Genomic DNA, 143,778 nt, shown 5'->3' with positions numbered 1-143,778 from the left:
TGAGTTGGGATTGTGTATTTTTGTTCACCATATAACCATAATTCAGACTAATTTAGACTTTATTTAGAAAGACAATGTTTTGTCCTGCCTGTCGGCCTGATTGATAAAAACCTGGACACTGGAAAGAACACAAATGGAGTTGTTTCTGTGGAACGAGTCAGCGGTGCACTATTCCCAACTCCAGCCTCTCAGGGACTTGTTTTTCGGTTAAAAGCCACTACATCAGTAATGCACACACATTTATTTGTCAACTCCGTCAGATGTATGCTTTGTTATTTTTTTAAAGAAAATGTTTATTCTTTCTTCAGTTTGTTATTCATGTAATAAATGGCCATCTAATCTACATCCTCTTGTGTCTTAATTTCTAAGGAATTGTTTTTTTTAATATTGATATTAAAGAAATACTTTGAAAATGAAGATATTTAGAAATCTGAATTTTCATAACAGTGAAAACACAACCTAAGTTTAAATGAAGTATTTAATTAATTATCACAGTAACTAAACCCTATTACTACATAATTCAGAGCTTTAGTTTCTTGTGTCTGAAAATGTGTTTCTATTTAGAGCTCTCTCTCGGACAAGGCGAGTGAATTGTGCCTCCAGGCCACCAGGGGGCCCCCAAAGCTGTATGTGCGCAGCCTCATCTGAGAATAATTAGAATTACCTGTATTTTATATGAAGCTTTCTCATGTGCTTATGCCCCCTATATGTTCAAAAAAATATGTTGAATATGAATAAGAAAATTGCAATGATAAGCTGTGATTGGTGTTTTTGTGGCGGACCGCTCTGTCACATTAAGTGGCGCTGCAGGCCGATGTTTCGGATTAACCGGTTTTCATGTTAACTGGTGACCGACATCAGATATTACAAACCCGACAGAAATCTGTAGCAGTCCTGGCCAACGCCGTTTAAACGCATTTACAATAAAGTTTCGAAGAAGGTCTTATTTTAACGTCTGCAGTTACGAACAGCGATGACAAAAAGAAGTCGGTCACTAGTTAACAGGGACGCCAGTTAATCCGAAACACTGGCGACAGGTATGACGGGAACGATTGACAGCTGCTAGTTATTCCGGTCCATGAGTACACAATAATTTATCCCAGTGGGTGGGGGGAAAAAAGGAAAAGAAAATGGACGGACAGTCGAACGATAAAGGTAAGACAATTGTTGGTGATGTTGACTGAGTAGGAGGAGATTTAACACTGAGTTTGCAGCAAATTTGTTTATTTATCCCGCTAGATGGCTAGCCAGCTAGCTACATTGTAAATGCTAAGATACACAATTAATGAAAAAAGATAACCCACCTGTTGAGAACACTACTTTTAAATAATTAAGTTGTAATTTGGGGTTGGAAAACATGCTTAACTTGATGTATCCCAGTTATATTAACTTATGAATCTTATCTTCCCAGTGTCCTTCGCGCATTTCTTCAGACATGCGCAGATCTACTTTTATCGCACAGCATGCACTCACGTGTACGGTCAACTTCACCTATAAGTTATTTCAATTACAGGCGTTGTGGGATTACTTGCGCTTACCACAATAATTTGGTAAGTAAATACTTTACTCTATTGTAAATCATTATGTTGTCTGATTGAGACATGGCTCCTAACCTTTGTGAGCGTGTTTTTTTACTTATTTATTTTTTTGCTGGGTTGGGGGTGTTGAATTCACGGTAAGGTGCACCATCTGCTTATATTCGCTTTTGGTGCCGTAAAGCGCATGTCAAGGGCAGAATGTAAACTGAAGACGCGCCCGCGTTTCTTCCGGCAAGCAGCACCGCGACCGAAGCGCTCTGGTCACCGAAACGCTCTGGTCACCGGGAGTTGCCCGCCTTGAGTGGGATAGGAGAAGGTGTGGATTGTCGTCTTGCTGGCGGGAGCCGAGACTTGTGCTGAGCTCCGCGGGGAAGGTTGTCGTCTGACCTCCCCCCGGCGCCCGCGCTGCATATATATACATATATATATATATATATATATTTTTTTTTTTAACATAGTTTTCTTTATCTAATTGGTGTTTTGCGTCCCTCATACAGGGCGTGCTTTGTTATTACTTTTGTTTGCTTTTTTTGTTTCAGCTGCATTCCCCCTCGTGAGCTGCTACCTTATCTTGGTGGGGGAGTTTGAGTATCCAGTAGGGTCTCTCAAGGCAAACAGGTCCGAGGTGACGGGTCAGACTGAAAGCAGTTGAAAAAGCCCCTATGGATAACCACCCAAAGAGAAGCGTGACGTCGCCCAGGAAGGCGCAGCCCGGGCCCCACCCTGGAGCCAGGCCAGGGGTTTGGGCTCGTATGCAAGCACCTGGTGGCCAGGCCTTTGCCCGCGGGGCCCGGCCAGGCCCAGCCAGGAGTGACGACGCGGACCCCTCCTCTTCCTCCTGTGAGCCCACCACCCACAGAAGCTACCGTAGGGGTCGGGTGCAGTGTGGATTGGGTGGCAGTCGATGGCAGGGGCCTCGACGACCCGATCCCCGGACACAGAGTCTGGCTTTTGGGTCCCACCAGAAGAGCTGGAGGAAGTGTCTGGGGCAGGGGAAGTCTGGGCATCCCTGCCGAGACTGCTGCCTCCTCAACCCGGCCCCCGATAAGCGGGAGACGACAGACGGACGGTTTCAGCTGGATCACCAGCAGGTGAAACACTTGTTCCCAAGCTTGGGTGTGTGACCCTTGAGAGGGACGCCAGAGGTCACAATAAGGCACTCTGAGGTCGTCACTGACATTTATGCACTTCAGAAGAAAAGAGCAGAAAAACTAACAGTGTGCAAATACAATACAGCACGTGTCGGGTTGCCAACTCCCTGGAAAAAAAGGAATAAAGGGGGACACTTCACTGGCAGGGCCGGCCGACCAACTGATCCGATTGCGTTCACTGTTTCTGGTGTGGTGAATTCTTTTTTTTCTGTGTGAAACAATTTTTTTACTATTTGACTTGAACCTGAATTGTAGGAGATGGCCTTTTTTTTTTTTATATGAACACAATGAAAACAAATTATTTAGCAATTTATTTTTATTGCAAAATACCAAAATTAACAAATCAGTATTTTTCTTAAATAGAAACCTGTCTTGCTTCTTGCATCTTTTTTTAACAGAACTCTCAATAAATAATTTACTTAAAATTGTATAAATGAATAGAAAGCAGAACATTCCTGTAGTAATGCACATTTAGTGCATTAAGAAAAGTGCAAACAAAGTCTGTGGAAAAGTTCTAAATATAAAATATTTGTTCCAAGTGAATGACAGAAGGCTACAGTTGAAGTAAAAAAGAAAAAAGATTGAACTCAATGCTCCATCATGTAAAGACTATTTGATCCATTTGTATTTCTGTTTTGCTCTTGCTGTAGTGAGGAGTTGTTTGTCTTTCACTGTTACAGAGTAAAACTCTGAGCAAGACATTTCATCATTTCAGGCTGACAATGACCTCACTTCTAATTCAGCAGAACATTTGTTCCTCACATCAGTCCACTTATTCTTCATGTAAGAAGAAATCCTCTCCACAAACACAGCTGGATGCTGAGGGCAAAGGAATCAACAGCCTGGATGTTGGGGAGGAACTGCCTTGGACTGCCATGTTTCCTTCTGAGGTTCTGTACTGAGGTTCTCCAGAAGGCTGTTTGTAGTCACCCACTCCTCATGACGTTCATTCAGAGATGTTTATTCTGCCTATAGAGATTAGAAGTTGACCTGAGTCATAAGTGGCACATTGGTCATTTAAAGTGGTGGATAAAAGGAAAAAAATCATATTGGTTATATTTTTAATTTTGTATAGTATTTTGACTACCTGTATAGTTTACTTTATATATAATTTATTTATCCATCCATATATGAACTGTTTGAATTTGTAAAATGTATAAAAAAATGCATATTTGTATGTATATTGCAAAGTAAGTTTATGATTATGTATTTATTTGTATATGATCTATCATTTGTGTTATTTATATATCATCATCTGTCAATTGTATTCATTTGTTTCTAACCATCAATAATGTTAAACATAGTTTATCACTACCCTTGCAGTTGTTTCATTCTTACCTGCCAACCAGGCAAGGCTGCTCAATGATCTTCTCCATGTCATTGAAGGAAATCTTCCCACATGCAGAGAGCGGGCGAATCAAAAACTGCTCCTGCACAGAGTGCACTGCGCTTTATAAGTGTTATCACGCACTGTTTCTGAGTCTGTCACAATGCTGCTTTGTATGCTTGTTTGTTGTCTTCCGGTATTTTATTCCCGAGCAACTGTACCTCAATGAGATAAGCGGGATTCTGTATTGTCGTACTCGTGTGTGAGTATGCTGTCACCTCATTGGTCAGAGGCGGGGGAATAAGTTTACCTTAAGTTTTGATGTAAAGTGCCCTGTTTGTCATAAATTCCATTGACAGTTTACGGACTATTTTTGATTCTCACGGTAATACGGGACGCATACTTTTGTTTGCGAATACGTGACGATTCTGTTTTTCAAGGGACGGTTGGCAACCCCTAAGCATGTGAGACTCTTGTTTCAACTCCTGTCTACAGCAAAGCGTTTCTGTTGGAATGTATTAGTTCTGAATGTTACAGTGCACAATTTAAAAGTGTTTATTCATGGGTTGGTTACTTGGAAAAAATAAAACAATTATTTGGTAGCTGCAGCCCTAATTACATACAACGCAACAACAACCTGGTGTGCTGATGGTTGGTTACATATGGGTCTGTATTTTGAACTTGTTGCTTTAACTTTTTGTTCTACTTCACTGTCCCCATTTCAGGCTGAAGCAGTCAGTTGTCCACACAAACCCCCGTCACAGCAATTAAAGGTATTAACCTAATGCCTCATACACTGAGCGATGAATCCTTCCATTAAGTGTATTTATTTCATGGGTTGGGTTTACAGACAGTGTTACGGTGTCATTCAGCTGACACTTTTATCCAAAAGAATGTACATCTGAGAGTTTATACAACACAAGCAAGCATCAAATTAGGAGATAACATAAGATCAATCAGATCCATGAAGCTAGTTTCAGTCCAGTTGGACAAAGGTGACAACAGGCAGTACAGAGGTACATTCATGTCACTACAGTTGGATTATGATAAAACCATTATGAAATGAAATTTGTTAATTCTAATTTTGGACTGTTCATAATAAAACAGTAGTGGTTTGAGAACATTGAAAATACTTGTTTATTGCACATTTGAATGTGTGACTTAAAAGTTCATTGCACATTTCAGTTTGTCACATAATTCCAAAGTAATTCTTTACACATTTTTGTTTGTGAATGTTAGAATGATTTATTGTGCTTTTTTTGAGAATTAAAAATATATTCAGCATATATTTTAATTTTAAATTTTTAAAGTTGTATATAATGTTACTGTAAAACAATTAATTGCACATTTAGAAAGAATTATAATCTAACTGAAACAAGTTGTGATCTAACTTGCTTTCAAGTTCAGCAGTTTTTGTTTTTGCTTACATGTGTTCAGGTCCAGCAGTGCAGTGGATCTGTAAAAGTACTGCACATTTTCTGCTGAAAAGAGAGGCTACTTGTTCAAGGTTTAAGGCTTTGTGGAGCCTTGCACAGAAGCAGACTTTTTTACCCATTTGTGAAGACATTTTAAACTGAGACGAATGCACGCAAGAAAATAAAATGAATGATAAATTATAATAAGAGGTGAACTGAATCTTTTCTTATTAACTGAATCACTGGGAACCATTTCCCCCCAAAATCTATTCATATTCATCTGCAATCTGGCCGTGAAAAAACACACAAACAAGACTGAGAAGTAATCGTGAGATTTCTTCCAGCATTTACACAATTCAGTGAAAATGTCTGTGAAGAGACTTTAAAAGGAGGGGGAAAGTTTATTTTTCCATTGTAGCTGGGGGTGTGGCCTAATATGCATATGATGTCACAGTGTGTAGCTTAAGTTGCATAACGCATCTCGAGACTGGCTAAGATACGCAGATGAAAGGTTGATGACATCACGTGACCTAACAAAATGAACATTGCCTTTGATGTGAAGAGGTTATATTGATTTCACATCACAGACAATCTTCTCACAAACAGCCTCACACACAGATATTTTATCCGCAAATATACAGATATTTTATCCACAAATATACAGATATTTTATCCACAAATATACAGATATTTTACACACAAACATCTTCAGTTCTCAGCTTTGAACACCCACCAGCATCTGAACACTTGAACTATGGCTGAACTAGGATTGTCTAGATTTCTTCAATCGGGAACCGACACCTATACTGTGAAGTCTTTTCTGGGGAGGGGAACCTTTGGGACAGTGGCAAAATGCCTGAGGAGAAGTGATTCAAGGACTGTCGCGATAAAGATGATTAAGCGAGAGGGTCCCTTTATTAAGGCAGCTGATAAAGAAGTAGGAAATATTAGAATTTGATTTCTACTCATTGTTTGAATTTAAAATCACAGCTGGAAATATGAAACCACTTGATGGAGTTAATGTGCTTTAATCATTTATCCTCAGATTTCTGTGCTGGAACAGGTGCGAAGGCTCGACCCTGATAGGTGCAACTTTGTGAGATGGTATCAAGCCTTTCACGACGTGTCCTACACTTATCTGGAGTTCGAGTGTTTGGACAAAAGTCTCTTTGACTTTATGAAGGAGAGACAGTTCCAGCCTATCCCTCTCGAGGGCATCAGACCTATCCTCAAACAGGTATTTTCAGATTCATTCTTCTCCACATTAATAAACTGGATCAAAGGTGATGCTAATGGAATATTGTTGACATTATAAGAGATTATGACACAATCTGTTTTCAGGTGGCGTCAGCATTTTTCCACCTGAAGGCTCTGGGTATCGTTCATGGCGACCTGAAGCCTGAGAATTTGATGTTGGTGAACCAGAGAGAGCAGCCTTACAGAGTCAAGGTCATTGACTTTGGTCTGGCACACAAACAGTCAGACGCCATACAAGGAAGTTGTATCCAGACTCTTCCATACCGGTGCGCTACTGTTCTACTAGTGATGAACTAATCACATGCATACCAACATAAACTTTCAATATCTCTGAGAGGTTTTTGTAGAGTTATTGAAGTTGTTGTTGAGTAACTTGGATGTACTGTCAAAAATGTAGAGTTAGTGTTGCGGGATGGTGCAGATCTAATTTTTTTGGTTCTCTTTCCATCAGGGCTCCTGAGATCATGCTGGCACTCCCTTACACCACAGCTGTGGATGTTTGGTCTCTGGGCTGCGTCACTGCATTTCTCTACCTGGGACACTTGCTTTACTACGCCCACACTGAATACGATATGGTAAGTTTGACTACTGTTTGACTGTTTTTTTGTTTTTTTATGAATTAAATTCATGGGATTTTAAACCTACATAGTAAATTAGGCAGACGCACAAAGCAATGTGGACTTCTGATGTAACGTTCTGCTGTAATTACAGCTGAACTGCATCGTGGCGACCCAGGGACTGCCACCAGACACACTGCTGGACAGGGGATGCAAAACTGGCAATTATTTTACAAAGGACACCTGTTCTAATCAGAGCTCCTGGAGGCTGAAGGTACGTCACATTTTCAGTCCTGTGGTGAATCTTGTGCTTGATATTTGCTCCATTTATTTATGACATTTGGTTTGTCTGCTTGCTGTCTCTTCAGACTGCGAAGGAGTTCGACAAGGAGCGTACATGGGATTTCAGAGATAACAGAGTGTCAGCCTCCCTGGATGACATTCTGTGTGTAAGTGTCTTTTATGTTTAAATATGAAACCTTGAAGGTGAAGCTGTCTCTGCAGCATGCACACAGTGTTGCTGCATGGCACTGAAGATACAACCTGATCTTAACTGTTGTTGCTTGACTTTAAAGCAGAGAAAAATCAGGATTGGCAGCATGGCAGACCAAAGCAGTGATGTCGACATGTTTGTGGCCATACTCAAGGGGATGCTTCCACTTGATCCTGCAGAGCGGTTGACTCCACGTCAGGTGGTGCAGCATCCGTTTATCAGCATGACTCACTTCTCAATGGACCCTCCCAGTTCCTAGTTAGTAAATCCTGCCACATTGGAGCAGTTGGTGTTAGTTGGTGTCAGTAACTTGAATACATTGATGTAAATATCAATTTTCCCTTCACATGGAAGATGAATGTGGCTAACGTCAGGATTCATTTGTCTTTCAGTGCCTCGTCCAGCCTGAAGAGAATGGAGGTCTGCCCTCACATTAGGAGAGGAGCTGACCAGCCTGTAAAACAGAACACCAGTATCTGTACAGACAGCGGTACTCCTGTGAAGCATGACCCCACCCTTCTGCGTCCCTACATCAGCTCCCAGCCGGGCGGGTGCTCCGACAATCAAAGAACCGGCAAACACCACATAGCTCCTGATCAAGCAGAACAAGCAAGAATGGAGCAGCTCAGGAACCAGAGGTATGCTCACCTACAGGCTTTTCTTCAAAACTATTATTCGGTGGAAAAGTTGAATTCTCTTATAGCTTTGTTCAAACTGTTTAAACTTTCATATAGTAGACGTTTAAAGCCTTTTCATTTGTTAATATCTTTGCCAACAAAAGTTGGGATGGAAGGTCATGTTTTTGTCTGTGTATTTATTTATTCATTGGTTTGTATGTATTTTACCAACTTTACACAAAAACTATTAACTATTGATAAAAGTTTGGGGCTCTTAAAGGCTAAACTCACCCAAATAAATCTCCAAAAACTGTAAAAATGTCCCATCGTTGGTAGTAGCACCTCATGGAGGAGATTCAAAGGAGATTAGCATTGCCATGGAGACGCTCCCTGCCAAGTGTTTCACATAGTGATTTTAATACCTGACAGGCGAGTTAGCATTGATATGAGCTAACAGCTAACATGCTAGTGATGCCAACTCGGTTGCGCAAACGAATATGGCGTTGGCGAAGGTCTGCGCTCTACTGAGTGCCCATTGTAGTTCTTCCTCTTTTATCTTATGAGCCTTGAAAACCAAATAGACCATTTCTCATGATAATTCAATTTGTCACAAGATCTGCACTTTATTTGACTCACTCCTTGTCAAATTACAGAAAAACCAGTGCAGCACAGTCGTCAAGCTGCAGCAGGTCTGGTCCCAGGTCCACCAAGCACCAGGGTGCCGACCTGACATCAACTCTTTCTAGGAAGAGGAAGTCACCAGATGACTTAAAAACACCTGAACGGGACATCAAGAGGCGGCACGTCTCGATGCGGCCACCAACCTCCTCCGAGACTCTGACGTTATTACAGCAGAGGGAAAAGACTGAAAACATTGAAAGTCTTAAGAGGTAAAGGAAGAGGCTCAGAAAAAATTTAACTTTTCACTGTTGCCTCTGGGAAACCTGTCATTTATTAGAACTAAACCCCAATAATGTAATTTTTCAGTTCAAAAGAGAGAGTTTAATTATTTTGACTTGTTGGATCACTTTCAACTCTGTTTTTGTTTAATCTTACGTACTTGAATCTTTATGAACTTACAGGAAGTGCCGTGCAGATCAGAGGACGTCCTGCAGCAGTCAGTCTGGTCCCAGGTCGACCAAGCACCAGGGTGCGGACTTGACATCAACTCTTTCTAGAAAGAGGAAGTCACCAGACGACTTAAAAACACCTGAACGTGACAGGAAGAGGCGGCACGTCTCGATGCGGCCACCAACCTCCTCCGAGACTCTGACGCTATTACAGCAGAGGGAAAAGACTGAAAACATTGAAAGTCTTAAGAGGTAATAGAAGAGGCTCATATAAAAAAAGACTTTTCACTGTTACCTCCGGGGAACCTTTCATTTATTAGAACTAAACCCCAATAATGTAATTTTTCAGCTCAAAAGAGAGAATTTAATAATATGTGTTGGATCACTTTGAACTCTTTTTGTTTCATTTTACGTACTTGACTCTTCATGAACTTACAGGAAGCGCCATGCAGATCAGAGGACGTCCTGCAGCAGTCAGTCTGGTACCAGGTCCACCAAGCACCAGGGTGCTGACCTGAGATCAACTCTTTCTAGAAAGAGGAAGTCACCCGACGACTTAAAAACAACTGAACGTGACAGGAAGAGGCGATGCGTCTCGATGTGGCCACCAACCTCCTCCGAGACTCTGACGTCATTGCGCCAAAGGAAAATGACTGAAGACACTGACAGTCATAAGCGGTAATAGAAGAGCCCCAGATAGAACTGAGTATTTGGCGGCAGTCAAAAATGACTTTTCACTGTTGCCTCTGGGGAACCTGTCATTTATTAGAACTAAACCCCAATAATGTAATTTTTCAGTTCAAAAGAGAGAATTCAATCATTTTGACTTGTTGAATCACTTTGAACTCTGTTTTTATTACATTTTATTTACTTTACTTCTTATGAAATTCAGAGGCCAGCCTGGTACAACCTCCACCTTCCAGGCGGTCGTCAGGCTGGGTTCACCCCCGCCAGAAAAGGAGAAGGCGCCAAAGGAGTTGAAGACACTTGAGCCCAACAGAGAGAAGAAGGATGAATTGTTCCAGCTGTGGTAAGGCTCCTTCTGAAGAAGAGCAATCTTAATCAAGATGTCTTTGATAACTATAGACCAGTGTCCAACGTCACATTTTAAAGCTACATTTTAGAGAAACTTGTTTTTATTCAGTTGGATGAATTTTATACCAAAAATTATGTTGGTGAGCGACTTCAATCTGGTTTTAGGATGAGCCACAGCACGGACGCAGACCTATTGAAGATTGTTCATGATTTTAGGTGCAACTTGGACTCACACCAGATCTTAGTCCTGGTGCTGCTGCATCTCACTGCAGCTTTTGATACAGTCGTCCACCCAATCCTTTTAAATAGACTTTGTCACCTGGTTGGTCTCCGTGGAACTATTTTAAGCGGGTTAAAATCCTACCGCACAGATAGATTTCTAGTAAATATGGATACATGGTCTGACCACACACAGCTGTACATTGCTGTGGCTCTGAGAAGACATGCAGATATTAAATCATGGATGCAGAAAACTTCTTTCAGCTCAACAAGGATAAAACCAAAGTTTTAGTTTTTGGTCGAGAGGCTAAGAGAGAAATCTTTGTCAAAATGAGTGGCACTGACTTTTAAAACATCGGATCAAGTAAAGAACCTGGGTGGAGTTTTAGACTCTGAGTTTAGTTTTATTCCACATGTAAGCATGCGATTAAAACAGTTTTTTATCATCGCAGGAATATATACAGAGTCTGCCCGTTTCTCTCTCGGGCCAACACAGACATGCTGATTCAAGCCATTGTCTGAAGTCGGATTGACAACTGTAATGCCTTGCTTTCTGGTCTCCCCCAAAATAACATCTCACACCTTAAGCTTTTCCAAAACTCAGCTCCTCGTGTGTTGACGAGGGCCAGAAAGTGGAATCATATCACACCGGTGTGAAGGGCATTGCATTGGGTCCACGTGTCTTTTAAGATACATTTCAAAGTTCTATTAATGGTTTTTAAAAGTCTTCATGGTCTTGAGCCTTCTTACCATACAAATTTGATTTTTACTTAATGAACCATTGCAAACCGTCAGGTCTTCTAGCACCGGCCTTTTAGTCCTTTGTGTTTCATTTTACTTAGTTGACTCTTTATGAACTTACAGGAAGTGCCGTGCAGATCAGAGGACGTCCTGCAGCAGTCAGTCTGGTCCCAGGTCCACCAAGCACCAGGGTGCGGACCTGAGATCAACTCTTTCTAGAAAGAGGAAGTCACCCGACGACTTAAAAACACCTGAACGTGACAGGAAGAGGCGATGCGTCTCGATGTGGCCACCAACCTCCTGCGAGACTCTGACGTCATTGCGCCAAAGGAAAATGACTGAAGACACTGACAGTCATAAGCGGTAATAGAAGAGGCTCAGAAAATTTTTTACTTTTCACTGTTGCCTCTGGGGAACCTGTCATTTATTAGAACTAAACCCCAATAATGTAATTTTTCAGTTCAAAAGAGAGAGTTTAATTATTTTGACTTGTTGGATCACTTTCAACTCTGTTTTTGTTTAATCTTACGTACTTGACTCTTTATGAACTTACAGGAAGTGCCGTGCAGATCAGAGGACGTCCTGCAGCAGTCAGTCTGGTCCCAGGTCCACCAAGCACCAGGGTGCGGACTTGACATCAACTCTTTCTAGAAAGAGGAAGTCACCAGACGACTTAAAAACACCTGAACGTGACAGGAAGAGGCGGCACGTCTCGATGCGGCCACCAACCTCCTCCGAGACTCTGACAATATTACAGCAGAGGGAAAAGACTGAAAACATTGAAAGTCTTAAGAGGTAAAGGAAGAGGCTCATTTAAAAAAAGACTTTTCACTGTTACCTCCGGGGAACCTTTCATTTATTAGAACTAAACCCCAATAATGTAATTTTTCAGTTCAAAAGAGAGAATTTAATAATATGTGTTGGATCACTTTGAACTCTTTTTGTTTCATTTTACGTACTTGACTCTTCATGAACTTACAGGAAGCGCCATGCAGATCAGAGGACGTCCTGCAGCAGTCAGTCTGGTACCAGGTCCACCAAGCACCAGGGTGCCGACCTGAGATCAACTCTTTCTAGAAAGAGGAAGTCACCCGACGACTTAAAAACACCTGAACGTGACAGGAAGAGGCGATGCGTCTCGATGTGGCCACCAACCTCCTCCGAGACTCTGACGTCATTGCGCCAAAGGAAAATGACTGAAGACACTGACAGTCATAAGCGGTAATAGAAGAGCCCCAGATAGAACTGAGTATTTGGCGGCAGTCAAAAATGACTTTTCACTGTTGCCTCTGGGGAACCTGTCATTTATTAGAACTAAACCCCAATAATGTAATTTTTCAGTTCAAAAGAGAGAATTCAATCATTTTGACTTGTTGAATCACTTTGAACTCTGTTTTTATTACATTTTATTTACTTTACTTCTTATGAAATTCAGAGGCCAGCCTGGTACAACCTCCACCTTCCAGGCGGTCGTCAGGCTGGGTTCACCCCCGCCAGAAAAGGAGAAGGCGCCAAAGGAGTTGAAGACACTTGAGCCCAACAGAGAGAAGAAGGATGAATTGTTCCAGCTGTGGTAAGGCTCCTTCTGAAGAAGAGCAATCTTAATCCTGATGTCTTTGATAACTATAGACCAGTGTCCAACGTCACATTTTAAAGCTACATTTTAGAGAAACTTGTTTTTATTCAGTTGGATGAATTTTATACCAAAAATTATGTTGGTGAGCGACTTCAATCTGGTTTTAGGATGAGCCACAGCACAGACACAGACCTATTGAAGATTGTTCATGATTTTAGGTGCAACTTGGACTCACACCAGATCTTAGTCCTGGTGCTGCTGCATCTCACTGCAGCTTTTGATACAGTCGTCCTCCCAATCCTTTTAAATAGACTTTGTCACCTGGTTTGTCTCCGTGGAACTATTTTAAGTGGGTTCAAATCCTGCTAAAACCCAATAATGTAATTTTTCAGTTCAAATTAGTGAATTTACAGATTTGGACTTGTTGAACGACTCTGAGCTCTGTTTTTATAAAATTTTACCTACTGTACTCTATGAATTTACAGGAAACACAGTGCAGATCAATAGACCTCGTGCAGCAGTCAGGCTGGTATTGGCTCCATCCTCCACCAGGATGACCTTCGCCCTGCCAGTGAAGATGAATGTGCAGCAGCAGACGCCCCTGATGGCACCTACGTGAGGCTGGCCCCCCACCCCTCACAAAGGGGGCGGCAGCACTGCTCCGGCCGGTTGCAGGGACGGCCCCGCTGCCGCCGCCATCCCCCTCGTCTGGGGCCGCCTCGTCGTGTGGGCTGTCGTGTGGGCCGCCGCCGTCATTCCGGCCTTTGGCTCCGTGGAGCCGGGCTCGGCCACATCGCACTTGGCGCCCGCCCCTGCTCCCCTTCCTGGGCATAGGACGGCGACGCCGGCTCGGCCAGCACGGGGCCCGAACTGTCCTCTGACGCGGTCCCCCACCAGGACAGCAGCGCACCGAGGGGACATGCCTGCCTCTCTTTCTGTTGCAGGAGCGCTGCCATCAGCTCCTGGTTCTGCTCGGCGCACTCCGGCTGCAGCTGGGTGAACTTTAGCAGCACCGAGTACACGTTTCCTCCGGTGTCTCCTCTGCTGGGGCCAGGGTGCTCCTCTGCGCTCTGTGGGCTTGACGGGGTGCCAGTATAGCAGTGGAGCATGCCACCTTCAGGTTCACTCACAGAGGCACGGAGTCAGGTCATTCAAAGTCCATTCCTTTTTCTTAAAGTTGCACCAAAACGTTCCCAAACCAAGTTGAGTGGGGCTGAGGGACGTCCTCACTATTTAATAAGCTGTTACAGTGGGTATGGAAAAAATTTAAACCCCTTTAAATTCATCATTCATTGCAGCCATTTGCTAAAATCAAAAAAGTTCATTTTATTTCTCATTAATGTACACGCAGCACCCCATCTTGACAGAAAAAAAACTGAAATATAGAAGCTATTTATGAAAAAAGAAAAACTGAACAATCACATGGTCATAAGTCTTCAGACCCTTTGCTCAGTATTGAGTAGAAGCACTTTATTGAGCTTGTACAGCCATGAGTCTTCTTGGGAATGATGCAACAAGTTTTTCACACCTGGATTTGGGGATCCTCTCCAGTTCTGTCAGGTTGGATGGTGAACAACCATTTTCAAGTCTCTCCAGAGATACTCAACTGGGTTTAGGTCAGGGCTCTGGCTGGGCCAGTAAAGAATGGTCCCAGAGTTGTTCCGAGGCCACTCCTTTGTTATTTTAGCTGTGTGCTTAGGGTCATTGTCTTGTTGGAAGGTGAACCTTCGGCCCAGTCTGAGGTCCTGAGCACTCTGGAAGAGGTTTTGTTCCAGGATATCTCTGTACTTGGCCACATTCATCTTCCCTTCAATTGCAACCGGTCGTCGTGTCCCTGCAGCTGAAAAACACCCTCATAGCATGAGGCTGCCACCACCATGTTTCACTGTTGGGATTGTATTGAGCAGGTGATGAGCAGTGCCTGGTTTTCTCCACACATACCACTTAGAATTAACGCCAGAAAGTTCTATCTTGGTCTCATCAGACCAGAGAATCTTATTTCTCATAGTCTGGGAGTCCTTCATGTGTTTTTTGGTAAACTCTAAGCGGACTTTCATATGTCTTGCACATATGAAAGGAGAGGCTTCCGTCGGGCCACTCTGACATAAAGCCCCGAAGGATGGAGGGCTGCAGTGATAGTTGACTTTGTGGAACTTCCTCCCATCTCCCTACTGCATCTCTGGAGCTCAGCCTCAGTGATCTTTGGGTTCTTCTTTACCTCTCTCACCAAGGCTCTTCTACCACCATTGCTCGGTTTGGCTGGACGGCCAGGTCTAGGAAGAGTTCAGGTCATCCCAAACTTCTTCCATTAAAGAATTATGGAGGCTACTGTTCTCTCAGGAACTGAGAAAACAGCTGTAGAAAATGTTTTGTAACCTTGGCCAGATCTGTGCCTTGCCACAATTCTGTCTCTGCACTCCTTGGGCAGTTCGACCTCAGGATTCTCATTTGCTCTGACATGCACTGTGAGCTGTAAGGTCTTCTATAGACAGGTGCGTGCCTTTCCTAATCAAGTCCAATCAGTTTAATTGAACACAGCTGGACTCCAATGAAGGCGTAGAACCATCTCAAGGAGGATCAGAAGAAATGGACAGCATTTGAGTTTAAATATGAGTGTCACAGCAAAGGGTCTGAATACTTGTGAGCATGTGATATTTCAGTTTTTCTTTTTTCATGAATTTGCAAAAATTTCTACATTTCTTTTTTTTTTTCTGTCCAGATGGGGTGCTGCGTACATTAATGAGAAATAAAATGAACTTTTTTGATTTTAGCAAATGGCTGCAATGAAACAAAGAGTGATGGATTTAAAGGGGTCTGAATACTCTCCGTACCCACGGTATATCTTAAAAATAAAAGCAGCACAAACAATAATTCGTTCAGCACAAACCAGCACTAACAGCCCCACGAACCACCAAGCAAGTGGTTATATAGGATTTTTTGCAGTTCACTGTATTTTGCAGCAGAATGTTTCATTAAAATTTACTTTATGGTGAGATTGTTGTCATTTCCAGTACTAACTGTGTGATCTTTCAAAATTCATCCTGTACGCTTTGGCCACAACAAAGAAAAACTTCCAAGTGTAAAGTTAAAGGTTGTTAAACATTATTTTACCAGTCCAACCCACTCTAGATGAAACTGGACTGTATGTGGCTTCTGAAGTTACATTTTATTTAGTATTTATTTTGTATACCTCTTTGTAGATATTATATTCGTGTATATTGTATACATCTTTATATTCGTTCAGTTAGGTATGTGCTTTTAAATAAGTATGTTTCTTCCGTAACTAGGGATGGGAATCGAAAACCGGTTCTGACTGGGCTACCAGATCTGTCCGGGGCGGGGCTTGCGCATGCGCTTGAACTACCAGAGCTGTCCTGAGCAGGGCTTGAACCCGCGCGCGGTGATGACGTTTCACATTATGATTGGCTATGACGGCGTTTCGCATTTTTACTGGCTATAAGTTTCTCCCGTCACAGTATGAAGCTAACGTTAGCTTTCACAGTTAGCTTCGTAGCTCCGTGAAAAGCTAACAAGGCTGTGTGAGGTGAACAGGACGCTACGAGTGGTTTTATGTCTCTGAATGTCCCGAAGCAGCAGTGATCTGTCTGGTTTAACTTCAGGAGAGTTTAGAGGCAGAACGTGTCTGGTGGCGCTTCATCTGATTTTATGAAGTGTCCTTTTTTTACCCACTTAATGGTGTAAAGAGCTGTGATGGGTGACGAGACATGAGAAACAGACTAAATGTCACTAAGCAGGTGAAACAATAAACTGAGTGTTGTCCAAGACTGAAGATAAATATTGTGGCCACATGAATGAGAAAGAATGTACAGATATAATGTAGAGATAAGTGACTGTTTTCATTATATTTCCAAATACGTACACATGATTAAAATATTGGACATAGCGACAAAGGTAGAATTCTTAGGAAAATGTTTATCTATCTATCTATCTATCTATCTATCTATCTATCAATCCAGCCCATAATGTAGTTTGTTAATATGGCGTTGCCGTAGATAATATTGTGTGTGACGTCTTTGACACGCGCAGGCACGAACTCCGCAAGCCCCGCCTCGGACAGATCTGGTAGCTACACCCGCTCCAATTGATCAATTCCATGGGAATCGTACACCTTATATGTGTTCGATTCTTCTTAACGATTCATTTTCCAGCACGAGGTCAAGTCGCGTTGCGTTACGTTGCATGACGTCACACACTCTGCGACGCAGACCTCCTTCAACCACGAGACAACATGGAGAGGAAGAAGGTCTAAAGTGGGAGACGATAAACGACACGTTAATAAATGTTCCACTCACCGCGTCCTGAATCCACAGAGTCCACAGTCTCTCGCCTCACAGCCAGAAGGTCCCAGTTAAAAAAACAAAAAATCTCGGTTCATATCCCGGCAGGAGCCTTTCTGTGTGGAGTTTTCATGTTCTCTCTCTCTCTGTGTGTGCTGGTTCTCCTCCGGTACTCCGGTTTACTCCGACAGTCAAAACAACCTGCACCATGACTCCCTGAGCTCCACCCTCGGCCTCCATCACCTCCCCAGAGCGCTGCGCTGTGTGGCTGCTGAAGACGGTCCATTTGGTGAAGAAATGTCCTGTCTGAGGACTAATGAGGGACTTTTAATAAATTAACTCTGCCGTCAATCTGTCCCGTGTTGTGAAAGTCTGCTCCAACCAGCCGACAGCGTAGACATATGCTACTAGATCTATACTATAAGTGTGAGCCTCTAAGTTTTCACACCATACAGCAGTAAACGATCTCCTAAAAAAAAAATAATAATAATTATAATTCAAGTTTCATGTTTGGAAGAATATATTTGTTCCTTTTGGTGCAGAAGATTGTGTAAAACTACTTTTTTTCCCCTCAATAAAATACTCAGGAATCATTAGAAGAATAGATAAAATCTTATCAATTTCCAACCCTAGTAATCTAGCTGTTAATTCTTTTTTTTTTTTTTAAATATGTTTATTGATTTTTAATAATACAATACAATCAACAATCTGGTTACATCAACCTGTACCAGAGGACATGAGCAAAACAACACGAGACGCACATTCATACATCCATCCACACACACACACTTAGTGAAGTTTGCACACGAAAATATATAAACAATTTTAAATAGACCGTTGTACAGTACAACATAATGGTTTGGATACAGAAATATTAATGAGGAAGAACAAGAAACATTAACAAAAACATAACAAACAAATAAAAAAAAAAAAAATAAATAACTAATTTGTTATGATGGTCATGTAAGGTTCCCATAACCTCTCAAAGTCTCTTTGTTTTCCTTTTGCAATATAAGTTAGTCTTTCTAGTCCAATGCATTCTGACAGTTCTTTGATCCATTGTTGTGTTGAAGGAGCCTCCATCCTCTTCCAGTTTAACGCTATAGCTCTCCTGGCGTGTAGCAGCCCAAAATCCAGTAGTTTCTTTTGCTTCCTTGTTCTTGAAAAGTTTTCTGGGTATATGCCCAATATACAAAGTTTGGCAGAAAGGGGAACCTTCACTTCAAAAATTTCTGATAAGCATTTAAGCACATCCTTCCAAAATTGTAATATATCTTTACACTCCCACATACAATGTATTAGTGTCCCTTTGTGATCACGACATTTGGTGCATGTGTCTGGATTATTGCTGGATATGTGATGAAGTATTTCAGGTGTTATATATGTCCTTGTCAGCCACTTGTATTGAAGTAACTTTAGTCGTGTATTAATTGTTTCTTTTTGAGCTCGCAAACAAGCTTCATTCCAATCTGCTTCATCTATATGTTCATGTATGTCATTTCTCCAAGCATTTAGTTTATCAATCGCAGAATCCGGTGAATTCGACCTGAATAGATTATAATATTTTGACATCAAACCTTTTTGTTCCCGCTTTTTGAGAGAGATTTCTTCTACTAGTGATAAACTAGGAATGTGTATCATGTCTTCATACTTTGATGAAAGAAAACTTTTTAGTTGTAGGTATTTGAAGAAATGCTTTGTAGGGATTTGGAATTTATGGCACAGTTCACTAAATGTAAGTAATATCCCATCTTCATATAAATCTTTGACTGTTTGGACCCCCCTCTCTTTCCATAGTTTAAATCCTCCATCCTGTTTTCCAGGTATGAAGTGTTCATTATTACACAGGGGAGTGAATTGGGATAAAGATAAAGGATTACCAATTTGTTTATGTGCACTGTGCCACACGATGATAGTGTTTTTTAGAAAGGGGTTCTTAGTCTGTTTTTTAAGAGTTTTTAAATTGGCTGAGTAGATATAACTATTAAGGGGCAAATTTGGACTGGATTGTTGTTCAATAGTCACCCAAGTAGGGGGTGGGTTTGTGCAAAAGTAGTGTGAAGCTGATGTTAATTGGGCAGCCATGTAATACCATCTAAGGTTTGGGAGTTGGAGGCCCCCTCTTTCATAGGGCAAGTATAGTAATTTAAAACGAAGCCTTGCTTTCCTATTGTTCCATACAAAATGACTGAATGTTTTATTGAGTTTATTAAAGAAGGATTGTGTTAAGGGCATGGGAAGTGTCTGGAAGTAGTACAAGAATTTGGGTAAGATTGACATCTTCAGGATATTTATTCATCCTATCATGGAGATGGGTAAGTTTGTCCAACGATTTAAAGTTTCTGTAACTTGAGCCACAAGGGGGTCGTAATTAGTAGCAACTATTTTGTTCAGATCTGGAGTGATTTTGATGCCCAAGTAGTTAAATCCGTCTGTGGCAATTGTAAAGTTTGTTTGTATGGTTGGATTTTTTCTGTCCTCTTCATTAAGAAACATAAGTATTGATTTACTGTTGTTAATTTTATATCCAGAGAACATTCCAAATTTTTCAATAAGGTTGACCAGGTTGGGAATGGTATTTTTTAAATCTGTCAGAAAAAATATTATATCATCAGCAAATAACGATATAAGATGCTTTATCCCCCCAATGCATACCCCTGACAGTCCTGCCTGAGTTCTCACTGCAATGGCTAAAGGTTCCAAAGCAAGAGTGAATAGAATTGGAGACAGCGGGCATCCTTGTCGTGTGGAACGTTGTAAATTGAAAGGTTCTGAGATGTTGTTGTTAGTTAAAACTTGGGCAGTAGGGTTTGTATATAGCAATTCTATCCATTTGATAAATTCCTCTCCCAGTCCGTATCTTGGAAGCAGTTTCAGAAGATAGGCCCACTCAATTCTATCAAATGCTTGGCATGCGTCTACAGCTAGCATTGCTGTATCCTTTGCATTTTTTTTTTCATACAATATATTTAAAACACGTCTAATATTGTGATAACCTTGTCTTTTTTGAACGAAACCTTGTTGATCATCTATTATTAGTTTTGGTATGAGTCTTTCTAAGCGTTTTGCCAGGATTTTACTTAATATTTTTATATCACATCCCATAAGACTGATCCCCCGATATGATGAGCACTCGGTTTGAGGTTTATTAGGTTTTAATATTAGAGTGATTGTAGCTAATCTTAAGGATTCTGGGAGATTTCTGGTTTCATATGATTCTTTAAACATGTTAAGCAGTGGTTGGGCTAACTTGTTTTTAAACACCTTGTAAAATTCAATAGGTAGCCCATCAGGGCCTGGGGCTTTGCCGCTATTTATATTTCCTATAGCTTCCAATATATCCTTTGTTGTTAGTGGGTTATCCAGAGCTTCTTTATCCTCATCAGATAATGTTTGGAACGGTAATTTATCCAGAAATGCATTTTGAACTGCTTCATCCACATAACACTCTGATTCATATAGTTTTTTATAGAATTCTCTAAAACTTATATTTATCTCTAATGGGTCGGAAGTCAGTTTATCAACATCTGATTTTATGCTGGGGATTGTTCTATCTGCCTGCATTTTTTTAATTCTCCAGGCTAATAATTTTCCTGCCTTCTCTCCTTGATCATAAAATGTTTGTTTTGTCCACAACAAACTTTTTGCCACTTTGTCAGTCATTAATTTATCATATTTAGCTCTCAAAATAGTTAGATTTTTAATTTTTCCTAAGTTGTTATTACTATAAATTTCATTTTCCAGTGTCTTAATTTGTTGTTCCATTAATATAATTTCTTGGTTATATTTTTTATTTTTAGCACTCGTGTAACTGATAATTTCTCCTCTTATATAAGCTTTAAAAGCTTCCCATCTGACACTGGCTGACGTTTCATCTTTATTAAATTCAAAATAATTGTCTATGCATTTTTCAATAACTTTAATGAAGACATTATCTTTTAATAAAAAGGCCTGTAATCTCCATCGTTTTTGGCCCTGTTCAACTTTATCCAAATTAACTTTAATTGAGACTGGAGCATGGTCGCTCATAACAATGCTACTGTACAAACATTCTTCCACCTTTAATTCTATGGATGTTAGAAAATAGTCTATTCGTGAGTGGCTTTTGTGACTACTTGAAAAACATGAATACTGTTTGTTGGTTGGATTTTGAACCCTCCATATGTCTTGTAACCTAAGGTCTTTTATATAGTTATGTATTATTTTCCTGGTTTTTGTATGTGTATTGTCAATTTGAGAGGACCTATCGAGGGTTGGATCAAGGGTGCAATTAAAGTCACCTCCCATGATATATATGCCATCTAGGGCAGATAGTGTCAAAAAGAGTTTGTCAAAGAAGGATGGGGAATCATCATTGGGGCCATATACATTAACCAAATTAAATTTCTGTGACATTATAATACCTTGTACAATAATGTATCTCCCACCTGGGTCTAAAATAAGTTTAGTTTTTTGAAATGGTACGGATTTGTGGATCAAAGTTACAACCCCTCTGGCATGACCAGTGAAAGGGGCATGAAATATCTGACCTGGCCATCTTTTCACTAGGATTTGAATATCCGGTGTTGTCATGTGGGATTCTTGTATAAAAACAATCTTTGAATTTAGGAGTTTTATTCTGCTCAATACTTTTTTAACTTTTACCAATTTTCTCATTCCCCTGACATTCCAACTAGTAATAGTAATGTTAAAATTACTTCCCTGCTGTGTCCTTTCCATATATTTTTATAATGAACTTAAGGAGCATTAGAGCCAGTAAGGTTGATAATAAAATTGTTAAATAGTAATAGATAAAGTGCAAACTTACACAGGCATACACACACATTCATACCTACACATATAAACAATACCGAACTTTTGAACCTTCCCTTGAACCCGTGCACTTCATCCTGTGAAATGCACACCCACCCTCCCAGAACGTAGTGGTTATTAGGGATGCTGATCCACAAATCTGAGGAGCAGCTGGTCAACATGACCCCAACTCTTCTAAAACCCCTAACCATACACCATGCTACTTCACAGTTGTATTTACTTACCCTTATGAAATAGAACTAGAACACATTTACACAAATATGAATTTAAATTGAACTGCCAACATTAACATTTAGAACAAATGATTATCAAGTGTCTTTTACCACCAGCCTCATATTACAGCACGTGATGGAGCTTGTTCATGAGGAGCGAGTGTCCCCCGCTGTAGATGGGAGCTGTTTGTAGAAGTCCTCAGCTTCTTGTGGTGTGGAAAACAGGTGCATCTTGCCTCCATGTAGGATCCTGAGTTTACAGGGATTGTACTGAAATCCACGGAAAGCATTGATGTCGATGAAGCCTTTTATGACGGGGTGAAATCCTCTCCTCACGCGAACTGTTTCAGCTGAAAGGTCCTGTGCGAAAGTGATTTTTTGCCCATCGTGGAGGATTTGCTGTTTTTTAGCTTCACGGAAAACGAATTCCTTTTCTTGGAAACTCAGGAACCGGACCAGAACCGCTCTATTTTGTCCGGGCCTTCCATTCAGTGTACGATGGGCATGCTCGAGAGTGAACACTTTTTGTGGTGGGAGACCGAGCCATGATGGTAGCATCTCAGTTATGTATTCAATGAGCGGCCGTCTCCCCTCTACCCCTTCACGTATACCAAAGATGCGCAGATTCTTCCTCCTGCCCCGGTTTTCAAGATCTTCTGTTTTCCCCTCCAGGAAAGCAATTCTTTTTAAGGCGGATTGTAGGGCTGTATCGGCAGTCTGCTGTGACTCCTCAGTCATAACAATGCGGGTCTCCGCTAGCTCAATCCGGCTAGTATTAGCCGTAACTTCCTGGTTAGTGGCAGTTAGCTTACCCTCTAAAGTTGTGAGAGTGGTTGACATGCTCGTTAGTCTCTGGTCGATACCATCGAGTCTTCCTCCAAAGTCCGACCGCATTGCCCGGAGCTCTGATAGCACTTCTCCAATGCCCTCCGTGTTAGCAATGTCCATGCTGTTAGCAATCTGAGTGCTAGCTATGCTAACACTCGTGTCGTCCAGGAGGCTTACCGGGGTTGTTTTCGTGGTCGTCTTGCGTCTGCGGGTGAAGATTTCGCACTGTTTCGCAGTTGGTGTCTTTGACATGGCCTTTTTTAACTCGAATGTTGGCAGTTGGATAGGGTATTTCTAAGAAAAGTGTAGCATGGTGTCGGAGCTTCTCGGCTAGACCTCCATCTTGGTCACGCTTCTCCCCGGAAAAACCTGTTAATTCTTTTTGAAAAGAATTCTATATGTATATTAAAAAAAAAATCAATAAAGAATTGAATCGTTAAACAGAATCGAAAATGGAACCGGAATCGGAAAAATCTTATCAATTCCCATCCCTATCCGTAACATATTAGTTGGTTTGTTCAGATCAACTGCAATTTAACTCTGAGGACAATGAAGTTGCACTTTTGACAATATATATGATGTCTGCAGTCATTTTTGAGTGCATTGAGAAAGTATTTTAAAATCAAAACACAAATTTAAAAAACAAAAAAAATCTTGATTTTGTTTTTCCAAGTCAAATCGCCCAGCCGGAGTCTTGGTGTCAAATTCATCGCAAAGCCAAGTTGAAATATGATAATGTGGATCATGCATTCCTTATGAAGGCATTAATGGGTACTTTCACCAGTTTACAGAGGTGGAACTGTTTTATCCGGCAGATTTATGTGTTTACCTCAAATACGATGCGTTAAGGTTAAATACTTTGTCTTGAAATGCCCCAGAGCCTCTCCTCTGCAAACCAGTTAAAGCACAGCCTACAGTGGGATCTCATTCTGTGTATCACATACAGGTACTTCTAAAAAAGTTCATTATTTTCCATAATGTAATGATAAAAATTAGACTTTCATATATTTTAGATTCATTACACACAACTGAAGTAGTTCAAGCCTTTTATTGATTTAATATAGATGATTTTGGCAAAAAAGTAAAGAAAAACCAAAAATCCCCATCTCAAACAATTAGCATATTTCATCCCACCAATAAAAGAAAAGTGTTTTTAATACAAAAAAAAGTCAACCTTCAAATAATTATGTTCAAAAAATTAGCATATCATGAAAAGATACTCTAAATGAGATATTAACCTAATCATCTGGAGCACCACACCCACCCTTGAATCAACGAATTAACTCTAAACACCTGCAAAAGATTCCTGAGGCTTTTAAAACCTCCCAGCTGTTTCATTACTCAAAACCGCAATCATGGGTAAGACTGCCGACCTGACTGCTGTCCAGAAGGCCATCATTGACACCCTCAAGCAAGAGGGTAAGACACAAAAAGAAATTTCTGAGCGAATAGCCTGTTCCCAGAGTGCTGTATCAAGGCACCTCAGTGGGAAGTCTGTGGGAAGAGAAAAGTGTGGCAGAAAACGCTGCACAACTAGCAGAGGTGACCGGACCCTGAGGAAGATTGTGGAGAAGGACCGATTCCAGACCTTGGGGGACCTGCGGAAGCAGTGGACTGAGTCTGGAGTGGAAACATCCAGAGCCACCGTGCACAGGCGTGTGCAGGAAATGGGCTACAGGTGCCGCATTCCCCAGGTCAAGCCACTTTTGAACAAGAAACAGCGGCAGAAGCGCCTGACCTGGGCTACAGAGAAGCAGCACTGGACTGTTGCTCAGTGGTCCAAAGTACTTTTTTCGGATGAAAGCAAATTTTGCATGTCATTCGGAATTAAAGGTTCCAGAGTCTGGAGGAAGACTGGGGAGAAGGACATGCCAAAATGCCTGAAGTCCAGTGTCAAGTACCCACAGTCAGTGATGGTCTGGGGTGCCATGTCAGCTGCTGGTGTTGGTCCACTTTGTTTTATCAAGGGCAGGGTCAATGCAGCTAGCTATCAGGAGATTTTGGAGCACTTCATGCTTCCATCTGCTGAAAAGCTTTATGGAGATGAAGATTTCCTTTTTCAGCATGACCTGGCACCTGCTCACAGTGCCAAAACCACTGGCAAATGGTTTACTGACCATGGTATTACTGTGCTCGTTTGGCCCGCCAACTCTCCTGACCTGAACCCCATTGAGAATATGTGGGATATTGTGAAGAGGAAGTTGAGAGGCACCAGACCAACACTGTGGATGAGCTTAAGGCCGCTATCAAAGCATCCTGGGCCTCCAGAACACCTGAGCAGTGGAACCGGCTGATTGACTCCATGCCACGCCGCATTGAAGCAGTCATTTCTGCAAAAGGATTCCCGACCAAGTATTGAATGCATAACTGAACATAATTATTTGAAGGTTGACTTTTTTTTTTGTATTAAAAACACTTTTCTTTTATTGGTCGGATGAAATATGCTAATTTTTTGAGATGGGGATTTTTGGTTTTTCTTTACTTTTTTGCCAAAATCATCTATATTAAATCAATAAAAGGCTTGAACTACTTCAGTTGTGTGTAATGAATCTAAAATATATGAAAGTCTAATTTTTATCATTACATTATGGAAAATAATGAACTTTATCACAATATGCTAATTTTTTGAGAAGTACCTGTAGTTATCAGGTGCATCAGGTAGTTATTCTCCCAGTGTTTGACAGTTTATCATGGCGCACCCATCAAAGAATATTAAGAAAATGTAGAACATTACACACAATCAGAAATATTTCAAGTCTTTCCTGTTTAATATTTCAAACATGAAAATCTTAAGTGTCTTAAAATATTTTTTCGTATTTGTTTAAATTCATGAACACAAACGCAGCTCAACAGTTCAAATGAGTCAAATGGAAGTTGTGGTATTCATGTCAAAATAAAGCCATTTGACATATTCTGATGGGGTTTACAGGTGACAAAAAGACCAACTCAGCCTCCTGCCGTTGATGTAACACAGAGGAAAACTTCAGCCTGCCATTAAATATAAAAAAACGTGAAAAAGACTGCTGTGTCGGATGTGAAAGAAAAAACATTCAAAACCTCTACAAACGACTTCAATCAGCATTTGTCCCCGAAAACAAAAAGTCTCCTCCCCACACTGAGTAAATAAGAACAGGACAGCAGCAGGAGTTTTATGTACACTTTTATTGTGGCAGAGTGAGGCAGACTGGCACAAAGAGCCACATCACTTCTTGGTCGCCTCCTCCTCCTTGGAGAGGTTCTTGATGATCTCCTCCTTCTTTGCGGCGAGACGCTCCTCTCTGCGCTTGCGGGCCTCCTTTGTCCTGGTGCGACGAGCCTCGGCCTGATCGCTGCGGGACAGTCACGATACACAACGTGTCAGGAAAACTTATACAACCAGATCCACGACGAACCCTGAAGTAATAACCGATGTAACCAATTGTCCCCCAGGTGAGGTCAAATGCTCTTTGCTGTGATCGCCGAATGCTTCACAACACAAAATATGAGCACAACCAAAGAATGGGGCCTCGTACAGACGAGCCAAAACAAACAGTTTTCTCCCCAGGGTTCTTAAAAAAACCTTCCTTCCACTCATCAGTATGAACACGGCTCAACACAGGACATGTAGCACAATCCCGCAGCTCTGTCAGCACCAATACTTACGCCAGCAGCTTCTTGCGGGCTTTGTCGGCCTTCAGCTTGTGAATGTGCTCCATGAGGATGCGCTTGTTCTTGAACACGTTGCCCTTGGCTCTCAGGTAGAGGCTGTGGTACCTGAACCGGAGAATCAATACAGACACATCAAGAAGGTAAAACATGGACTAAATCTTCTGTGCCGGACCTTTAAACAACCGAGTGACAATAAGTCATGAGCTTAACATTTTTTCTTTCTTAATTAATTAAATTTGTTCTAGTGACGAGTCCTGAACCTACATGTGCCTGTCGATCTTCTTGGCCTCCCTGTAGCGGCGCAGCAGACGACGCAGGATTCGCATACGACGCATCCAGGACAGCTTCTCTGGCATGCGGGCGTTGGCTGTGCCCTTTCTCTTACCTGCACACGGGGATTAAAACACATCAACTGTCCTCTCCTGATCTTCAAACGGAGCCACTGGTTGATTATTTTCTACCACTTTCAACATACCGACTCCCATGTGTCTTCCCTTGCGACGTGCCAGCGTGTTCTTGCGGCAGCGGGCCCGGGAGTGAACCGTAACGGGCTTGCGAATGATCAGACCATCCTTCACCAGTTTACGGATCTGCTGGCCTGAAAAAAAGAAGCACAAAATGTCACACAAAGGGTTTTAACAACCAACAAAAGGGCAGTGTTACTGTGAATAAAACCTAAATCTAGAGTCGACTCGGCTTCAACAGGCAGTGGGAAATGTGATCAGTGAAATAATGTCAAATAAAAGACATAATGTAGTTCAATAACGTGTTTTCCTGAGCTGCAGACTTAAGACTGCTGGTTTTGCTGAGGAGCTTGATGCAAAGTGAAAAGCGAGAGTCCAGTTTCTCTTTTTAGCGCCAAGAGACTCGACTCGTACAAACAGCTTTGCTTCTTGTATGCATGATCTCATGGATAAGGACGCAAGATGAGCAGATTTCTATACAAAACCTTCAAACATCAACTGTTCAGTTGCTGTACAATGCAGAGACTCTCCTGCAGCCCTGCAGGGATTGAGCACCTCACAGTTGTGTGTGACTGTGATTAACAATGTGAAGCGATTTGGGGCTGAAGCAGTGGAAAAACACTTGATTATGGTTATTTTAGAACTCCCTGGATACAATCTGACGAGCTTACAAAGTGTAAGAAATAACACAAAACTAGACTGAAATGTTTCAATTAAGCTCAGAGCTGTTTCTAACCTGCTGCGTTATTTCAGTAACCGGACTTGATGATTATGGTGTTGATCTTACAAGGACTAACTAGAAACTTAGAAGACGAGACAACGCTGAGGCCTCAAAGCCTGAGGAGATCAACTTCGCCAGTATAGGTCCGAAGAGACACACTGAGGCAAAGAGAGTCAAGAATGATTCTTTGATTTAAAAAAAGAAAGAAAAGAGATTAGGTTATTATTAGACATGCACCGATATGAAAAATGTGGCCGACGTCAATATTCATATTACCGGTACCCGTATGGACCGATATGGCCATCATTTGGGATCAGCTCGGAGCCAATGGGGTCTACTTATGTGGCATCTGAACTGAATTTGACAACCTGATTAAAAAACATTTAATTAAACGTATCTTGTGAAAATTTCAAATTGTTTTATTCTGCGACAGCAAAAAGTCTTTTGGAGTCAAAACACGATCATGTAGTGTCCTGGATGGCTTCAACTCCTGACACTTAGTTACCCCACCCAATAAAAATCATGAAAATATACTCTCCATAAACAGTTTCACTTTTGCAAAGAGAAAAAACCAACACACCAAAACAAGACCATTTCTACTCATTTCCAATCCGCAATTTCCAAAACCAATCACACCAAAGTCAATATGTTTACAGAATCTGTGCCTGTCAAACTGAGTTTAGATTTTGGCAACTGACCATCTTCAGAAACCTGCCACAAGGGTTTCTGGGATATCAAAGATGGCGCCGCAGCAGCTCAAGCGAAAATATCAACATTTGACCGAAAAAAAACCACCAGACTTCCTCAAACAAAGAGTCTTCAAGCCACGAGAGTTGTCTTAAATGTTGTGAAACTGATCATCAATCGGTTTTCCACACGCCGAGACGTCAACAAACTAGGGTATCTTTTGCAAAATATAATTGCTGGAAATGCACGTTTGTCCGGGTGTAATGTCGAACTTCCTTTAGAAAGGTATTGAGAACGTATTAAGAGATGCACATAAACAACTAAAGCTGGCTCCGAAATTAAAAATTTTCCACATGTGGGTCCTGGTAGAGTAACTTTAAAGTGATGGAGCTATTGTTGTCATGTGTCAAGTCAGACAATGTGAATTTTTTTAAATACCATACTAGAATAAAATCTTGTCTTTTGAGGTTAGACTAGTACAGAGAACTGCATATCATTAAATAAAGTGTGTTCATTGCGATGCTGCTCAGACCTGGTCCTATGAGTCTAATAATCCATCACTGAGAGGACCAGCCACATTAAGCTCCTTTCAGTCAGTGTTTAGGGTTTAACCGTGTCTCTGATCGCCGGGCCCCGGGAGGGCCAGTCGAAGGACTTGTTGCTGGACTTACGGGAGTTGGCGTTGGCGATCTCGTTGGTCTCGTTGGGGTCCAGCCAGACCTTCTTCCTCCCGCAGCGCAGGACGCTGGAGGCCAGCCTCTTCTGGAGCCTGAGCATGCTGCAGGACGCACACACGTAGAAACCCGGTCACACTCTGACACGCTCCCTGCCTTAACATCCTGGAGATTGTACAAATATTCCACGTGTCGCGGAGGAGAGTAAGAAGCTAAATTCGTGTTAGCCGCAGAGCTAACAACATGGCCTCTCCCGTCTGCCACATCGTGCGGCACACAAGAGCGATAAAACGTGGACTTTAAACACTGGAGCGGTGTTTAAGCGGTATGCACTGCTTGGGAATGACTTTGTTTGTGTTCGTGATGTGAAGCGAGGTCCGTGGTTGTGCATTTTCACAGTAAAATGTTGACTTTTATTAAGCCAGTTACAAAGCTCCTACCTCATGGCTGCTACTTCAGTAGGAAAAGGAAGAGCTCGGGGTCAGACCGGAATAAACCATTACAGAGGAGAGTCTACTTCATGACCACGAAACGAAGGAGCAATAATTCAGGCCACACCTGGGACAATTATAATAGTAATGTGCGATATCTTGAAGCTATGCTTTCTAATTAATAACCAACTAAAGATGAAATAGATTGGGGGGTAATATTGTGCTCATTTTGATATTTTACCCCCCCCCCCGTTGCGTAGATAATGAAATTGTCCATTTGGTGGCATTGCATTATGGGTACAGTGTGGGTGTATTCTGAAAATTGGCCACGTGGGGGCAGAGTTGAGTCTAAAACGACAGACTGCTGGCATACATTGTATAATATTTTTGATTCTAAAATAAAATGAAATGAAATTTAAAAAAACCAAAACTTTAATAATCTCTGAAGGAAATTTACTTACTTACTAAACTAAACGTACTGTAGTTATCCTCTTGGGGAAATTCACGTTGCAGCCACTTTACGTCGTTCTGAGCAGCTGATGGGGGTTGAGGGTCATGCTCAGTGACCCACAGTGGTGACCCATCAGCTGTGGGATTTAGACCTGCAAACTCCCAATCCAGTCTGCCTCTTGGCTCTTCCTGTAGAGGGCTTCAATGTCTCTCGCCCAGTCCAGTTGGTTGTCTATTCACACGGCCAGATATTTGTGAGCATGTAAACACATACATCCCTAAAACCACAAGATACATTCTACATTCTGTTTATGTTGCTTCTAAGCTTCAGTCAAATCAACTACGGGCTTCATAGAGCATCAGGAAGGCTTTTATTTGAGACAAAACAAGAGGATGAATTGATTTCATGGAGGATCATCATGAATATGCTTGTTGAAAAATGCAACAATAGAATTATGGTATACTTCCATATGAAGATATATATTTCCATGGAATAGAATAAAATAGAATAGAATAGAATAGAATAGAATAGAAACACTTTATTATTGCCAGAGGAAAGTTCTTGATTCATCCTAGACTGTTCAGTATCAGCAACAGCAGCCTGTCGCCATGGTAACGCTGCAAGCTCCTATTGTATGACTTCTTCACCTCAGGTAACCCAGAAGAAGAAATTGTTATCTCCAGGCAGAGTCTACCCAAAGTGTGATGTGGTGGACTGGTTCAGCCGCAGCTCTCCTCAGTACCGACGGACACATCAGCACTGAGAGAACAAACAACCCCGGGGAAGCGGAGTTCTGTGCCTGCTGACTTTCTGCCCAGGAACATGTGTGAAGTGTCTGATCTGGGAAAGCCTGGATTAGAGGTCCACCTCAAATCAATCCAGCAGAAAGACTGCAGCTTTACCAGAAACAGAAAAGTACAAATAGCCTGGCGGAACACTTCATGGTGCTGCAGAAACACACTAACACGCTAATGAGCAATTTAGCAGCTGATTAGCATTATCAAAGCACAGTGTCCACAAGCAATTATATCAATGCTAATTACTTTAATTTGAAATCAGTCTAATAGTTTAGCAAATACATGGATGTGTTCATAGATCGAAAACAAGGAAGTGTTTCAAAAGAAATACACTTTTCTGTATGGGAGGTTATCGGTAGTATGCAGAGTATTTCTTTTGATTGAACATTTGAATGGTTTAACCTGTGCTTTTTAATTTGTTTTGCTTTTCTTTTATTACTAATTTTGTTTGCGCTGATTACATTTTCTTTATATTTGCTCCGACAATGACTTGAAAGATGTGACGGAGGTAAATCCAAACACTGTACAGCAATCCAAAGACATGATTGTTTATTAGAGGTTTTAAAGGGGCATATTATCCAGGATATGTAGGCATTGTTTTGTGTCTTCCTGTGTTCATCCTGTGACGGAGCCGCAGTGACCCTAATCTTTGCTACGTGTCATTTGAGGTCCAAACTTAGAGTACGGACAGAGTTTGGACAAAGTGCACTTTTATAGAAGATGATTGCCTGATTTATTTGATCTCAGATCATTATGTATTTTACCAACATTTTTCTCGATAGCAGGCGTCGTTTAGTGTTTGTTTGCTTCACTGTACTTTTATGTTAAAAGAATTTCCCTTTGGGATTAATAAAGTCTTTTCTCTTCTACTCTAATGCTCTCATGCAGCTTTACTTTCCCATTCATACAATTTTCAGTTCTTCATTTGGTTCTAATTCTAATTCTATGTCTTTACAACCCTTCACCACCACATACACACATATCTAAACCAGCCGATGCTGACAATGAATGCATATTTGAATCAATTGTTTGTTTCAGCCTTTTGAGAGGAGCTTTAGAATACATTAAACATGTCTTAAATATAACTGTAGATAAGAGAAGGCATTGATTAGGTGTAGAAGATTGTTGGTGAAGAAAACAGAGCCAGCTTTAAATGATCTAAATCTGCCCGAGCTCCCCTCCATTGCTTGTTCTGTTTGTGAAATTCATTTTTAATGGATTATACTTGAATTATAGTTTTACTCTGTTTGTCCTTCAGGATCTGGATTCTTTCCAGTCAGTAAATGGAGCATTTAAGTGACCGATATTTCTGCTGTAACATTTAATTGCAGCGAGAGCATTGATTTTCTTGTTTCTTGCGGCACTAAAGCCTGGAGTCTCTCCCTGGGATCAGTTGCAGCGTGACAGCGGGGAGACGGCGCCGGCCTGCTGGACTGCTCGGAGGGTCACGGTGGTCAAAACCGAGGTGAGTGTTTTAACACAGAGCTCATCAGGATGTCCAGCGTGATGGATCAGAACCGCAAAGGCATCACGGTGTGAGGACAACAATCCCAACACGGAGAAGATGAAGGAGTTAATAAAGCCCCCGAGGAAGGAGAGGAGGCCTCGTGGTCCACTGTCCATGCACGAGCCTGAGGTGGAGAGGGTTTAGATCCCTCTTACTGGATGCCACACGGCTGGGGGAGGTTTAGTTTGTCGCCAAAACGCAACAACTACACCTGCTGCCGCATTGAAAACTGCTGCGAGAGGTGATAAATACCGGCGGGGGGGATGTGACGGCTGCTGAGAAGATCTCAAGGACTTCGCCAGAGCCCAGACACGACTGTTCACACTTCTGTCAATCCGAAGGTACAGAAGTGTTTAGTGCACTTATCTACTTTCAGATTGATTTCCCCGGGACTCTATAATTCTACTCAAGACTATTCCACTGTGTCATTACTGACTACTAAGGACGGGATCAAAAACCGGTTCTTGTTAAGAACCACTTCCAGTGTTTCAATTCCTAGGACTTGTTTGCCGAATTGATTCCCTTATGGAGTCCAGAGGGCGTGAATGACGTCATTCATCAGTGCAGCCAGCAGGAAGCGTGGCGCTCAAGTGGCACAAAAGCTCAGAAAGTTTGGTTCCATTTGAGGAGGAAGGACGACAACAGTTGCAATACTGTCAAAGTGGATATTCCATCAGGGAGGAAGTACGACCGACATGCAGAAACATGAGCACACAGTCGCGTTTTGGACCTGCTGAGTGAATCTCCACCCAGCAGCAGCGGCAACGCGAGCACGTCCTCTGCTGCTCAAACGGCAGCTTTCATTCCCAAATGACCAAGAGCCGACTCATTAAGCAGAAATGAAAATGGAATCGTAATTGTGAAGTTTGTATCAATTCCCATCTCTCCTGACACTCGCATCCACCCGATTTTCTGCATCACTTTGTATCAATCTGTTCACACTCTTTTAGCACCACGGTTTTATCTGCATCCAGCTTTTTTTCTATATTTTTTCTCATGTTGGCTTTTAATATCGCCTTTATTTTAGATTCTAACTGACCTGATTCAGACTTCCTATGTTCATTGTCACCAGTAAAGGATAAATGTCATTGCTCATCATCTCCCTGACCTCAGGGGGCTTTCTATGCTGAGTTTGCATGTTCTCCCTTTGCATGGGTGGATTTCTTGTACTTTGTAAATACTTTTGTTTGTACTTGTAAGTCTTGGTTTTTGATATTAAATACTTGGTATTCTATCTCCTCCACGGTTTTGTATTTTACTCTAGTGTGTTTATTGCCGTCACTGCAGTCGCTGTAACCACATTTCACTGCTGCGAACACTGTTTCAACATCGCTGCAGAGTGACAATAAAGTTCTATTCTATTCGATTCTATTCTATTCGTGGAAGTTTAACCGTGATTGCTTCGACTTTCTTTTCTTTTTATGTCTCGCTCTCCCCTGTATTCCCTCACGGTTCCTGCTGTTTCAGTGTTTTGTGTTCTTTGTGGTTTTTGTTCCTAATTAAAGTCCATGTTTGTCTTCAGGTGTCTTATTGCTCCCAATGCCAGTCTCCAGACTTCCCTTCGCGGTGGTAAACGGTGCCTCGTTGCCTACTTACTGCGAGTGTGTATATTTGTGAGCCATGTACGAGGTTGTCTGTGTCACGTTTGTTGTTCTTCCCTGTGATTCCTGTCTGTCATCTCAGTTAATGCTCATCGGTGTTTCTCGTCTGCGCTCCCTGCCTTTCTTGTTCCCACTTCACAATTTGCTCGTTTGTGAAAATGCAGATTTGTGTCTTTAAGAAAACTCTCCTGTTTTTAGATTTTATCATCAGTATGAAAATCACATTTTGTTTCATGTGCCTGTTTGACTCTTGGGGCCTTTATTTATTTATTTATTTATTTATTTATTTATTTTATTTCATAAAAAAATAATAAATTCATTTCAGGCATGTGGCATTTAATACATTTTGCACAATCACATACATATCCAATATCCCCATACACACACACATCAAAGAATATATATATACGCCATTTGATGTTAATCAATAAATAAATTATAGCTTATGAAAATATGGTTATACAAAATATATAATCTATGTTTGAGTGGACTCACACATTACAAACACACACACACACACACACACACACACACACACACACACACACACACACACACACACACACACACACACACACACACATCTCATATATCTGGCTAACATGCCTGAAAAGGAAGAAATAAACTTAGCAGATCCTACCCCTTCTCCAATATTTAATACTTCTATATTATAATTATCTTTCTGTATTAAAAATAGTTAGTATCATAGATGTAAATATAACAGTAAGAATGTCATCTCATATCTAAACCTAACACAGAAACCTAATGGAAACACGTTTCAATCAATAATCTTTAACTTTGAAAAATGTAAATTTGACCAATGTAAAACCCTTTGCCCAGAAACTGAGTGGACGTGATATGAAAGATGTATTACATTGTGTTGAGCCTGGTAGGGACATAAGTGTATTATCCTGTTAGATTCACAGCATGGGCCAGTAAATAGTAGCGTCAGCTAAATGCCTAATGTGTAAATGTAAACCGACGACCGCCACCGCTGACTCACTCCACTCAGTTACCTCGGGCAACAGCAGCGAGATGAAGAAGAAAGCAAGTGAATGATGATCCTGTGGAGGACAAACCTGTGATGCACATTATGTTTGCTCTGTGGAGGAAGATGTCAGCCAGCTGCTGCAGAGCACGCGGACTCACAGAGGCGTCATCATTTCCCAGAGAAGATCTGGGTTGTTACTTTCACAAAAGGACGAGCGTGAAGTGTCCCTCCTACCGTGAGACAAAGCTCGGCGGAAGCATGGAAGCACAGGATGATCCTGTGGGCGTTCGGGCCAATGCCATCAGCTCGGGGCCCGACGTCACTCTGGTTTTCCTCCTCGTCACCGATACTACAGGTGTGGGGATCCTTGTTTCTATGGGAGGAGGTGGAGGTGGATGACTAGTCGTCTTTTTGTCCAGATAGGTTCGTTTTGATGGGTGTGATGTCGTTTGTGAGCTCTGGGTTTGTTGTGTCATCGAGGAATCACGAATATGAAAGACACAACTCTCCGGTTTTCTTTTCAGGGTTTGACGAGTGTGAAGCAGAATACATTAGACATGTATTTATTAAATCAGTCATTATTAAAGGTGGAAAGATTTAAAGCTTCACGAATCTGTAGAGAAAGGGACACAGACATGTGAAATCCCACAATCCATCTCTTTAAAATAAAACTTAAAATGTCTTAATATAGAAGTTTTCTTTCAATTCTGATGAGTCCTTGCTTGAACTCTTCTCCGTTCAAATATCCACTCCAAACCACCTGAAGAATGAAATGATGTGTCTTTGCTGTTTTTGCGGTTCCGATGAACACATCCACTCTGATCAACTACTTCTATCATATATTTAAAAAAAACTAAACATTTAAGCCAGTGAAGATAAATATTAACCTAAAAGGTGAGTGAACACTGTCGTCGTCTTAATTAGGAATCACTAAATATCAACTTAAACCTAATGTTTGCTCACTTGTAAAGGTGCCACTCATGACTGCGTGCCATTAATCTGTGCCTGGTATTGCAGGTAGTTTCAAAGAGGAGGACGGACCTTCAACCACTTTGCACCGATAAATCTCATTTTAATTTACCTTTGGTACATTAAATGCAACACTATTATTATGTTGTTTACCAAAACACAAAATATGTGTACCATTATTTTGTGTTTTCGTTCAGAAAAAATATCAAATGAACGAATCTGTGTGTCCTTGAATCTCTCTGGTGGTCCTGAGGGAGAAAGCCTCTGTGTTTAAGTGTCAGCATTTAGCTGAAGGTCTCCAAAACGGAATAAACACTTATTTAGTATGAGATTACATCATGTGATCACCTTCTTTTAATCCAACCTACTTTCCCTCATCACTTTCTTTCAGCATTGGGAGCATTTACACAGCCTGTTAACATTATGACGTTGTGGTGATTGTTCTATAAGTGCCCATTATTGTTGTTTGATTCCCAGAGGCAAAGCATGAAGCTCTTTACTGTAATATCGGACCATCTCTTGCCTCTGTGAAACGTTTTTGCTATATCTGTCTGTCACCTGGTTTTCCTCTCAGGGCCACGTCAGGAGTGTTCGCATCAAGTGAGGCCTTTCAGCCTCCCTGCTGCTGCTGCAAACTAACTGTGAAACTGGACTCTTCTCTCTTCTCCCCCCACCATCATTCCTGCAGGGCCCCCAGGGTCCCAGTGTGGGGACCTGGGGGACCTGCAGGCCTGACAGCCTGTCCACACACACATACACACACAAAGCCTCCATCAGCAGGTCTGCCCCCCGCCCCCATCAGTCGATGAGTGAAGGTGGGCTCCGCTCCGCTCAGCGGGGCGTGGACCTCTGCTTCCAGCTGGAGTCCGAGAAGAGACCGGAGAGAGAAAAGAGTCAAGACTCAGAAACACACCGGGGGTCACAGGATGAACCCTTCACAGTAAAACCTGACAACTGTGTTAGAGGTCTGTCAACAGTTTCTGCTTCTCAAACATCTTATTAACCGTGCAATAAGTGGTAAAACACCCCTTTCACTCATATTTTGTACATAAAATGTGATTGATTTGTATGTTCTCGTGTTAATATGAATAAAAAAAGAAAAAAATATGCAAAAATGTTTCTCGTTAAATGAACATTTTGGGGACTTTGTGTAAGATGAATTTAAATAGATTAAAACTGATGAAAATCATCACGAAGATCGAAAAACAAGCAAACAATACAATAAAGCTAAAAGCAACACCAGAGAGGAACAAAAACAAACCCAACAATGAAACATGAAAGTCCTGAAAATAGATGAAAAATTATCAAAAGAGAATGAAATACTATGAACATAGAATGAGAGAATTGATCAAAGTGATGTAAAAAAGCCCATTTCTTATTATTTTTTCCCCGATTTTATTTTTTTTTTTTTGATTTCTGAAAACTTATGATACGACACCTCAATTTTTCCCTCACACTTCTCATAATAACATCGCCATGGTCACGACACAGACATAAAGGGTCTATTCTTTGCATACAACTCATATTATGATACACTCTTACTCAACACTGTAGAGGAAATTTACAAGCATCCAACAAACAAACAAACAAACGTATGGAAGTTAGATCAAATTCAGAACAAGTTGTGTAATTCTGGGGATTAAAATATCCTCCCCTAAAAGAGTATTAGCAATCTTGCAATTTCTATAAATAAAGGAGGCAGTAAAACGCCGTGGCGTTTTCTGCGTTTTTATTGGGGAAAGCGAGAAAAGTGCATGAAAACGAAGCGTTTTTGCTCGGTGTTTTATTGTGGAAGAGTTGAGGCGGGGGCTTGTCCGTGCGTATTTACGCGCAGCTTGACGGCTGGAAGGAGCTGGCGCGCCGGTGTGGAACGCTATAGGCTGGACGGAGGGAGGGAGGCAGCTGTTGCCATTATATTACCAGCCTGCTCAGATACATCAGCGAGCAGAGAAAGACAGAAGATGAATCCATGGACACAGTCATAGAAAAATAAAAAAAATAAATAAAGAGAAATATTGTAAGAATTTATTTATTTTTTTAAGAAAAAAGAGTAGATTGGAACAAACTTCAATCAAATGGTACAGAAAAGTAGTATGTCCAGGACGCCTTCGACCTCAACCCAGGAGATCCAAATGGACATGTTCGACCACCATCCTCACACACAGGTAAGAGGAAAAAATCGGTAGAGAAAGAGAAAGAGGGAGAGAGATGGAAACACAGACAGACCGACACCCGCACATCCACATGCTTTCTAATGCCACCGGAGCTTTTCTCACTTCTGGAGATTAACAGGTTGTTTTAAATGGACTCGCCTGATTTGCCTTCAGGAAGCTTTGATACGAGATGAATCCTGCTGCGACTGAACGATGCATTTATTCATCTTCATCATTGTGAAGCAGAAGCTGGAAGCGACGACAGATCGCAGCTTTTTCATGATGATTTATATCCGCATCCCTGGTGTGTGTGTGTGTGTGTGTGTGTGTGTGTGTGTGTGTGTGTGTGTGTGTGTGTGTGTGTGTGTGTGTGTGTGTGTGTGTGTGTGTGTGTGTGTGTGTGTGTGTGTGTGTTTGTGTGCGTGTGTGTGATTGTGTTGGTTTTTATGCGCTTGTATATGTATATACCGTGTGTTTGTCACTGGGATGTTTTTTTTCATGCTCTCTGTCCTCTAATTTCCCAGGAAAAACCACGCCTTTGTTTAATTCATCAGTAACTAACCGAGAAAACGTCGATCCGTCTCGCTGGGAGAGAAAAGAGACTTATTTTCGATAGAAATCTGGTGTTTTCAAAGTGGAGGAGGGTGACAACCCCCCCACCAACCCCAACTCACATTATTCAGTATTAATGTTAACAGCTATTCATAGGAAATTAATGCATAGAAAATATTTTTTCTGTTAGTTAGGTGCTTTAATTCGTATTTATAAATTAGGAACCTATTATATAATTTCAATTCATCTGCCTGACACTTGCTGTAAATTCCGTTCTTAAACTGTTTAGATTAAAAATGAACAGTTTTATCATCCACTTTAAACATCATGCTGGGAAAAGTCTTCCCCCTGACCGCCCTCACATGGAAAAACACTCTTATTAATCAAATGGGGCTCTTGAATACCTTACAAAGATATTAATATGGGATTTCATCTCTTGTTTTGTCTTTGAGAAAACAAAAAATGAATATATGAGAAAAGAACTTGATGTAATCTGCCAGTCCTCTCGTTCCTGTTGCCACTTCTTTTGACCGAGCAGCCACAAATAGACGCTGGTGTTTGGGAAGTGGCATGATGTTGTGGGCTTGTTTAGTCATATCACTGTAAGTGGCATGGATTTTAAAAAAAAGAAAAGAAAAGAAAAGAAAATATCTAGAACAAACACACCCACGCTGAGCTCAGTCATTGTCTCTCCCTCGAAGGAGAAAAAATAAAAAATTCACCACAGACAGCCAGTGTTTCCAACCAACGCCGAGTCCTGCTTTCTCCTCTTCTCCTCCCACCACCACCTCCCCTCCCCCTCAGCTCTCCTCATCCACTCTCCATCCTCTTTGAGTGTCCCGCTACGTTCCTCCTGCTCGCTCCGTCTCACCTCGTCCTGTCTGTTTTTAGAAATCAGATCTTTATCTGCTGAGAGACTGTGGTGAGAAGCAGATGGACGCCCTGCTTGTGCCAGCCGGCGGGGTTCAGTGTGTGTGTGTGTGTGTGTGTGTGTGTGTGTGTGTGTGTGTGGCTCCTCTGATCAATCAGATACAAAGGCTTGCGTTGACCCGCAGCAGCTCCTCTTCTTATATGCATTTGTTACTCAGCTGTAGGGTATTCGTAATATCCTGGAGGAGATAGTGTTGGAGGTTTCTGCCCAAACAGAGGAGATGAAGAGCAGAAGTGATCTGGCGCCGGAGGATGCCACAGATTAAAGATGGTGCCTGTCAGATTGCACATCAACGCCATTGATCTGCAATCTAAACGCGTCATTCTGCTCACGGGATTCACGCTGAAAGAGTTGAATCCGCTTCAGCTTCCACCACAACCCCCCCCCCCCCCCTCATACACAACACCCTCCTTAATTGCACACTTAATCTGGTAGGATGTTTACCAACAGGAAGCCTCTCCTCCCCGCTTCCTCTGGCATTTCCCTGCCCTTTACCGCCAGGAACCGGCCCCATCGCGGCCTCGGCTGGCGAGGTCCCTCCGAACACGCACACTGCTGCTTTCAGATCTTCATTTCAATCATCTACCCAAAGGCGGTTTTATTTCCCTGCCTAATAGCTGAGATATCTGCTGACATCAGTCGGGGAAGTCAAATCCACAGGGTACCCACTTTATTTAAATCAGTGATTTGAAAATTAAAAGAGAGGCGAGCAATGAAATGATTAAGCAGGTTGACCAAACAGTCTTAACTTCACTCTGCTGTGATGAGCTCATTTGAAATGCGATATTTTGGCTTTTGTTTCCAAATAATTTATTATATGTGCTGAAATGTATTAACAACCTGTTTGAGTTCCCACAGCTGCATGTTAGACCATCATATAGGTCACAGTCACATGGAGGGTTATGTTGTTTTTAGAATGAAGAATGATAAGAATACGTTTGAACGGTTGACAATTACAAGACATTTTTATACAGTTATGAAGTTTAAATGTCAAGAAAAACATTTCAAACCTTGAACTTGTTTTGGATGGAAAGTAAAATACGACATGTTCATCGATTTTGTATGGATTCTGCTGCAGTTGGATCAGAATTGTATGTTGGATACATAAATATATGGTGGCGTTTTCTTTAAATGATTATTTCATTGTGATATACATCATATCTTTAGATGTTACCAGCTCTTTTTCAAATACAGTAACGTCTCACCATTTAGTTGTTTTATTCATCGTCTTATCGTGGGGAGGTCGCAGGTCCACGAGAGAACAAACTCAGAGAGCGACAATACTCACTCACGTTCAATCAGAAACATATTTGTTCATCATATAAGGACTTTGATTAAGGTTTTTTTTGCAAAAGAATAAAGAAATCTGCATTTTGGAAGAACATGCAAAACAAGCACTGAAGCCTGGACTACAACTGGGTCTGGTCTCACTGAGAGCGTTAACTACTGCCACTCTGTGACCTCAGTCCTTAACTCTAAAATAAAACTCTATTAAATCATCTGAATAAGACCAAATTGTTCTCGGTGTCACAGTATTCTGTGATATAATGAATCACATGTTCATGTTAGAGATTAAAGGTCTCATATTACACAGTTTTGCAACAGTTTCACGTCGGTGTCAGAAGTCAGAAAACATTTTATTCAAAGTGTATTTGCCCAAATCCGGCCTTGGTGTCGAATTTCATCCCGTCTAAAAGTGCCTCTACTGAGCTCTACTGAGAACAGGCTCTTTCTGTGTCTGTCCTCGCCGACTCCGCGCCGCTCTCAGCGAGAGGATGTGGCTTTTGCTCACGGATTTATCGCTGTCGAAACACTGTAGTTCAACCACACCAGCGTTTGCGAGGTGAAAAAAATGGCGCCTGCTCGTAATTTTGAAAGGCAAAGCTCATCTACCTGCACGATGTCATAGAAAAAGATTCATGAACACGAGTGAATTTGACCCAGTTCGGCTCATAATCTTACACCAGCGGTCAGGTGCTTCTCTTTCGACTGATCCAGCTTCATGTTCGCTTGCTGTGTTCGTTTCCTCCTACTCACACTGACTGAGGTGTATCATCAACCTGAGAGAGCATGAGCACTGTGCATGTTTCACCTTTTGTACTGGGAAAATGTGAGCATGTGTGAAGCCAAACACAGGCTGATAGACCCACTCCCGCCGACATCCAAACCCTGAAAGGTAAAAGAAATGTAGATCTTTAGAGCAAAGTCTTGTGATCCTTTGAGAGCCAGAGAGATCAGCCATCTCGGAGTTTTCCACATATGTTTCATTTATTTTGACCAGCAATTTGCTGAAAAGTCATGAAGCCTTCGGCTGAGAGTGATTGTTACCCGTCATTACCTGCAGTGAGAGGCATCGCAGGAAGGGACCTGTTAATGGCCAGTGTGAGCGAGAGAGCTGTGTTTACTCTGTTCCTGTGGTCACCTGGCTGCTTCTTTCTAGGACAGACTTGCAATCTGTGTCTCTGCCCTTCAACAAGAAAATCCTCCTCTCCCGTTACCCGATTCCACCTCTTCCCCCTGTCCCACGTAATGCACTCAAGCTCATTTAATGCTGATTTCCTGATAACAGCTATCTGCACCACAGACTACACTGCATGAAATGTGTGTTTTAGCGGCGTGACAAAGTATTTTCTTTTGGAGCGTGCAGTATTTTCACATGTTGAAAACAAGTCATGATTCTTGGACTCCTTTTCAGTCGGTGTAGGTGGACAGATATGCCCAAACTGTGGTGTCATCCGCTATTTTTGCATCTGAGACTCAGGCACAGTTTCCCATCTGCATCTCTTCTCTCGGCATTATCACTTAAGTTAGTTGGAATTCAGAACGTGAAGAGCCATTAAGTACTTGCAGCCGGACATCTGAGAGTTAAGGTTAAATCAAAAGGAATAACCGGGCAGCATTTTTGGAGAGGGTCCGGCAACAGATGTGTTCCTCTCCCTGTATGGGATCCTCTTATGTGTCTTTACGTTAGCACCAGTTGGCGCTGGTGCGACAGGTCGTGTTTGTTTAAAGGCGGCCATGACGGCGTCATTCATCCATTGGCATCGGACTGCCTCGCAGTCTGCGGCGTGACGATGATCACTAAAATACTGAGCAGAGGACAATCACTGTTGGCCGCGTGGTGATCCATCACCGGGTGTCTCCCGCCAGGCCAAGACGAGTGTCGTCGCATTATTTACATTAATGTGTGTGCAGGGGATTGGCTTGCTATGGATGACAGTGATGTAAAGAAAGTGGAAGATTTACTGGCCTGAAGGGAAGATGTGAGATATGAGATATTCATATTTAATAGATTTGTACCTTATCATTCAGTGTTTTAGTCAATCTAGACGTCGTTTTTGTCCAAATTACTCAAAGTGTTCATAATCAGAGTGGTTTGATCCTTAGTTGTCCTTCCTCACAATGAGAACATCTCTAGTTTGAGTCCAGGCTGGTGGACCTTTCTCTGGTCTTACCTGAGTTTTCTCCAGGTATTCACTAAGTCCAGAAGCCTTCATTTGTGGTGAGTCAGTGACTCTAAATGTGACTGCCTGATTCCTCAGTGAACTGTTGACACTTCCAGTGTTGTACCCTGCCTTCACTCACTGTCAGATGGAGATCCAGCCTCAAGCGACTCTAAGGTGGAGAAAGTGGAATGAAAGATGGATGAATGGACATGCCTTTATCCAATTTAGGCTTGTGGGACGCTAGAGCTTGAAGTCGCTGAGAAATACAGCGTCACACAGTCTCATCTTAAGGTCACGGCTGCATGATTTCAGGTAAACAGGCAACATGTTGTCAAGGATTGCATGGAGAGACAATTTAAATCCAGTCGCTATTATAGTGCATGGTTATACTATGACACTGATGAATTTTCATTATAATAATGGCAAATTATCAAGAGTCATCAAAGTAGCAGATTGGAACTGTAATAATCTGTCCAGTAAACACTAAAGTGGATTTCATACACTATTATTGGTTATTGAGAAATCCACCCTGGAGACATCAAGGCTTGCTTTATACTTACAGTATGGGAATAGGTCAGTGGTGTCAAACTCGTTTCAGTTCACGAGCCTCATACTGCCACGTTTCATCTTGACCGGTAAACTGATAGCATCATAACCTATAAATAATGGCAACTAAAAATATCATCGTCTTTTCAGTTCACAGAGGTACAAGTACATCATGAAAAAGGTGGACTTGAATATATTTTCGTGGAATCTGAACAAGTGGAATTTTTTCCTAAATAGGATTTAGAGCAATTTTAACATTAGAATCATTTTACGAGGCGTCATGATTTCTTCATATTCATCCCGTGTGGCTCATACTTTCCTTTGAATCTTGTTGCATCAAAAACACAACAAATGACTTATCTATTTGCTTCTGCACGTCTCGAAATCCTTCTTGCTCTAATGTTTCCTCTGCCGTCGCCTTTCAGGCTGCATAAATTCTGCAACCGTCAGTGTCCATGTTTTCACAAATCTATTTGTTATGACTGGCCAGTGTCTTAATCCTGTGTTTGGTATCTGCTACTCTTTCAATCACAAAAAAAGGTTAGAAACAGCAGATTATATTAAAAAATGAACGTTTTTTGTTGTAATTTTCACACTTTGTGAGTTTATCCTTTGGGCTCGAAGGGACATCTGTCACATGTGTGACACCCCCTGAAATAGTTTGTTCTGAAATCTCTGACATGCAGCGATGAAGTGATTTTGACAATCTTTCGAACTGGGATTGGCGAACTCCTTGGAAGTCTCAGTTGAATTTGTGAACAAGTGACTCAGCGGCAAAACACATTTTTTTGTGGCGACGTGTTTGTCAGCAGTGCTGTCGTGTGTGTTTGAGTTCGGTCACGAGTCGGATTAGGTGCACGGCATCGGTGTAAACAAGATTAAAATATGCAGGAGCGCAACACTTTCATGTGGGGAGACAACAGCTGGTCCTGCTGAATCATCATGACCTGAAAGAGGAAACTTTAGGGGGCATCCGGATTTGAACCGGAGACCTCTTGATCTGCAGTCAAATGCTCTACCACTGAGCTATACCCCCTATGCAGGAGGCTCCACCCAGCAGCATTCATAGCCAGCTGTTTGTTCAGCACAACGCTCAACCAGCCGCTCTGTGTTTATCCTTTGATAGCCGGTCCCGACAAATGTGATTAGCTGGCATTGTGTAACCATGGCGACGTGGCCACGGTGGGCTCGTAATGCAATGTGTGGCCTCTGCCCAACCCGGATAGGTCATCTGCCTGCGGTCTGCCAATCAGATTACAAGGTCCCAGTTTGCATCAGAACATGAAAAATGACGCGTAATGAAAGCGGCTCCCAGGACACATCCTCCCCTCCTCCACCTCCTCCACCTCCTCCGAGGTCGGCCACTCTGCGCTGCTTTGTGTCTCCGGCTCTTATCTGGACGGTCAGATCGCATTCAGAGGCTCTCATGAAATCCCGTGTCAAATGTTAATGACTGCCATGCTCCACAGAAACAAAGATTCTCTCAGAAATAAGTCAGGACTCTATTAAACTTTCCTGTTTTTCCTCTCTCTTTTCAAACCCTCCTCGGCCTCCAGGGAAAGTACGCCAAGAGGAAGAGCCGCTTCAAGCGCTCGGATGGAAGCACCTCCTCTGACACCACCTCCAACAGCTTCGTCCGACAGGTAACATTTCACTCCTAATCCTTCCCTCAGACTGCTAATCAGAGCGCCAGACGAGGCCTCAACCTTCCTCGCAGCATATTTAATGAAGAAAAGCCAACTTTAATGAAGTCACAGTGAGGTCTTTTAATACCAAGAAGTCTCAGGCGACTTATCGGGACTCAGACCACAACTGAGCTGTATGCCTTCACGCCTCTAATTTAAAAGTTGCTTTTGTACATCATAATTAGAAAGTTGCTTTATTTGAGCGTGCCTATCAATCCACAGACTGATTAAATGAATTAAGCTTAACTAATCGGGACATTCATCCATTCATCCTCTCTACTGTACTGCAGCTTAACAATTCACCAGTCGCACACACATTTCACACACAAACGCGGCAAATATAAGCCGAAAGGCGCAGATACACATGACTACTTACTACTATTTACAGCCAGTAGTAATGAAGCATGAAACGTCTCAGCGATCAATGTGACACTGGCTGTTTACACTTAAACAAAAGCTTTCAGATTCCCATGGGGGTAAAACACCAAATGCACAATCTCCCATCTAATCAAATTTTTCTACGTGGACATAAATGCCACTTAAACACCTACTCAGTTTTTCCTCAGTTTGCTTGATTTATTTATCTCCCCACAAGCAGAGTACCTGGATCACATACAGGGTGATTGCTGCTATTGTAAGAACAACGTGAGATACAGCTCGCACGATTTAAAGTATTAAAAATAAAAATGGGAACATGCCTCAGCATGCACGTGGGAGAAAATCCTCTTATGCACAAGGAAAACATATTAACACCGTAGAAAGGCCCAATTGGCTGGTTTGTACTAGAAACACTGTGCTGTGCTGACAACTCCACCACCATGCTGTGGGTGGAGACGTACAGAGATCAAATGAGATTTTCTAACCCAGATTTGACCGTTTTAAAGCAGCAGTGTTAACCACTGTGCAGCAAAAACCCCACAGACCTAGTTACTGTGGCCTATAGAGCATGAAGTCGCACAGCATTTTGATGTTTGAAAATGCTGTTGTGTAGATTTTTAATGATAATCTTTGGTTTTGGGGATAGAAATGAGACAAAAGCGACAATTCAATTCTTTGATTCTAGAAATACGTAGATTAAATCATATATCCTCAAGCACAATGTAAGATAAGTTTGTCATTTTTCTTTTTACCAGCAAAAATCCTATCCTCAAGGTATTTGCAGCAAACTAAGATATAATAAAAGGACATAAAGGGAACAACAAATAACAAATATTTTGGCCTTTTTCAATCTAATAATTCCCTTAATTTATTAAAAATTAGACCCTTCATCATGATAAAAATCTGCATGAAGGAATAGCATTTTTAAAAACACCTCTGTCAGAATGTAAAAACTGCAGTCAGTAGTCTTGTAAAACCTAAATAGGGCTGCATGTCTTGGAAATAAAAGCATTTAGTTTTTTTCCAGTTCGCTCATGAAAAATAGACATTGTGGATGGGATAGTTGTCATACTCATTTACTGGGTATGCAAATATCCGCAACACTGTCTCTCAGTGATGGTTGTAAAACAGTTTTTTCATATTATTGCCAAGTTACTACATTATAGGTTGTAACAGGTGTAACAGGTGTGATAGCTGCATATCAGGACGGATCTATCTGATTTTCACTGTAATGCTTTCTATTGTTTATATACCTAGGCCGATGTTAACCATATATTTGAATTTCCTCATGAAGTCAGCCAAAGGAATCTGGCGTCAAACTGTAGATCACAATCTACCATGACACTCCCAGAAGGGAGCAGCCAAGAGACGATTGTCCTCATAAATCAGATTTTATTCAAGGGATTATAGAGCGTGACTTTCACTCTGGATGTTTGAGAGTCAGCAGGCCGGCTGAACACCGCCGCTGTTTCTTTTTCTTCCTTTCTTTTTACTAATTAACTATTATTAATATTTGAAGACCTAACAAAAGTTCATAGCGCTAATAAAGCTCATATCGTATGAATATAAGGCCTATCTTCAGGAGATAAAAACATCCTGACATCTTCCATACGCAGACGTTTCATGCAGCAGGAGAGTTTTAGGGCTTTTCCTTTGTGTGTGCTCCTCACACTGTTATTACCCAGGTACTTTCCAGCCTCCATTACCAGAACCTGATATTTTCTTGTCTTCAAACGAGACGCGTCCCTCTTCTCGTTTCACCTCTGCTTGTCACAGGCAGCCCACAGACCACACAAATGATTTCGATAACAAGCGTGAGAACGCCGCCGCTGCAGCTGCAGGCGGCCATCGCGGTGGAGGCTGGTGTCAAATGATGATTGCTATCATGCGTTCCCTGCTGAGAATCTTCTTCACCAGGAGGACGTTCTTCTCGTAGAGTGGAAGAGGTTGTGTTCAGACGTCTCGCGCCCGCGCCCTCCTCGGCAGCCCGCGTCTGCAACATGACATTTCTCAGAGCTCCGCCGTGTCCCGACTAAAAGACTCCCGCTTTTCCGCCTGACCTCTTCATTTATGAGAGGAAGCGATGTGAGACTTGCCGAATGACATTTTACCTGCTTCAAAAAAATAAAAGAAAAGGAGAATTTCTTTTCGCTGTTGGTGAAGTTAAATTTTCCCCTTTGGTTTCTATAGATTAGCCACATGCACACCTACATATATCCCATCCCCCTCCCCCGCCCCCGCCCCCCCGCCCCCTGTGTTCTTTCATTAACTGATCGCCCTGGAGCTCGAGAAAGGACCACATGCAGCGGGGGCCTGCAGGTAACGAGGATTCATCACCACTCAGACTGAATATGAAGAACATTAACTCCAGTAAGGATGATTTAATGCCTCCTGAGCTACAAAATGCTTCCCTGTCTCATACTATTGCGCCGCATTTCAGTCATCGGGGCCAGCGGTGGGAGGCTGGGGGAGCCTGAACACATGAAACGCTGCACATCGTGTAAGAACCGATGATGAGCCCAACCAGTAAATGTATAGAGCGTTACCACACATGCTTAGGACTTCTTCATTTGGGGGCGCGGGGGGGGGGGGACGGGGGACCCAAAACACAATCAGGCGTTAATTAAAGACAAAAGAGGCACACATGCGTCATATATGGTTTTGTGCATATATAGCAGATATTAGCAGAAAGCGGAGCCCTGTATAGGCTTTACAGTCTCACACACACCTACGCAAGTGCACACTCGTTCACCACAAACACACACACACACACACATGCACACACAGAAATACACAAGAGCCACAATCAGCCAACGGTAGCGCTAGCTGGTACACTTGGCCTGGTTTCCACGGCAACCGGGCTACTGAATCTCCCCCTGTGCACAGGCACAGTGGGATGGAGAGACGGAGAGGATGTTTAGATGGGGTTGTGTTTGCGCCTGCGTGTGTGTGTGTGTGTGTGTGTGTGTGTGTGTGTGTGTGTGTGTGTGTGTGTGTGTGTGTGTGTGTGTGTGTGTGTGTGTGTGTGTGTGTGTGTGTGTGTGTGTGTGTGTGTGTGTGTGTGTGTGTGTATGTGTGTGCAGTCCGAGCCTACGTGTTTGTGCTGCGTTAGTTTGTGTGTTAAATTCAACAAAAACACACCCTGGACCTCAGGTGTGTGAAGCTGTCTGCTGCGGTGTGAAGCCGGCTCCATGTCTGCTGCTGTTCCGGTCCAATCTGCTGCCGCCGTCAGCGGGGGAAGAAAAAAGGGATTAAAAAAAAAACCACAATAATTTTTAACTCAAGAGTTTGTATTCTGGGGAACATTATAGCACCAAAAGCTGGAAAACAAACTCACGTTGCTTAAAATAGGCAGCATGATATAACGTCAGATCGCATGAGTTGACATGACGAGCACATAACGGCTGTTGCTGGACGTGTTGAAGGATGTGGTCCACAAGGATGAAAAGGACTCGGAGACCACAGCTGCTTCCCCACAAATGAAAAGCTTGAGACCAGTGGTGCTCACATCGTGTCCAGGAATGCACACTATCTGTGTTTTTACTGGCCAATTATCCTCTGGTCAGTGCAGGAGGTTATATCTTATATATGTAGTATTTTTTTTTTTTTTTGTAAGTCTGACTTTCTTTGCTGCAGCAGTTCCAGTTTGTAGGAGTTGATGAGTGCATTGAAAACATTATTAAGTTCCAATTTGCATTTTTAATGCCTTCATCACAGAATATTAACTTTAAGCAATTGGGGATGACTGATCATTTTTAATTAACTGAAATCCACAACAAACCTTCAGTTCTCTGCCCTGAGGGGTTTAAGTATATTTGAAAAACGGGGGTGAAGACTTGCTTCATTCAGCTTTAAAAAGGGAGGGTTCAAAAGTATGTCTCCCTTTTACAGCAAGTAGAAGATCTGACAAAAATATATATTCTCTTCAAGGTGAAGCCGACTATCATCCATCAGTGATACGCACTTTGGGAGATACTTCGCCTCATGTTAAGTCAGGACTTTTGGTTAAATGTTGGAGTTTCTGTATTTTCACAATTAACCATAACAGAAATGTACAATAGAAAGTCTGCAAAAGGCTTTTACCTACCGTCTGATCAATATTTACATAAGGTCTAGCATCCTGATACACTTATGGTTTCGTTCTAGAATTATCTTTTTTTAGAATTATCACTTTGAGACTGCTGAAACAGTGAAAATGAGTTATAACATCCCTTCACCATCATTCGCAAAAACAATCCATGTGCATATTCATCCGCGCACAGCGATGGAATCAGGACGCTGCCAATGTTGCATGCTGTTCTAATTTTCTGCCATCTCCTCGTTGTAATATTTTGCTGCTAATTCTCAAAACACCAAACAGATAGAGGGTTTAACTGGTTGAAACTGAGCCTGTTTTGTCAGGCTTCTGTTGTAAATCGTAAACCCCCGAGTTTATCTCTGTGAGCACAAGGTTAATTTGAATTATTGCAGGCTCAAATTAACAATGAATCTCAGAAATGTGGCAAGGGAGTTGACAAAACGGCGCCACATTACCATCTAAGCTTAGATAGCTCAGATAGACACAGAGTGTGTTCCTCTAGCCGAGGGTCTTCTGTTTAATTTGATGGGTAGCATATTTTTACATGATCAGCCTCTCATCCGTGCCATGTTTAAAGGATTGATTTGAAAAGTAGAAAGGACTTCTCAGGCTCATATGAAAGACCGAGAATGCCGGAGGCATCAACGCCGAGGAAAGAGTTCTACTCATCTAGAAGCACTACCCACCAAGCACTTACTCATTCCCACCATCCAAATACTACGACCGTTCATTACTCATAGGTCGCCGATCCAGTGAGGCTCGGAGGCTTTTGTTCCTGACGTTTCGGTTCCAGTTGCTGCCGCCTGATCCGTTAGCAGGTTTTTCACCCCTCCCGGGAGGCTGGGGTTGTCACAAAGACAAGAGAGGAAGAGATGGTGGGGTCTTCTTGTCATGATGTTACAGGTTGCCCTCTAGTGGACTAATTAGACGCTCCTGCCGAGGCCACCACCCATCTGAACACCAACCAGTGTCCCAAACCTGAACCACGCGGCCCGTCCAGAAAATCTCATTGCGGTTATTATCAATTTGAACCAAACATTTTAATCGTTATCTCGGGTTACATCAGATTTGTGTCCTCAGTTCACTGCTGCGGCCCCCAACCACCGACCCCCCCCCCCCCCCCCCCTTCTAGTTTCCTTTTAACCTGTCTGCCTGTCAGTGTTAATCCCTCTTCTGATGAATGTTTTTCCAGGACACATAGACAGTGGAAGAATGTGATCTGGACAGAAGGAATGAGGCAAAAAAACGAGAGAGAGAAATATGGAAGGTGGGGCGGGGGGTTTCCCTGGTCACTGCCCCAGTCCCCTCTCACGTCAGCTGGGGCATTGAATGGCTGACGGCTGCATACCAAGCCTCCTTCTGGGTCTCAGTGTGTTCACGGCCCTGTTTCAGCCGGGCCACGGCTAAATATATTTCCCCACTTTGCAAATGTAGCACAAGTCCTGCAACCCGACCCCCCCAGCCTGCTCCTGCTCCTGCTCCCTTCCTCTACACAGGGTTCACGTTCCTCCGGGTTGTGGAGGTGGGGGTGGGCGTGTGTGTGTCTCTATGTGTGTGTGTGTGTGTGAGAGAAAGGGTTAAGCGAACGCTCTTTTAGTTTCATTCATACATACTTTTCTGCTCTGTCTTTCTATCATATAATACACCAACACATGCACATACACACACATCCGGTCACAAACACATCCAGACACTTATGCACTTGTTGAAGCGAGCGTGCTGACACTCACACTAGGTCCCTCTACCACTCTCTCTCTCTCTCTCTCTCTCTCTCTCTCTCTCTCTCTCTCTCTCTCTCTCTCTCTCTATCTCTCTCTCTGCCTCTCTCTCGCCCTCTCTCTCTCTTCCTCTCTCTCTCTCTCTCTCTCACACACACACACTTATACACACATATAGACGTAACTCTGTCGGTGGACTCTGGCGTTGCCCCCTTGGTCTGCCGTGGAGCGGCGAGTGTGGCAAGCGAGGTATGGAGAGGAACGAGAGGATCCAGAGGCCCGTAATGGTAAGAAAGGATCCGAACTTTCATTCTGACTGATCTGGACGTGTGTTGTCAAGTGTCTTCCCGACGAACTCTCCCGGTGTGTCCGTGGATTTGGTTTTGACAGATCAGTAGACATCTTTGCTTGTGAGATATGACAGGAAAACTTTTTTTTCAGCCGTGTCCTGATACCGGCAGACCCCCCGCCCCCCCCCCCCGACCCACACCACCACCACCACCGCCCACCCCACTTGGACTGGCGTCTTTCCTCTTTATCCCCCCTCTTCTGATTGTGCAGTGTGATTCCATTTTGGGCCGGGCCGCAGCTGCTGGTAAAGGCGCTGTGTTTTTAATTAGACTTCCAGTCCTGCCGGTGGTGTCTGCTGCTATGTGCGCCGCCTGTATGGCCATTTCAGAGGGGCTGAATTCACTGCTGCCTCCCCTCCCCGCTGAGCCGCACAGGCCTGGGCTGGCTTTTAGTGTGGTAACACAGTTCTTGTTGTATTTACTCATATCAGATTATTTTTGGATTTTTTAAATTGGCTGAATTATCATTTAACTTTCAGGGGAATAGTTTTGCTTATTTCTCCGTTACTTTCAATTTACATTGAACTGTTTGTTATAGTTTCATATGAACTTATACAATTCTTGTTGATTAAAATAATAGGGGCGAAAATACCTTAGTACATAATTCAATTTACAGAATATTAACCACTTACTGCTTTATTCCCTTTTCAGGCAGTAATTCTTTGATAGTCGACTTTAGGCTGAATCTAATACTTTCCTTACTAATTTTCTTCAGTTTCTGACATTTTGTCAAAAATAGCCCAAAATACGCACCGCTTCTCATCACAGATTGTTTTGATCAAATAAACAAAAGAGGTTCAAACCACAGTGATGTTGTCATCCACTGCAAGAATAAATACAAGGCTGAAACAGTGTTTGATGGATGCATTCTCCTTTCTACTCCATTAGAATAATCAATACTTTTTCAGAAGTACTTGACTGCGTATAAAAGTACAAATTAATATCATTGCATTTTAGCTTTGGCTTTGATTTCAAATCGAATTATCTTGTCTAGATTAAACAAAAGCAGCAGGAGAAGCATCTCTCAAAATAAATACACCGTGTTCCTATCATCCTCACTTTGATTTACTTATTATGTAAATTTGCCCATTTTGCCCAATTGCTGCTCGGTTTATTTCAAACTGAATGTCTTGATTAGGCGATGTTTGTTTGCCTGTTTGTGTGCAACAAGAAGACAAGCCAGAGACGGCCTCTTTTGGGAGGAGGGTTGGAATTAAGGGATTGCCATAAGGAATAAGTGGAGGATTCAGTTCAAATACACTTTATTAAAACATATAAACTCCGTAAATTTCACAGTGAAAGATTCTATTGTGAGCAAAGATTTGTACTTGTCTATGGATCGTTAACATTATTAACAACAGTGTTTTCTTATTAGGAAACATTCCACACGGACTTCTCTGTCATTACGGGCGAGAGCCTCTGAACTAAATGATAATGAACATGTAAAGTTTTTACCAGTGGCATGCTGGCTAGATTATGCTAATGCTATTTTACTACAGTCAACGCCACAATCTTGACGCCCAGCCTGTCAGTCAATGTGACCTCTGCGAGTCACACGTATTTCTGACATGCAGCCAGCTGTGCTGTCCAGTGATTGGACGATGTGGGGAAATGGGAGATAGCTAAGGCGTAGAGCTGACTCAGCATTGTTTTGTTACTGCACATTTGGGGGGGTTTTGCACCCCTAAATTTAACTTTGTGTCATCATAAAAACCCCCAAACACCTCCCCGTCCCCCCTTGACATAGCATCTGTGGTGCTTAAACTGCTTTTCTCTGTTTTCACTGCTGTATTGCAACACATTGGGATGCATTCAGGAATCAGGTTGAGCTTGTGTTTGCCGTTGCTTTCCCCCCGGCTTCTCTGCTTGTTTGTGAAAATCGGGGATTTCTGGCTGAGTTGAGTCCATGACTCATCTTTCTGGTCATCTCCACACCGTCCGGCTGGTTGCCATGACTCTGCTGTCACAGCGAAAGGGAACGCGGCCATTTACCAGCCGCCGGGCGCGAGCTTCAGACGGGGAAATCTGCCCTTTGTGAATCCTCCAATTGTACATCAGCCTGTCCTCGATGTTTTGAAAATTGGCATCTTCTCTCATCCGCGTGCATTCGCTGGGTTCATGTCACTCTTTATGTGACGTGAATGCACGGTGGCGCTGCTAATGCATTCCTGCCTCCTGGACGACTGTGGCCCCTGAGAGGACGCACAGATCGAGCAAACAGGAAGGGGACAGTTCATGTTATCGCACTCTCCGGATTTTTGGGTCGACTTTCACATCATCTGATGTGACGAGTATGAAGATATCTTTATTATCTGTTTAATTATCTCTCAGGATGTGTTAGCGCCGATGTTAATCACTTCTTAGTCACGTATTGTGAATTATTCTGACAACACCTGCTTCAATGTTCCTGCTGTTTGGAGCAACAGCAGATTCAAATCTGCCCCCTCTGCCCTGGGATCTGACGCAAAGGACAGGATGGCACCGAGGTGATGATGCGAGGTGTTTTATGAAAGGTGCTAAAATCCTGGAATACTCACCGGAGCAGCACAATACTACTGCCAACTTTTTCAAGCTTAATGCAGTTGCCTTTTCCTTCAGCCGCGTTCCTCTAATTTCCCTTTCGTTGCCCTCACGGCATCACAAGGAACTATGTTAACTCGTTTCCCTGCTGCAGGGTGACTCGTTTCAACCCTCGTTATTCAAGGCACTTGTCTTCTGCCGTCCCTCTCTCGCTTCTTATTCCATTATGTGGCTCTTGTTTCTCTGCTGCCTTCCTTCATTCTGTATCAGTGCAGTAAAGAGCAGCTGTAAATTCATCATGGAGGCGACCGCTCTGTGGGAAAAGGGGGAGAATCACTCATGATTGCTGAACCTCATGTCTTTTGTCATATTGTCGTGTTTTAATGCTTCTTCCACAGTCGATATCAAACGCAACAACCAGCAAGGCAGCGAGTTACATAGATCATATATACAGGGACGGCTACACCACAGACACATATCAGCCATTTCAATAGGTTACACAAGATGTAGGTGAAGTACACTTCTATATTTCCACACAGTGAAGTCACACCAGCCTATATGGCAGTGTGTGTGTGTGTGTGTGCGTGTGTGTGTGTGTGTGTGTGTGTGTGTGTGTGTGTGTGTGTGTGTGTGTGTGTGTGTGTGTGTGTGTGTGTGTGTGTGTGTGTGTGAGGTGCAGCCGCAGGAAAAAAGTGAAAAATCCACAACTGTAACGACAGACATTTAGAGACTGAGCAGATTTGTGAATATTGAAAGAATTGATGGCCTGGATGCAGTGAGGATGAAGGTCTTTGAGTTGGAGCTCATCCTCCTGCAATTTGAAAACTCCCGCTATATACTCTAAACTACAGATGGGGACAGTATAGACTCAAGGCTCATCAGTTAGAGGTGGAAACATTTGTCTGCTTTGTGGAAATCCGGCTAAAAGCGTCTCCCGGAGGTCGCGGTGTCTCGTCGTCGGACCGGCGCGGCGCGAAGTGTGAGGAGGCGCCTCGCCGATCACCTGCTGAAAAAGCTTTTATGCCTTATCTGCCTTCAGGGTCTTTTATTTGCTATTGATTCCCATATCTGCTTTCTATCTCCTTCCTGGTGCGTCTCGCACTGGCTGCCTGTAATGAGCTGCAGGAATGGTTACTATGACACTGCCGTGGCCCCCGCCAATGGCAGGGCGGCCCCGCCGTCAGATGGCCTGTTGCTATTTTGAACGGGAGCTGTATGTGAAGTGAAGCAAGCAGCTAAATTAGAGACACAACCCGTTGACATGGGAGAAGAAGAAGAAGAGGAGGAGGAGGGGGGGAGGGAGGAGGGTGTCAGGAAGGTAAAAGCGGTGGATATTATGTTTGCTGGCTCTCGGTCGGTCAACACATCTTGATGGGTTTCAGAGGAGAAACCATTACTGAGCTGCTCCTGTCTTCTTTCTCACTTCCACCACCTTCCTAGTTTTTTTAATTGAAGTGGGATTTTTGTTTCCATCTCACCCTCTCTGCTGCTGTCTGTGTGTAAGACATGAAGAGAGTATTATTAGTTTCAACTTGGGTTTAATAGTCATCTGCCTTTCCCCCTTCTAACAGAGAATAAATTATGACGAAGATAAATAAATTGCCAACGATGGGAACAGTTTGTTTTTTTTCATCTCCTGACCACAACTCCATCTGATGTCAGAAAAAAAAATTAATCAACATCTACCAGAAAGCATGAAAAAAAATAAACAAAATTCACCAGATTGTCACACGTTTTATGAGCTTGTCAACAAATACAGAAAATATTGTGGAGTAAGAGCCAGAAACTGAAAGTTAGTTACAAAAAAAAAGCAAATCACTCATTGCACAGTTTTAGTCACAAGAGTGTTAATACACAAGTTTTAAATGTAATTAAGTGAAAGATTAATGAGCCCTCGTGTCCGTAATTGTTTTATGTTCACGTTTCCCGAACAGCTGCTCACAGCGATCTCTTTTAATGTGAAACTCATCAGGAAGCCAACAAAAACTCTGACTTGGCAGTATGACAGAGTGTGTGTGAGTTAACTGCATGAGATTCCCTGTTGAGAGTTTGCTTGTGTAATCACTGTCTGGGGGGGGGGGGGTGGATTTTCTCCCCAGTCCCTGTGATCAAACTATGACTCAGCATTCGGACAGTAAAATTGCTGCTGCGATGTGAATCAAGTGAAAGTGTGATTCAGAGACACAATCATTTGTTCACACACTCAGTCGTCACCCAGTCTCTCTCTCTCTCTCTCTCTCTCTCTCTCTCTCTCTCTCTCTCGCTTCTCTCACTCTGCTGCATCACCGACCTGTTTATAATGAGCTGCTTGTTCTGGACGTCAATTCCAGTGCTTTTTTTTTTTTTTTTAGAATAATTTTTATTAATTCATCCCCCCTGAGGGCTCCTCATCAGGGTTTGTTAACCTTGTATTAGTCAGGGCTCCATGTTGGGACGCGCCTGTGTGGTTCAGGGAGATGACTCAGTGACGCTAAGTGGGGGCGGCTGTGATGGTCCTCATTAGATCCTTCCTCCCACCTGAGCAGGACGCGGCGGTCGCGGCGGTCGCGGCGCTTCGAGTGTTTCACTTTGAGTAAATGAAGCAGGAAGCGGCGGCTGGAGGAGTAGCCGGCCGCCGCCGGCCGTCGCCTTGGCAACAGGGAGGGTCTACTCTCGGCGCGAGGCCGGTGTGACGTGATCTGCGTGTGTCTTCACGTTTGACGTCAGGCGGAGACACACGGAGGGGAATTTACAGGCGGAGAGGGGCTTTATTCACACACTGGAAACCTCATCAAGATTCACGCGTCGCACAGACAAATGAAAGGATAGACGCTGTTTTCAAAACAAAATATAAAGGAATTCAACCAAAGAAGAGAAAAGTTCTGTGTCTGTGCGCGTGTGAGATTGAAATAACTTGCAGAATGTCAAAGGTTTCATCAGTTTTTTTGTTTTTTGAAAATTTAAAAGAAGCAAACATAATCAAACACAATACAAATCAAATTTGTTGAGTCACAGTTTGTCCCTTTTTTTCCACTTGTAAGAAGGTTGGTAAAACACTACTGTGTCACAAATTAAAATTTTCTGTCCATTATTTATTGGCTCAGACTTTATTGGACTACTGGCGCATTCTGGCCTCATAATAATGGAATAATGGAAATTAATGTTGCTGTTGCTTTTTACCCATTTACCATCTCACTTTTCTTCTTTCACACTTTATAAATATATCTGCAGGCCTACACTTTATCTTATCATGTTTTATCCAAAACAACAGTAAAGGTACAGACACATACACGGCGATACATCAGATACTAGAATAAACATACTTATAAAATCAAATCAGGAAGAAGCTTTTCTATAATAATTTACATAAATACATGATAGGATTTGTTCGAGGGAAAATACACTCCTCTGATAGTCGGATCCCACCTTCTCCTTTATTATACAATTATGACCACAGGGTGGAATAACATTTATCTCCTCTGCATAGGAAATAAATCACCAGCAGACTGGGGGAAAAACAAATATTGTAATAAAACTGAGCTGTCAGTTCTCTGCAAAAGTGTAACTTCTTCTTACTAACGCACGAGCTCGATTTAAAAAAAAAAACTAAAAAAACATTATGCCTAATGTCATGTGCTACTAATAGGCTTTTACTTTATTTCCTATTTTCTCTTCATTGTATATAGTTTTTTTTACTCTAAGTTAAGTTGGGTTGGAGTCATAAAGTTGTTGGTTTTTTTTTAAATAAATTTTGCTTATTGTTAAACAATTCCCTGCTTTTTTCTGATGTCCTTTCATCTGTAAACCCCGTCACCTTTGTATAATTGCTTTGTTAACCAGTTGCTTTTTGCATAAATGTACTCTATTCAGCAGATACTTTTATATAGTTTTTTTTCTAATCTATTCAAAAATATCCATCCAATACACCCCACAGTAGAACATTTCATTGATACATTTCCTCATTCAATTAGAAATATCTTTCTATCAAACCACACAAACAATCATCAAAGGTAGCAGAGTGGATAATACATGTTTTAATACAATAATGACAATTTACAAAAAAAAAAATGTTTTGCCATGAGTTTACCAATTCAAACCTGTTTTTGTTACATCGCTGTATTTTTCTGCTCATATATACATATATATTGTTATTTAGCTGTTTTACTAATTAAATGTATATAAGAACAGCTGGAAAAGTAAAAATGTGGAAACTTTTCTTTTAATTATGACGTTTGGAGAAATAGAGGTGTAATCAACTGTTTTTTCTCTGAAGGAACATGTGGAAAAAAAACAACAAATACTTTAGTCAAACCTAGTTATGTAATTGAATATAGTGTGTATGAGGAAATGTGACTTTAAAATAACATGCATCACACCCACAAGCACTCACTTCAGAGAAAAATACCCTTTTTATTAAATTCATCTCAGATTTATTAGAGAAAATTTCATGGATAAAGTATATCTCTGAATCTTAGTGGATTAATTTTGCTTCTATAGAAAAGCTTTCTAACATTACATCATATTTGTCCTTGTCTCATAGCCCATCTGTAAACTTTGATAACATAAAGAAATAAAATGTACGATCAGGATGGGATTTTCCAGCTGGGGATTACAGAGCTTCTACTTAATCGTCACAGGGAGGATCAAACCATCTGCCCCTCATATAGATTAAAGTTTTCTCACTGAAACAATAAATGTATTTTAAGAAAAAAGTCTAATTAGAGCTATAAAGCCTTTATATAAAGGCCTGTAACTGTCATACCTGTTACATTTGGTTGTTCACTGTCGTTTTTAATTGAGCAATATTAATTTATTTCCTTTACATTTTGTCTTTATAAAACATGTATTCAATGTAAACTCCACATATTTCTTTTTTTTATCTTGATTTTGATATATCAAAGTGGTTTTTTTTGTGTTGTTTTTTTTTTATGTCTGTGATAAAGTTCCTGGCACCGGCACTGACATAAACGGAACGCCACCGCAGAGCAGCATTGTTTGTTGTAGTGACTGCGTGCGTTGTCTGACTACACATGTTCAACATTTTTTCATCATCACTACATATGGTGTATGTCATCTTTGTGCATTCTCACCTCTATTTTAATAGCCCACACCTAGTGACTCACTGCTTCTGCCTGCCACATTCAGCTGTCCGCATTCTTGTCAGTGCCTCCTACAAAGCACCAGGCAGCCTGTCAGCGCAAAAAAAAAAAAAATCGGCAATGAGAGTACAAGTGGGATTGTTATATAAATTGAACACTCAAACACTTCAGAAGTTCAGGCTGCTTCTCTCTCTCTCTCTCTCTCTCTCTCTCTCTCTCTCTCTCTCTCTCTCTCTCTCTGCTTGGCTGAACAGTGCAGTAGGCCGGCACTACAGGCCCTCGGGAGGCTCGGGCTTTTATTGTGGCAGGGGTGTCCGCATGAGGGTCAGCGGCAGAGAGTCGAGTTACAATGCATGAGTGGTGGATGTGTTGGAAACTGTAGCCACTTCATGAGAAATTTATATCCACACTGATATTATAAACGGTCCTCGGGTCATTTTTCCCTCTCTGCCAGTTTCTGGCTCCACTCGACACGCCCACACACACTCCCCGATCTATTGTTGAGAGATTTTACACCTCGGCCGCGTCGAGGCTGCGGTGGAAATGTTGGCCCGCTGTTTCGCATCCTTTCTCCCAACCTCAAATTACACGGGGTCGTCTTTCGTACGGCCGATACGCGCTGCGATTTTCCCAGATGAGAGATGGCAAGAGAGGGAAACGTGGTGAAGTCTGTGGTCTTGACTCTGAACCGGTGGTTCTACGTCGCGCTGTGAGACCAGTTCAAGGACGCCCGTTGTCATCGTCTTGCGACCAAAGACAAACTGCGATAAAATTCAGACTGTGAGAGATGTTTTTGGGGGGGGGGGGGGGGGGGGGGGGGGACCAACTAACCAAACTGGCCCACATCCATACGGAGTACACTTCTGAAGCCACTTCGATCGTCCATTTAAATGATATCATGAGCAGATTTGCATTAAGGTCTTGTCTACATGACGAACCGCATCGTTTTGGGCCGATCATCGACACGTCCTGGCGATTTCAGAGACTGAAAACGGGTAGGGAAGTTTTAAACGCCGCCGAGGCTTTGACATGTGGACGGGCAAGATGCACGTTAGCTGAAAACGATGACGTCATCGCCCCACCAACCTCTCCGCAACGTCACTTAACAGCAAGAACAATGGCGGACTACATGCTCCAGATTGAGCTGCAGAAGCTAATGATGCCTGTTGATTTAATAAGGCAAGATGTTGGATTTGTCCAATACGAGGATTTTTTGATGCTTCATGTCTTTTTCGACATTTTTTAAGTATTTACAATGCGCCTGGCATATGTGTTACATAATTTTGAGTCATTTCTATGGTGCCAAGTGGATGGGAATTTGACGGGAAGAACAAAGATAGTTTTGGCTCGTGTGGACAAGGCCGAAGTCTTTCTGATAGGACACTGTCCATCTCAAAACGTCTCCATTGTTATCACATTTATTTTGTTTGTTACGTTTAAATGTAGAGTGTTTTGTTTGAAAATGAAATACCATAACAGTAAATGCTAACGTAAAATGCAAGTCGATCAACTTCAAACTCCCTTTGCAAAATTGGCTTCCCAAGTTGGCCTCTCTGTCTGAGCCACGACCACGTCCATATTCTCACGAGGGCTCCGTTCAAATTTATGTTTAGAATGTGTTATTACTGCAGTCTGCACACAGCAAACTTCACGTCGTGGCCTAAAGTTTAGTAGATTTGTGTCTTACAGTGGGACTAGCTGTGATCTTATAACATTATTGATATCTGTTTGCTGTAGGAGCCTGCAAGGTGCTCAGGTTTGGGTCCCTCTATTGTGACTGCGTTTTGTCGAGACAGTCTAACATCCAATCGCAGGCGGGTCATTGGTTTCAACAGTTTTTTTTTGTTGGCCTACTTCTCTTTTCAATCCCTCCAAGGTCTGATTCACGAGTGCCCGTCTAGCTCCCGGCAGCTTCCTCTCCCTCACCTTCACGTAATCTCTCTGTGCATTTCAGGGCTCGGCAGACTCCTACACCAGCCGGCCGTCGGACTCGGACGTGTCCCTGGAGGAGGACCCCGAGGCTCTGCGGAAGGAGGCTGACAGACAGGCTCTCGCCACACTCGAGAAAGCAAAGGTCAGAGGTCAGCGGTCACGCTGCTCTGTGTGATCACTGTGTTATCCCGAAATCAACATTTTAAATTTCTCATGTCGGCTCGCTCGGAGCTGGAGTGACTCTGTGCATGCTGATATCGCCTTATTTTGTCTCCGCAGACCAAACCGGTGGCGTTTGCTGTGCGTACAAATGTGGGATACAACCCCGGCCCCAGCGATGATGTTCCTGTGCAGGGCATGGCCATCTCCTTTGAAGCCAAAGACTTCTTGCACATTAAAGAGGTTTGGACTTGGATTGTGGACATAGACTTTGTAGCGGAGTCCATCAAGAGGAAGAACATTTAAACTGTTAAAGAAGCCACACCACGATGCAAAAGTAGAGCATCCGTTTCATGACTTTTTTCCAAAGGAAGTTATGTAAAGTACTGTCTGTGTGAACTTAAGAAACAAGTTTAGGTAGTACACTGACAGAAGATCCTGCATGGTGTCACGGGGCGGCTCCAGAATTGGCCCCCTTTCAGCGGCTGGCAGTGATTGCGGGTGGGAAGCCGGTGAGGGATCATGCTACAATATACTGCACTGCCTCTCTCTGTCTAAGCCGTGGCCAGGCCACGAGTGGGAGTTAGCAACATGAGCTGCAGTGCAGCAGGAAGTAGGTGAACCAAATCTGGAAGGAAAAAAAAAATCAAATTGGCCCAAAAAACAGAGAAGTAAAAGTCGGACTCCAATTTGAACACTGTTGGGGTACATAATGTATTTCAGATACAAATATTTGGGAAACAAATGAACGGGGTTGTGTTGGACCGATATGGGATGAGTTGTTGCGTGCCAGAAAGAATTCATGATTCCAAATCATAATAGCACCAATCAGTCTTGATCCCACACTGCATGTTTCAGCTGATTTCATTTTTCCAACAAAGAGAAGGTGAAAATTATGGTATTGAAAACTTTCCCAGAGATCACAATGACATGCTTTTGTTGTTCTATAGAGTCTGACGAGTGAGTATCTTCAACATGTGGTTAATTTATTTGCATTATTTTGCTGCAAAACCCAGTTCCGCTGTTATTTCATGTATTTTGGATCCACACATCATACTAGAAATGTGTCCAAATGCATTAATTCACATTTTAAAAAAGGGGAATAGAATCGGATATCATTGGATAGAGACGGTGAGGAACACTGCTCTGATGTACAATCAGTTGAACAGCAGTGCAGATTTAGCTACATATTGACCAAATTTGCATATTCTACTGGAATATTAAGACGGTTTCAACTCTGCAGAGGTCGAATGACGACTCGTACCTGTGAATCCTGTGAATCCGTGAGATGCATGAATAGATAACAGGGCAGAGACTTTCCAACAACCAGAATTTAGAAATGAAATCATCAAGTATATTGAAGTTCAGGGTCACTTCTAGATCCAGTCCTCAGTTTGTTTCCAGCAGTTAAAACCTTCAAAAGACACATTTTGCTTTTCAACAGCTCCCAGAGCAACAATAGAGACGCGTTATGTCACTCTGTACATTTGTGTGTGCAAAGAAGCACTAATGACATAAAATAGTGAGATAAGAGTGCAATGTTTATAAAGAATTAATATGTAAGGAGTCGACATTTTCACAGATTTTAACTAACTAGATGTTAATTGCCCAATGCACAGATACACTGTAGTTGAATGGCTATACTGCAAGCAAGCAGTCGGATTTCTCCCCACTCCACAAACTAATTCAAGTGGAGCTCCAAATTATGAAATATGTTTTTTTTAATCTAAAAACCAAAACTTCAGCTTTGGCTTGGGTGTCAGTTAGGTTTGATTGGTCTCATAATCCATTCAGATCTTCATTCCCAGCCTCTAATATCCCTGTTCTCTGTTGATGCTGTCAAGGTATCACAAACCAAAGAACTGACTCTGAATCTTCCCAAAAGGGGCTACAGAGATGAACCAAAGTCCTCTAATTGGCCAAAGTGTTGATGGCTATAGTATACTGGATGCTGTAATGTTTGCAGAGAGACTGTGTCTTGCTCATCGGTGTCTGATTTGTTCCATATGCAGAAGTACAACAACGACTGGTGGATCGGACGCCTGGTGAAGGAGGGCTGCGAGGTGGGCTTCATCCCCAGCCCGGTCAAGCTGGAGAACACTCGTCTGCTGCAAGAGCAGAGGATGAGACAAAACCGACTCAGCTCCAGGTAGTAATGAAAAGCCCTCTGCAGCTCAAACAACAACCCCTGATTTTTATTTTTTTTTTTTTTTCCCAAACAGATCAAACATGAGTCACATTTCACCCACCAGGCAATAGAAAGCAAACTAAAATAGACAAGAGCATTAGTGTGAGTCACTGAAGGTCTTTGTGTTCACAGGTACTATCTAGAAATGGATCTGTTTATTGAAATTGTTTGAAATAGTATCCCGAAAAAAAAAAATATAAAAATCAACACCACTGTTATTGTAGTGGTACAATTTGCACAGCGAGTACACTTTCTGTCATTGAATAATATTTGATGCCTCTGTTTCTGTCTCTTTCAGTAAATCTGGAGGAAGTTCTAGTCTGGATGTTGCCACAGGAACACGCAGGCCCACCCCACCTGGCACAGGTGAGGTCACCTGATCCCTCCACACACTCGAAAAACAGTAACCGTGCATAAGCTTGCGTGGGCCCTCGTGCCATCCCGACAGAGCCAGAAAGAATAAGAGCGACCAAGTTTAAATTGGCCGGTTAGTCAGGCGCGATGATGAATCACGGCTCGTCCCGGCGGGCGGCTGCCTGAAGTGAGGGAGGTCTGTCGAGGTCTGTCATTATGGCGCAGGACTGGACTGAAATAGAGCCGAGAACAGACCGCACTCATTAAACTTGCTAAGTCTGTCTGGCTGGGACGCGCGCTTCATCAATGAGGCGACGTAGATCCGCTGCGACAGCAGGAGAGAGGGAAGTGAACGTAAGGAAGCATAAACAGACCTGATGGACTTCATGTTAAACAGACACACTCGTATCGACGCTGGATTCTCACATATTTTCAGCACGCTTTTTCTGATAGCAGCCTCACAGGTTTCCTGACAATTTAGGATGCGATCTCCAAACCACTGCGAGCATATATCGACTGAAGAGCAAAATGTTCTCGTTCCTGTTTTGAAGCGCTCGCTCTGTGAGACTTGGAGGTCACCCAGGTTTTGGAAGCGCTCCGAGGCCAAAAACACAGCGACGGTAGAGATGAAACTGACTTCATGCCAAAAACTGGGCTTCAGGTTAGGGCTGAAACTTTCCGATAAAATGGAAGAATTCCACAGAAGTTGAAATAATTCAGCAGCAATTATTGAGCTTTTAATTTGAAATATCTGGTAAGTCTTGAGATAGAGATTGTAAACTGTTGAACACTTATTATTTTAACAAATTTTGATTACACTTATAATGAATTCAGTTCTTAAATTGTGTGCTTTAATAAAATATATGTAATAGTGTCCAAAAAAAAGTATAAAATTTATCCTAAGAATTGTAACATCAGTACTGGGTCCCGGCAAGTACCCAAATGTACGCACCCGATATGATTAAACACACTTTCTGATGGCAAAATGTCTCTTTGTTGACACAGAACTCCTCCACTGTGTTTACCACAGATGCACCGATACCGCTAAAGGTATCGGTATGGGGTCTGATACTGCATTAAGTACTCGTGCTCAGAAAAATATCCTTCATACCACCACAGGCAGAGGCTGTGTGGAGACGGTTCACAGAAACACAAAGCCTCCTCGTATCGTTTTCGTTTGGAGCAATTAGGCCTTATGGCATTAAATAAGTACTTGTATCGATACTCTGTACCAACAAGTAACTAAAGGTATTGGTTTCTTCCCTGGTGTTTTCATATCAACATATAATGTAATAATATTCAGATTGTTATTTCTGGTCTCACCCTGTACCAGCTTAGTGTGGTATCAGTCCTCTCATCTAAATCCCCATCAGAAAACATTCACCTGCCCTGAATCCCTGATTGCACCTCCAGAAACCAGCCACCTGCCCGGCCTGCCCCCTCCTTCCTCGCCCTGCATCCCCCTTTCTTTCCACTCTCTCTCTCAGACCTTCATTCTGTCCTGGTGGAGCTCCTTCTCTTCATCTACACTTGTACACGTTCCCCCTCTGCTGCTCACACTGTAACTTCCTTCACTTTGTGATAGTGTGATGTGGTTTTTTTCTTTTTGTCATCCTCACTTGTCGTTGAACTCATACTGCCACCTCTTTAAATCTTTCTTGATGCGTCTTCTCTCTGTTTCCCCCTCCTTTTGCTTTCTTTTCCACTGTTCTTTTCCCTTTTTCTCACCCTTTCTTTCTCCACGCCACCTCATCTGGCTTCCTTCTTCCCTGTTCTGCTTTCTGTCTCTGCGCGACCCCCCCCCTCTTCCCACCCCACCAGCTCACGTGGACATGTCCACAGTGACCTTTGACGTTGACCCCCTCGACCTGGATGCTGAGGAGCCCCCTGAATCCCAGGGTGACACTCGCTCCTCCAAGGGCATGTCAGGCAGCGTAACGTCCCCCCAGGCCAACGCCCACCGACTGCCCTTCTTTAAGAAGGTAACGTTAGGGGCCCGGGACGCCCTGCTCACCCCTGCTAGCCGCCCCCTTCCCCCCTGCTTCTCCCTTCTCTATCCTGCAGCTCCTCGGAGTGACGATCAGGTGTAACTTCTCCTTCTTCCCCTCCTCACTAACCACCAAATATAACACTGTTTGCCCCCCCCCCCCTCAGGCTCTGATATGTTTGGATTTCTGTAACGTTGAGCTGCGAGAGGCGTTGAACTAACCAATGGACTCTTTAAATGGCCGTGAAGGCAGTCCACATAAAGTCTGCTTCTGATCCCCCTCCTAATCCTAACATGTCAATGACTAAATGTGCTCTTGTGTTTTGTGCTTGTTCTTCTTCTTTTTTTTTGTCTCTTCTGGCTTTTGTGTGGAATGAAACTGTAGGTGGTCCGGCTAAACAGAAACAGAAGTCGGTGAGTGTGGTTTGTTCTAAAGACTAACCTTCTTCACATTTCACATTTTTAAACTCCCGTCTCCACGTCCTCCGGTTTCCCATCCTGTGGTAACTTGTTGTGTTGCTGTTCATTTATTCTTAAGCTGCTTAAAAAACACACGTTGAAACGGAATGAATACCCACGTTCAGGAGCGTTTGTCAATGGCCGTGACGCCTCTGTCGTTTCCCCCAGATCTTGTAGCACAGCTGTCAGTGTGCCGCTGCAGGTGCAGATCCATCGCAGACCCTGTTAGTCAGAGTGTGGCTGTAATGCGTCCTGACACGCTTTCATTTCCATTTACGATGGCTGACGTGAATGACAGCGGCCCACAATCAGCTGTTTTCATGCTTTTCAGCACGATTTGAATCAAATGTTCTGGCTTAGAGCTGCAGAGCAAAGACATTTTATGTTAGAATAAGTGGCAAAGACCGGATTTACCTCGCTGCAGCTCAGATAATAATAATAATGATATTAATAATGAGTTTAACGATAAAGCTGAGTTTGAACAGATAAGTCTACATGCGTGATTTTCAGTCTGAAGGCCACAAAGTAATTGCTTTAGGTCTTTACAGTTATTCTGTAGATATGAGGAACAGATATCGTTGTGTTTCTCAGTTTGAGTCGCTCCTATGTGAGAAAATGAGAAAGTGGCTGCATCTCTGTATAGCGTAGCCAACAATGGGCTCAGACTAGTGGACAGCAAAACATCTAAAATAGCAGAAGTTGTCATGTACAAATGCTATTTCCTAGTCCAAAGCTAGCTTTTGCTGCATTTATTTATCTGTAACTGCAAGTGAAATTGTACTTTTAGTGCATCTCACTACGCAGTGCACTTCTTCTTCCCTACACTCACTCCCATGCACCAAGTGAATCTAGTTTCGCCTTGCTCAGCAGCCATGTTACTCTTTTGAGTTTCTGAGCATTGTCGCTCTTTGATCTATTCCTCTTTTTCACTTAAAGTTCACCTATAGAGCAGAATATGCTGCATCGGCACTGCCTGCATTGGCTCAAAAATATACTAGATAATCTTCACACAGTGTGTTATAGTTTGAAAATAAATATTAAGGTCTAGATATGTGTATAATGAATATACCATTTAATATGATCAGGAGCCATAGATTGTAAATTTGTTCTAATCGCAATATCAATCACAGCACTGTTAATAATTGACATTTTTCCCCTAGGAGACCTACTCAGTATACTTTATGAAGTGTTTTTTATTCAGTTTCATTCAAAGTATTGTTCATCCGAGGTTCAGCAAGCCAGTTTTAAAAAAGAAAAAAGAAAATACTCACATCTCCATAGGATAGGATCTGATTGGAAACCATAATATTGAGCAGTCATGCAGTTCTGTATTACCACATGAACCCCATCAACCCTGTTACTCACAGTTCGGTATTGTGCCCTGTGCTCATGTTATTCACGTCGAGTGAGTGATATTGTTACGTCCTGTGCTCCAGCTCTCCCGCTGTGTAGACAAGAGCCATTTGGACGCTTTTAAAATATGTATTTTTAGCCGCTATGAATACAAATGAGGTGAAATGAGCTTCCGTCGCTCTGCTTTATGTAATACAATGTTAGACGAGCGGGACACTCCAGCATTTTCTCCAGCCTGAAGTGCTGTGCAGCACGTACAGAAGAGGAGGCGTGCTTGCAATACAAATCTAAAAAGGAAAAAAAACCATCCCATTTTATTGTTGTCAGAGTATATGGGATGTGTGACCCCGTTCTCACTGAAGAAAACAGTTTCTAAAGAGGACAAATGCTTATGGATGAATCACCCTTTTTATGATTCATAATGTACATTTATACCTTAAGTTCATGTGCTGCGGTACGAATCGTGTTTGTGTGTGGGCGCTTTGTGTAAGTCTGCGTGTTGTTTTCTATTGTAAATGACTCAAGGGGAGCCGCAGACGACGGTGCTAAAAGCCGAAGACCCTATGTTGAGTTGTTGCTTTAAAAAGCCCAGAAGGTGCCATTTAGTTTTAATAAATTGAGTTGAGAAATTATGTTAATTCGTTAATGAATGCAGGTGGGAGTTTAGATTGGATTAATGTACTTTTTCCCATTTATAAGTATTTATTTGTTGGGATTGATGGGCTGGAGGTTATCGGAGCGGATCTGGTGGAGAAAAGGAATTACCCCAAGGTGATTAATAAAGTATGATTATTTAGTTAGTTAAAAGTATAAACCTGAGGCTTTGGCCGCTCTTTGTAGTTTCTGGAATGGATAAACTCATATTAGAGATGACAAATAAATCACACATTCGTATAACTCAGGGTTTAAATAAATTGAATGAATTTATCAGATTTTTCCATCTACTTTTAAAGAGTTAGAAGCTAAAAAAAACAAAAGCCAGATGGAAAATCCTTTTGAGATAAATATACCTCCTGGAAAAAATCTGACTTCTCTCAACAAATATATGAACGTTTGTGGTCGATCAGGTCTACATCTGAATCTCAAGTAGAAGCAGAAATATTGTCCTCAATCAGAACAGAAGCAGATCTAGTATTTTCTGTAAACTCAGCAATGAGTTTCTGCTGATGCAGAAAGAAAGGGATCTCTGAGTTTGAAAACAGCTTGAACAGCAGTGTTCTCTTCTGAGATCAAACATTAAAGATGACAAACCAGAGTCAAGAATGTTTCTCCTGTAAGCATTTGTCTCGAGGTCATTTCACAACCCAACACATTCAGGTCTGATTGATCAGCAGAAAGAATAGAGCGCCTCTTAAAAACAGCGTTTCACAAAGTGATTCAACAGAGAGATTTTAGATAACCTGATCAGCTTTGAAAATTATATTTTTTCTTCTTGGTGGTAAGCTGCTCAGGTGTTGATTCAGCGTAGCAGGCTCAAATAATGATGCCCCCGTCCGCCATACTTCACCTAGCTGGTATCTAGTGCTGCTTTCACACCATATGTATTATTCGGCCTTGGTTCATTCCCATACAAACTTTCTGTGTGGGATAATTTAATTTAATTTAATTTAATTTAATTTAATTTAATTTAATTTAATTTAATTTAATTTAATTTAATTTAATTTAATTTAATTTAATTTAATTTAATTTAATTTTGTTTTGTTTTGTTTATTTATATTCTATAGTATTGCACACGTTAGTTTGATTTCAAAATAGAGTATCACAAATTACCTTTGATAGGTGAAGATCTAATGTATTTGAGATTTAGTGATTGCTTCAATGAAAGGCCTGATATGTTATAATTGTTTTTTCTAGAATTAGATTGAACCCATTTTGTTTGACTCATGACATTGATGCAGATCAGACCACACTTTATGTCTGATGGACGCAGAGATAAACGGGCGGCAGCGTTACCCCGGAGGTTAGGGTGGGAGGCTGGTAACCTGAAGTGTACTGGTTCAAACATGCCGGTCACATGCTTTAGTGACCCAGAAAGCAATAGAAAGCTTTAAAATATAGCTCTCTTTGACTTTCCGGAGGCTTTTACTCGGACCTTGTTTAACTAAAGCTGTGGCAAAATTCCAAAGAGTTGGATTAATCCACTTTTTTTAGAATCCGAAAGCATCACACCTCAGATCTCTGACTTTTTATGAGGAAAACTCTCTCGACAGCAATTATTAGCAGTATTTTATGACGCTTCCAAAAAGCACGAAGGTGTGACGCATGACGTGTGTGTTAAGAGCCTCAGCACAGTCACGAGGGCTCTGCTCACACCCCGGCGTCTGCTTTAATTATGGACACTTTAATTATGTGAGCCTGCAGACTAATAGAAATAGAAGCCAGTCCTTTCATTGAGAAATTGATCTCTGCCTCCCAACATTCATTGGCAGTCAATAAAACAAACGGACTCTCGACCGTCTGAAACTGGCCATCCATCAGTCTGACTGGAGGAAGGGGGGGGGGGGGGGGGGGGGGGTCTTTCGGTTAATGTTGATTTATATGTGAGTGCCACTCTGTGCCTTTGTGAGCTTTCTGAGTCCGTGTCCATCGTTCAAACATGGCGCCACAACGTGAGTCGGCCTGATTGTGACGCTGTGGCTCCTCTCCCCGCCCAGATGGAGCACGTCCCGCCGTACGACGTGGTTCCCTCCATGAGACCCATCATCCTCGTCGGACCTTCACTCAAAGGCTACGAGGTGAGGCGACAAACTGAAAAGGAGAGGTAAAAAAAAACGGGGTTTCGCTCGCCATCTATCCAGCAAATCTGACGTTTTGTTGGTGGTTTCTAGGTGACAGACATGATGCAGAAAGCACTCTTCGACTTTCTGAAGCACAAGTTTGAAGGCAGGTCAGTTTCAGAGCCGTGACGCACTCTCCAATGTAATTTTGAAAATAAATTTTTTTTCAAAGCCATTAACTGACTGGATCTCTGTCCCAGGATATCCATCACACGGGTGACGGCGGACATCTCTCTCGCCAAGCGCTCGGTCCTCAACAACCCCAGCAAACACACCATCATCGAGCGCTCCAGTACTCGCTCCAGCCTGGGTAAGAGCTCCTCGCTCTCTGAATCGCGGAAGATCACCGTCAGGCAGGCGGACGAAGCAGAGCTTGATTTTATTTCAGATGACAGGAGGCCGTGACGAGCGTGGAGTTATTATCTCTGTCCATCATCATCATCGTTTCTTTTTTACTCTCGCTGTCTGTGCGTCATGTGTATATTGCTTTAAATGTCTGTTTTCTGAAATGTACAAAATGTTTGGTAAGAGTCTTCTTTTTTTCTTCTTTTTTTTTAAATACACTCTTAAAATTTACTCTAAATTTGGCTAAAATGGGAAAGAAAACTGTGTTTCTGATACTGAAGTTTAGACTGTATCAAGAGATTTTGGGGAAAATAAATACGGCAGGTATCAGTTTTCTGATCATATTTTCCAAATGCAGACTGCAGATTTGTTTATAGATTTTGCCAGATACAAATACTTAAAAAGTGGACTTTTTATCTGAAATAAGGCTTTGGATAGAAAAAAGATGTACTATAGTTTGAAGTCCCTATGCTGAAACTGAGGTCAGAGGTGTATATTAGAGTATCGTTGACAAGTTCAATCAGAATATTTCAGATTAAAGAACAATTTAAACCTTTTTTTTTTTGTTTTTGAATCAGAAATACAGAGATTTCAGGATTCTGGCTACCCTAGTTCTCTTCGTAGATCCCTGTTTTCAACACTTAAAGACAATTGCAGTTAAAGAAATGTGATTTTTAATAACGTTTTTCAATTAAGACGTAGTTTACTTAAATTTGAGATGAAAGTGAGGTCAGAATTGTTTATTGTTGCACCTTTAATTCCAGGATCATTAACCATGGCTGCAACAAAAAGAGCAGTTAAACATTTGAGGTAGAAAAAATAAGAATTAAAAGGGCATTTTTTGTCCACTTGAGGTAATAAATGTGAGAAATAGATAGGTTTTAGTCTTCTTTAGTCGACTCTCTGGGTTTCCTGAGTCATTAGAGGGGATAGAGACCATCTAAAGGCTTTACTCTTCCTTTTTATACCTGTTCTTATTGTCTGACCTGGCCTCCTCTCTCTCTTCATCCTGTCTTTCCTGCTCTTCACCCATCCTTTCTTTCCCACCACCACCCGTCTCCTCCCTCCACTGTCCTTTGATTCAGACGTACTGGGTACGTATGCTCTCCTCTCCTCTTTCTTCCCCCCTTTTCCCCCCCCTCTAACTATATTCATCATCCGGCTCATACATCGTTTGTCTGCCTGTCTGCCTGCCTGTCGATTTCTCTGTTCCTCATACGTCCGCGTGACAGCCTGCAGTCTCTTCACTAAAACAGAAATGAATTAACCAAACTGGCTGCGGGATCAGATCTGTGGGAGGGAAGACGATGCTTCCCATATTGCTGCTGTGGTTATGCTGTGACCCACAGTGCTCGCACTCATATAAAACCTCTGGAAACTCAGTCCAGGGGTCTCTGTGCAGTTAAAATTAAAAAAAATTTGAAAGTCAGGAGTGAAGCTGCCTTGTAAACTGATTTAGCCAGCCTCCTCTATTCTTAATATTTGACATTATAAAAAGGTCCTAAAACTTTGTGCTGAAAGTCCTTTAAATAGTAATGATCACGTATTATGTCCTTGAATTCATTTCAAGGGTATTGCTATGTTATTCTCTGCAAATAATCAACAGAAAGTTACAAGATGTGATCATACTGTATGTTTCAGCATACAAGACACACAAGGAGGTTTTTGAGGTTTTTTTTGGATTCAGCATTGATTAAAAACCAAGAATAGACAAGGATTCATACATTTATTCCCGCTACGTTTACATACACATATTCAGAAAATATCAATAATAGTACAATAGATACAATCAGTGACAGCATATTAACATATACATATATCATAAATATACCCTATAAAATTGATTGAGTTAAAGTAATTTTTCTGTTGTTTTCTGTTGAACATCCTGATGTGAGGACGGTGGAAAAATGAAGACATCATGTCAAACAATGAAGAAACTGACTCAACTATCGCAATGTGATTCCATATAATAGTCTAAACGTCATAGCGAGACACGTAACCCCCCCCCCCCCCCCGACTCAAAACACTCAGTTAAAGTCCACCTCTTTGTGAAAGTCAATGGAAACTCTGTTGTTTCTAAACTTGAGTTACAGTCCAGATCTGTTATCAATCTCCAGAGGGGCCCCGTCAGTTTGGCCTCCGACTATGACGTCCCCCCTCCGGCCCTCTGGAGGCCCCGTCTCCGTGCAGATTGCCTCGGCCACGTTATCTCGCCCCGGGTTGGCAGTACGCGGCGCAGCTCGGCGGCGCTGCCCGGCTCAACAGGCGGGAAAACATTCAGCTTTCCAGCTTTAATCTCCCTCCTCCTCCTTACACGTCAACGCGCGGCGATAAGAAAGTGCAACCGCCTTCCAAAAACAAACTAATAAGCTCATATAGGCCGCTGTTGAGGAACAATGAGAACAAAATGCTCGGGCACTCCACAACGTTGAGTGGCTCACCTGATAGAATAATTACCGCTGTGCTTATTAGTGCTAACAGAAACTAATGTTCCACTCCATTTGTTTAATGAGGGTGTTTTTTTTTTTGTTTTTTTGTTTTTTTGTTTCTGTTTTACTTACATGGTGAGAAACTGTGCCCTTATTGTAAGTTATTCCAACAACCACAGGCATCTCATTCTTAAGTGCCTCCTTCCCTTGCTAAAAAGAAGTAAAAAAAAAAAAAAGAAAGAAAGAAAAACAAGCACTTAAGGAGGAGTGTGTGTGGGGAGGTGGTGTCAGAATGAGAATGCCGCGGTGCTCCATTTAGCTCAGCATAAATGGAACTTAAACTGTGGTCCGATCTGATTCATATGCTTGGGAGCATTTCTTTTCTCCAACTCTGACATGCATGAGTAAGTAGTGACCTGCCACTCGTGTATTTGTGCACTGGAGGAACTGCAGCTGCCGAATCTCCACGTAGACCGTGTTTCTGTATCTTCTTTTTTTTTTTTTTTTTTTTCTGTCCCGCTGTATTTATGTGTCTTATTTGTTTTGCTTTGTTGTTTTTTTCCTTCTTCCCCGGGCCTCCAGCTGAGGTGCAGAGTGAGATCGAGCGTATCTTCGAGCTGGCGCGCACCCTCCAGCTCGTCGCTCTGGATGCCGACACCATCAACCATCCCTCACAGCTGGCGAAGACCTCCCTGGCTCCCATCATCGTCTACATCAAAATAGCTTCCCCTAAGGTATGGCGACGGAGGAGGGAATTAAACCCGAAAGAGACGCGCATCCACACACATCCGTATTCTGAAAAGTTCTGTGTCGGGCTTCTTCTTGACTTTGCCTAAAAAGTAAATAGCGGCACCTTTCCTGGCAGCAGTGAGTAACTCTCGCTTTTCAGTGCTGCTCTCTCAAATGTTCATCAAGAAATCTGTGTTTACTATTGGATCTGCCATTTTTCTGACTGGACGTATGTCAGACAGGCTGCACTCAGTGGAACTGAATCATTATTTTATGCCAAAATTTTATTAATTAATCTCTTCTTTTTTTTTCAAACTTTGCATGACATATTATATACCGTGCATTTAAATTACTTGTCAAAGTTGTATTCAATCTATAAGTGGTCTAACAGGTCTGCAGCACTTCCTTTATTGTCTTTCTAAAGGGGTTCTGATGGATTTAAGGGTTAATCCATTCATCTGTATCCAGAACTGGGTGATTACTCGATCCCAGCAAACAATTTCAAGACATCAATATGTATGTCTTTAATGTGAATAGAAAATCTACCCGGCAGCAGACAGTCCATAAACATGCATTTTAGGTCAAGTGGTGGCTCTCATCACAGTTAGAAGACAGTAAAGAAAAAAGGAAAATTGCACTTTTCATGCAATAAATGCAGCTCAAGGCGCCTCACAACAAATCCTTCTGGACAGTCAGCACCCTGTTGTCTTCCTGCAGGTTCTCCAGAGGCTGATTAAATCCAGGGGGAAGTCCCAGGCTAAACATCTAAATGTGCAGATGGTTGCAGCAGACAAGTTGGCTCAGTGCCCACCTGTGAGTTTCACAAAAAAAAAAAATTCTTCCCTCTCTTTTTAAAGAAATAAATAAAAGAAAATCAATTTTCTTTGACAAAATTGTGGCCGTGTCGTCCTGCAGGAGTTGTTTGACATCATCTTGGACGAGAACCAGCTGGAGGACGCCTGCGAACACCTCGCCGACTACCTGGAGGCCTACTGGAAGGCCACGCACCCGCCCAGCAGCAACCCCCCCAACCCCCTGCTCAACCGCACCATGGCCACCGCGGCCCTGGCCGCCTCCCCAGAGCCCGTCTCCAACCTGCAGGTACAGGTGCTCACCTCCCTGCGCAGGAACATGGATCTGTGGCCTGAGTTGGACGGTGGTGTAGCCGGCGCGGGGAAAGACGAAGAACACACCCTCTGAAGTCACGCAGCGAGAGAAGAGAGGATGGGGTGGGGTGGCTTCGGCAACTCAACCTCAACTCAGCTCTTTGCCCTGAAGGAAGAGTGATTAAAGCCCTATTCATGCTGTATATAGAAACACAACACAGACAGGAGGTGACGCACGCGCACACACGTATACAAACCGTTCCCACACACCTCGTTCTAATAATAGCCTTCTATCAGGTCCAGCATTTAAAACTGTGAAAGCAACTGAACTCAAAGCACACTGGACTCAAGGATCAACCTGTAAGACACCTCTCGCCCCCCGAAGGCGCCTTCCATCCCCCTGCAATCCGGAGTGAAATAATCCGTGCTGCCCTCCGTAGTTCTGTGGCCTCCTTTCTCCAGCACTTTTTCTTCTCCGCGAGGCTCAATCCAGTTTGCCATCCTCATCCTCATCCTCCTCCTCCTCCTCCTCCTCCTCCTCCTCCTCCTCCTCCTCCTCCTCCTCCTCCTCCTCCTCCTCCACCTCCACCACCTCCTCCGTGTTGCCATGGCACCGCCCCTGAAAACAGCAAGTCATGTCCGCCTCTTCAAACAGAAACCCTGAGTTTGGTGGAGGCTGCTGCTAACACTCTGTCCGGTTTAATCACTTCACACTAACAGCAAAAAAAAAAAAAAAAAAAAAAAAAAAAAACTAACTTCTCATCAGCTGCAAAAAGTTGCACATTGTCAGATGTTTGTACGTCGCCAGCCAACACGGCAGAGTCGCACCAAGTGTTTAAAAAGATGCTTTACATCTCTGACAAGATTTTCGAGGAGTAAGTGCATATAATGCAGTTCAACCTCGAACCTAATGCTATTTCTTAAACTGACTTTTGAATCTAAGCATGACGAAAAACTCATATTCTGCAGATTGGTTCTGCTTTGACCTCCACCAGCCACCAGATGGCGATGGTGTACTCAGTTGAGCTTGAGTGATTGCATGGATGTGTTCAGCGTGAAGGTCGTGATGTTTGTGCAGACAGTGTGGAGTTTTTGAGCGTAACACTCTTGAGTATATGCACTGCGCACACATGCATGGTGTAAATCTGTGTTTGCTATAAGCAGAGGTGGCAAAAGTACATATTTTTTAACGGACGGAAATTTGAAAGTACTTTTTGAATAGACTTTTTTTTCACTCAGTTAAATCCAGGATGTTAAATGTACTTGCAGAGCAAAAGTCTGTTCTGGAAGCCAACCATTTCAAAAATTTTCAAAAGTCTTGCTGTCATAAATGAGCCCGATCTTATCACACTTTCTCTTTCACTCTCTTAAACATTGCTGCTAATTCAGTGTCACTTTTAATCAGCACCATTTTTGCATAGGTCAAGTTTTTCACTTTGTTGTTTTGTTTCTGTGTTTTTGCATTTCTTCTGCATGAAATGCGCTAATTGATGCTCCAAGGCTTCGTGTTTTCTAACTGTTATTGTCCCATACGTTTGGGTTTTTAGCGAATCCATTAAATATGGTGAAAACAAAAGAATAACTTTTCCCAATAACAAGCAAAAAATAAAATAAAATGATTTATTTTAATGTAAGAAGAAACTGCCGCACATGTTACTGTTATGATGTGAGGTTGTCAAATAGGAAGAGAAATCTCTTATAATAACTCACCGAGAATCACAACATGTTTGTATTTGATCACATCCCACCTCTGTTTATAACCTGCCTGATGTGAATGATGAGCACTAACCGTTTTAATGTCACCGTGTCTGACCCAGCGGACTAACCACTGACTGTGTGTGTGTGTGTGTGTGTGTGTGTGTGTGTGTGTGTGTGTGTGTGTGTGTGTGTGTGTGTGTGTGTGTGTGTGTGTGCTTGGTTTGCATGGCTGCGGCTGGCTGCAGGGGCCGTACCTGGTGCACGGCGAGCAGAAGCGAGAAGGGCCTATGACAGAGTGTGGAGGAAGCGGCACTCTGCACAGCTATCAGACGGACATGGGAGGGAAGCCTCAGCAGCAGCAGCAGCAGCAGCAGCAGGCGTACCTGCGCTCCTCACGCGGCCAGCTGCGAGGGGGCAGCGGGCGGGGGCTGTCGAGGCAGGACACCTTCGACTCCGAGACCCAGGGCAGCCGGGATTCCGCCTACACCGAGGCCGGCGACTCCTGCATGGACATTGAGACCGACCCCTACGAAGAGCCGGAGCCTTACCGGGGAGGCGGGGGCAGCCGCCTGCACCTGGCGCAGCACCACGGCCGGCAGGCCTCCTGGGAGGACGAAGGCGCCGAGCCGGACCAGGAGAACCTGAACCACCCGCCGGTGCCGAGCCAGACGCAGCCGCATGGACGTGCCAAGCTGAGGGAGCGTTACTGCCAGGATCCTGTGGACACCGGGGCCAACATGAGCTGCAACAAGAACCAGGACGAATGGGGGAGGGACGTCTACATCCGCTGAGCACTCATCAAACCACAGAGGCAAAGGAAGCTACTGGACAGACAGCAGGGGCGGGGGGGGGGACAAGGGGGGGTTCAGGGTTAATCTGAGTGTGGGTTTGGGGCCATGCCAGTCAGGCTAACAAAAAAAAAAAAAAAGAAGATCTGTTTACATCCCAGTACAATGTAAAGAAATACATCAACTGCCAGATGCCATTCTCATCAACTTCTTCTTGCAAATCAATTTATTTATGTTTAGAAAACTAATATCGGTCTGTTTTTTGTTTCTTATGTTAATACTGCATGAATATCATGGATTTCTATACTGACAGCACGAGGACAGTAATTGTTATGATTGTGCATCTACGATTGTGATCTGTATCACTCGATCTCTCCTTTATTTGTAGAGTGTGAAGGCCGGTGGAGCCGCAGTGTGTCATGTCTGTCCTCTGCAGTCTTAAAACAGGGTCTACCGTCACTGTCCCCATGTATGTACAGTGTCAGGGTCTCTCTTTAACCTTAACCTCACTCAGTGCTTTTTGGCTTTCAGGGTTTTTCCTCCCATACCGAGACCCACAAGTCGTGAGTTTCTCAACCTCCACTTTCCTAATCACCCAGACCTTAACAAGCAGGTGGAGAAGTCGCCATATTTTCAACATACAAATTTATCCATTGTTGCTACACTCATGTGAGCTCGACGGCAACAAAGAGTACACTCCAAAGATGTTTACTTCTTCCCTGACCTGGTTCAGCCAGTATATGCCCGACTGTACACATCTGACCCAGTCCTCCCATTTCTGTTTTCCTCTTCCTCACGGGTGCTGAGGGTGCCTGCAGTATTCCCGACGCGGTGCAGATTCACTGCAGTCGCGCCAAGGAGGTGTCCTGCCTTAGCCACTCCCACCCTAAAGCAACCTTATTTTCAAGAAAACTCCAATCACAAGTGCCGGAATGTCTCGCCAAGCCATGTCCACCCCTGCCACGGTGGGATGTCTTAACTCTTGTTACACTGGTTTTCATACCACGTCGCCGTGTGTCCGTTGCGGTGCTGCCCTGCAGCAGAGCCCTGCCGTCCGTTCCAAGCGCGTCGCTCATCTCGTTTTCTTTGCACCAGCTTCGTCGTCTGTTTTCCAGGGTTGTACTTGTGCGTGCGGTTTCTCACTCCCAAATTCCACCCAAACAGCTAACTTGTCTGATATTAACTACCACTCTCTTCTTACTCCTGATTTCTGACTGAATTAGTGTTGGTGTTTTGTTTTGTTTTGTTTTTTTGTTTTTTTTTCCCTGTGATCATTTGCTATTTGTTTTTTAACTCTTCAGTTCTTGTGAGATAGTGAGAGGAGGAGGAGGAGGAAGAGGAGGAGGAGGAGGATGAGCCTTGGTCTTTACTTGGTTATCTATAATGGAGAATCCATGAATGTCTTTGGCGGGCTGCCTCAGCCCGACCCTGTCTTCAGTTGAATAAATAAATATAGAATAATGATCAGTAAATAATGTTATTGTTGCGTTATCGCAATTGTTAAAATTATGAAATAACATGTATCATTGGTGCCTGATTGTAGCTACATTTTGCTTTTTCTGCCTTTCATTTTTAATCTGTGGATAAATTCGTATTTTAATTAAAAATTGAATCAGAAAATGTCTTTGTGTCGCTCTGTTGATGTGCTGAGAATCAAGGATCCAGCACAAATCATCTAACTCAAGCTGCACAGTATCTGGTGAAGATGTGCTAATAGGCCCTTTGTTTCTTTTCCTTATTTTGTTTTTCCCGTTACAAATGCATCTACAGTTCCACATAAAAGTGCAGCAGTGTGTTGACTTTGCTGTTTTTGCTCATTTTGTCCTTGATTTTTCTCCTGACTTCTTGTGGCCATAACATCTATGAAATAATAAGATCAGTGTATGGAAACATAAGTTATTTGCTGTGCAGTCAGACACAGTGATCTGTATATTGTACAGTTTGATGTTGCTATATTGCTAAATTAGCAATTCATTATGCAGCAATCTACCAGGGTGGACTTAAAGAAACTTACTGCCTTTTCTTTAGTTTACATTGACTATATTAACTCATGCTGACCTATAATTGATGTTGTGATAATATTGTGTTGCTCCACACTGAGCAAACATATACTGTAACCGAAGGTCTATAATTACTTGGTGCACTATGTGGTTTTTACTTCTCACTTTCGGTGCTGTGGTCTTGTCATGATCTGCTGCTCTCTCATGTTCTGCAAAAGAGGAACTGTGAAAAAGGCCAAAAACTGATGCATGAGCATTACATCTCGGTCTTATTCTGAAAATAAGATGGCTGTAACAGCAAATAACAGGAAACTGAGACTAAACAGAAAGGGTTTTTGTCTTGAGCAATGGTTCATGTTTCAGTTAAAGTTGAAGGTGACACAAGTATGATAAGCATGCCAAAAAAGCAATAACTGAGAGGAATTTAGATAATATTGTTTCAGTTTTCTGGCTTCACAGAGAAAGAAAGAAAGAAAGAAAGACTGGTTTAATTTCCAGTTAAAAGAAAAAGTACTTTGGCACTGTTTTCTTTCATTTTGTAGATTATACAGTAGCCTATATACTGTATTTTGGCCACTACTACAACAGCATTGATAATACAATGTCGAGTACCATGAGCGTAGCTAAAGTGCTGCCACCTGTTTTGAAAAGATAAATAAGAAATCACATTTCCAAAAAACTTCTAAATTGTTTAGAATTGCTGCACATGGAAAAACCTGGGTAAATGTATCTAAATGTAAACACAGAGTTGTAAATATATCAGACATGAAAGCCATAATATACACAAATGAAAACCGCATGATTTTTCTGTATACAGTACCAGTCCCTTCATTTCTCTCCATTTATCTATGTACGTTAGGTACGAAGAGAAATGTTTATTGTAAGGCTTCTGGGAATTAAGAGTTGAACCAGTAAATACAAGCTGGAAAACACCTGAACAGCTTGATGGAATTCTGTTTGTTCCCAGTTTTGCTTTCTGTTTATCATAAAAAATGTTTCTGGAACAACAAAGAGGAAGGTACTCCTGCTCACTTCCCTGCCCATATATGGACGGGACGTGCGCGTCACTGACGCGTCATCGGTACGCTCCCCACCGGCTGCCGTGAGTTGCCTTCAGGTGCTCCTGGATAACCTCCGACGTCAACATTTTCAGGAATTGTAGGTATGTTGACGCTTAATTTCACAAAGGAAACAACTGAGTCAACGCTAGTATTTTTTCTTTTTAGGAAATAACCACGAAGAAAACACAATAAATAAACATAAGGGGAACCACACATTTAGTTGAAACTCCAGCAAAAATGGCCTTTATTCTGTATTGTATCATAAATTACTGACATAGTAGATTGTAAATCTCTGATATCAAGGGTGATTGAAATTATTGTACTTGTATTGCATTTATTATATTGGAAAAGCCTATTTGTTAGTATATGACGGAGTATGATTAGTAATAAAGTATAAAATGTGCTCGTTATGATGGCAAGATTGAACAAACCTCCTGCTTAAAAAGTTTTTTTTTTGTTATTATAAGTAGTTGAGTCAGATTCTCAAGCCTGTCATGTTTTCACGAGTCGCTCTAAATACAGATGAACGCGTATCCTGCCTCGGGGTGTGATATGTCCCGCTGTCCCTGAACGCCTCACTACTATGTCCAATGAGTCATTGACGTTCAGACATGGAGGAGGACTTTCTCTGGGACGAACCTCCCACTGAGTCCGCTGCCTCACACTGATAATAACACCAGAAGAGGCACAGTCAGGCTGACAGTCAGCTGTTGTCTCCGTCTTTGTCTGGATCGGTGCTGTTTTCCTCTCTCACCTGTTGGGTATGGGATTCCTGCTCACCAAGATGATGGCTGTGTTCGGGGACAGAGGTGCGACCATTTATTATCATTTATTTAATTTATGTTAAAACCTGTCAGATTCTATGAAATGATTCCTATCACTTCAGTCATATTAACCTTTAAATCTTACAGTAATTCCAACAGTGAATGTAATGTTAAACTTAAGAAACAACACTTCTGTTAACTGATTACTACTATGAAATAATCTGTAGTTTTAGATTCCTTGTTGCTCATTGCTTTGATATAAAACGTTGTAAGATTTCTAACTTTCTCTGTATTTCCATTTATATTAAGAGAAGCTCACAGTTACTATTTTACCACACTCCTTTTTATTGCCATAAACTAACCGAGGCGACCTGACGGAAAAATTAAATTAATACGACCAAAACTAATATAAGAAGGAGTTTGTGTCTAAATGACTAACTGGCACAACTTGACATGAACTTAATGAGTAAATCAGTGCTGACAGCTCATTAACAAAGGGATTATTTTCACTGTAGTCAGTTTAATCTACCTTCAATCTTGTCAACTGTTGAACTGTGACAGTCGCTCCAAACAAGAGCGTTGAACCTTCACTGCTATGCGCTGTGACGTCATACCATTGATAAGAGATGCTTTTCTGCACAGAAACCAAATGTGTACCTGTGTTTCTTTATCTAATCTGCATGCATTTATCTCATCCACATGAATTATGCAACCTGCAGAGCACAAAGTCGTCGTTGTTGGTCTGGACAATGCCGGAAAGACGACCATCCTCTACCAGTTGTAAGTGATACGGCAAGTTTCCAAGGAAGCAGCGCCTGGTCTGTTTGTTTGGTTTTTTTTCACGTTTAGTCACCGTGATTGACTGTCTGTGCTGTCCCTCCCTCCTCCCCACACAAACCAACTCCTGCAGCCTGACCAAAGAGGCCGTCCACACGACACCGACCATTGGCAGCAACGTGGAGGAGATCACCATCCGGAACACCCACTTCTTGGTGTGGGACATCGGAGGACAGGAGAGTCTCCGCGCCAGCTGGTTCTCCTACTTCTGCAACACGGAGGTACAGCTCGTCGCTCAGATTCGGTTGTACCTCTTTCCCATAACTGTTTGATCTGAGTGCCACTGGAGGAGTCATACCAGAAACTGAAAGCGTTTTAAACATTTATTGGCTCTTATTGTGGCACATTCAGCCAGATCGGCTGTTTATGGTACGATAAGACGTCAATTCAGCACAAGGGGAATTATTTACAGTGCAGGGGTTTTCCAGGTATACTGGGCCTCTTATATAATCTGTCCTTGGTGAGGTATTTTTTCATCAGCTCTGCCCTGTTGGTGACTTGATTCGTGTGTTTTTCTGCCATTTCAGATTGTGATCCTGGTTGTGGACAGCACCGACCGAGAGCGACTCACCGTCAGCAAAGACGAACTTCACCGGATGCTCGCACACGAGGTATCAATACATTATTAGTCGTGCGGATTGGAATGGGGAGAGTTTCTTTTTCAGTTAATTCATGAAGCATTCATTGCAATGGTTCCCACATTCATTTTGTCTTGACGGTTATTTTGTATGGTTCAGCTTCACTGTAGTGTTTTTAGTTTGGAGACCTCCGGAGAAAAATAGATTGGAAACAAACCATTGGTTTAATAAGGAATGGTTCCATATCATAAGACGTGTGAATCGATTTTTGAAGCGAAATTTTCAGACGACCAATATCTTATATAATCTTAAGACTTTTCCAGTGAAACTTTGGGTTTAAAAATGTAAATGGGAAGTTACTCTGTGTTGTTGATTATGTTTGTGTGCAGTCGATGAAATTAGCCTTGTGAATGACGTGGTGTAAATTGTACAAGTATAATGACAAACCAAAATACTGCTTAAAAACACTGGTGTGACTATATTTGTCACTCATGCTCATGTTTTTAGCCTTTGACCCCGTTTGTCAGCCCCGAAGCCCGTTCTGGTTCTGATTTAGTCTGAATGCATTCTTGACGTCAAATCTCCTTTGTCCTTTGTAATCCCGTGAGCCGCGTCTCGTTTCTGTGGCATTTTTTTGTTTATCAGCTACCGAGACACAATCACACTTTCGGTGAGTGACTAATCACACCATAGATGTGAAACCAGCTTATAAAGCAATGACATGACGCCATGAGGAAGTTCTGTCCGCGGGCCTCGTGAGTCAGCGTGATGACATGTCGAAATGTTCCACTGAGGCGTCTGTTTCCGCATCGGACGGTTTTTTTCGGGGGTTTTTTCGTTGCGAATCTTTGCATTTGCCGTGATTTCTATCTGATCACATGACCTTGTCCCCTCCCGTTGCAGGACCTGGAGAATGCGGCCGTTCTCATTCTGGCCAACAAACAAGACGTGCAGGGCTCGCTGACGGCGGCGGAGATCTCCCAGTGCCTCACGCTCGACTCCATCACGTCACACCCCTGGCACGTCCAGGCCTGCTGCGCCCTCACAGGAGAAGGGTGAGTTTCGGCACATGCCGTGCTCCCTCTCCGTCTGAGTCAGGCTGCTGACACAGCGGAAGGAAGAGTTCTACAGGTGGAGACCTGTGCTAAAATAAACAAACTCTCTCTTCTCTGCCCCTCGCAGTCTACCTGCCAGTCTGGACTGGATGAGATCGCAAGTGGTGGTGAACTGAGACGTTGCGTTACGACTTCCTCAAACTGAAACTCTCCCTCCTCTGAGCTGCAGAAGTCAGTTTCCGGGCCGTTTACACTGTTTCAGGGCCCGAGCTTGGTCTCCGAGGCACTTGGCGTCTCACAAAGTGCCTCTCGTCTGTTCTCGGAAGAGGAGAGGCACAAACGGCCGAGCTACGAGGAAGTTTTCAAGCGTTCCAGAACTGCTCGTTGAATTGTTTTCTTTTCCACACTTCAGGAACTGGTTTGGTGGTTCTATTATGTAACTTCTGAGTTCTTCTCACTTTCCAAGAACCGCCGAAGCCTGATGTGATCTAAAAATACCCAGCCTGGCCAGAAACATGAATTTCCAACTGTGTGTTTCTTCTTCTTTTTTTTCTTTCTTTGATTTAATTATATTTGCAATGAGGTGCTAGAAGCTACTTGCTTCAATAAGCAGTTAAAGACAAGTGGACAAATTATTGCCAAGAAACAAGCTCGTTGTGCCTCCAGTGTTACAAACTGAAATCTTTAAGAAATTTATAGATCAAGTTGATATTTTATATGAACAAAGTGTATTTTTTCATGTGAATCGTATTGATTTAAGCGGGCCGGCTTTGCAATCCACAAATGGCACAATTACACACTTAAGAAGACCTTTGACTGTTCGTTCCTGTCCCAGAAGATATCTTTAATTCTTAACATACCTGAATTCTCCCTCGTGTTACACTCTGTGAGACTTTTACACTGAGAACAAGCTGTAAATGCACACTGTAGCTCCCGTGTCCTCCCCTTTTCAAAACTTCTGCAATGTTGAGAAGCAAGTCTTCATATTTAACTTTGCACCTTTGTAAATTAGGCCTGAGAATGTTTATTACTGTGTCCTTTGGAAAGCTCCCGATCTCTATTCTGTATATTACAGCAATGCCCTAAATGGGAAACGGAGCTACAGCTGCTAAGGACAGCGAGTCGTATTTAAAATGTACATAATGTGTCAATATTTTGAATAAATTATATTATTGCAAATGTACCTGTGTGATTGTTGTCTGTGTTGAAGTGTGTCAGTCCAGTTTTAGTTGAATCTACCAATAAGAGCGACGTTTAATATGAGGGCATCCGACCCTCCTGCATAAAAGGATGAAATTATTCTTGTAAGTTCACTGTTAATTAATTACTGACTTTTCTTCTAGACATATTGAAATACTTGTTTGCTACATAATGCGTCGTTCCTACGTAACTTGGGAAAAATTAGAACTTCCAACAATGATTGTGGGAAGTTTCTTGGAGCTTCCAGAATCACTTAGTACAGGTGCCCTTTTGCAATTAAATAAGAAATACCATTTCATAATACACACAGTGATGACGGTGACTTGACAATCATGCAATCCACACATTGGCTCAGATGACATTGTTACTTGTTTTGTCTTTAATCTGGATTTTTGCAAAGGTGAAATCTTGCGACCTGTTTATGTTTTATTAAACACACTGATTCCTGCAGGGTTCGTTGACATCGTCAGGAAATGTTATTTCGAGGGTAGGATTTGCTGAACGTTATGGGGGATATACCCTGCCTGGTCTACAGATCCTGCATAATCTTTCTGTGATTACTTCACCAGAAAAACAGACAAAACGTACCAAATAAACATGTAATATCCAAATACTACATAGTCCCAGACAAAACAACAGCAATGGAAGCACAAATGTTCTGGTGGAGGCAAAATAAATTCACATTTAGTGTATTCTTGTAGGCAAAAATCTCAGCAATCAACACCACTGAAACAATAGGATTGCACTTTATTTTGTCTTCATTGCAATATTTGCACTTCAATAAATGTGTACACTCTAGTTCTGCAGTAATTCAATACAATTCTTTGTCATTGAAAACATCCTCCTTCACCATTCATCACTTCTGAGAGCTTTCTGAAAATTCCCACTTCTCCAGTTCGGAGGCCGAACCACAGATCCCTCCACGGTGAACATGCAGTGTGTGTAAGCAGGACCTCAGGTTGCACTGCAGCCTTTTTCACGTTCGGTTATTTCCAGCGGCAGATGTTAGCGCTCCTTAAAAATCCTGTTGATGGCAACAAGAAAATGACATTCCCACTGCAGGAGCGTGTGTTGTTTGTTCTGATAATGGCTGAATACCTCAAACAGACCGAGATAACGTGCGCATGCTGCCACAGCTCAGCTGAATGTGTCACAGCAACACTGGCATCAGGCAGTATTGTGCAAATTAATAAGACGGGACAGGGAGACTATTAAAATGAATGCAAGAGTTGCTTCATCAAACAAGTATTTGTTCTTTATAGGAAGTATAGGAAGTAATAATGTCTGTGTGCGGAAGAGAGTTGTTGATTGTTGATGTGTTACAATGTGCTCCCCCCCTATTCAACTTCCCACTTACTTCCCAGTTACTCATAATAAATGCACCAATAGACCTGATTTGTGGAGTGCTAATGCAGGGAACATTTATGTGTGTGTTTGATGTTCAGTAAATTTGCAGTTTTTGAAGTAATTCTGCAGGAAGTCTGTCTGAAACACATTTTGAGCTCAGGACTCTGTGGACTCATCTTTGTACATTTAATAATGTTGGCTGTAATTTTGGGAATGTTGGATTTTGCCGCTGAGGAAAGCTGGAATCAATCGGATATTGTCTTGTTGGTACTGCATGAGAGGATGGATCTAAAACATGCGTAAAACCACACAATATTTGTTGACAGGGAAGTGAAGGTATCAAGGGGCGACTGGTCACTATACCCAAGCAGGGCTGAGCCCCACCTGCCTTTTTTTTTTACTACACCAATGGTTGCGTGAGTGGGGGCTAGTCCCTCACTCACAATGCAGATTGCTGATTGGCTGGAGCCAGTGTAGGCACTGCTGGAGCAAGTCGCCCTGGTTTGATTCCTACAAAAACAGGATTAGGGCCTTTGACAAAAAAAAAAAAAAAAAAAAAAAAAAATATATATATATATATATATATATATATGTATTTTATTTTTTTATTGAAAGATTATTATTTACTTAATATATGGTTGTTTTTATGTTGTAGCTCAAACGTTGTGCACTCCCTTTACTTTGGCATTCAGTGGCAGTGAACTCTGCTGTCAATAGGTCTGAAATAAAATCTTGGCCAACCAAGTATTTACATTTAGAAATGCCGCTGGACATGATGTGCTCGGGTTTATTGTGATTGATCATGTTTTTAAAAGTACAATCTTGTTCAAGAAAAAAAAAAGAAAAAACAGGGGGCATCCGGATTTGAACCGGGGACCTCTTGATCTGCAGTCAAATGCTCTACCACTGAGCTATACCCCCACACGGCTGTGTAGAGTGATCCAATCTATATTTATCATATATGTAAGACATATTGACGTGTTTTGTATATGTTCCTATTTTGTATTTATGTTTTCCACGTAATGTTTTTATCCTTTAATAAAACAGATTTGCTATTTTGACCAATTTCTATGAGTCGCAGTGAGGCCACCTGGTGGCCAAAAGACGAAGTACTCATCACGACACCATCTGTTACAATCAAAACTACTTTGAGGTCACGTTGCTAAATATTGCTGAACTGTTTGTGACAAGATGGAGTTTCCCGCAGGTGAATCATTTATATGTGACCTTCTTAAACGTCAAAATGTTTGCAAAGTCAGGGTTTTTAACCACAAATCAAACAGATATTTTGGCAGAAAGAGAACAAAATAAATTTTTGTTGTAAGGTATTTAGTTTTATTTCACCCTTAACTCCCCCCCCCCCCCCCTTTCTTTTTACTCTTAAATGTTACAACTCTAAAGTATCTCACATAAATAAGACCTGAGAGGACTGCAGCACTACACATGCACATATCTGAACCCCAAATATTAATTTAAACCTTGTACATTTCAACAGAAATATTCCACTAATTTGATATTTGGATAACAATTGAGAAATATAATCCTAAATGTGTGCACAATGTGCAGACTCAATGATGCATCGAAAACGTCTTCGATATCACCCTGTTGCAGCTCAGGAAGGAAAAGGTGTTGAAATGTACACAAGCAACAGGAAATGAGTATGATAATGTCATTGCTGAACTTCTTACGATCTGTCAATGTAAGATTGTTGTACTAAAGGTTGAATCTACTCTTGCACAAAATACACAGTACTGTGTTGTAGTAGTCTTTAATATGTCCAAAGGTGTGTGATCGTGTCTCTTTGAGTATCTGTCCAGTGTACCATGTCTGTTTATCTGCAGTTGGATGAAGAGAGTAGAAAAAATGGACAGATCGAAGTGAGAAGTAGAAAATTCATTTCATAGTTGTGGGGAATAAACAGAAACATTGCTCAAAAACTACTTTGATAGAGGGTGGTCCACCCAACGCTCTGCTGGGGAAGGGATTCATAGAGTATCGCAGAGTAATCAAAGAGAGAGAGAGACACTGACATGGACACTGACGGGCAATTCAGAGCCAACAATTAACCTCAAATATGAGTTTTCTTTAGCAGGAGAAAAAAAATGCCCCCAGGGAGAACATGCAAACTCCATGCAAAAGAGATCCTGCAGTATAGTTTAGAATCAAACTGAAACCATATATCAAACGGGACAAAGGAGAAATAGAGGGAGCGAGCCATCACAAAAACACAAATTACAATCCAAGTGAGGATTTCCTCTGAGACTGCTTTATATTGCAACCTAATAATACCAGTAAATATGGGTGGTGTGTCTGTTTAAAGCTATTCTGCCCTCACTGTGTTGACATTGACACTGGCTGCTGCTGTGTCGTGTCTCTGTCACCCTCTTATGTTGGCAGTCTGGGTTACTGGACGTGGCACTGGTTTACTTTCCAGCTGTGAGTCCAATAAACACCAATAGGGATTTGGAGTTTCCTCCCACAGTCGATAGAAATAGTGACATTTGTGAAGTCGGCCTCAGTTTATTCTTTCATTTTTACATATAAACACTTTTTACACAACCACTAGAGCGTTTCTGTTCCACGACTGGCATGAAAGCAGGATGTCGTATGAGAAGAGACATTATGTTATGAGGAGCTATAAACAGACTTGACATGGAATGTGTAATACTGAAACTAGTGCTGGCATCGTTCGCCTCATAATCTCCATGTCTAATCTCAGACGTCACTATTTTCTCTCTCCTCACAGCTGGTTTGGACGGAGGGAGGCGCCAGTCTTCTGCAGCCCGTGTTGGTCCTCCGATTACTCTGAAAGATGCTGTGACTTCAGTGATCTGCACCCCTTGACAAAGGAACGTGTGTCATTTCTCACCCGACTTTCTCCTCCCGTCTCGAGAAATCCTCCCTCGGGTCAATTCCTGTGTGTTTGTAAAGACGGGAGGAGAGAAAGGGTGTAGCTCGACTCGGGGTGGTGTGGTGCGTGGAGGGAGTGAGATCTGTGGAGGAGAGGAGGGTGACGGCTGGAGGTGGGAGTCAAACTGTGTTTTGCAAAGAGAAGAAGAGGAAGAAAAGTGCAGAGACAACACTCACTTTTTTCTTTCCTTCTGACTGTGTTTATTCCCCCTTTTTGCAGCAGAAGATGTGTTTCATTTTGGTGATGCTCTTTCTCTGTCTCTCCCAAACAGAACTGGCTGACGTTTGGGTTCAACGACAGGCAGGTGAGCCTTTTTTTTTTCATTCTTCTTCTTCTTCTTTTTCTACATCCATCATCATGATTTAATGCTTTCCCTCATGGCTTCTCATCTCGTCTACACATATAACATTACAGGTGCTACTAAACGTTTGCTATTGGTTTTCATCCTCAGTTTCAGATGAAATGTTCAGAGTTGTTAGTTTCCTTTCCGAACACATCTGCATTGTGTGCAGCAGCGTGTTATTTTATTGCGCTGCAACCTAAACAACTCCGGCAGAAATCTTTATGGGGCAGCGAATGGGCACGCCATGCCCTTTCCTTTTTACACACAGAAAGCAAATGAGATCGTTTACAATAAAGTGTACAATAAAAATACTCCTATTCCGCAAGCATGCGACTGAGTCTAAACAACAACCCGCAATAGAGCCTGTCTCAGGTTTATAATTAGATTTCGACTTGTTTTTCCTCTCCGCTGCAGCCGGGCACAAATCTCCAAGAGAAAGGACGAGGACTTGTCCCCACCTCTTTAAAACCTGATTTCTTTATAGGCAGTGCTGTGCAAACAGCAATGCAAGAGTGACGGAGTGTTGAGAATTAACAACTTTTTCAAGAATAGAAGTGTTAGTCATTACTAACCACGATGCAAAGTGGATGTACACGCAAAAAAATATTAGTGAAGCAACCCTTTGTCATGTGCCATAGCACTTAATGGAATTGACTGTAAAATGTGGATTATGACATTCTGCTGCAGAGTGAATCTGTGACCAATTTAAAGCTTACTTGTTGGCATTGCATGATGGGTGAAGCTAAAACGTTCGCACAGTACTGTTCACATGGAAGTGAAAAGGCGTAAATCAAGCAGACATGCGTGGGTTTCACAATCGCACTTCTTTAAATGGACCGGTCCTGCCATTGAAACTTTTTCCTTGCCTCCCTGATGAACCTGGCAGTGATTTCTGACCTGAAACAGCTGCCCGAGCATTAATACCGAACCGGTTCACCACTCCAGCAGAGGTCATCGGAAACGGTATTTCATTAAATCCACACCGAGATGTTAAATTGTCCACTGCTCTGTCTGATTTATGGGGAGCTCTTGGACGTAAGAAAGATGAATGTGCTTCACAGAGGGAACAAGATACTGTATGTGCTTGTTGCTTCAGAGGTCAGCTCTAGCCACTGACCTATCCTCCTCCTCCTTTTATTTTCTATGTATGCTTATCTGTCTTGTCATTAAACATTATATACAGTTCTGTTAAAAAAAAAAGAAAAGAAAAAGACTCTAGTCCTTGGAGAGCAATTGACACCATCTGAACCAGACTGTAAAAACACCAGAGCCCAGAGCTGAACATGAATCCTGTACCCAGTAATGACCTCAGAGCTTGGCCTCGCGTCTCTTTGTCCTCCAGTGAAGTTTGCTTAGCAAATAGTCTGAAACGCATCCAGGCCTCTTGTAGCTCAACATCAGCTGGAAAAATGAGAAACAAACCCAAGCACTGATAGGACGTTATCGTGTGCGGGTCCCACGTTGGCTCTTATTTTACAAAAGTCAAGTGCAATTTGACTTGTGGTGAAAAAAAGAATGCTGGCGTGTTTTAGGAAAGTGGCAAGAAAGAAAAACCAGCATGTGCCAAAAAATGAACAGCTTGTTCTTTGAATCGCGCACTGATTTTGGAAAAATATTCAAAGGGCAAAAAGAGGTTTTGGCCTAAACTGCGTCTTTCTTTCATTCTTATCAGGAAATGAGAAACAGAGAGAATTTTTTTTTTTCTGTCATTCATGATGAGATCAGGTTTCTACACAGCGGAGGAAAAATAATGGAACACTTGCGTTATTTACACTCTAAAATTTGCCTCTCCATTGAAGAGTTTTATTGTGAGAGTCGTACATCAGCTGTGTTCGCCCTCCCACAGTGTTATTTATTAAAGGAGGCTCCTCTGCAATCGTTAAAAATGACGGGGATTCTTACTGTAGTATGTCAGCAGCTCAGCAAAGGCCAAAATACATAGCGAGAGCAGTGCCACCTCTCAGATTTCCCCCGTGTTTTGTAGTGGAGGTGGAGGAGTTCAGATAAAATGTCTGCAATTAAAATGAAGTTGGAGGACAAAAACAAAACAATCATCCAGGCTAAGCTCATTTTGGTGGAACGAAACAAAAGAACTGCACATCTGCAGTGAAGCCGCGCGGCGTAAAATGAATTATGGAGTATATTGCGGGTGATGTCGGGGAGTCCGTGCCAGCGCCTTCCGCCTCTGCTCAGGAAGGGAGTGTCCTGCCAGGCCACTCCGGGTTTGACCACTGGCAGAAAAAGCCGGCTAAACGTTGAGGTTTGGTCGCTGTGGAAAGAGGAGGCAGAGGTCACTGTGTGGGTACGAACATCGACCTTGCCACGGAGAAACCAATCCTCTGTTACCTTTAATCGGCATGCCTTCCTGAAGATCTCATCTATATTCTGGTCCCGCGTCTCGTTCTCTGACTCGGTCAACGTCGCTTAGAGGCTGGCACAGTGCTGCAATGGTAGGTTGGCTCGTCACGGGGAAACCAGATTATCTTCTAACCGAGGCTGCACTCTGTAATTTCTCCTGAAAAACAGAAAATACGTCAGACAATTGATGTTGATTCATCATTTTGTTGCAGTTTGATGCTTTGGATTCTCTACAAGCAAATGGTACATGATCAGTACATGGTGCATCGCTGAAAGATTCATTTGTTTTTTTGGTCAGATATTCCTGCACCCAGAACATATAAACTAAAAAGTTAGAAGCAGTTTGTAAATGTAAATGTAGCGGTAGGAATGGCCTCCGTGACAAGCTGAAGAAACCCCAGCTGATGTTATGATAAATTATAATATTTTTGAGATACTGTTCATTTCCATAACCTATAAGCAAAATTAAAAACAACAAAAAAAAAAATCAATATATGTGTAAATAATATAGAATATAAGAACGTTTCACTGTTTGAGTTCGATTATTTTTGTAGATGACACAAGTATGACACATTTGGTACACATATAATAAAGTTTGGTGCAACATTCCTAAAAGATTTGTATTTGTAGGACGAGCATCAGAACTGTGTTTGTGGAATTTGAGGAAAAGTGTTCAATCTTATTTGTCAATGACTGAAAACCTCATTCTGTTCTTGCTCTTGAGTCTTGTTTTACCGCACCAGGTGGGGGAATGCTGGAGCGACCAGTGGGGGACAACTCTGAGTGGGGCGGGAGGGTTGATGTAGGACAAAGACAGTGGGAACAGGGAGCTCTTTACAAATGTACAACCACTTAATGGAGATGCGAACTGCTTTTCTAAAATCACGACACAACAATATAACAGACAAATATTCAACAAAATGTAAATATCCTAACGTTTAATGGATTCTATAGTAAAAGAGAATCCAAGTTTTCAGGTATTTCTGTTGAAAAGGTTGAGCTCATTCTTCCTTTTTCAACTCTCAAAACCAGGTTTCACCAAAAGACTGTTTCCCTTACACCTAATGTCCTATTCTGCATGAATTTCTAAATATGTTGTCACCCAGAAGTGAAAATTGGACTCTGTGCCGTAAATAATACATATGGATGAATGGCGAGAGCGAATATCTGGAAGTAACCACCAGACAGCATACTCAATCTGACTCCCATCACGCCGTTTGTTTTGATTGTCTGCCAGTGAATATATCAATCCTACTTGGGGGAGTGACGACCTGACCACAAATAAAAAGGTCATATCTTCATTTCCACTGTCTGCGCTCCACCCAGCTGTTTAAAAGTCGACTATGTTTATCCAAGGCATTGATGGGCTTAACGACTGCACAGACATAATTCTCCCTCTTACCTCATAGATGTCATAATAGGGCGGATCTGGTGTTCAACAATCACACGTCAAGGCTTAATATATAAAAACACTGACGCAGCATTCAAGTGGATCAAAAAGTGGAGAGAAACACTTGTGCGCAATTTCATCGAGTTTAATGATGTCGGGATTATTGGATCGTCTCAATGAACTTTTATATTATATTAAAAGAAAAAGAAGACACATTGTAGTTCAGATGGCTGTGGAAGACGTCAGCATTATAAGTGTGCATGCTGAGTGGTTTTCAGAGAATTCCCTCACCACACCGTCTGAACTCTGAGAACTCGGACGCGCTGCAGAAATGCAGACACCAAACCGACTAACTAAAGAGCGGCGGCCCCCCCATAGGGCAGCGTTCACAGTCCCATGGAAGGGTTGAGACGCCAACGTGTCAGATATTTGTGTTCCTGATGATTTTTCAAGTCACGGCACATGTTTTTGCACCCCCTCTCTTAAACAAGAAGCATCTGCCAAAACTGCCCCGAGAGAGCGCTGAGTTCCCGTCTGTTAATTTCCTCATTAGCAGGACTCATAAAAGACTCGGTACAGGGAGTGGGAGGTGTGTCTGCAGTGTTTAATTAAGCTTGAACAACGTGAATGAAATGGGCTAGCTTTAAAGTAAGGAAGGAATGTTAAGTAGTATTACGGATGACACACCTGAGGATGAAGCACGTACAGAACATGTGTGGGTTCATATTTACAGGTGATGCTCACTTTCATTGTTCTGTATGTCACACCCAGCTTGAGCGACTCTCCGCCCTCGTGTTTTGTGTGATTCACCAGGCTCTCATTCTGCACCCAGGGACTTTAAAAAGTCACGATTGCTTCAGAGCACGAGACGTGATGCAGACCGACGTTAATTTGTTTTTCGGGGTCATTTTTATGAACAGCACTTACAGATGATGGTTCTTACAACCGTTTGCTTATAAAGACCTCAAGTCCGGGGACTGTTTGCAAAACTCACTCGGAACAACTGATTCATGCTTCAAAACAAAAGGGTTTTTTTTTCGGCCATCTGGCGATCAGCTAAAAACACCAAGTGGTTTTTGTCATTGTTTAGGATGTGTCAAAATATTTATGGCCGTAAACCCAGAAAAACAAAATCACACAAACTTAGGCTTTGTGTTGCTCTAATATTGTACTCATTAAAATACTTTCAATATTTGAGTGTTGTTGAAGTCTAAACTTTTATTTTTTTCATATTTGACAGTCAAATTAACATCCTTACATGCAATCTGTATAAAACTGACCAAAATCATGTTTGGAAATAATGAGTGACTTTTTGTTAGTTTAATCAGTACAACATTCATATCCATGCATTTTTTTCATTTATAAAAGGGGAAAAGTTTCAGTCAATTGCAGTGGTCCACTAATTTGGAGAAAGAAGCAACTTGTTGAAGCAAAGGGGGCAAAACATCACGGTGTATACGTTATCATGAAACATGTGAAGAATAGTTTCCTAAAATATAAAAACATCTCTTACAGTTGATAGGACACACAGTAAATCTTATCAACTGTGCGAGTTGCAACAATCTATTATTTTTACTTTGTAAGAACATGGAAGACATGCTAAAGTTACCAAATATGGTAATAATGAGTTAACTTTTTTTTCATCAACAGTGACTATTAAAGTTTGTGGATTTAGATGCCAGAACAGGAGGTGAACGTTTCATGCCAAAATTCAAACTTTGGGTTGACAAAGACCCACTCCAATGTATACTGCAAACTTATTCTGGTATATATGTGGGATACAAACAATAAAGTTAAATTTCTAGGTGCAGGCTTCATAAAGACCACAGCTAAGTCCATGACTATGATGTGGCAGTACGACATGGACTAAGACACAAACAAAATTAAGGATGTCCCGATAACACTTTTTTGCGCCCGATACCGATCCGATTTTTCAGAATTGAGTATCGGCCGATACCGATACTTTCCCGATCCGATACTCACATTGCTATTGCAAAGATACTCAATAGTCTATTTTTGGAGCAACTAAGATGTCTGAAGCTGAAAGCACTATTGGCAGAAGCTTTGTTTAGCAAGAAATTATTGTAAAACTCACTTATTGAATCAAAAGTCTTCTCAGAATGACTTAAACATAAATGCTCTTAGGCAATGTAACGTCTTTGTGTATTAAATTTCAGTTTAACTTAAAGCAGTATGACAGGTTTGACCTGAATTGTCACAAAACATTTACATTTCAATGTGAATTATAAACACTTAATTCCACATCAAAGTGGTAAAACCTGTTTGACAAAAGTAGTCTGAACATAGTTCTCTCAAAAATGTATTCAGAATATCCCAGTCTCCCTTCAAACTTCCCTCCACACCTCACTATGAGCACGGCTCAACGGGAGGCTTCAGAGCATGTAGTACACACGCCAGACCTTTAGGGGCGCTGTGACTCACCAAACACAACAAAAACGCAGAAGACAGACCACATAGAAATTTAGAAGTAGACTTCTGCATTAAACACATAAACCAAAATATATAATTCTAGTTTTATAGTTCTATGGCCCCGCTCCGCCTGCATCTAGCTTTTGCAGCTCGACCGGAGCTTGTAGTCCGTGATTGTTGTGATTATTAGGTGACCTTGCAGACCACGTTCCTTTTTTTATTTTTTAGATCGGCGGGCTGATCGGCTGGATTTGTCGATTTCCGATCACTAACAAATCACCAATATCGGCCCCGATCCGATATCTACCGATCCGATCGGGACATCCCTATACAAAATTGAGTGAAACAAATTGGTTTTGTAAAGGCGGCCTTTATAGGCACATTTTGCCTCTAAATTAGAAAAAAAAAAATTGAATTTTTTATGTTCTGCTTTATACATGGCCTGAAACTTCACTAATTATTAATCCTAACTCATTACTGCCACCTGACAGGTCACTGTGCAGTTCTACAGACATGCGTTTCCATTTAAAGACATTTATGAATTATACATGTTTGATGTTCTGATTTTGATGGTTCAATACATGAAACAACAGTTAGATGTTGTGAAGATTGTGACATTTGCACTGAATCAAATGTGAATCAGTTTTGGATCATACTCAATTTGTGATCATGCAAATCAGCAGAGTTGCACAAACATTTTTGCACAAAAAATGATCAACTTTGCCAAAAGCACTGAGATCCAAAACTGTTGTGAAACGAGACTCTAAACTCTGTCCAGAAGAAAGCAAAATCAGCCAAACTGTATGGTCGTTTGAGGTGATCACCACTTTATCTCATGCAGGTGTGCCAGACAACGCTGCTTCAACACGTGGTTGTAGTTCTTCTAGATGCGAAGTGACGATAATCTACAAATAACAGTACTTCAGGAGAATGTTCTCGAAATATGAAGTCAAGTGATTTTAACCGGTGTTTGACCCGCAGGAAACTCAAAACGTACATTTCTGCCACCTTGTTTGGTCACGTGACCTGGGGTGGCGCGTGTGTTTACCAGCTGTACAAGCTCGAGCGGACAAATGGAGGGAACACACAAAAAGCAGAGTTGTAAAAGTTGCAGCCTTTACACACCGTTTAAAGGTGTTTGAGCACAGGCGCTTCCAGCGGACCACAGCAGGTCCGTCAGAGTCACCCAGCTCAGTTTTAATCTGCTCAGGCAGCCGTACGGACTCCCTGCCGTGGAAACACACCGGAGCAGAGACGAACTCTTCGCGGCAGCCGGGCTGACCACGGCGCGTGTAGCATTCACGGTGGCCCCGACAGGAACCTGAGACCCGCGGGGTGGATATCCTGGCTTTTTTTTTTTTTTTTCCCGTGCTACTTCCGAAGCCTCCCGTAGTTTGCTGAAAGCCAGAACCACAAAACAGCAAACGATGAGTACAGGAGGACGCCTCCATTTAGGGTTAGAGAAGACACCCCGCGAGGAGGAGGGGGAGCGTCTGGTATTTATACACTTTTCTCGTGACGTCATTACGCTGCCTCGTAAAGTACGTGCCGTAATGACCCGGATGAAGGGATAGGCGAATACCACCTAATAACGTGGTTAATTTTCAATTCAGGAGTTTCTAGCAGTCCTTTCGTGTTACTTTATTTGCGTACAGTGAACTTGAATTTCATGAAAAGCGCTTTACAAGTAAAATGTATAATTATGGGTATAATCATTATTTTGGAAAGATTGATCGATTGTTCAACTTCTGTCTAGTGTTGCCTCAATCAAATCAAACATGTCCAAAATAGTATAATTTAAGTTCACCCCAGAAATCATTCCAGCCATAATCATATGAAACATTTGTTTTTCTCTGTGAAGTCATGACTGTTGGCAATAATTTGTTTTTAATGAGGAACAGAGGGAAGAAAACTAGAAGATTTTAATATATGACTATAAAAGACTTTAATGCATCAAAAAACAGGGCAGACTTTTGTTGTGAGAGTCGATAATTGTTTCTGCTGTTTTCCTGAAATTTCTAGTTTAGAAAAGGTGTGATCCTCATTCTGTTCATTCAGTTTTAGTTTATGTGTTGGGGTTTACATATTCTCTCTATGTAATTGTGGGTATACTCAGTGAGGTCAACATTGAAAATAGTGAATAGTCAAAATTCACCTGTTCCTTATTGTGTGTTATCCACATAGAAAAGTCCATAAAACCTTTGAAAAGACCAACATTTTACCTACAGCATGTGTTTCACTGTATAGCAATATAACATAGCTTGAGGTTGTGCAAGGACATAGATCCACATGTCTGCATCCAGACATGCATTTTCCACGCTCCATAAAATAGTGTGGTCCTAAAATAAACACCTAACATAAAACAAGATTATGTGGCTTGAAAGAATGTCAAATCATCAATTAAAACACCACAAACTTTTTAAACAAGGCCTACCTACCCCGGTTTCCTTCCTGAACATGGTTTACCTTGCTTCTAAGGCCAGACTACTCCTTCTGAGTATCAGCAAATTGTATTTGTATTGTTTCTGTGTCAATATAATGAGGGCTTCAACAGACAACACAGAAAAGTTTCAAAAAGAAACTCTAATTCTTAGTTTGGCCGACACACAATGAACAAAGCCAAAGCTGTAAACATCATTCAATCTAGAGAATATGAACAAAGCTGATTTCTCAAATGTTTCCCAATTGTGATCGTCTATCCTTGACATTGTTGAAACGAGGAGTTGGAACCCGTAGGTTTGCAATATGAAATCCATCATCTATGTCTTGTACTGATTGGAACAACAGTGTAAACTGATATGTCTTTTTTATTGGATAGATGATTGGAATGGCGTGAGCTCACGGCAGCGTGAAGAGCCAACTGGAGGTGACAGCGGTGCTCACAGATCCCAGAGGTCGTCTTCGAGCCAGGCCAGAATGAGCAGGGCAGTCCTGGGCGGAGGACTAACCATCAGCACACTGCCAGACAACATGACACGTGTGGTGGTGAGTGCTGAACCACAGTGTTTCTTATTGCTGTAATGGTCTGTGGCATTTTATTACATTTCTCCTAACCTTGATTTGTTTAACTTGTAGTTAAATACTGCCCTCTTTTGGAAAGAAACCTCTACTCTCCATCGCTTTCTTGAGGAAACAAACATTGCAACTGCATATTATTGAACCTTGTTCACTCATTCTTCTGTGAAACACTCCCCAAACGTACATCATCTCTATGCAAACTGTCATTAAAACTTTTCTTCCTGGTAGGAGGACTCAGGAAAATACTACACATGGCGAAGCTTTGGCCCTGAGGACCAGCGTACACACGACCTGTGGGTAGACATGAGTGACGTCCGGCGTGGCCAAGTCAGAGTCCATGGCATTTTGTCAAACTCGTACAAACAGGCTGTGGTGAGTCTCACACATATAAACACATGATCTCCTTTTTTTTTGACAAATCATCAGAAAATAAACTCATGTGGAGCTTCACTCAGGGTGCACGTGGCTCCTCAGCCCCTCTGGACTGACTCCCTGTAGTTTTCTCAAAATTCTATGCAAATAAACATCTGATTTTTAATGTTGTCTTCATCTCTTATCTCACACTTTGAGCTAAAAAATGTGACTCCTGAATAAAAGTGTGTCAGTACATCGGCTAAAATATGCCTGTTAAGAAACAACAATGGCTGAAACAACTTTAATGGCTAAAACTGTTTAAAATGGTCAAATAATAAAATATCTGCAGTTCCTAACCGCAGTTAAAAATTTTATTTGGTTTTGTAAAACTTTATACAATAAGTTTATGAACTGTGTTCTTTTTATCTTGAGACAAAACTTGTTTTGTGGACCCATGCAAATTTATTTAGGTGCAAAAACATCAAATAAGCCTCTTTCGGTCGTAAAAGATACACCTCTGGTTTAGTGAAAGACAATATGTGCTGGTCAAAGTGATCCTGATTTCATTTCTGGGTTCCCCTGCCTGCGTGGGTTATTTAAAGTTACCATGTGCTGTTCAATCACAGATCAGAATCAAGACATTATTGTGTGTGTGTGTGTGTGTGTGTGTGTGTGTGTGTGTGTGTGTGTGTGTGTGTGTGTGTGTGTGTGTGTGTGTGTGTGTGTGTGTGTGTGTGTGTGTGTGTGTGTGTGTGTGTGTGTTTCCTCTGCGTACGCTGGTTTTCTCCCAAAAACCAAGCACCAGGGCCCCCCTGAGCACTGCTCTGTTGGGCTGCTACTGAGTCAATTTGGGAAAGGGAATTCCCCTCTGGGTACTGATACAGTGCTATAAAAATCAAATAAATAAGCTAAAATGGACTGAATCAAAGAATCTCATATCGCCGTGCAACAAGACTCACCCATGCTTATTTGATTAATTTTCTCCAGAGTAGGGTCAGGGGTGGCTTTTGGAGTTCGCTCGGTGACAGAACATTTGATTGCAGATCAGAGGGTCTCCAGTTCAACCCTGGGTTCCCCGTTTTTCATCAAAAATGTATTCATGAAAGATCATTGCGGGCTACTCCAGATATACTTTGCTCATATGTCTAAATCTGGGTTACCTGTGCACATTGGACTGTGTTTGCCATATCTTTAGCTGTACTTATTCAAACAAATAAAACATAATAACATGTTTGATTCAATGGGGTATAGCTCAGTGGTAGAGCATTTGACTGCAGATCAAGAGGTCTTCAGTTCAAACCTGAGTGCTCCCTTGTGGATTTACATCTGAGCCACTTGGTAATCAGTTTATTACTTTAAAAAAAGTTGAATCTAGGAACTGTTTGTGGGGCTTCGTTTCTCTGCACAAACAAGCTGTGAACAGTCCTTTCATTGGGTGTTGCTCAGTGGCAAGTCAGGGCAGTTTACAATAAAATAAAGTGTTCTACACCTCCATGGACAAAACATGACTTGCAAATTGATTACTCTTACTTGCTGCAACAGTTCAGGGATACATTTTGTCACAGTATTTGTGCTTTCTGGACAAGCCACCACTGAACAAACGCTGTTGTACTGATATGTGAGTCAGATGTGTATGTGCAAAAAAATGGTTGAACTTTGTGCCGGGACTTATATATCAGGATCTGAACTAGCAGACCCATTACATTTTTGATGGTTGTCTGATTAAATCCTACATGTCCTGTGAAGGTCAATTCAAGTGAAGTACTTTTAAAAATTTCAGTTTATTATAGTAAAGTGTTGTAATGGATTGAATCAAGTGACCCTCCTCTCGTCATACAGCGATATTCAAATATCCAGAGTAAACTGCGGAGAACTGACACTTGACAAGAAAACGTTTCCATCAATCTTCCCTGCTGCAATGCCAATCTTTTGTTTCTAGCTGTTACATAGTGGATGTAGATCAGTGGCAGAGGAGTCGACTGCAGCTTCAAGGATCTCAGCTTCAAACCTGATATCAGGCTCGTCACTATTCTATCTGGGGTTTTTTTCATCATGACCTCTCTCCTTCTCAGCCCCACATGAACACCCTAACAGTATGTTTCATCTGTCCATTTAAAGTTGAAGGAAGTGAAGAAAAAACAAAATCAGTTCTTCTCTCTTCATGCATTAGTACTCCAGAGTTGCAGGCTCAACGTTAAGGCCCTGCATTTTTATGTCTGAAGTGTTTGCCAAGAACAAGTAATGAAACACTCTCTTATGTGGGGGTGTAGCTCAGTGGTAGAGCATTTGACTGCAGATCAACAGGTCCCCAGTTCAATTCTGGGTGCCCCCTTACACCCCACAGCAGCATTGGGATGCAGTACTATCCCAGCAAGTATTTAACACCCCTGATAGAAACTTTTAACAAGTAACACAGGGTGAAAACAAGCAGTTAAAGTTGTACTATGACAGAAGTGTTTGACGTTGATGTGTTGCTTTTCTCCATTGCAGTGTAAACATGCGGCCGAGTACAAATAAGCCTTTGAGCTCTGTTTGCGTTTACTGATAATAAAACCTTAGTTTCCCTCGTTTCTTCTGGATCAGATCGATTTCAGCCACACAGAGGCTCACAAATCCGCTATTGTCAGAGGAGCAAACTGAGATTGTCCCAGTTAATATTATGTGAGGGTAGATCAGAATGGAACAAATTTAAAAAAAAAAAAAAAAGGTAACAACTAAAAAAAGAACCTGATGAAACGTACAAAGAACTACAAGCCCACCTTGTCTTGATCTCTGTTCAACACCTGACACCTTTGCCATGAACTGAAAACTGTAGAGCAGAACGATTAGGAAAGGAGGAAAGGAAAGAACAAAAACACGACTGACAGTCTACTGATGGACGAATCCTGCGTGGAACTGAAGGTTTTAAGATTTACACAAAGGTCTAGTGTATGCTGTAGAGATCGGAAGGAACTCCTGTTGGTTTTTCATTCGTATGATCAAATCTGAATCTGGTTGAGGCATCCTTGATAAGGGGGTGTAGCTCAGTGGAAGAGCGTTTGACCGCAGATCAAGAGGTCCCCGGTTAAAACCTGAGTGCCCCCTGGTCCACCAATTTATGGACTCCGATGTCACCTATTAGCTCCTGATATATAAAATCTGCTTGTAGGTTTTTGTCTTAAGGTTAAATGTGTACTTTGACAGTCAATGTAGGTCTCAGTCCATGAACTGACTTTAATGGAATTTTGTAAATAATCATATTTTTATTGGTCTGCTAATTCTCCCAACAGATAAAGACTATACTTGGCAGTTGGGGCTCATTCTGGCTCATTTAGATGGTTTTTATGCAGTCATTATTTGCTTGGAAGTACATGAAGCGTTTTTACATGTGAAGCTTCAATAAATTTTAATCTACAAAAAATATGAATGAGTAATTTCCTGAAATACTATCCTAGTGCTTTTTTTTTTTTTTTTTTTTCAATTATATGGTAAATGGATTTTCACTTATAGAGTGCTTTTCCATCGCTTGAGCAGTCCCCAAAACACTTTGTTAAGCACATTCACCAATTCACACACCACTGGATGTGGCTGCCATGCAAGGTGCTCAGTTCATCCATTGGGAGCAGTTGGGGGTTCAGCGTTTTGCTCAGGGGCACGTCAACATGTGGACAGATTGGGAATTCAAACTTGCAGCATTTTATATTTACCAGGGGCTGTAATTTGTTAAAACGGTGTCTTTTTTCTGTCTTGTTTGAAAGAGTGAATGAAAAATGTGTTTATAGCTTTGTGTGTATTCTCTTGTTGCAGAGGGTTGCCCTGTCATTTGACTTTCCCTTTTACGGACATTACCTGAGGCAGATTACCATAGCAACAGGAGGTAAGGTTATATTTCCTAACAGGTGTTCGAGTGACCTTTTCCACATGTGCTTGCAGCATAGAAGAGTTGATGTGTGTGTGCTTGCTTGCTTGTGTGTGTTAAAACGAGTCATTATCAGGTGGTACATATTAGGACATGGTGTGACTTTCAGGGTTCATCTTCACGGGGGAAGTTACTCATCGCATGCTGACTGCGACACAGTACATCGCCCCGCTGATGGCTAATTTTGATCCCAGCTACTCCAAAGAATCCACCGTGCAATATCTGGACAACGGTATAACGCCCACCCGATTTCACCAACATGTCCGTTTGTCTCAGATCGCTTGATGATCTGCGTGATGTTGACCTCTCCTCTCTTCAGGGGAGGTGTTTGTGGTCCAGTGGGAGCGGGTCCGACTCCCAGGCAAAGAGGCAGTGGGGGCCTTCACATTTCAGACGGCGCTCTACAAAACGGGAGTCATCGCCTTCAGCTACAGAGACGTGAGAGGCAGCTCTACGACAAATTTCATCTCGCCAGTCTCAGTTTCAGTTTTGCAAGCTTCGGTGTCTGTCCTCTTCCTGTCCAGATACCGCTGCCGGTGGACGTGATGGGCTCGGCTGAACATCCCGTCAAAGCTGGTTTGTCTGACGCCTTCATGGTAACGTTGCCCTCTCCTCAGTCGCCAGGTGAGCATTATAATCATCTTCATCTCTTCCAAGATATATAACTACCTATAGTGACAAATACCATAGATGTTATTTAATCCAATTCAATTTTATTTATGGTAACACTATTGTAGATGCCCCACAGCAGACAATCTACGAGTACCATCGAGTCGAGCTCGACACCACAAAGATCACCAACTATTCTGCTGTTGAGTTTATCCCACTGCCGAGTAAGTAACTTTTCATGTTTTCATTTTGCAGAAGCACATTTCTTTTGTTTTGTTTTATTGTTCAGAATGTGTTGTAAGACAGAGTTCTGTGTTTATGGCTACATTTAGATTTCCTCCCTGAAATCGAGTTGTGAAGTTTTAATAATCTCTTAACCCCGAGACAGCACACTCCCTTTTAAGGTCTCTGGATCAATGTTTACCACAGTTTTCTTGGGAACCTTTCCTAAAATCTCTTATTTTCCCAAATATTACAGTAAAGTTAAACACCAGTGTTTTTAATTTTCCTTTTTGTTGTCAATATGTTTACAAATGTGCTTAGTAAGCTTGCAGATGGTCCAGTAACTGTGGGTGGGTGGGTGGGGTGGGGTTATTGAGAAATTGATGTAAAAGTTCTGTGATTATATTGTTTATTGGTTGTATTTGAAAATAAAAAGACATTGTTCAAAAGTTAAACACCAGTGGACACAACCACTCTCCTAAGCATACGCATCAAGGCTCTTGCAATGAGTTTTGCTGGTTGTCTTGCATGTATGCAAACTTATTTTTGAGAACATGCAAGCCCCCAAAGGGAAAAAGTTCCTCACTCACCTCTGGTTGTGTGTGTTGAGGAACCCCTTGATACCCAAACCATGCAAATCCCTGCAATGCCGCTGCCCCACACTTTCTTTTGATCACGAACATTGGGTCATGTCTATTCCCACGGTATGGAAGCACTAACAAAGCCGATGGATGGATGGATGGATGGATGGATGGATGGATGGATGGATGGATGGATGGATGGAGGGAGGGATGCATTTGAATCCAAACTATCAGACACTATGCTTTCTTTCATGAATTTCCCTGCGCAGCCTGTCTTCTCCACGACAACTGCCAACTGTGCCTCTCATCCAAACAGACCTCTGGCTGTAGTTGGTGTAATGTACTTCAGAGGTGAGAGACTCATCACACCTCCAGCCCACAGCTTTAACAGATGGAAGTTTTACCGTATATGTTCTATTAATATCTTGTTTTAGGTGTTCAGATGGCATGGACAGACACAGACAAGAATGGCTGGATTATGACTGCGCAGAGGAGGTAAAGATGAATGTCGGTAGTTATTATCTGTTTGTTTCATGTCTTCATGTGTTTTACTATAAACAGCACTTGTTTTGCTGTTTGCGAGCAGAAAGATAAAACCTGTGAGGAATACTTTGGTGACAGCTCCGTCACACCAGTGATTGAGGACACAACCTCTTCACCTCCCCTCAGGAAAGAATGTGACCCTGATGGTGAGAACTAAATAATAATAATAATAATAATAATTAGCTTTGAATCATGTCGACTGTCATTGAACTTAATATGATATAGAATCATTTTCTTTCAGATGACACAAAGCATATATTCAAGATGGGCAGTGGTGAGTGGTCTTTCTGTTGTGAAAATTGCAAGCGAGCCTTGGGATTTGGTTTTGTTCACGTCGTCGTTTGCTTTGGCTGCGGATGTGAAAACAGATTCTTCCACGAAGAGTGAAGGCCTGGCTAACAACGGAGTCATCGCCGGTATAGCAGCAGCTCTGGTGTTGATCTTGGCTTTGATACTTGTTGCGCTTTACATCAACTTCCATCCTGCTGCTGTATCACCGCTTTACCTCATTCAGGTGAGCGTGTCATTTTCTCGTAACTTGTATTCTACTGTATATAGTATATTAAAAAAAAAATTTTTTAAAACTACTTTTCTTTTACTGCTTTGCAGCGACGCAAGAGCTACTGGCCTTCTTTGAAATTTCAAAAGCAACAGCCGGGCTACACAGAAGTGGAAGGAGAAGGTCACGATAAAGACAGCATTGTTGAAGCAGGGCCCTGTTGAAACCATGAATGGAAAGAATACCTGCATTTGTGCAATAAATTACAATCAAATCAAGGTTTATCATTCATTTTATGGTCATTCCCTAAAGCCTTTTGTGACGAATTGCAAAAGGGGAAATTATTACATATATTTACAGGTGTTAGAAGCTTCTTGTTGCTTTGATAGGTTCAATCTAAATGATCAGTTCAATTGTTTTTGTTTTTGCCCTGCAGAGAAATTTTCAAAACATTTTTGTACACCGAAGTGACAAATGTAACTCTCAAAAAAGAATGTCTCAATATTTTTTGGACTAAAATACATGTCACATACTTCCAAGGTCACAAGTTTCTGGTTACGCTTACCGCGTACACAAACAGAATAACACAAACCTGAGAGAAAGCTGCTTTACCTGTATGTTTAGTGTCTGTAAACAACTCTGCAATCAACAAAAAATGGATACGTAAAGATCTGAAAACATTTGTAAAAATGTCAGCATTTCTCAACTGTAGGAATGTAATGTCAATATTCCAGATACTGCAGTTTGGGTATCCATAGGTGGAGCAAAATTATGTTTTTGCAATAACAAATGTTATCTTGATCCTAAAGGTTACGTGTCTCTTGCAGCTACAAACATTATATTTGTCGGGGGTAAAATGGTATTTGTGGTCATAAAGGTTGCAGATCTCTGCAATACAGAGGCTCAGTCTTGTATGACAGTGGTTTGAAACCTGAAAGTCATGTGAGATCCTCTTGAAATCCAAAGGGGACCCTGATACTTTGCCTACTCTTTTTAAATTTACACTTGCTAAGAAAATTTGAGTAAACCACTTTGTATGATCTAGAGCACACCTTAGAAACTGTCCACTGCTTTTATTTTGGTGGCTTCCTCCAATGTCCACCATTTCTTTTTGCTTCTTTATGATGTTTTTTTGGAGGGAGTTCTTTGCTTTTCATTGACGCAATCTGGGATCGCCACGGAAAAATATTTGGAAACACCGTTGTATGATTTCCATTGAAATGTATGTTTTGTCTGGAATATAGTGTTGGTTGCATTCATCTCTCTGACTGCAATACAATGTCTCATCAACTGTGCTATTTTACATCAACTAAACTTGCGGGTGTGCTTCAGTTCCTGTGATGTGTTCAGTCTGTTCTGCAGAAAACATGCTGCACATTTCCTCACCAGCACTCTTTCTTGCAAATGTTCTGCTTTGGTGTTTTTATAAGCTTATAAATGCTTTTACGCACCAAATCAGTGCATGTAGAATGAGGAAGAAGTGCAACTTTATTGTCAGCAGATGTCACCCTAATCAAAGGCACTACAAGCAGGACGTGCAGTGAACGTGGCAGATATGTAAAAATGCGACTTGATAGCCCTGGATTGGTAAACCCCCTTCAAAAAAATAAAAACTAACTATAAAGATGATCACATGGGTTTGCTATGCGAGCACAGATGGAGGAAAGACTGATTTGTTGGACATGCACATGTTCACAGGGTGGATTGGATTGTCTCCCCACCACACGAAACGGAGATTATACTGCTTGCATGTTGTTATGAGCAACCAAAAAAAACAGAGTAATCCCAGGCAAACATGTGTGACACGTAAATGTTGGCGTTCCCCCGCTTCATCAATCAAAAAACCTTTTATTGAAAGACGAATAAAACCAAACCAAAAAATAAAAAAACTGAACCTCCCACACCAGCTCTGTTCGGACACGCGCAGCGGAGGGAGGGAGCGGGGGCGTCGGGAGCGCGCTTTCCGTGTCTGTTTAAGTGGACTGACAGCCAGCTGTGCGGCTACAACAACAACAACCTCCCGCGTTCGCTTAACACGTCCGAAGATCCAGCGTCGCTCACTCGGCTCGTCGCGGTCGCGTGTATCACAGCTTCAGCCTTCGAGGCGACGCCACAAACCCCGCATCACCTTCGGTTTGAGCGCTAACCAGCCCCAGAGCTCCTTTCCTCCCAACATGAATCCGCCGTGTAGCAGATGTGGACGAACCGTTTACCCCACGGAAAAAGTCAACTGTCTGGACAAGGTGAGGACGTCTAATCCGTTTTTATTCCTTCTCCTCCCGTTTCTTAAACCGCCCCCAAGAACACCCGGTCGTGTTTTAGCGCGGAGGGACGTATTTGCGGCCGCTTAAATCGCCACCTTTTGGCTCTTTTGTTTTTTTGTGAATGAATCGCAGCGAACAGGTATTCCGCTAGCGGGGGGAGCTAACGGCTAGCTCGCGTCTGGGAGGCGACGGGACGTCAACGTGTACCACAAACTGCGCCTTATTGGGCGGAAAAAAACCCCGCAGTGTTATCAAAGAAAATACACATTTAGGTGATATTAAGTGTTGGGGCTGTAGTATTGGGTGGACCTTTTTTTTTGTTTTTTTAAATTCAAAGGAGCGCTGGTGGGGGTCTTCGTCAGGCTCGCCTGGCCTGGGCCTGACTCACCGCCGTCTGAACAAAACTGACCAGGTCGTAACCAGCGTGTCTCGCAGACCCGCTTTCACGCTCCCAAAATCGTTTTTATCGTCAAAACAAAACCTGGAACGATTGAAGCTTTTTATTGGTGAAATGTTACTTCCACGACGAGGATTTCCGCATCCAGCGGTGTTCAAGGCAGCGTGAACTGATTTGAACGTGTCTGTGTCCGATTCGCTCGCTAATCCGAGTCGATTAGTCGAGCAGTCGGTGTAGTTTTCAGTCAGAGCTGACTGTTTAATCTCGGCCAAGGTGGTAATCTCATCAAATTCACCCACGGTGGCTGGCGAGATGACTAATTGTAAAAGGGATCTGACGTCGCAGAGGCGCACGCATTGTTTGGAGCTTCCTCTTCTGCTTCGAGGCGGCGACCATCATGACTTGATTATTGTTTATTGGAAAGGCCTGCAGTCGCTTACACCTTTGCAGCAACACGATGCACACGTGTGACTCGGTTAGCCCACTTTTACCTGGGTACGGTCTGTTTACTTTAAGGAGATGATTTGTCTAATGGACGTCTGAATGGTTATTGAGAATCGATTATTGTTTCTCTGTCGGTGTTGACAGATTAGAAAGGTGCAGAAAGAGCACATCAAGCACTTCATCTGAAGTAACATCATCCCCGGCCTGGATGCATTACTGCTCAGCTGCATGGATGCGACTAATGTTCCCCCAAAGTGGTCTGAACTGGGATTGATCCTATTCATGCACAAACAGCACTGTATTACACATTCACATTATATACGCCATTCTAAGTTATGCTGGGGAGTTATGAGGGGCTGGTATTGATGAGAGCCAAATTGCCACAAGTGCAGTCTGCTCTGGAATCTGGCCTGAAGCGGAGTGCATTCCAGCAGACCGACGCTCCCATAAAACATGTTCTGTCAGAGGCCCACTGTGCCATCTCCCTGCTCGGAACAGGCTCAGGAGGGAAGCAATGCCGTCTGTCTTTGCTGCCATTCCGCATCAGCGCCCAACCTTTCAGACACGCCAAAACAGCCGCCCAGTTTCCCTCTCCATGGCACATACACGTCGCCATTCTTGTTAGTGTGAAGCTGCTGAGGCTTCTTTTTTTTTTTTTTTCCCCTCTTTCGTTTTTCTTCCCCTCCCCACTCCATTTGTGAGGCTAGCTCAGGTGAAGGCAGGGGAGCTGAGGATTCTGCCACTGCTGCATTGGAATTCTGGGCCGCAGAAAAATCCCCTTTAACCTGACAGTTTCTCTTTGTTGTGTCTCTTTTGGGAGAGGCTGAGCCCACTGAGGTTTGTTTGTCCTGTCAGCTGCATTCCAGTAAAGCAGGGCTTGGCCCAGCACTAGCAGCGGGCGGCCCAGCACACGGAAAGACAGGAAGTGCAGTTTGGTTGAAGCTCTTGTTGGTAACGGTTTTTGTCTGCTTGTGCGACTTCCTTCCAGTGCTTAAAATACCCTCTGATAGCGGGGCAGTGTCGTAGGCACATGTACTCTAAACTCCAACTCATAGTGGCTTTAGTTGTAGACAACTGTTGAACCGCCACCGCTGAAATGTGTCAAGGAAGTAGGTTTTTTCCGTTTCACCAGCTCGCCTGCAATCATTACCCGCACAACAGGCTTTGTCAATGATTTCCCTCCATGTCACTTAAAGATTGATATACCTTTTGCTTTCAGGAAGTGTGTTTTTACAATCAGGCTGTGTTTAGTAGTTAGGCATCACAGCTTTCTCTCTCACCCAAACACTCATCTCTACTCATGTGTATACTTACTTTTTCTACATGCTGTCAGCCTTTTTGCATGCCTGAATTGCAGAGCCTGTTTCAACTTGGAGGTATAAAAAAACCCCCCAAAAAAAAACAGTCTTGAAAGTTCACTGAGGTGCTTTATGTGTACTTTACCCAGGATACGTTCCATTATCTCATTGGCTTTCAAGGTACGCAGTTTTTTGAGTAGTAAACCAGAAATGTCAGCAAGTGCAATACTGCACATCTGTAAATATTATAAAGAGTGGATTTGTTTGTTCTGGCAGCTCATTTTTAAATTAGTTTCACATACGCATTGTTTCCAGATCTTAAGTATATGAGTATTAGCAGTGTTGGAAGATTTGTGTTCATTTTTCAATGTCAGCAATGCCTGTCTTTCACTTATCTCCCACATGGCACTAAATGAAATTAAGAAAATCACAGCCTCACTCGCTAATGAACGCAAACAGTGATATTTTGTATTTCGAAGCTTCAAGATTTGTTTTGTTTTATTTTTTTTGCTAAGTTGGTGGTAAAGAAGTAATATAAAACGTCAAATGTTTAGAGTTGCCTCATACAAATTGTGAGTTTAGTATTTACATTGCCTATGGATTTGTCTGACGTATTGTGTAATATCGTACATTGTCTCTCACAGCCACAGCCATTTGGTGTCCGTTCGGTCGGTTACCTAACCGTGTGATTGCTCTGTTATCCGGCTGCTGTGCAGGATTTCTGCTTAAGATGTGAGCCTCAATTGTGCCACTGCTTCTCAATCCCAGGAAATTGCTGGGAAAAGGGAGGTTAAAGTGCAGAACATATCCGTCTTGTGCGACTCTGTACAGTCTCTACTGTATGAAGGAGCTTACGTCACACACCCAATGCTTATATGCTGTATTGTGACAATGAATTGCACAATTCGAAATCTTTGAAACTTGTTCTAGCTCAAAGTACAGTCTTTGCTAAATGCCTCTCTGTTTGCCGTTCCGTCCTACGTAAATATCATAATTATTCAAGTCCTAAGCAGTACCATGGGGGGGGGATATCCTGTTTAAGTGCTTTCTGATAGTCATTTATAAGCTCTTTTTCCTCGCCTGAGTTTTTTCGAAATTTGTCTCCGGCCCATGCCTATATTTAGTCAGATTATTTTAAGCACTGATTCATGTCGTCCAAATGCCACAAGAGGTGAGGAATCTTTGTATCCACCCCCAGTCGCCTCCCCGTGATGACTCACAGTCGTAAACACACATTAGTCAAAATCACCTGAGGTGTAGACTCAACACTGAGCGGGCAGGTACTTCTGCTTGTCCCGTTGTGTGAAAGCAAACCCACCATGTGCTTTGTTTTCTCCCTGATAAAGTTAAGCCTCCAGCACTGCCTTCAAACACATTTATAGTGAGCTAGAAGAGACAGTTTTATCTCTTGAAGGACTGATTTATTTATTTATTTTTTCAACAAAGCAGAAGTCTTTTGACGTTTTCTTTTACTCTTTGTCAACTCTTTATGGTGCAATTTCTTTTGTCCTCTTGTCATCTCAATGTATGTTAATTGGGTATCAGAGATTCTAGTCAGTTCAGACTCCTGTCTTGCCTGTTTGCCGGTAAGAGAGTCCTTGGGCTGAGCGAAAAATGAGTGGCATCAGGTAAGCTAATAATTAATCGGCCTGTATTAATAAGTCAGTTTCTTTTATTAGAACCAGCCAGATGTGGGCACTTTGTCTTTAAGCATGAACTGTCTTACGCAAGAGTAATCTTTTACCCTCAGAGAGCAGCAGCAGTGCCTCCACAGTCTGCATTAGTGTGTTGTTTCTGTTTAATTTAGCCGCGATTAGTCAAACTGCCACCCCAGCATTTTTTTCAACCCTTCTGCCGATTCAGCCACTAAAAGCCCCGAACAAAGTTTTGTTTAGACTGAAGTTAATTGCTACAGATTCAACCAAGAGTTATGAAACATTTTATCAGGGCGGCCCACCAACATGTCCTTCAGGGTTACAAGGCTCTGAATTCCTCAGAGGCTTACTGTGCTGATTACCAGAGGAATGGACCATGCAAATTCATTTAGCACGGGTTATTGATTGTGAACATATTATCATCACCTAAAAATAGCGCGACGTCGTCAGAAATTGTCAGGGAATCTGTGTGGAAAACAACCCGAGCCGTGACGTCATATTTCATCTCATTACCGACCTCTCGCTATGGACCTAACCAATATTTCAGACCGCCGTTTGTCCTGGAATCAGGAGACGGTGAAGGTTTTTTCTGTGTTGCTATAGTTGTTAAACCAAGGTGAGCGAGTCGCCTCCTGTTGTTGTAAGAGGCCCAGAAACAACTCTAAAAAATGGTCTTCTTGTATCAACATACATCATCATAAGCATCTATTTGAATTCTTTTTAACAAATTATCACCAGAATTAAATGTTCTGAGCAAATGAAATAAAGTGGCTGAACTTTGGTTGTCGTTACTGTGTTTGTACTTTGTTATAAATACTTGAAAGTACACCAAGAGGCTACAGTGATACTCTGGGTTGCTTTTGGCTTTGATATTGAGTCCGCAAATAAATCATTGGCGTAATCGCAGCTTTTTACAGATGTCAGGTGCAGAAATGGTGTAGGGCAAGAGTGTAATTGGTGTACTGTTCAAATGCACAGATTTATCTGCAGTTATTACTTGCTTGCTCTTTCATATGCCAACACAGGGAAACGTTGTTCTAGTAACGCTAACTTCTGCTACTCGGATGTGTAGAAAACTTGTGAAATACCTCAACAATTTATCTTAACGCTTTCTGCCCAACATGGCACATTAATTGTTTTCCGATTCATGTTTTCTATATTATTACCAAATATAGCAACAAAAATACAAAGTTACATCGCATTGTCAAATAGAAATGGATACACTTTTGTGAAATGAAACTATTTCCCGTTTATAATAGTGTTTCGTGTGAAAGGGCACATTATGGTTCGCAGGTCTCGATTGGCAGGCTGTTTTTAGCATTTTGAGCCAATGTTTTCCAACAGTCTGAGGTTTGTATGAGAGAACAGACTATAAATGTCCCTCTGTGTGTGTGTTTATAGACAAGGTGACTGAAGTTGTGTTGACCTCTTGTGTAGCTGAGGGTTTTGTTTGTCAAGGCTCTCTTGTATTCAGCTCTCACAGAGAGTGAGCTGCGAGGCTGACTGAGCATTTTGCTCTTGACTGGAGCCTTGGATCCTCCCTGACATACATACATCACACACTGAGATGTATAACCTACATACAAAGCTGTGTGCATGTACATGCTCACAGTTAAGAGTCACACACAGACAAGCATGCGTACACATGTGCCCTTGAGCTACGCTAATGTGTAAAGAGAAAGAGCTGGGGTTTTTTTATTCGGGTCTTTTTTTACGGATGCTTTATTTCTAGGGCTCCATCTCTGCAGTGTCCTCATTTTCCATCTGACTGCCAGATCCTGCCTTGGTATCCAAGAGCCAGGTTACTCTGGAGCTGGTCAAGGCTGACTGCTGGGTGGCCTCTGAAAGTCAGAAACAGATTTATGATGTTTCAAACCTGTGTTGTCATTTGTGTTTTGCGTTTACCGCTGAATTGATGGATCTCAGGTCTGGGACAAATGTATTGCATTCCTCGTATTAAAAAAAACAAACAAACTTGGTTCAGCTTGGTTTCGTCACTGCTGTCGTATTATAAGGCATTTTAAAATGCGAGTAAGCACTCTTGACCGTCTCACCATTTTATGTACATTTGATATGTGTGGGGAAAATGCAAGCTCATTGACGAATAAAAATGTGAGTTTCTTTATACAACAAGGAAAGATGTCTGCATTGATTCAGAGCGAATGGGATAACACATGAATGGTGGTATATAGGAATTTTAATTTTCACATCACGCTGCAGCGGTAGACAACTTTCTCTGTGTTATGTACTTGGTATGTTAAGAAATATGTACTTCTGCTCTCTCCACCTGTTGTTTGTTTATCCAAATATTTGAACATTCTAAGCAGGGCGCCACCTCCCTGACACCTGGAGACTGACAATATTAATGAGCAGGTGGAGGGTGACCGAGGTTGTCCAGGTTGAATGTGGGTGAGCAGGATAGTTGAGACATTTGAGTTCAGCAGAAAAGGTACATGTTTTTGTTTGTGAGGCTAAAGGAGGACAGAAGCAAAAGTTGCATCAACTGAATCTTTTGAACAATGAAAGGAATGCTTTGACAGGTGCAGAGCTTTGCCTCCGTCAGTCCAAAGGACGAACAAAACAGTCAAGTGAAACCTCACGACCGAAGTTCACACTGAAGTCATTTGCATCGATTCATTTGTTGGGATTAAATGGTAATAGTTTACTGCGGCTGTCTCGCAGTCTAAAAACATGCTCACAAGGTTGATTGTTGACTTTTCGCTGGAGTTCTATCTACGGCTTATAGAAATAAACAGTGACGCTTCAGTAAATGATTTCTTGCTATATACCAGTTGCATGCAACAATATAAAATGGTAACACTGTGTGCAACTAAATGGTGGAATTCCCCAATAAAAAAAACATGTACTAGGTGAATTGGTGTATTTTGATTGATCTTACTTGTGGATAATGGCAGATGTGATTATGTAGCTGTTGGCCTTGTGATGGAGTGGTGATTCCTGCCTTTCACCCATTGTAGGCTGGGGTCAACTCCAGCCCCCGGGGCCTCTTCGTTGGAGAAATCCTTCCAGAAGATGGATGGATGAATGGTATTCTCCACCTCTTAGCCTGTAAAGATCATGTGAACCCAAAAGGGCATTGTTTGTTTGATCCATGGATCTATTTCTGACTTATACATCTGAATTTTTGAGCACTGTACTGCATACTACATTAGACTGTATTACTGTGACTAAACTCTTGGTTGTCTGTCTGTATTTGCTCAAACAGGAATCATAGCTGTTTTTCTTTAAGGAGAATTCAGATGAAAATCTTGCTCTTCTGTGTTTGATGAGCACATCCAAATATTTCTTCGGTCTGAGCATGGCCTCAACTTGCTGTCACCTGTGAAGTTCTAATATTGATTGACAGGTGGAGGTGGTGGAGGTTGTCCAAGTAGAATGTGGGTTAGCAGGTTAGGTGAAGCTCATTAAAAAATACTGTTGACTTCCAAGTTTAGATTTATGACAGGGTCTGGGACAACAAGAAGGTCTAAGTCCACGTTACCTATATTGACTTCCCGGCAAGTGTTCTTTCAGGTTTCATTGGGAGAGTTTTCTTCTGCTATAGTGCATAGGATTGATTGACATGCATCTTAGTACACTTTAAGGTATAGGGCTATCAACTGATAAAGGCTCAAGCTTCCATCACCTTTAGTGAAGAAAAGAATTGTGGGCTACCTTGGCCTTCATTTACTTTTAATGCAAGTTAGATTGGTATTGTATGATCCAGACCTGCAGCATTATGAGACGAACAGAAGTTATGCATGCAAAGATGGCAGCCTCCACAGCTGCAAACCAGCAAAAGCTTGAGGAAATGGAATCTTCCCGCAGTATGTTGTTGTTGTTTGTAAAAGGATTTACCATCACACTTCTCGCCAGAACAATACGGAGAGAGTGAGCAGTGGAAAGAGTAACTTGATGTGTCCATCTGCAGCTCCCTCAGGGACCCGCTGGCTGGTATTGGGATAAGGTGTTAGCGTTCGGAGGCCTGGCCCAGCGTGTTTGGCTTTGGATCACAGCTCTGCTGAACAAAGCCGAGGCCCGCTTTCTACTCTGAGCCTCCTCTTTTGTTGTCTCAGTACAATATTGCTTGCCCAGCGAAACAAACACCCGTGTCAAACGCATACATGCACTTGCTCGTTGTCATTGCAAAACATCCTGGGTGGTCCGTTACATCCAAAGAGAAAAGACACGAGTGTTCCTAAAGCCTGCTTTGAGTCTCATTTTTAGATTGTTCAGTAATGTCAGAAATATGTTTGGTCGCGTTTCCATACACATCTCTATCAGTCTTGTAGAGATGTGTCCTCAGCTTCGGCAAAGCTCAACACCCAGCTGATTTACTTCCTGCTTTATCTGAGCTGTGATACATGTTAACACCATCACACTGCAAAAAAGAAAAATGGATGCATTTTTGTGTCCTGTAATCCCCACCTCTTAGCCTGTGAAGATCATTTGGAACCAAACTGGCATTAGGCATGTTTTGTTTTTGTTTTCTTAAATCACAGGCGCATTCAGGGAATGATGTTGCACTTTCATGTGTTTATGCAGCGGGCTCTCTTTCGAAGCGTCCTCATTCCGATGTTTGTTTGGAAGATTAGTGTTTTGTGTGTGTGGGCATGTGCAGCAGAAAATGATAAAGGGTGGGTGAAAGAATGAGAGGGATGGCAAAGTGCCCTGGGGCCATGTTAATAAGGACTCCCTCTTTCTCTCGGTCTCTTGTTGTGTCTTTGCTCTCCTCCCATCCTTCCCTTGATGATGGCAGAAGCAGCCAGATCATTGCTTCACTCCCTAACGGTTTCTCTCCTGCTCAGCCCCTCCGATTGCTTTCTCCATCTCCCTACTTTCATGTTTCCTCCCTCCTTTCAGTTTCCTCTTTGAACCCCCAGGCCGCAGATCAGCCCAGTGCCAGGAGAGGGAGGGAAAGGAGGCGAGTGGGAGGATGGGCGAAAGGGTGGCGAGGAAGACGACAACATGGCCTCATATGAAGAGGCTATTTAGAGATGAATGGAGAGCCATTAAGTGGACTTCAAAGCCTGCTTGCGTGCACAAAAAAGCCCCAAAATATTCACACTTTACATCCGAGTTGGTCTGTTTCTGAAGGTGTCAAAGCTCAACGACTGACTTGACTCTTCCTGGTCACACGATGAGCACCAATTGCTTCTGAACAGCAACTATTCAGTTTAATAGCCGGGGAGGAAGGTTTTTTTTATTTTTTATTTGTATCACTTCATTGCCAGCTCACATAAATGTAGTGCTTCATATTTATCTCCATTTAAAATATTTTTTCCGCATCTTGTCCCTGTGAAATCACATGAAAATAAATGGAGAATCATTCCGGCTTAACTTATTCACTTAGCTTTTTTTGTTGCATGTCTTTTTGTTTGTTTGTTTGGTTTCCATCCCAAAATAAGAGCCTGTCCACCAAAAACAAACAAATGTCTTCCTTTCTCTGTCTCTCAGGTTTGGCATAAAGGATGCTTCAGCTGCGACACCTGCAAAATGACCCTGAACATGAAGAATTACAAAGGCTTCAACAAGACACCATACTGCAATGCGTAAGTCCCCATTTGGCGTGTTCTGTGTGTGTTTCAATACTCAAGCAGTTGAGTATCTCCCAGAGACGCTGACAGCAACGTTTCATCTGTCCACAGCCTGAAATAAGACGCTCTAAATGTGTGCTAGTGTTCATGTGGACGCCCAGCTACGGCCCCTTCTTTCCCTCCTCGGCTGTTTATCTGTAACTATTCCAGCTCCTCCCCTCCTCCTCCCTCAGAGAGAAGGCCTATATGTGCTGTGGGAAAGTGCCTCCCTCCCTTCTTCTACCCACTGGGGAAGGGGGGGGGGGGGGGGGTATCAACAAAGGAAATTCCGTGAGTTCCTCTACAGTGACACAGGCGGACACTCTGCAAACTAGCATGTCCACTCATGCTTCATCTCACACATGCACACACACACACACACTCACACACGCACACACTCTGAAGGCCCATCAGGAATCCATGGAATCCCCCCTGCTTCCACTACCGCAAATCATTTTCTCCTCGTCCCTGGTGTGCGCTTATGAGAGTTGGACAGTGATTGCGTGTGGTGCGAGACTTCAGAAAGGTGTCTATTCATTGTCCTGACAAGCTCGCTTACTAAATTGACCTTTTTTTGCTTCAGAAATAAACTGATAGAATAATTATTTTATAGAAAATAACTTAATTGATGAATAATGCCAGTGAGACGTCTATGATAATACACCTTTTGTGTGTTTTCTTATTTTAATATAGCCTTTCAGGAAGTGTTTTATGCTTTTCTACAGGTGTAGAGCACACAGCACTTTCAGGTTTTGTTTTTTTGTTTGTTTTTAGCCAAACTGTTGGTTAGATTTAACTGTACATTGAGATTTGAGCGCACGGTCTGAAGTCTAAAATTTGGGAAAAAAAATGTTGAGACCGATTTTAATTTTCTCTGACGTTGGTTTACTGGCTTTCTGTTTTCACGTTTACCTCAAACTCGCATGTGTCCAAGCCCATGAAAGACTGACGATTATACTGAGATAACGGTCAAATATGTTAAGCTAATGTTAGAAATTGTGAAATTTGATCTCCAAATGTTGATTTTATGATTTAAAGATACAATATGGAATATTATGTGCTTCTGTATGCCTATCTATGTCAACAGGTCGTCCAGCCAGCACTAGTGTTAAGTCTTGCAATACAAATTTGCGCCACCAGAGGGTGTATTGAGCACTAACATGTGTCAACGCTGCCATCTAATATATATCGGAGGCATGACTATTGCTATCCAGTTAGCACATGATCCAAAAACCTAAAACCGCGCAAGTCCTGAGCCACCCTTTTAATTTATACTACCTCGGCTGTTGTTTATCACCATATGAAGTCCAATTCATAGGGAATGTGCACTTTTCAATAGATGAGAGTGAAATCCTCGTACCTGTGCGACGCAGGTTGCAGTAGACTTCCTAATTGGAGACCGGCTGTCACCACATGAGACGTTTCTTGTGTAATTTAATTTGTCAAAATGACAGACAGCGTTCTGGTTTTTCTGTCATTGTTACAAAAAGTTTGGCAATTACAGAAACTGTTTTTACTGTGGAGGTACACACCCAAACAGGAGGCACTCGTTCTTGCACATTTTTGTCAAATCCAACATTCCTGTTCGTTTACTTGCAAGTCACACAACAGCTGTGTGATTCATTTTGATTGTGTGAGTTATAGCGACTGAATTTCCCCTGTAACCTACTGGAGGTGAAACTGCAAACCAAGTCTAAACGCATTTATAGCATCATTGTAAATCAAAATAGGTCTAATGATGGCGATAAATATACTGTTTTCTTCCGTGTAATTTGTGACGGCACAAAATTGCAGACGTGCAGAGCAGTGTGTCTCATGGTACTTCTGCTGAATACAGGCTGTATGCATTGCCTCTGCAGTTAAGACTTCCACTGTATTTACTGTGTTTACCATCCAGACCTGCTGAATGGGACTTTTAAAAGATTTGAATTGCTAACGTTTCTCATGATTCACATTGAGGTTCCGGTGTTAACCAGCCACAGCAGGTGTCAACCCACGTTCAGCTCTGTTCATATTAAGCTGCTGCTGCTTTTCTTTTTTTTTTTTTCTCAATTTTTCTGCTTCCGATTTTCCCTCCTCCAGGGAGCAAGGTCCTTCAGTCTGTTTATTATGCCTTTTGCTGTTTGTTTAAAACAGGCCTCGTTAGAGTAAACATCATCAGTGGAAGAAGAGCGTCCTGCTTCAGGGAAAAGAACGCAGTCTGCTCTCTCCTCTCATTCTGTGGGATGACTGTTTTATCATTAGCTCTCTAAATTTGTCCCGAGTAATTGATGTAGGCGCTGTTTGCGTCTCTCTTCTTTGAAAGTCCCCTTCGTGGTCGTGGGAGGTATTTGGATGGGCTTGAGCTGGCAACAGAGAGCCCATGTTTGGACACTGGCTGAGTGAATAACTTCTAATCAATCAGGAAATCACTGTGGCGTTATCAAAGTGTTGCAAATGTCTTTATTTAGGTCCATTGTCATTATTATGATTTAGGGCCATTCATTATGTTCTGGTCCACAACATCAGAACTCGATCAAGTCTTGGGTCACTTGCTCTACTCAGATTGAACACCAAGCTGGGTCAGAGCACCATCAAGTCCACTGGAGCTGCAGTCTGGAACAGCTCACCCACATGGGTCCAATCCAACACCAACAAACAGGCTTTTATAAAACAAGTCAAAAGGTTTTTATTGGAATCCATGCAAAACACTTGATTATTACCAAATAGTTTTTAACTAATTGTGATGCATAGTTTATATTTCTCCTTTCATTTAGTTTTTTTAATGATTAATCGGTCTGTGAAAACTTGTATTGTGATATATATATATATATATATATATATAAATAAAAAACCATGAGGACCACAGTGGAAATAAGTTATGTATGACTTTTTTGTGTCATCCTCAGGTTTTCTTTTTTACATGTCAGCAAAATGATTAATATATATTTGTATGCACATGTAGTAAATTCATTCCAGTTTGTTTGCTGCTGAGAGGCATAAATTACAGTTTTTGGCTGGTTGTAAACTGAACTGGTGTCAAACATCAAGGCCACTGTGGCTTCATGTAAAATCATTACATTATGAAAACCTAATCCAGCGTTCTCTCCGGTAGCTTTGTGTTGCGTTCACAAAATTACATGTAAAACGATGATCATTTCTGAAAACGAACATCTTTAAGCTTTAATCTTCTGATTAAATGTGGGAAATATGACACCTAAATTTAAAATTAAAATGGGAAATTCAAACTAACCATGGAAAAGTTCCTCATTAAAAGAAAAGTCTGACAGTGAATGGCGGACAGACTCTTGCTTTCACTCGCCTACTTTTATAACTAAGAAGTCGAGGGAAAATGGCTAACAACAAAAAACTGCTTCGATTCTAAAGTGTACTTTTTTGATTTCATAAATGCAAAATAAACCACTTATCTATAACAAATTACAAAAACGGTATCCTCTATAATCAAACAAATTGGATAAATGTCTAAAATGTAAGTGAAACCTATTTTTGGATTCAAGACGAATGTTTATTGCAGACTACGGACTTCAGCTTCACTCTTTATTTGTACTGAGAACAAATAAGGAAGTGTGTGTGGTTGATTATTTTATTGCTTTTCAATAAATCCTTTCAAATGTTGCAACATTTGTAGTGATGACGCATTTGTGGGATGAGTTGCTGAGCAAAATGTGGGTTGCGCCAATGAAAATAATTGCCAAGTTTTCCTGATTATATACCGAGTACTGTTTCATGAAGTTCCAAGAACAAATAAGGAAGTGTGTGCGGTTGATTAGTTCTTTGTTTTTCCATTGCTTCTCAGTAGTAAATCTTAGTGATGGAGAGCCTGTCTAAAGTGATTGAAAAATGTCCTTTTGTTGAATATCGGCTCTTACTTGGTTCTGTTGCTCATCCCACAAGTGCATGATTAGTACAAATGTGGCTACACAGAAACGTTAATCAAACAGGCTTTCTAATACAGTGCATTGTTAAAGAAAAGATATAGACAGGAAAATTATATTTGGTAAATTAGGATTCCTAAGTTTGCTGTATGAAGATGGATGAAAATTGAATATTGTCTTAACGCTTGTCGAGTCTGCAGCTACATGCAACTCCAGTTGCTGTCCTTGACCCAGCACTGAACTGATTACGTGTTAGTTACGCTCACTGTTTAATAGACTCTTCTCGTCCTTCACTGCAGATACTTCTGACTCTTTCTTGGGGTGGCGGGGGGGGAGTGTTGATGAGACTTCTCATTCAGGTGTCACCGCTGTCGGCTGCTTCATGTGTTGTCTGGGAGGATGATGATGTAGGAAACCATGAAATGTTCCTGCTTTATGATGCTTCACAACCTCTCCAGGTCCCACAGGGTCAAGCTGGCCACACTTCCTGGTGCCATTATGCAAACAAGCGTCTCCTCTTGCACAGTAGGCAGCTTGTGTGTGTGTGTGCATGAGATGACGTCAACCCACCCCCCAACCCCTCCAATCATAGCGCTTTTCCAGTTTGAGCACTCCCTCTTTAGCGTCGGTGCATGTGTCACCCTCTCCCGTCTGCGACTTGCTACCTCGTCGCTCGGTCCGACAGATGAGTGTTCTTGTGACTCAGTCCGATCCTCTAATAGTCACGAGCGCAGCAACGCAGTCACACAGGCACACATCTGCAGCCTCGCTGTACGTTTGCTTTTCAGTTTACCGACCTTTCACATGCTGCAGAGGTTTCTAAAGGCACATTCGAGGCACACACCCTCTGCCTCAGACAAGCAGGGGATTTTAGGCTCACTGATGCACCCTGGAATTACACAGGCTCCACCACAACCCAGACACACCCTACTCCAGAGAAGAATCGGCAGATATTAGCTTTTCAACTTTGATCAGGCAGCATATTCATGGTTAAGTGACGTACGTTACTTAAGTGACGTATGTTACTTAAGTGACGTTAAGTATATGTAGCAGTTCTTAACAGTTGCAAGAACTTGGCTGAAATTATATTATATTGTACAAATAAAACAAAGTAGTGATGCTCGATATTGAAACTAACCATTTCTGGTTGCAGAAATAATGAGTGCACTTTACACAACATAAAATAGTCCCCATACGTAAATGAATAAATCTGAATTAGTGGGCTGCGGATTCTTTTTAGACTCTTGTATTAACTCAATGAAAGTATTGGTTTTTTTTTTGAGAACAAGAGTCCTTGTGGTTATAAAACGCTTAGAAATACAAACGTAAACTCCAAACTAAGCTCAGACTGACACAAGATGACCGTTGAATTGATGAGCAATTCTAAAAATCCATGCCTGCTACATGGCCTAACAGGCTCATTGCCCGCACTATGGTTGCGCAAAAAAGAGAAAAAGAAATCAGCATTTTATCTATAATGTAAAATAAATTTTGTATGCAAAAATGTTTTAGTTTTTTTTGGCAGGTATTGATGTTGTGCTGATATCATTGTTCATCCCTAAAACAAACTATGGTTCAGCTTTTCTATCATCCCATCATGTGCAATTGCATTCCCACTTCAAATGTTTGTATTAAAAATATTACCAACTTTGTAGTACTGTAAGTCAACGGGCAGAAAGAAAGTCAAAATATAAACCTTAGTATGCTCATCTTTATATTTACATTGTTAAAAAACAAACAAACAAAACCGATCCTTCAGGATCATTTAATGTTACTGGTAAGAAAAGGCTGTATTGTGAAGGATTAGCACTTGGTAATGTGATTGAGTTTAAACTGAGAGCATGAGAACACGTCTTTGTCCAGGACTTAAAAGCCTTACTTTGTCTCAGAGTTCAAGATCTAACTGATGGTTATGAATGTCTGCAGCCACAAATGTCTCTGGTTCTTGAGTAACGCAAAAAAACTCAGCGTTGTCTCTGTAGGAGTCTCATTTTGCTTCTGCGATTGGAAAGCTTCCCACGGAGAACCTCTTATTTGCCTTGTTTGATTAGCTCGCTTATCTTATCTGGTGAGAAGGCGCTACGTCTCAAGGTTGCTAAAAGACGATTTGGCACCATCAATCTCCTAAACTGCTTCATCCAGCTGAATTTTCCTACAGTGTGAAATTTTCGCCGTCGTGTGTGGATTTCTAAACTCTGCTGTAACAGTGAGTTTGACGCCACAGCGTACGTCATCCACGTACTCCATCATATCCATTGTTCAGGATGTAAACAAAGCTGATGGAATGGAGCATTTAAAGCTCCCTAACATTTTGGCTCCGCAAACTACTGTTTTGATGCACAACTGGTGCCGGCTTGGCCACAGTTTCTTCTTCTTCTCCTGCGTTTCTATTGGTCGTTGGTGGCTGTAACTCATAACAGCAGTCACAGTCTGTAGTGAGAAGACGGCCGTGACATTTTCTCTGAATGTCAGAGGTTTGTCTCGTACAGAACGTGTTTTTAAGTGTCTTTCATAAGACCACATTTTAAGCTGAAATATATTGTCATGAATGCTTATGTTTTGCTTGTTGTATATTTCAGGGCTTAAAAGGCCAACCCGAGTGACTGTTCTAAATCCCACAGCACCGGTTTCCACTTCCGACTGTTACAAATTATATTTATGGCTTCTTCAAAGTTCTCATGTTGGCTTTTTCTTTTAATGTACAATCTGTCAACCACAGGCCTTTGTTAATTGTTTTTTTTCTTTTTTCCCAACGTCCTATAATCACATCTGGATGAATGCTACTTCTCCTTGTTTCCCTTCATTGCCTTGGAAACAGTAAACATATTGCTTAAATGGGTTACCCAGAGGCACGAGAGCGCGTTCAGATTTTTGAGGTCACCCAGCCCCCCTGAGGAAGGCTGGGATCTGTAGTCCATATGAGCTTGTTAGATAAGCTGTCAGGGCTCTTCCTCTCCTCCTGGACTTTGGCCACGCAATGGGTTTTTTTCTGCCTTTAGGCCTCTACTGAACTAGCGGGCATTATTAGTTGCAGGGGATACTTGTAAACAGATGTCTCCAGTGTATAAAAACTCAGCCTGAAGCTTCACCAATCATTGATGATGGCAGTTTAGGTGAATCGATAAGCGAGCGTGTGATGAGCAGCTTCTGGAACCATGCCTGGTGTGCTGCACAAAATCTGTGCGTTTATGTTCACCGAAGTTTATTTGTGTTTGTTTCAGACAGAGCAGCCTCTCCCGGGAGGTAAGAGTTCGGGTTGGTTCTGGATCTGAACCCCTAAAGAGAATTACAAAATTCATTCGGGGAAGAAAAAGGAAAAAAAGACCCACTTTGGCGCTCTGCTGAAGGGGGCTGCCCATGACATCATTCACACTCACCCACTGTCTGTTTGACCCTGCTGCTCACTCTGTGTGCCGTTCCTCTTCCTGTTAGCCCCCACAGGACTGTACTCATGAGTGTGTGTGTGGGTGTGTGTGTGTGTGTGTTATAAGCACAGAAAGCTTGTTCCACACCTGCTATGGCTCGCCTCCAAAACTCTGCAACCTTGAGGCTCCCATCTCTCTCTCCCTCTCTCTCTCTCTCTCTCCCTCTCTCTCTCTCTCTCACATAGCCCCTGCCTGCACTTCCTCTCTTCCAAACTACCTTGGCTCTCACTTGGAGAGCTTTGTGTGTTATACTGACATGGCTTTTGTCTACAGGGGCTCCTAACTCAACCTCAGGACCACCTTGAATAACAACTTGCCTCCGCTTTGGGGCCACAGGCTGCACACTGCTTGAGTTTGAATTGATTTGTCTCTAATGTTTAGGATGGAGTGACGGCATGCGTGTGCGATGACGTTTGTATTTGCAAAGCATTTACAGTGTCTGCTGTTCTTTGTCTTCCAGACACTACCCCAAGACAAACTTCACCGTCGTGGCTGACACTATAGAGAACCTCCGCCTCAAAAAGCAGAGCCTGGTGCAGAGCCAGGTGAGTCGACCGTCTTCTACCCACAGCATTCGGCCCCAAACCAAGCTATAAAACAGCTAGGATAGGAACCCCCCCCCCCCCCCATTTTCATCTTGAGAGTAAATACTTTTACATTGAAACTCTTAATTCTTCAACATACGTCCACGTGCTCGGCGCTTTAATACTGACCTGTGAAGCATGAAACCGATTCAGATCGGACGAGTACGAGACGTGAGGCCGGGTGGGTGGTGGTCATGCTGCAGAAAACGGAACATTTAATGAAAAAAATTGCCATTTCCATTAAGTAAATATAGCACTTTTTCCATTTACATTAAAAAAAAATGTAAATCCTTTTTATTTTGGCTCATACATTTACAAAAACGACATTAGGTTGAGTACACTTTCTAAGCTGAGGTGTAAACTCGGTCTTATAATTAAGAATTCAATTAGATAAAAGGTTTGTTTGCTAAAACTTAAGTGTTCAAGTTCATGCATGAAGACTAGTGTAAATAATGCTTTCTCCAATTCTTAAGGTCTGATTTGTAATCACAGAGAGCACTACTAGGTCTGCTTATGAAGGAGCTAAAATTACTGGAACTCAAATATATTTCAAGATTTAAAAAAAAAAAAAAAAAAAACCCTCAGTGGCCCAAAATATCCCTCTGAACTGGGTCATGTGTTACTGCCCTAATAAAGGCTCTAATGAGAGATTTTTTAAGAGTGATTTCCATATTTAACTGCACTCCAGGGTGACTGGTAACATTCAAAGGTGGCAGACTGGTCTCATGTGAGGATTTTCACTTCTCTTAATCAAGCTGGGATGTATGGATTTATGAGGGGTTATGCTATCACTGAATTGACCACAAGAAAACTGCTTCAAAGCAACATTGGCAAAGGTACACAGTGAGTACTGTGATCTAATTAATTTTCAGCACAGACAATATGCGAGGGACCGCGACATGACTTTTGTTTACTGCTCCTCCGTCATGGCTACCGTGATAACATCAAACCTGGCACAGAATGAGGAAGTGAAAGAACAGTGCGTCTTTTGTGTTTTGAATTGGAGTCGGCTCGTGAATGTAAAATTTCTAATGCATCATGAACTTCAACCCGGTTCAAAAACCGGAATAACGAGTAAGTTTTAGTTTGAAATTGGAGCGTAAGACTGTCCAGGCTGCACCATTTTTATGTGAACAGCTGTGTAAGACGTAATATTTGCAGAGTACAGACAATGTGGTGCAGAGAGAAGGAGGTGCATGGATGTCATTGTCAAACAGAGTGGATGAAACTGGGAAGTATATGAGATGGGGACTACAGGAGTGGGGGTAGCGGTCGTATGGAGAGGGGGATAACTGAGGGATGGAGGGCCAGATGGTGTTTTTCTACATGGATTCTAGATCATTCTAGACCCCCCCCCCCCCCCCCTTATTGTTATCACTGACCATAAAAATCCTGTTATACTTGATGCTTTATGGTATCCTAATGAGGCATTATTGTAGTAAAGCTATTCAATGTGTTGGGAGAATCGTCTGTATGTATCTCGGTCTGTGTCCCAAGTGAGATTTGTCAATGTGTAAAAGAATTTGCCAATGTGAACCCGAATCTGCAGCAGTCCTCTCAAAATATGTTTCTAAGTAGGTTTTCTAATGTGTAAGAAAACAAATCTGTATTAAAATAAGATTTGTAAGTGCGTTCAAAAATATTCAGTTAAATTCTACGCATTTGGTTACAAGTGCTGAAAATACAGACAAATCACGAGTTGAGCGGCTTCACAATTGTCTATTTATTAGGACTGGACCCGATTATCCGAATATTTGGTCGCTGTGGCGTGAACATGCGTTTCAGGGGATCCCATCGCAAGTGGCGAGACCCTAAAGACAGGTGTGAACAGGAACCAAAGCGATTTCACTCAAACCACTTCCCGAGGTGCTCTGTGACGGATCTGACCGCATTGGTTTTGTAGTGTGAACAGCATGCGTCGTGAATGCATTCTGGGACATTGGCGTTGCAGGAAAATACATGTCATCAGTGCGCACCGTGTTTTTGTTTTAAGAGAATCCCACTAAAAGGAAAGCAGTAGAGTATAAACAAATAATTTTGATGGAAGTAAATTAGTAAAATATGATGTAAACATCATAAATGGTAATTGGGCTTCACTTTTCTTGCACAGCACAAGAACAATGTGCACACACACACCATTGGGAATGACTTGGTATTCAGTCACATGGTCTAGGCAAGGCGGGGCATTGAACAGCCAACCTGGGGTTTGGAGGACGACCAGCTTCACTAAATGAGCCACATCCGCCCCAAAACATAAGTTCACTTCTACAGGAAAAACAAATCAATGCAGACAGGATCTCTTCCTGGGAAAGATGTCTGAAAGAAATCTTTTGTTTACATGAAATAAAGAATATAATGGATCTTAAGCTGCCGATTGTCCAACCAGACAGCCCAAACTGTTACTGTCACTGTGCCTCTGTCTCGGTCTAATAAAGTTGAAGGTACGTGTGAAAACTGCGGCCATCTAACTCGTCTCCGTCGCCTCGTTGCTACGGGAACCCTATTGCTATGGTAGCAGGGTAGAGGTTTGTCACACCTCGTTACAAGACTTTGCAAGGGGGGGAGACGGAGGGAAACAAGACGGAGAAAAGGAGAAATAAAGAAAGTGGCGAGACTGAATTGGGTAGGAGGAGAGGGAAAGCAATGAGGCGCACACGAGCAAGAAGAGAGGAGAAAAAAATGGAAGAGACAGGAAGGCACCAACACAGAAAAGGGAGGAGCGCATGGTGAAAGAGGAAGAGATAAAAGTGAAATCCCCAGAGGAAGGAAAGCGAGAGGAATGCACACAGAAAGGAGGGAAAGCTTATAATGAGGAAGAGCAGCAGCTCTGTGGGATGACGGTCGCTGGTGAAGCAGTAAAATATGAATGAATGAAAAAGGAGCACGGGGAGATGGAGGAGTGGGTGGGGAAGGAAAGCCGAGAAATGATTGGAGGAGAAGAGTGTTTGCTTCGTCCCCGAAATACAAGATAGAAGATGGTCCCGAGAAATAAAACGGGGGCGATCATGTGTTGACTGAGCGGAGTGGAGCAAGAATGAAGGACAAAGATGGGTCACATCAGTCTTCTCCAGGAGAGCTGTACAGTTTCCCCATGCAGCGAGCCACACGGCTGCATTTTGCTCTCACTTTCTCAGTGGTCGTCACACCCAACAAGACCTTTGAAAATCACAGCGTATCGTATCACCTTTTTAAACCCCCCGCACACATCAGTGTGATTCACAACATGTCACCGCGAGCCGAGCGGACGATGGGTCAGCAGTCTGCCGAGCAGCGTCAGACGATCTGTGTGCGTCTGCGGCGAGAGGAGTCGGCGATGCAGCTTTGTTTCCTGCTAATGGACTGTGTTCACTCAGAGCTCCATTCATGGAGGAGCGCTTGAAGACTGCAGTCGCCATGGAGGCAGGAAGAAGAGCTTGGCGCGGGGAGGTGCAATTGAAATGCCTCCGCTTCGTGCCGAGGGAGTCGAATGAAGAGCAGCTAAACCGTGTGGCCGTGTGTTTAGGTTAATGATTAAAACATGCACCTGTTTCTCAGTTCTTTCTTTTGTCCTTCCTCTGACTGTTTGCGCTCAGCCACAAGGCGGCAGTGAGCGCTCCAGTGCAGTTTCTGATATTTATCTCTCATTGTAAGGGCTGGACGCTTCCTCCAGTGCCCTATGGGTCAGAATAGGGTGGGAAGACTGGAAACACACAAACACACTTTGTTGCACACTACCTCTCATTTTGACCGTATATGGTTGCCACCACGTCCTGTGTGTCAGCCCTTCTCTACCAAGCAAACAGGAAGTGAGCGTCACCTCGGAAGACTGACGAAATCTAATTATTTGAGGTGTAGAACTTTAGCTTGGCAGGAAGTAGGTTTTTTGTGTGGGAAATACTTTAAACCAACTATAATGAGGGATAGGAAAAGCACTATTTGCATATCTTAAATCTAAGTATGATCTTAATTCTTTGGAAAAAGATTTAAAAAAATAGTACAATGATTATTCCCTTTAGTTCATTTAACATTCATACCAAATCCAATTTTTCCGCTGTTAAAAGGATTATATATATATATGTGTGTATATATATGCGCTAAACCTTTTGTCAGTAAATCAGACCATTTGTCAATCCAAGATTAACCCTCGCAAACTGGACAAAATATCAACTAATCACTTCTGCTTTCTGAAACATGTTTACATCGTCAGAATCTGGGTCACCGCATGTATAAATAATAATTTGCGCCGAACCTCTTGGCTTTTCCTGGTTGACTCTCCTGAATGGAAGTCGTTAATCTGGAATTGTTTGGGGTTTTTTCTTTGCACATTGTGGACCTCCCCTTCTTGTCTGACATTGTGTTTTCCTTGTGCAGGTTCACTACAAGGAGGACTTTGAGAAGAGTAAGGGCAAAGCCTTCAGCGCCGTCGCAGACACACCGGAGATGAAAAGATTTATGAAAACGCAGATGCAAGTCAGCGACGTAAGTATCTGTTCCCCATTCAACTGTACACGGATCTGCTTGCTTGAGGCTGGGTGTTTTTCAAATGGAAAGCAAGATGATGTCACATGACCCACTGTGGTGACCCTGGTTCTAGAGCTGCCAAAACGCGCAAAGATTGTCCTTAGACCACCGTGTTGGTCAATAAAGCTCAAACTCTCTGGAAACATACGAGGGCTCGACCTGAAAAGGATACGAAGACAAAATCTCTCGATGCTTTCACTGTGACAGATTTAACAGGGACGTGTTGCTCTCCAGAAATAGCCCGTCATAATGTGACACACAAAATAAAGTATGAAAATAACCGATTTGGCTCTTCAGAATTATGTGCCAGATTTCCCTGCTATACATGAGATGTAGAGAAACCTGCTTTAATGCAGCTTTCTTGTGGTTATTCAGTAGGAATTGTTTTTATGTTTGTTTTGTATCAACGTCCCTTATCTATAACAAAAGATAAATATTCTATACGTGTTTTATCCAAATGAACTTTTCCCCACTACCTTTGGATTTGAGAGACGCTCTGATCCGGCCACATGTTCATCACAGGACCGACACAGAGAGCCTCAAACTTTAGCTCGCATCCCTTTAACACACACTCTGACATACGGGCAGTATAACGTCATCCAATTAACCAAGCATTCAGGACTTTGAACTGGGAGAAAGAAAAATCACTCGTGCATGCTCCATAAAGAATGACCCGGCCCAGAATCAAACAAGTGGAAGGCAAACTGAAGCACCACTGCAGTGTAAAACTTCTAAATGAAAAGATTATTGTGTATAATTTGAGTTCTGTCACTACCTTATGTGTCGGTCCACCATAAATATACAGAACCGATTGGGAGAAACCTTGTGCCGAGCGCTGGGTCATGCTTGTATACTTTGCTTAATGCCATTGGCGTGGCTTGAAAGATTTTCTGAAAGTCGTCATAAGACACTGGCTGGACAAGGAGATTAGCCGTCTTTTCATGATGTGATTCTTTTCACCTCTTTGATCTCAGGCCTCAAAGAGCGTCGCCAGATTGCGATTGTAATGATAAAAATGTATTTTATGGAAGTAGGTAGTGGAATTCTCCTCGTGAACCTTTCTCCCTCAGCACCTGCTATCGATCCGTTACGTCTCTGCAAACGCGCATCAGAGGTAGAAATGTTCTTAATGGTTCGCGTTTTCCCCAGTCCGATCCAGTCAGCTGTTTAAGAGCCTTGATTTTCACGTGAAACGCGCTCGAGCGCAAAACGCACGCTATCACACTAAAGCGGCTCTGCAGCGGCCTCACTAATGACATAATTAGTGTGGAGGGTGATGGGTAATTACTGCTTTCATGTGATCGAAGATCCTGCGTGTCTGGGATCAAGGAAGAGTGTAAAAGCAGAATTATTGCATATGCTCTCATGCACGCATGCACAGGAACCACCATCGGGGAGCGAGTACATGAGCACGGGATGGAGTCTGGGTACGGCGTGAAGTGTTTTTATGCACAATGGCTAAAGAAGACATCTGCTGGCAGTCAGCGTATCATTCACAGCCAATCATGAGGGATCCACTGCAGAATAACGCTCATCTTTGTCTTCATTTGTTCTTGAGCTGTGAACATACTGTGGAGTCTCCACTGTCGGGGCTTCCCCTCTTTATCAGCCCCCAACCTTTGCCCGTCTGAGAACCCCCTCGCTGTTTGAAGTTTGTCGTACATTCAGATCTACTGTTGACCACTTGAGCACAGGCGAAGCCACGTGAACTCTGACGACCCGGGACCTCGGGTCGGGAGGCAGCTAAGCTTGAGAAGTATCAGGGAAGGTCAGCACGAGCAGCCAAGGCACCCTGTTCTCTCTCTCTCTCACACACACACACACACACCATCTGTTCAACTGGCCCCTTCAAAACAAACCAGAATAATCTCCATCACTCACTCTCACTCAGCATATTGAGCTCGAGAACGGCCACAGTCTTCTCTCACTTACTGACTACACTGTCCCTGCTCAAACACACTGTCATCTCAACCAGCCAGTCTATCACGCTGCCGACACACTGGGCTCTTTCAGTTTGGGTGTGAGGGAGGGGGCGGGTTGGGCTGAATCAGGGTTGTAAAGCTCAACCAAGGCTCTATGAGTCAGTGTGTTATCAGCTCGGTAATGAGGGCAGCGGGTTATTTGGTGCTGTCACACGAGTTTCGGTTTGGCGAGGGCAGCCTGTGTCATGTTTTAACATTAAATGTGTGTTTGTCATGTGGGTGTGAGCGGACTGATGAGGGCTACCTGAACATTTAGCTCTGGACATTTCTGTTTAGTCAGCAATGACTTGCACATTCTCTGTGAAAAACATTTTTTACAACTATCTCAGCTTCACGAGTGCTGTGATCAGTCAGTTGACCATGGTCTTCCTGTTCCTCTCCCTGCTGAATCGAGCTGGCTCATTCCACCCCCTGTCCAACCCTCTATTTCGTTCCCTTTTTTTTTTTTTTTTTTGCCCCACCTGTTCTTCCTGATGTGTCATTGTCTGTTGCTACGCAACTGTGAGCTCACACTACTTCCTGCTGCTGAGATGTCATTTCCTCTCAGCGTCAAAGCCGTTTCCTGGCCCTGCTGCCAGACAGGCACCCCACCTATTGGCATCAGCCGCAGGAAACCAGAGGGAGACCCCTGGTGGATAGGAACAGAACTACACACAGTGACAGCTTCCTGAAACCTGAGCATGCAGCTCTGACAGCAACCTGCAGAGAAAGCGCTGATCTCCTCCAGGCAGTGCAAACAAAACTATATTCACACATGTTTTAGTCTGATTTGGCTGAATGGACATGGGTCATACTTCATTAAGGATGACTAGAAGGAACATGCAGGTTTCATGACACCCCCAGCCGCCCTCTGTAATCCCAAATAATCCACCATGTTTTCAGATGCAACCTAATACAATTTGTTTATTGCAGATTCAGTACCAACAGAAGACCAAGTCTCATCCTTCTGATCCCAGCCTCATCAACCCGGGACCGTCGAGCCAAGGTATCCACTCGTACTCTACACTTCAACCTGTCCAGACAGGTTTTCTATGTGAAACGTTACAGACTCGAGCTGATAGTTTCTTCTGACTGCTTTTTGGTAATCAAGTTGTAGAATAGTAGAAACATGTGTCGGCACACAAAAGGAAACCCCGGGTAACAAGAGGAAAAGCTACAGTTTGAGTTTTGCGTGCCTCATGTGCACCGTTTGATGTTGTGTAACCAGGAAATCAAACGTGTCCTGACTTGGTGCGTTTGTGAAGTGTTGTTCTGGAGTATCTCATCATGGGATGAATCCGCCACACTGCACCAGCTGATTAATTTTCCTCTCTGTTCACCATATCAGCGCCTCCCGAGAAGGATCCCACTCCTCAACCGATGCCCCAGCCAGGTCCTCCACCCAGCGGGGTAAGCTGCTCAAACCTCCTCCATCCTGAAACCGTTTGTTTAAAAAAATTATTAGAATGGGGGGAAAGGTACATTTCCCATCTTATAAATCACTGAAATGTTCATATTTTAAGTCTTTTTCTTTTTTTTCTTTCTTAACTTTATTTTGTAAGTCATGGACGTAAACTAGAGCGACTGATACACTGAGATTTTAGCTGCTGTAGATTTCTAACCGAAGTCCTTCCCGCCGTGTCTGGTTGACAGAAGCGGTACCGGGCAGTGTACGACTACAACGCCGCCGACGAGGACGAGGTGTCCTTCCTGGACGGAGACGTGATCATCGACGTGCAGCAGATCGACGAGGGCTGGATGTACGGCCGCGTGGAGCGCACCGGTTTGGGTGGCATGCTGCCCGCCAACTACGTGGAGGCCATCTGAGTGAGAGGGAAAGACGACGAAGAAGAAAAGAAGAGGTAGATAAAGGGAGGGAAAGAAGGAAAGGAAAAGCCCAGTGCCATCTCATCTTAACGCCGCTTTCTCTTAATTTTATTCTTGTTCCCTGATCTGTCCTGTGAGACCCTGAACCCCCCCAGCCCCCCCCCATCCTTTGTGCATCCCTGCTCTGCTCTCACTGTTCGCCAAACACAGACACATTTATCTGTCTGTCTCTGTCTGTGCTGAGGTCTGTCTCCGTTTGTCCGTCTTCTTGTCTCTGCTGCACGCGGAAAAGTGTCATGAGATCGACTCTTAGCTCGCCGCCGCGTCACACAGCTCCATCCTAGCTTTAGCACTTAGCGACACACATCAGAAAAACTAACTGCTTCAGGACAAAAAAACAAAAGAAGAAGAAGAAAAAAAAAAAAAAATCATTCCACATGTTGTGTGTTTGTCTTTAATTTAGCAGCTTGGATCTTTGGCCAGACTGGAAATACAGTGTAAAATCTCAGACATAAGCAGATATAAGCTTATCTTTTCAACTTGCGTACATTCCTTTAACCTCTAGCCCTGTTGCACCAATCAGCCAGCTATCAGTCTTAACAGAGTGGTTGTTTTTAATATATTTATGGGATGAACGGGCGTCTCGCCGCGTTGTGGTAACTTAGTGAAACTGGAATCGTAGCCTAACCGACGAGCACCTCCTCATCATCGCCTTTTCTCGGGCAGCTCGGCTCCAGGAGGAATCAGGGACGAGTTAGGGGACATTGTCAGTCTTGCCTGTTACAGTCACACGCTGAATACTCCCCTCTCAGTTGGTGTGTGTGCGTGCGTGTGTGTTTGTGCGTGTGTGTGTGTGTGTGTACAGTTCACACACCCTCAGTGATGCGTTTGCAGCCTGAATGCCTTCAGCCCCGAGAGAAGAAGAAATAAATGGTGATGGAGGTTAAATCTGGAGGGAACAGTAACCGGTTTTATCCCCCTTTACTACAAAATCATCACAGAAAACACATTTATAAAAAAGACAAGGCCAAGCACAACTCTATATTGTAAATTTCTTTGATTTTAAATGTATTCCACCACTTTTGTGAGAAAACATTCCAGTCTTTTTTTCTTTTTTTTTCTTTCTTTTTTTTCTTTTTTTGTTTTTCATTTAATGTGAGAGAATCTGTTAAATCTTTGCTTGTGGTAAATGTTGTCATTTTCTCATGCTTTTCTTCCACTGTTTTCCTTCTTGTTATTATAAAATTATTATGTTCAAAAAGATAGAAGAAAGAAAAAAAAAAAAGTCGACGTATTGAAATTAATCAACCAGCAACCGAATTAGCGAAAAATAAAAAAAACTGAATTTGCGTAGAGATTGATGCCGTGGTGGTTTTGGCTCAGCAGTGGGATTGACTAACTTGCAGTTTCAGGTCCGGCTGTTTCTCACTGCTTGTTGTTCCAGACCGTCTCTGATCAGTGGGTCTTTCTGTTCATTACTCTGTAGCATTTAGGAGGCAACTTTTATCACCACATCCAGGAAAGCAAGGCCCGTCGCCTGAACTGGCTGGCTGGTAAATCCCACGTCGTGTGACTTGTAAACCACGGGTGAGCCGCATCAGCAGTGTTCAGAAGGTGCTGGTCACTATGTGGGTTCATACCAAAAGCCAAAAGAGAGAAGGAGAAGGGAAAAAAAAAAAAAAAAGAAGCATTTATGTTGCTGGTTATCACACAGAAACGCAGAATCTTTCTTCCTCTGTTGATCCAGTAGAGAAAGTCTTTACTAATGATAAATTCTGTGTAAATAATGTCTCTAAACAGCCCCTCCCCCCCCCCCCCCCCCTTTTCTCTCTGTATTCTCCCAATGTGATGCACCGTCACAGACGTGAGCGATCGGGGCGAGACATTGTCAGCTTTATTGAATGAACTGATGCTGTCACTATGTAGCTAGATGACATTGTACAATTGTATATGTATCCTAAAGGTAAGTTAGGAAAAGAGATTTTACAGGTCATGGTGCTCTGGGGAGTGGCTTGCCCGCAGATTGAAGTTTAAAAAAAGAAAAAAGAGAGAGAGAGCGAGGGGGAAAAACAGTTGGTCAATTATTTTGGTGAATGTGGGGGTGTTAATGTGAGTGATTGACTCATGGGTGGAGGGACGAAGAAATTAAGTAGAATTTGGAGGTTGTTAGTTTAAAGGTGTTGAAGATGAATGAACCAGATGAAAAACGGTCACCGAATCAGAATTGAAAAGCTCAAACTGCTTCTTTAGCTCGCCAAAACGGACCCATTGAACACACTGTACAGTATATTTCAGCTGTTTGCGTCAACTTGGACTGGACAACAGGGAGAAGTGTTTTTGCAAAGCGGATGCTCGACGGTGAAAGCCGCCTCGGAGCTCATGAGTGTGTGTGTGTGTGTGTGGGGGGGGGGGGGGGGGGTAAAGAGATTGTTGTTCCTGGCTCATGATGATGATGATGATGATGACGACTGCTAACATTTTTAATTTAACTGCAAAACTACTCGCACCGGTGACCTCCATTTGGTTGCGCCCAATCCAAAAGTGGTGGTGTGCGTTAAGAGGAGGCAAAAGGAGAAATGGCAGCCTTTGTTAGAAGTGTGGCTCTGGATGGGTGTGTTGACTCGGTGATGATGCGAGTGTGAGGGGCCGGAGGGAGGGGGTGTTTGATGGCGTATTCTCCCTCCCCCCCCCGCCTGCAAGGCAGGGCAAGTTGTTTGTCTGACCTGGAAATTAGTGGGCAAGTTAACCTCATTGGGCCAAATATCGCCCGTCTGCTCCGGCGTCACTACTGAACTGTACCGTCATATCATAACCTCGCTTCTGCTCGGTCTCTGTATCTGATCCATCCGCCCGCCCGCCGCGCCTCCCTCTTTCCTTCAGCCTTCATCGTAAAGCTCCCGTGCTTCTGATGAATCATTCCCTGCTTCTATGAAATATTCTGTAGACTTTGCAGAGTCTAATCATGTAATCCACAAATGCAAGTTTTAGCATTCAGACCAATTTTGTGCATTCCATCTTGGATCGTTCTGTTTTTATCATTTTGTTATTTTTAATGGAAAATAAAATAAAGATACCATATGCATATTGACCTACACTTGTATTCCAATCTCAGAATACCTACTCGGATTAAGGACCTGATATCATCTCCTGTTGCCCTGTTACAGCACTTCAAATTGTACTTATGATTCTGCAGACTCAATAAAATGTCTTTTTTTTTTTCTCAGACTGCCGTTTGTGTTTGTCTACACAGGGTTGGAGGATGAACGTCTTCCAGCTCGTCTTCTTTTAGTTTCTCTTACGCCCACAAATTGAGTGTGTGAAATGTGAATATAATGCAGTATAAACATCAATAACATGACTCGGAATATAATGGGAACTATTCATTGTTAACTCTCCAGTTATTTATTTTTTATGAACTTCTGAGACAATGATGCTCAAAAGGCGTCCTCCTGACCCACAAATTCATTTGAGGGGCGACTTAAATATCACTTGGGTGCCTTACGTCCCTTTTTATTTTCCAGCCACCACTTCAGAACATTTTCCTGACAGAATTGAATTTATACCGCTTGTCCTTAAAATATCAGATTTCTCTTTATATTCAGGATAATCTGTGTAGGACTGTGCACTACATGATCCTTACAGAAAGTTCTACATCTGTACAATGTTTATGTGTAATTGATTACAATACCTTATATTAGCCCCACAAATTCTGTATATCGCAAATAACGGGTGTCTCAATATTGTAACGTTAGAATCCTACACAACACACAAATGTAAGATAATAGAATAAACTGTATTCTGGATAAGTCATGTGCTCCCATGCTTTGAGAAGCAGATCTCCAAACTTATCAATAAAAAGATGTACTAGAACTGTATAGTTATTGAAAATTAAACGAAATAATCAATTCCAGCTTCAATCCAGATGTAAATCTAACCTGATGTTTGACTTCGCTGCAGCGGCTTTAAACAAGCAGTCGTACACATCTAAAATGCGCTCGCATGTTTAAAAGACGGTAGATTATATTTGAGAGAGAGATTTTTTTAAAATAACTGCGTTTGACCAGGAATTAAGAGGAAAACGCGCACCGAAAGCGGGAAATCGCTTCCGCCTTCGCAGTTAAAAGGGGCGGGGCGTTCGGCTCGGGTTCCCTCCGAGTGTGGCCGAAGACTTCCGAAGCCCTCCGATCCTCCGAGCCTGCACCGGCCGCACGGCTGCCGCCCGTGCCGCGCGTCCCGCTCCGCCTCGACACCGTCCGTCTCTGACAGCGACTCCATCATGGTGGACATACTGGTGTTGATGTTTTTCGCCATCATGGGCCTCGTCTTCCTCTCCTACATCATCTACATGCTGTGAAGACGAAGAGGCGGATGTTTGTTTTGGGGTCCACGGAGGAGGAAGGTGAGGAGGCCTTTCCTCGCGATGAACGCGCTGTTGTTAATATTAAAAGAGGGGAATGTTGCATGTGGCACCAGGGGGATTATTCACCACTGGGATGTAAGTGACGATGGCATGTTGGCTGTTTGGAGAAGGTGCAGTTTTTATTGACGGTAGTTTAAATGTCTTTAAATTCCAGCTGCTTCCTCCGTTTCGGGGAGGAGAAGCGCGTCCAGGCCGTGATGATGATGATGATGATGATGATGATGATGGCGACGACTTCCTCCACCGGGGCTCTCAGGTGGGACGTTGATCACGATCTTGCCCGGAGGGAAAACAAAGGCAGAGGATGAACTGAAAAGCCATATTTGTCTCTCTGCCCACCCCCCCCCCCCCCCCCCCCCCACCCCCACACACACACACACACACACACACCACCACCACCACCCCCATCACCCCACTTACACTTAATTAAACTCCCCCCTTTTGGATGAGTGCAATCTGCCCTGTCTCCTCCTGCAGTCCTCTATCCTCCATCCTGAGGAGCAATATCTGCACAAGTAAATATTGAATTTGCCTTTTTTTGATACAACACTGTGAGATTAAAAAAAAATACAAAAAAAAAATATTTATCATTATTGTATATATTGTTACTTTGATTTGCTGTGTTCGGTTTGACAGTATTATCCAGAAGATGCCACATGTATTCTCTCTTCCCGCTCCCGGGTTTTGTTCTGCTGCTTCAGAGGGTCCCACACCCTCTCTTGACAGTGTTTATGTTAATTAAATGAAGTTGCCAATCTTCAGTCTTCTCATTTTCATAAGTTTATCCCCCCCCCCCCCCCCCCCCCCCCCCCACCACCGGGCCAAAGAGCAACACGCTGGTAGTTAATGTGTCCATGCTCTTGTTTCTGTTCTTGTCTTGTTTTAAGCTGCAGATGACCTGCATGAAGGAATATATCTCCCAGTTTCACCACAAAACCTCATTTATTATGTCATATATTAAAATACTGTTATGTTTGCTGACGATCGTTTGGAGAAATGGTTGACATTTTGAATAAAGATGATTCCAGTAAAACCTTTTAATTTGACCTCTGGCTTTGTTCAAGGAAATGACGACAAACAAGCTGAACGATGTTTCCACCGGTCATGAGTTTAGTTTGAAACTGCTGATCAAGCAAAAAATATTATTTTATTAATATTTTTTGATTTTTGTATTTCTGACATGTACAAAAAAAAGAAACAAGAGAAAGAAACAGAATGTATAAAAAAAGAGAGAGACACTCCAGAGAATCACTCGACACATTTTACAACATGCGGGTTACATGTTCGAAAAGGGTGTAAGAAGAATTAGAACTTTTATAATTCTGCCCTTTTCTCTTTATGGCTGCACATTATCGTAGCATTAATATGGTTTTTTTTTAATGGGCTGCAATGATTTTGATAAGGTGACGCCAACGTGAATACAAGAAGCCACGTTCATGGTTTCCCGCCGCTCTCTTCATCATTGATAACTGTTTCTCTCTTATCAGGAGCTTTTTTGTCCCTGATGACGGTTTCCGGTCTTCTTCACATGGATTCAACGGCATCTGTGAGGTCGCACTACCGCCATCTGCTGTAACCAGCTAGTGCATACAATTTATATATATAAAAAAAAAAGACATTTCTGGAATATTGTTTCGCTTGTGTCTTTTGCTGCCTTATGAGCCACCATACTTCTCTGTCATGGTGCATTCGTGGTTAGATTAGATGCAGCAGCTTTCTACACTGCATCATTATTTATCCATCCATAACCGATCCCCACTGCTGGCTTCACTACTTTTTGAAAGAAGTAACCAGCTCCTCACTCGACTTCAGCAGTGGAGCTGCCATACTACCGTTTGTCCTGCAGATGGTGCTGTTTACCTACGGTACATGAAGGACTGGTCCCGCTCACGTCACCTTGGTGTCACTTGGACTTGTGCTTTTCTCTCCAACATCATAACAAACAACTTTCTGAGATTGGATAACACTTACAAGTTTATTTAAACTTTATTAACCGAAAAGCCAAAAACGATTGGACCAACATTCCAGGAGGTGAAACACTCAACTCACCCACAGGGAAAACATACAAACTCTACACCGAGTTAAACTAAGGATTTTTCCACCGTGAGTCGATAATCCGAATCCACGGTCTCCCCTCATTGCAATTATCCTGCTGAATTAATTTTCATATCAGGGTAATTTGCCGAGAATCCCGAAAGCCCTTTTATATTTTAGAAAACATCAGCTGATCCGTATCAAACCTCTGCATCTCGGTCCTCAGCCTGGATTCTTTATACCAGCAAGTCTGTCCCAAAATGTTAAGCTATTCATTGAATCCCCCTCCTGCCACTTAGCCCGAAAGTCTCTCCCACATGTGTGCGGGCCCGGGGCCACTCCGGGAAACCGTGTGAATTCCATGGTATGATCTGCCACTCTCAGCATCACAATACCAGCGCTGTAGTGCGGTCGTCTCACTTCAGACGACGCAGGATCAAATGACACTGCGACCAGCTGACTCTGGCGGGGGCTGCTGTGCATTTGGGTCAGAGGAACAATGATGCATTGAGGGCGGGCCTGCAGACAATGGGGTTGGTTCGGTGCAGGTTTGGGTCGTCTTCTGCTTTCTGCATGTGGCGTGACCTTGTAGCACGGCTGCTGTAAACCATCCCCGAGGATCCCTGACATTATCGCCGTACTGGATAAAACGAGCCAGAACAGGTGCACGTCTTCCAGGTGTTTTCTCCTCTCCACCCCCGCAGCGTTGATCGTTACGTGTGATGCTGCAGAATGGGACATCTCCCCGTGGTGCTGCTGACTTTAAAAGGCAGAAGTATTCGCCCGCAGAGCGCTCTGGCAGGGTTACAGCTGCTGGCAGCATTCCTGACATTTCTGGGGAATATTGTGTATTCTTCTTGTGACTTGCTGCATTTTCCAGATGGCTGGCAGAATGTGCACAGAGGTATCACACCCACGTGGGCTCATACAAGAGAGGGTTAAACTACCGAGTCACTTTTTTAAAATATTTATGTACATGAAACTCAAATGTTTTCAGAAAACTTCTGATAAGTACCTGGATTAAGTCGTATTTTCCCCTGGAACCTTTCTACAAAGTTCGTCTCCAGTAGGTTTATTCTCCAACCCTTTAAAGTGACCATATATAATAAGTTCAGACTTTTTCTAGTCAAGTTAATGACAATTAAAAACACGTCTCTATTTTGATTTCGATTTTTTTTGGTTTGCAAAGTACTCGAACCTGTTGGTGCACAGCATGAGCAAACCAGATTGTTTGAGGTTTTTTTTTAAGGACATGCAGTTTTATCCAGTTCAGAGATTTCCGTCCAGACCGTATAAGCTTTGAAATATTAAACCTTAATTAACTGGTTGGTTTTGTACTGTCTGAAACATGCTATTGTATATAAATGACATTTATTGGCTTTTATCTTTAATGACTTTAAAATAAACTATAAGCATTTGACCCCGGGATTAATAAAATCTGCCTAATCTATTCTTTTCTATTCTAATAACAACCGACTCAGAACATTTGAAAGTGTTTCAAAAAGATGCTTTATAAAGGGTTAGCAGAGATATATGTTGTTATTACATTTTCTTTACATCATGTCATGTTTTATATCTCATTGTGAAAGAAAGGTGTTTTAGATATAGACGTTTCACGTGACAACACCTGAACCGTTAAATAGAAGGCGTGTGTTTACTCTGCAGCAGCGGACACACTGACAACGCTTACAAAAACAAGTGACAGCGCCCTCCCGTGGCCCGGCATACTAACTACACCGTTGTCAGTGTGCCAGTGAAAAGGTAACTTGTATGTTTGAAAAGCACTTTTACCTAATTATTTTTTAAACAATGGTATTTCTACTTGTGACTGAGTAAGACTGTAAATGTAAAAGTAGTTTTTAGTACTTTTTCTTTACTTTTGTGACGCTGCCACAAGAGAAACATTGAAGCTCCAGTGATATAACCATTTAAGTGGCACTAACTTCTTCTGAAAATCGCTTTATTCTGTTTAATTAAGTCACAAAAAAGTTGAACAAACTTTAGGCCTTTATCTATCGTCTGTGTTTTCTTTCTGCGTCCATGTGTCGGCTGCACAGCTGAATAAACCGACCAGAGTGGTCCTGAAACAGCACAACTGCACACACCGCTGCCATAAATTACTATCTTTCATCGGTGACTTACTCCTAGAAACCTGCGAACGTGGGGAAATGATGACATATTGAAATTAAAGCATTCCCGAGAGGATTTTCCTTTAAATTGATGCTGCACATTGTGACCCCCCTTGACACCTGCTGCGAGTTGGTAATAGCCCCTCCCCACCGTGGCACCTGTAACCTCACGCAACCTTTCCTGTGGAGCGCAGATGAGATGGAGTCTCGGGGTGGAGCAGTGTGCGTGTGAGCGTATTAATACAATAGGTGGAGGGAGAGCGCGAGGGGAGGGGTGGAGAGGATAGAGCAAATAAAGAAAAAGGAGGCAATGAAAGAAAGGATGAGGGGGAGGGAGGGGGAAGCCTCTGTGCTTAGCCATGGCCTTCAGCTGTTCAGTTCCTGTTGTTGTGGGGTGGGAGTTTCCCCTCGGTGCGGGCTGAGAGGGAAACGACAGAGGATGTCTTTTTCCTGGCTGACCAAGAATGCCCGGCCTCGAGGTCTTTCCTCTTCTCATGTGTCACTTTATAACTTCATTCCCAAAGTCTCCATGTCGTCTCTGCAAACCCCCTGCCTCCTTTCCCTTTCGGTGTGATCAGCGATGCCCTCCTGCAGGGTGAGACATTCCTCCCAGTTTGCCTTTCAAACACCCGCTTCTCCCTCGCTGCAGATTGGACTACACGTCCCAACATGCCCCCCCCCCCCCCCCCCCCCACCCCCACCCCCTCCACCCTACTACAATAGGAGGCGGAGGCCATAAATCCTGCCAGCCAATGGCTTTGTGTCTGAGGCTCTGTGGTTGGTGAGCCGCACGGCAGCTGTTGTCAATGGCAACAGAGGTTTGCAGGGAAGCATGAGCTGGACAGCTGGCAGAGGGTCCCTCGGCCCTCCGCCACCAATCACGTGGGCTCCCGGGGGCCAATCTCAGCCCTGCGCCCTCCTCTCCGCCTCGCTCCGGCTCTCCCATTCGCCCGCCGCGGCTCTTGTCCTGGCAGCAGCGGGAGGGGGAGGGGAGGTGGAAGAGAGAGGAGGGAAATGGAGACAGGGAGGGAGGGAGGGAGGGAGTGAAGGAGGGAGGGAGGGAGGGAGGCGAGGGGGCCAGCTTACACAGGCAGCGAGTGAAAGAGCTGGAGAAACGAACACGGAGAGCGGGAGTCTCTTCCCTCCGCCTGGTTATCAGGGAGATAGCTGAGGAGCCCGTGTTTCCCCGCCCAGAGCAGCAGGACCCGGGAGGACAGAGGACAGAGGACAGAGCAGGAGATGAGACCGTAGCTGGATGTGTCAGACTGTCACTCTCAGAGACACAGGCGCAGAGACAGAAGCATGCCTCTGTGGAGAGGCGCAGCAGCAGCAGCAGCGGTGGTGGAGGAGGTGGTGGTGGTGGAGGAGGTGGAGGTGGTCGGCTGCCCGGCTGCCTCGCCTGTGTGAGCGAAGGATTCCTGTTGGGAATATTGAACCAGGACAAGAGAAGAGAAGAGGACAGGCTGCCAGTGCCCTTCGTGCCATGACTGGGAGCAGGAGGCAGCAGGAGGCTCGCTGAGATCATGGACCAGGTGAGGATGAAGGGGAAGTGAAGGGGACACCAC

At 42.6% G+C, this 143,778-nt stretch overlaps 6 protein-coding genes across 11 annotated transcripts; 5 read left to right on the top strand and 1 right to left on the bottom strand.

The window, feature by feature from the left end:
- Positions 1 to 26,290: 26,290 nt before the first annotated feature.
- On the bottom strand, positions 26,291 to 29,828 carry rpl19 (ribosomal protein L19). The gene is made up of 6 exons (XM_080488439.1): positions 29,781 to 29,828; positions 29,338 to 29,444; positions 27,270 to 27,392; positions 27,059 to 27,179; positions 26,789 to 26,899; positions 26,291 to 26,475 (listed from the first exon to the last, which is right to left on the bottom strand). Exons 1-6 carry the CDS (start codon positions 29,783 to 29,785, stop codon positions 26,349 to 26,351), a joined length of 594 nt encoding a protein of 197 aa, XP_080344565.1. The 5' UTR covers positions 29,786 to 29,828; the 3' UTR covers positions 26,291 to 26,348.
- An 8,201-nt stretch (positions 29,829 to 38,029) lies between these two features.
- Positions 38,030 to 76,062, top strand: cacnb1 (calcium channel, voltage-dependent, beta 1 subunit). Of its 3 annotated transcripts, none has more exons than XM_080487911.1 (13): positions 38,030 to 38,252; positions 45,272 to 45,358; positions 61,477 to 61,596; positions 61,734 to 61,856; positions 63,626 to 63,762; positions 64,100 to 64,167; positions 66,528 to 66,556; positions 70,609 to 70,689; positions 70,783 to 70,841; positions 70,932 to 71,041; positions 74,088 to 74,239; positions 74,952 to 75,047; positions 75,150 to 75,927. In XM_080487911.1, exons 1-13 carry the CDS (start codon positions 38,163 to 38,165, stop codon positions 75,432 to 75,434), a joined length of 1,437 nt encoding a protein of 478 aa, XP_080344037.1. In that variant the 5' UTR covers positions 38,030 to 38,162; the 3' UTR covers positions 75,435 to 75,927. The 3 variants fall into 3 exon arrangements, with proteins under 3 accessions (XP_080344037.1, XP_080344036.1, XP_080344038.1); XM_080487910.1 differs by lacking the exon at positions 66,528 to 66,556 and adding an exon at positions 65,977 to 66,137; XM_080487912.1 differs by lacking the exons at positions 38,030 to 38,252; positions 45,272 to 45,358; positions 66,528 to 66,556 and adding exons at positions 51,730 to 51,861; positions 65,977 to 66,137 and having other exon boundaries at positions 75,150 to 76,062.
- Positions 75,927 to 79,637, top strand: LOC308124716 (voltage-dependent L-type calcium channel subunit beta-1-like). The gene has a single exon (XM_080487919.1). The coding sequence runs from the start codon at positions 77,326 to 77,328 to the stop codon at positions 77,827 to 77,829; it is 504 nt and encodes a 167-aa protein (XP_080344045.1). The 5' UTR covers positions 75,927 to 77,325; the 3' UTR covers positions 77,830 to 79,637.
- A 1,894-nt stretch (positions 79,638 to 81,531) lies between these two features.
- arl5c (ADP-ribosylation factor-like 5C) lies at positions 81,532 to 85,304 on the top strand. Its single transcript, XM_080487918.1, has 6 exons — positions 81,532 to 81,696; positions 82,371 to 82,431; positions 82,562 to 82,709; positions 83,016 to 83,099; positions 83,970 to 84,121; positions 84,249 to 85,304. Exons 1-6 carry the CDS (start codon positions 81,651 to 81,653, stop codon positions 84,295 to 84,297), a joined length of 540 nt encoding a protein of 179 aa, XP_080344044.1. The 5' UTR covers positions 81,532 to 81,650; the 3' UTR covers positions 84,298 to 85,304.
- Positions 85,305 to 89,455: 4,151 nt separating this feature from the next.
- On the top strand, positions 89,456 to 107,156 carry LOC308124713 (plexin domain-containing protein 1-like). 4 transcript variants are annotated; one of them, XM_080487916.1, is made up of 15 exons: positions 89,456 to 89,736; positions 89,851 to 89,883; positions 98,919 to 99,085; positions 99,347 to 99,490; positions 103,259 to 103,328; positions 103,480 to 103,602; positions 103,690 to 103,808; positions 103,895 to 103,994; positions 104,108 to 104,203; positions 105,052 to 105,133; positions 105,217 to 105,277; positions 105,369 to 105,471; positions 105,567 to 105,599; positions 105,694 to 105,839; positions 105,935 to 107,156. In XM_080487916.1, the coding sequence occupies exons 3-15, from the start codon at positions 99,017 to 99,019 to the stop codon at positions 106,046 to 106,048; spliced, it is 1,260 nt and encodes a 419-aa protein (XP_080344042.1). In that variant the 5' UTR covers positions 89,456 to 89,736; positions 89,851 to 89,883; positions 98,919 to 99,016; the 3' UTR covers positions 106,049 to 107,156. The 4 variants fall into 4 exon arrangements, with proteins under 4 accessions (XP_080344042.1, XP_080344040.1, XP_080344039.1 ...); XM_080487914.1 differs by having other exon boundaries at positions 89,471 to 89,691; XM_080487913.1 differs by having other exon boundaries at positions 89,711 to 89,883.
- A 322-nt stretch (positions 107,157 to 107,478) lies between these two features.
- On the top strand, positions 107,479 to 136,855 carry lasp1 (LIM and SH3 protein 1). Its single transcript, XM_080487917.1, has 7 exons — positions 107,479 to 108,067; positions 117,340 to 117,434; positions 125,219 to 125,303; positions 129,693 to 129,800; positions 132,737 to 132,809; positions 133,152 to 133,213; positions 133,457 to 136,855. The coding sequence occupies exons 1-7, from the start codon at positions 107,507 to 107,509 to the stop codon at positions 133,628 to 133,630; spliced, it is 1,158 nt and encodes a 385-aa protein (XP_080344043.1). The 5' UTR covers positions 107,479 to 107,506; the 3' UTR covers positions 133,631 to 136,855.
- The last annotated feature ends 6,923 nt before the right edge of the window (positions 136,856 to 143,778 follow it).

This window comes from Lipophrys pholis (genome assembly GCF_963383615.2).
Source record: "Lipophrys pholis genome assembly, chromosome: 19".
Lineage (NCBI taxonomy): Eukaryota > Metazoa > Chordata > Actinopteri > Blenniiformes > Blenniidae > Lipophrys > Lipophrys pholis.
Note: the sequence above shows the minus strand (reverse complement) of the source record. Positions and strands in the feature narration are given on the sequence as shown.

Excerpts from the sequence above, each read along its gene's own strand:
- rpl19 (XM_080488439.1), bottom strand. Across the intron at positions 27,180-27,269 it reads GGGAAGACACATGGGAGTCG|GTAAGAGAAAGGGCACAGCC; the intron begins GTATGTTGAAAG and ends CCCCGTGTGCAG. Across the intron at positions 26,476-26,788 it reads GCCCGCAAGAAGCTGCTGGC|CGATCAGGCCGAGGCTCGTC; the intron begins GTAAGTATTGGT and ends ACTGTCCCGCAG.
- cacnb1 (XM_080487910.1), top strand. The coding sequence starts at position 38,163 with ATGGTACAGAAAAGTAGTATGTCCAGGACGCCTTCGACCTCAACCCAG. Across the intron at positions 64,168-65,976 it reads GCCCACCCCACCTGGCACAG|CTCACGTGGACATGTCCACA; the intron begins GTGAGGTCACCT and ends CCACCCCACCAG. Across the intron at positions 71,042-74,087 it reads CAGTACTCGCTCCAGCCTGG|CTGAGGTGCAGAGTGAGATC; the intron begins GTAAGAGCTCCT and ends CCGGGCCTCCAG.
- LOC308124716 (XM_080487919.1), top strand. The coding sequence starts at position 77,326 with ATGACAGAGTGTGGAGGAAGCGGCACTCTGCACAGCTATCAGACGGAC.
- arl5c (XM_080487918.1), top strand. The coding sequence starts at position 81,651 with ATGGGATTCCTGCTCACCAAGATGATGGCTGTGTTCGGGGACAGAG. Across the intron at positions 81,697-82,370 it reads GGCTGTGTTCGGGGACAGAG|AGCACAAAGTCGTCGTTGTT; the intron begins GTGCGACCATTT and ends TGCAACCTGCAG. Across the intron at positions 82,432-82,561 it reads ACGACCATCCTCTACCAGTT|CCTGACCAAAGAGGCCGTCC; the intron begins GTAAGTGATACG and ends CAACTCCTGCAG.
- LOC308124713 (XM_080487913.1), top strand. The coding sequence starts at position 89,805 with ATGTGTTTCATTTTGGTGATGCTCTTTCTCTGTCTCTCCCAAACAGAA. Across the intron at positions 104,204-105,051 it reads TGAGTTTATCCCACTGCCGA|CCTGTCTTCTCCACGACAAC; the intron begins GTAAGTAACTTT and ends TTCCCTGCGCAG. Across the intron at positions 105,472-105,566 it reads GAAAGAATGTGACCCTGATG|ATGACACAAAGCATATATTC; the intron begins GTGAGAACTAAA and ends ATTTTCTTTCAG.
- lasp1 (XM_080487917.1), top strand. The coding sequence starts at position 107,507 with ATGCACATGTTCACAGGGTGGATTGGATTGTCTCCCCACCACACGAAA. Across the intron at positions 125,304-129,692 it reads AGAGCCTGGTGCAGAGCCAG|GTTCACTACAAGGAGGACTT; the intron begins GTGAGTCGACCG and ends TTCCTTGTGCAG. Across the intron at positions 132,810-133,151 it reads CCCGGGACCGTCGAGCCAAG|CGCCTCCCGAGAAGGATCCC; the intron begins GTATCCACTCGT and ends TCACCATATCAG.